This window comes from Saimiri boliviensis, chromosome 7 (genome assembly GCF_048565385.1).
Source record: "Saimiri boliviensis isolate mSaiBol1 chromosome 7, mSaiBol1.pri, whole genome shotgun sequence".
In the NCBI taxonomy this organism is placed as follows: domain Eukaryota; kingdom Metazoa; phylum Chordata; class Mammalia; order Primates; family Cebidae; genus Saimiri; species Saimiri boliviensis.
The window spans coordinates 79,215,006-79,349,218 of record NC_133455.1 but is presented as its reverse complement, the minus strand read 5'-3'; the positions used below and the strand labels follow the sequence as shown (position 1 = coordinate 79,349,218).

At 38.4% G+C, this 134,213-nt stretch overlaps 1 protein-coding gene and 1 non-coding gene across 2 annotated transcripts; one reads left to right on the top strand and one right to left on the bottom strand.

The window, feature by feature from the left end:
* The first annotated feature begins 14,649 nt into the window (after positions 1-14,649).
* WIF1 (WNT inhibitory factor 1) lies at positions 14,650-88,631 on the top strand. The gene is made up of 10 exons (XM_003926529.4): positions 14,650-16,499; positions 16,956-17,095; positions 55,092-55,200; positions 62,973-63,113; positions 64,103-64,198; positions 65,149-65,244; positions 76,540-76,635; positions 82,918-83,013; positions 83,834-83,929; positions 87,795-88,631. Exons 1-10 carry the CDS (start codon positions 16,352-16,354, stop codon positions 87,914-87,916), a joined length of 1,140 nt encoding a protein of 379 aa, XP_003926578.1. The 5' UTR covers positions 14,650-16,351; the 3' UTR covers positions 87,917-88,631.
* On the bottom strand, positions 37,863-37,969 carry LOC120365117 (U6 spliceosomal RNA). The gene has a single exon (XR_005580136.1). It is a non-coding gene; the product is annotated as a U6 spliceosomal RNA (small nuclear RNA).
* Positions 88,632-134,213: the final 45,582 nt, after the last annotated feature.

Sequence of the window (134,213 nt, the reverse complement as noted above, 5' to 3'; positions counted from 1 at the left end):
CAATTGCGTGATTAACTCAGTTGATGTAGAGAAAGCATTTGATAAAATTCAACATGCTTTTGTAAAGATGTGCAACAAACTACGAATAGAAGGCATATACTTCAACATAGTCAAGGCCATATATGACAAGCCCACAGCTAACAGCATACACTAGGATGAGAAATTGAAACCTTTTCCTCTACGATCAGGAAGATGGCAAGGATGCTCACTTTTGCCGCTTTTATGTAACGTAGAAGTCCTAGCCAGAGCAATTAGAGAAAAATAAATAAATAAAAGGAATCCAAATTGGGGGGAAAAAAGGAGTAAAATTATCCCTGTTTACAGATGACATAATCCTATACATAAAAACCCTAAAGACACCACACATGAAAAAAAAAATCTCTTGAAACTAATAAATGAACGCAGTAAAGTTGCAGGATACAAATTCAGCAAACAAAAGTCAGGTCCATTTCTATACATTAATAACAAACCACCCAAAAAGGAAATCAAGAGGCTGGGCGCGGTGGCTCAAGCCTGTAATCCCAGCACTTTGGGAGGCCGAGGCGGGTGGATCACAAGGTCGAGAGATCGAGACCAACCTGGTCAACATGGTGAAACCCCGTCTCTACTAAAAATACAAAAAATTAGCTGGGCATGGTGGCGCGTGCCTATAATCCCAGCTACTCAGGAGGCTGAGGCAGGAGAATTGCCTGAACCCAGGAGGCGGAGGTTGCAGTGAGCCGAGATCGTGCCATTGCACTCCAGCCTGGGTAACAAGAGCGAAACTCCGTCTCAAAAAAAAAAAAAAAGGAAATCAAGAAGACAATCTCATTTACAATAGTGTCAAAATGAATAAAATACTTAGGAATAAACTTAAAAAACGAGATGAAAGACTTGCGCACTGAAAACTATAAAACATTGATGAAAGAAATTAAAGCAGACACAAATAATTGAAAAGACATCCCACGTTCATGAATTAAAAGACATAATCTTGTTAAAAATGTACATACTACCCAAAGTGATCTACAGATGCAATGCTATTTCTATCCAAATCTTGCTGGCATTTTTTACAAAAATTTTTTTAAATTCTAAAATTCATATGCAACCACAAGGAACCCAGAATAGTTAAAGAAATCTTGAGAGAGAAGAACAAAGCTGGAGGTATCACACTTTCTTATTTCAAAGTTTATGATAAAGCTACAGTAATTAAAACAGTATGGTACTGGCATAAAGATAGATATATTGACCAGTGGAACTTAATCTAGAGCCCAGAAATAAACCCATGCCTGTACTGCCAATGATCTTCAACAAAATGTCAAGAATATACACCAAGAAGAAAGGATAATCTCTTTAACAAATGATGTTGGCAAAACTGTATATCCACATGCAAAAAAATGAAATTGGACTCTTACTTTATACACGTTTGTGTATAAAGTTTGAGTTGATGTTTGTGATATATACACAAACATCAACTCAAAATGGATTAAATGCAAAACTTAAATATGAAACCTAAAACTGTAAAATATAAAACATAGACTTAAACATAAAACAAGAAACTGTAAAACTCCTAGAAGAAAACATGAGAAAAAGACCAGGCACAGTAGCTTACGCCTGTAATCCGAGCACTTTTGGAGGCCACAGCAGGTGGATCATGAGGTTAGGAGTTTGAGACCAGCCTGACCAATATGGTGAAACCCTGTCTCTACTAAAAACACAAAAATTAGCCAGGCCTGGTGGCATGCACCTGTAATCTCAGCTACTCAGGAGGCTGAAGCAGGAGAATCATTTGAACCCAGGAGGTGGAGGTTGCAGTGAGCCAAGATCACACCACTGTACTCTAGCCTGGGTGACAGAGTAAGATTCCCTCTGAAAAAACACAAAAAACAAATGTAAGAAAAAACTTTCTCTATGTTAGTCTTGGTAATGATTTCTTAGATCTGACCCCAAAAGCACATACAACAAAATTAAAAATAGAGAAGTGGGATTTTATAAAACTAAAAATCTTCTGCACCGTGCAGGAAACAACCAACAGAGTAAAAATATAACCTATGAAATGAGAGAAAATATTTGAAATTCATAGATCTGATTAGAGGTTAATATCTAAAACACATAAGGAACTCATACAACTCAGTAACAAAAATACCAATAACTCAATTTAAAAATGAGCAAAGGATTTGAACAGACATTTCTCCAAAGAAGACATACAAACAGTCAACAGGCATATGAAAGGATGTTCAACATCATTAATTATCAAGGAAATGCAAATCAAAACCACAATGAGGTATCACCTCACACCTCTTAGAATGACTATTATTTTAAAAACACACACACATACACACAAAAGATAACAAATATTGCAGGGAAGTGGAGAAATTGGAAACCATCTACACTGTAGGTGGGAATGTAAAACGGTACAGCCATTCTGGAAAAACAGTAAGAAAGTTCCTCAAAAAATTAAAAATAGAACTACTATGTGATTCAGCACTTCCACTTCTGGGTATATATCTAAAATAGTTGAAAACAGGATTTCTGGGTTTGTTGTTGTTGTATTGCTGTTTTTAAAAGATACCTGCACTCCCTTGTTCTTTGCAGCATTATTCATAATAGCCGAGACATTGAAACAACACAAGTGCCCATCAACAGATGAATGAATACAGAAATGTCGTATATATTTAATATATACAGTGGAATATTATTCAGCCTTAAAAGGGAAGAAAATCCTACCATTAGTGATAACAGGAATAAACGTGGAGGACATTTATACCAAATAAAATAACCCACTCACAGAAGGACAAATACCATATGATTCTATTTATATGAGGTATCTGTAATAGTCAAACTCACAGAAGCAAAAAATACAAGGGTGGTTTCCTGGGGCAGAGAGGTGGGGAAAATAGGGAGTTGTTCAACGAGTATAAAGTTCCAGTTATGCTAGATGAATACATTCTAGAGATCTGCTATACAACATAGTGCCTATACAGGACTGCGTGCTTCTAAATTTGTTAAGGGTATATCTTAACAATTATATTAAGTGTCCTCACCACAAACATACATACACAAAACAAAAACAAAGGAATAGAAGGACACTTCAAGAGGTGTTGTATACATCTGTTAACTTGATTGTGGTGATAATATCACAAGTGTTTGCATATGCCAAAACACTTTAAATTGTACACATTAAATATGTGCAGTTTTTCGTATATTAATTATTCCTCAATAAAGCTATCTTAAAAAGAAAATTCTTTTCCTTTGGGTAGATACCCAATAATGGGATTGCTGGATCAAATGGTAGATTTACTTTTCATTCTTTGAGAAATCTCCATACTGTTTTCCATAGAGGTCATACTAATTTACATTCTCACTAACAATGTATAAGCATTCCTTTTTCATGCATTCACACCAACATCTATTGTTTTCTGTGTCAACAAATTTAATTAGATACCATTTTAACCTGCAACATTGCATTTCATTGTCTAGCTTACTTAATTTTGATAAACATTGTTTCTTTTCCGAAGTTTAAAAATTTATTTAAAATCACGTATAGATCAGTTTTATTTTTACATACTCAAGTATTCAATATACAAATTTTAAAAATCTGTCACATGCAGTATTCAAGCTTTTACCCATGAAGCACATGTCTAATTAACAAAGGTACTAGAGAAGTAAAATGTAGTCAAAATGGAGGAGTAGATGGATGAGATCCTCCTGGAAGGTCCATCTGATTCTACTGGTTATATAAGCAAGACCAAACCTCTTATTTTGCCTACATTATACAAATAATTTGTAGTTGGATTAGGATAATTTGGAAGAAAAACTAGGGAGGGGAGACTAACTTAACAACTCACATTGGTCAAAACATTCATCAGCTAACTACAAAATATTAATATCTACTTTCCTAAAACTAACCAAGAAATATCCAGCTTGGCCTTGCAGTTAGCTTTTATTTGTGAAAGATCTGCCCAGATCTTGATAAAACCCTACTTATCTTCCTTCCTTCCTTATCAGGTTAATTTTTCAATGCTGCTCAGGGTATAAGAGTACGTTGGTAGGCAATTTGTATATATGTTGCTTGTTCTATTATGAGCTAAATCAAGTCAGACTTGGTGATGATCTTTGATGGTTTAAATCTTAATTCCTAGGAAATAGAAAGACAATTTCTCATTTCTTGATATTAATATCTCATAAAGATTTTTAAAAAAAATAAATTTCTTTTGTCAAAATGTGTTACAAAAATATTCTCAAGTCTTCAATTTCCAGTGTCAAACCACATTCCTCACTGAGGTCCCCACAGGACTGAGAGAGCTGTAACAAAAAGACTCATCTCTTAGCAAAAGACTGATGAGACCATATCTAAAGCACACAATAAAGTTTAAACCATTTTTCTTCTACTAGTAATTTACTATTATTTTTGAAGCTCAATTTTAAAATTAAGCAAATACATATATTGAAGATTTTTTTTAATAAGAATTTTTTTTAAAAATTTAGATTCAGGAGGTACATGTGCAGGTTTGTTACATGGATATATTACATAAGAGTATTGTTTCTAACTCTTTAGTATTATAAAGTTTCCCAAGAACATTTTTGTTCATATGTTTTGAACAAAAATGTTATGCATATCTAATTATTTCATACGTTCTCAGAAGAAAAAATTCCTGTTAAAGAGTTTACAACTGAAGCAGAAGAATTGCTTGAACCCGGGAGGTGGAGGTTGCAGTGAGCCAATATCGGGCCACTGCATTCCAGCCTGGAGACAGAGGAAGATTCTGTCCCAGGAATAATAAAAAAAATCATATCCCCATGTAAAATTGATACAAATTACCATCTTGCTCTCTGGAAAGACTGCACCAATTTATATTCTCAATGAGTGTTATCATTTTCATCTTCACTTTTAGGAAAGGTAACAAAAAGAATATGTAATTGCTTTAATTTGTATTTCTGTGATTACCACTAAAGTTAAACATCTTTTTAAAATGTTATATGACCATAGTTTTTCATTTATTTGAGTGTTGTGTGTATGTGTGAATTACCTGAAACTTTGCCAATGTTTTATTGAAATATTTGTCTCTTTTTTAAAAATTATTTTATGTTCATCTGCTTTTTAAAAATTTGGCAAGAATTGCCTTATATTAAGGATTTTTTTTCATTGCCAACTTTTTAATTAATATAGATCTTTTTGATGATGCAGGAATGCTTTCAGAGTGTATTGTAACATTCTGTCACTAGGGGGCAGTTACACATCTGTGATTCAACTTAACCTAGTTTACTCTCAAGACTTTTTTTTTAATCTTTTTTTTTTTTAATACTTTAAGTTCTGGGGTACATGTGCAGCTCGTGCAGGATTGTTACATAGGTATACACATGCCATTGTGGTTTACTGCATCCATCCCCTCATCATCTATATTAGGTACTTCTCCTAATGCTATCCCTCCCCAATGCCTCCACCCCCTGCTATCCATCTCTTAGCTCTCCCACGCTCCAATAGGCGTCACTGTGTGATGTTCCCTTCCCTGTGTCCATGTGTTCTCATTGTTCAACAACCACTTATGAATGAGAACATTCAGTGTTTGGTTTTCTGGTCTTGTGTCAGTTTGCTGAGAATGATAGTTTCCAGCTTCATCCATGTCCTGGCAAAGGACATGAACTCATCCTTTTTTATGGCTGCATAGTATTCCACGGTATATATGTGCCACATTTTTCTTTATCCAGTCTATCACTGATGGGCTTTTGGGTTGGTTCCAAGTCTTTGCTATTGTATACAGTGTCACAATGAATATACATGTGCATGTGTCCTTATAATTGAATAATTTATGATCCTTTGGGTGTATATACAGAGTAATGGGATTGCTGGGTCAAATGGTATTTCTAGTTCTAGATCCTTGAAGAATCACCACAATGTCTTCCACAGTGACTGAACTAATTTATACTCCCACCAACAGTGTAAAAGCATTTCTATTTCTCCACATCCTCGCCAGCATCTGTTATCTCCAGATTTTTTTATTGATTGGCATTCTAACTGGCATGAGATGATCTCAATGTGGTTTTGATTTGCATTTCTCTAATGACCAGTGATGATGACCATTTTTTCATATGTTTGTTGGCTGCATAAATGTCTTCTTTTAAAAACTGTCTATTCATATCCTTCACCCACTTTTTGATGGGGTTGTTTTTTTCTTGTAAATTTGTTTAAGTTCTTCGTAGATTCTGGATATTAGCCCTTTGTCAGATGGGTAGATTGCAAAAATGTTTCCCATTCTGTTGGTTGCTGGTTCCCTCTAATTATAGTTTCTTTTGCTGTGCAGAAGCCCTTAAGTTTAATTAGATCCCATTTGTCTATTTTAGCTTTTGTTGCCATTGCTTTTGGTATTTGTCATGAAGTCTTTGCCTATGCCTATGTCCTGAATGGTATTGCCTAGGTTTTCCTCTATGATTTTTATGGTGTTAGGTCTTATGTTTAAATCTTTAATCCATCTGGAGTTAATTTTTGTATAAGGTGTAAGGAAGGGGTCCAGTTTCAGCTTTTTGCACATGGCTAACCAGTTTTCCCAACACCATTTATTAAATAGGGAATTCTTTCCCCATTGCTTGTCTTTGTCAGGTTTGTCAAAGATCAGATGGCTGTAGATGTGTGGCATTACTTCCAAGGCCTCTGTTCTGTTCCATTGGTCTATATCTCTATTTTGGTACCTGTACCATGCTGTTTTGATTACTGTTGCCTTGTAGTACAGTGTGAAGTCAGGTAGCGTGATGCCTCCAGTTTTGTTCTTTTTGCTTAGAATTGACTTGGCTATGCGAGCTCTTTTTTGGTTCCATATGAAGTTTAAGATGGTTTTTTCAGTTCTGTGAAGAAGGTCAATGGTAGCTTGATGGGAATGGCATTGAATTGATAAACTACTTTGGGCAGTATGGCCATTTTCATTATATTGATTCTTCCTAACCATGAGCATAGAATGTTTTTCTATCTGTTTGTGTCCTCTCTTATTTCACTGAGCAGTGGTTTATAGTTCTCCTTGAAGAGGTCCTTCACATCCCCTGTTAGTTGTATTCCTAGGTATTTTATATTCTTTCCAGCAGTTGTGAATGGGAGTTCACTACTGATTTGGCTCTCTGTTGGTCTATTATTGCTGTACAGGAATGCTTGTGATTTTTGCACATTTATTTTATATCCTAAGACTTTGCTGAAATTGCTTATCAGCTTAAGGAGATTTTGGACTGAGATGATGGGGTCTTGCAAATATACAATCATGTCATCTGCAAATAGATGTAATTTGACTTCCTCTTTTCCTAACTGAATACACTTTATTTCTTTTTCTTGCCTGATTACTCTGTCAAGAACTTCCAATACTATGTTGAATAGGAGTGGTTAGAGAGGGCATCCATGTCTTGTGCTGGTTTTCAAAGGAAATGATTCCAGGTTTTGCCCATTCAGTATGATATTGGCTGTGGGTTTGTCATAAATAGCTTTTATTATTTTGAGATAAGTTCCACTGATACCTAGTTTATTGAGAGTTTTTAGCATAAAGGGCTGTTGAATTTGCAGAAGGCCTCTCCATCTATTGAGATAATCATGTGGTTTTTGTCTTTGGTTCTGGTTATGTGATGGATAACATTTACAGATTTGTGTATGTTAAACCAGCCTTGCATCCCAGGGATGAAGCCTACTTCATCATGATGGATAAGCTTTTTGGAAGTAAATCACTCCTCAGCAAATGCAAAAGAATGAAAATCATAACAAACAGTCTCTCAGACCACAGTACAATCAAATTAGAACTCAGGATTAGGAAACTCACTCAAAACTGCACAACTACATGGAAACTGAACAACCTACTCCTGAACAACTACTGGATAAATAATGAAATGAAGGCAGAAATAAAGATGTTTTTTGAGACCAATGAGAACAAAGATACAACATACCAGAATCTCTGGGGCACGTTTAAAGCATTGTCTAGAGGGAAATTTATAGCACTAAATGCCCCCATGAGAAGCAAGGAAAGATCTAAAATTGACACCCTAACATAACAATTAAAAGACTAGAGGAGCAAGATTAAACAAATTCAAAAGCTAGCAGAAGACAAGAAATAGCTAAGATCAGAGCAGAACCGAAGGAGATAGTGACACAAAAAACCCTTCAAAAAATCAATAAATCCAGGAGTTGGTTTTTTGAAAAGATCAACAAAATAGGTAGACTGCTAGCCAGACTAACAAAAAAGAAAAGAGAGAAGAATCGAATAGATGCAATAAAAGATGATAAAGAAGATATCACCGATTCAACAGAAATACAATCTACCATCAGAGATTACTACAAACACCTTATATGCATAATCCAGTAAATCTAGAAGAAATGGATAAATTCCTGGACACTTGCACCCTCCCAAGACTAAACAAGGAAGAAGTTGAATCCCTGAATAGACCAATAACAAAGGTCTGAAGTTGAGGCAGCAATTAATAGCCTACCAACAAAAAACGTCCAGGAACAGATGGGTTCACAGCCCAATTCTACCAGAAGTACAAAAAGGAGCTGGTACTATTTATTCTGAAACTATTCCAAATAATACAAAAACAGAGACTCCTCCCTAACTCATTTTATGAAACCAACATCATCTTGATACCAAAACCTAGCAGAGACACAACTAAAAAAGAAAATTTCAGGCCAATATCCATGATAAACATTGATGTGAAAATTCTTAATACTGGCAAACCAAATCCAACAGCACATCAAAAAGCTTATGTGTGTATGTGTGTGTATGTGTGTGTGTGTGTGTGTGTGTGTGTGTGTGTGTGTGTGTACATTTTTTGAGACATAGTCTTGCTCTGTTGCCCAGGCTGAAGAGCAATAGCATGATCATAGCTCACTGCAGCCTTAAACTCCTGGGCTCGAGATCCTCCTACCTCAGGCTCCCAAGCAGCTAGGACTACAGACCCGTGCCACCACACCTGACTATTTTAAAAACTTTTTTGTAAAGATGGGGGTCTTGCTGTGTTGCCCAGACTAGTCTCAAACTCCTGAGCTCAAGCAATCCTCCCACTTCAGCTTCCTGAAGTGCTGGGATTATAGGCATGAGCTACAAGGCCTGGCCAAATTTATGTATCTTTTAAAAATAGTTTTCATCTTCCTTAGAAAGGCCTTCCATATTCTAAACTTACAAGTACATTTGCCCATGTTTTCAGCTGGCTCATTCATGATTTTTTCTCATTTTTAATAAATGCTTTATTAAAATATAACACGCATATAGAAAAGTATGTCAATCATAAGTGGACAACTTAATGAATTTTCACAAAAGAGACATTCTCACATAGCCAAGATTTAAATCAAGAAACAAAATATTACAAGTGCCACTGAGCCTCCTTTATATCCCTTTCAATCATTACCACTCTTCAAAGATTATCACTATCTTGATTTCTAATATCCCCTGTTTGAATTTTTAAAATATGGAATCATATTTAAAGCCAAAGTATGTACATTTTGGCTTTTTAAACTTAACATAGTGTTTTATTAATGTTGTAATTATTAGGAGGGTGCAAAAGTAATTGCCACTTTTTACCATTACTTTTAATTGCAAAAAACTAATAAAATTTTTTATTCTTATTGCTATGTAGTATTCCATTTATAAATATGTAATAATTTCTTTATCCATTCCACTGTCAATAGATATTTGGGTTGTTTCCATTTTAGTGCTATTATAAACAGGGACATGTCTTTGGATGACTATATATGTATATATATATATATATATACACACATATAAAAACGTGTCTTTGGATGACTGTATATGTATACACACACACACACACACACAAACACACACACACACCTATATATGTCTTTGGATGACTATATATATATAGACACATATATCTTTTTTGGCTGGGATTATACTTAAGATATAATTGCTGGTTCAGCTTTAATAATTCTTTTCAGTTTTCCAAAATGGTTGTACCAATTTACATTCCCACCAGCAGTATATAAGTTTTGTCTGCTTCGTAACCTCACCAACCTCATATATTCTTTCTATTTCATTTTAACCATTCTGATGGGTCTGAAGAGGTTTCTCACTGTACTTTTAATTCACATTTATCTGATGGCTAATGAAGTTGTCATTTTTAATGTTTTAATTGGCATTTAGGTATGTTCTTTAGTGAAGTGCCTAAAGAAACACCATTATTTTCTGTTCATCTATGCTGTTTCATCCTTACCACATTTAACAGAGGTTTTGCTTTCTCCACAGCAATGTAATACAGGGCTATCTGCTACCTTCCTTCTCCAAGACACAGCAGGGTGCAGCTGATACGCCCTAGTCCCAATGCCTGCAGTCACCAAGATAGTTCAGGCAAATAATTCAATCCTTTGACCATTTTTCTACGGGACTCTTCTTTCTCTTATAGATTTGTAGAAATTCTTTATTTGATCTGGATAAGAGTCTCATACATCCGCATATCTTCTCTCATTCTATGGCTTGTCAATATTTTATTTTGATAAGAAGTTATTAATTTTAATATAGTCTAATTTACTGGGTTTTTTTCTCCCTGATGAAACACTATTTTTAAAAATATCTTTAAAACAGGTTTAATTAAATATAGTTGACATCAAATAAACTGCACATATTTAAGGTGTATATTATGTTAAAGTTTTGGGAGTGATAGGTAATGTCTATTATCTTTACTGTGGTGATAGATTCATGGTTGAATATCTATGTCAGAACATCAATTTTAATTCAATAATACTCCTTCCTATGAAGGTATTCTAATTTACCTTCTCGTTCCTCTACTATTGGGCAATGAAACTGTTTTCCCTTTCTTCCCTATCATAAAAAAAAAAAAAAAAAAACTTCATTAAATGTCATAAGGATCAAACAGAATGGATGAACAGAAAATAATGGATATGGTTTTTGGAAGACAAGATATGCTAGGTTGCTTGGCAATGTCATCATGTGAGGAAAGAAGAGCAAGAATGTCACATAGAATGATGAGGAATGCTCCAGTCTGCTGCACTTCAGTAATGAGCTGTCATGTGTTGCGACATGCAGTTCTTAAGTGGTGAAGTGTGCAAGCCGCATAGCGAGAGGTGCTGATCTAGGTGTTGACAGCTGCTTACTTCAGGAGAAACTGACTGAAGCAGGCATAAAACAACCTTTTTCTCTTCTTCAAAGTGGTTTTTAATTACAAAAGCATCTGCTCATTTTATTACAAATCAGAAAATATTTGTGCATAAAGGGAAAATCATTCCCCATCCCTGTTCCTACTTCCCATAGATAACCACTCGCAAAATTTTGTTATATAAACTTTCAGACATTATAGAATAGGTAGATAGTTATGTATAGTTATTATATATAGTTGTATAAGTAGAGAGTCTGATTTTTAAAAACTGAACTGCATTAGGCATAATCCTTGGCAACTTGCCCTCTTGGTTTACTATCTTGCAGCTGTCTCTCAACAGCAATATAGTACACGAGTATCTGCTCCCTTCTCCAAGACACAGCTCAGGGTGCAGCTGATATGCCCCAGTCCCAATACCTGCAATCACAAAGATAGTTCTGGCAACTTGCCTGGGTGAGTGAATGGCCGATATGCTGACAAGACCTACCTCTAGAGAAGTGTTTGCCCTGGTTCCCAAACAACCGCGCTACCCAGATGAGCACTGGCTTCAGCCTCTTCAGATACCTTCTTCTTCCCTGTCCTTCCATGTCTCCTCCAGGATATATGTGGCAAAAGCAGGGCCTACAGAAGCCTAGATGAAAAAGTAAAAGAGCAAAGCATGCTGAATGGGAGACTAGTGCAACTGTAAGAACTGGGCACCCTAGCCCTGTTTGAATGGCAGCCACTACTCACACCATCTGATAATCCCTTTGTAAAAAGGGAATATTGTCAGATCTCTACATTTTCAAGAGAAGCCAGAAATCAAATTTTTCATTAAAGTATCTTCTGATTTTCAAATGTTGGTAGCTAAGATTTTTAAAACATATTCAGGTCTTGATCTTTAATTTTTAAAATAAGCTTTATATATTAGAACAGTTTTAGATTTACAGCAAAAAATGGCAAAGATAGTTCAGAGAGTTTCCATATACCCCTCACATCCAATTTTCCCTGTTATTAACATCGTAAGTTAGAATGGTACATTTGTCACAATTAATGAGTCAATAATGATACAGTGTTATTAGTAGTTGATTTACATTTCCTTAGTTTTACCCAATGTCCTTATTCTATTCCTGAATCCTATCCAGGATAGCATATAATATTTGGTAGTCATGCATCTTTAGGTTTCTCTTGGCTACAAGTCTCAGACTACCTTTTTTTTTTTTTTAATCACTGACAGTTTTAATCACTGATCATGTATTTTGTAGAATATCCCTCAACTGGGTTTTTCTGATATTTTTCCCGTGACTAGACTCAGGTTCTGGGTTTTCAGGAGGAAAATTACAGAGGTAAATTACATTCTCATCACATCATATCAAGGGCACACATATTCATATGGCTCATCACTGTTAATGATCTTGGTCACCTGGTTGAAGTAGTGTTTGTCAGGTTTGTTACTTTCTCCACTTTCCACACTGCACGCTATAAAAGGAAGTCACTCTGCACATCCCACACTTCAGGAGTGGTGAGTTACACCTCACCTCTTTGAGGACAGTGTCTCTACACAAATTATTTGTGATTATTTTCAGCACAATATTCCATAACCAGATCCTACCTACTTTTTGGGCTTCATGCCCAGCTGCTCCCTTCCTCTCCCATTCAGGCTCATTATACTACAGGCTGGCACCTGCAGATCCTGCGTGGTGCCATTCTTTCTCATATCTCTTGCTCTCACTATTGCCACTGTCTACGCATGGGTGTTATCTTCTCCCTTGCATGCTCCATTTCTCTTTGGCCTTTAAGACTACTCAAGTATGCTCTACTCTAGAAAGTCTTCCCAGAACCCAGTCTGCCTCTAGGGACTTTCCTCGAGTCCCAAAATACCCTGTGCATGTTTCCACCAGGGCATTCATTCCTCTCTATTGGTTATTCTCAACACACCTCCCTTGTTAGACTGAGAGTTCTTTGTGAGCAGGGCTATCTTTTTACTTTCTATCCCCCAGGCTTATATAGGGCATATGTCAGACACTGGATAAATAGATTTTGAATGAATGAATGAATGAACAAATGTAAAGAATTCTAAATACAAGATTTCTTCCATGAATTTCCAGTCTTTCTGCCTTGCGAACAATCACCACATTCTGCCTTGTATTAAGGTTGTTTAGGTGCTTGTCTTACTTATTTTAGTAGCTCTGTTGCTGTTTGAAGGCTATGATCAAATAAGTGAATGAGTTAATGAACAAATAAACGAAGCTGCCTGCACAAATGATTGATAAGAGGGAATCACACAAGGAAAGGAAGCATAATGAACTGGAAAATAAGTGGCAGAATTTTCAAACAAAATGAAGTTGATTGCCTAGCACATTATTTCCAGTTTTTAATCATGTGCTAGTAAATATTGTCACATGATTGTTTAGATAGAGAAATTTAAACACTTAACTCAATTATAAATTAAATAACTGCATTAACTGTTCCTTAACAACAGAAAGAAGAGTAAACCCTGATTCATCTCTTAGACATGGACCTCCCTACAAAAAATCCATGCTGCTACTCTTAAAAATAGCTGACTGTTGTATAACACAATGTATGTTCCTTCCTCCCCTTTAATAATCAAGAGAGCGATATCCAAAAATTTTTAAATAGCATTTTTCTTTATCTATCTCTAATAAAATATAATTTTTCTAAGTGCCCTCTGCTGGAGAGAAGTAAACAGAAAGCAACTATTCTGGAAGAAAAAAATGTCCTTATAGCAAGATAGATTACTATTGCTATCAACACCAAACTCAACTGTTGCAGAAGAACCTCACTCAGGAACTTGAATTAGGAGAGAATTTAGTCCCTCTTTTTCTTGCACCAAAAAATAAATTTTAATATTTCTCAATTTGTATTTGATTAGGAAAACCTGTAGAGGGCGTCCTTGCACCAAGAGCCATAGAGGTTTGAGCAGAACTAGGAAAAAAATATTCAAACCACACGCTCCAAGTCAAAGAAAATGTCTATTGTGCTGTGAAATTATTATCTTCACCTGGAAGACACTGGCATTACAACGTTAAAGTATTCTAAAAGTAGTGTAATGTATTCATACATACATGAATATTCACAGAAATAAAAAATAATTAAATGTTGGGAAAGAGGTAAATATTTTTATTTTAAAAGGAAGAACGATGTGAAGCTTTGGATGCAAAGAGACTTAATTATGATTTACTTATCTAAGGCATAAGTTGCTAAGAGAATGGGCTTTGAAATCAGTGTCTGGGATTTGAACCTGACTCTCATTTACCAGCTGGCTATCCACAGTCAATTTACTGGACTTGTTGAGCCCTCTTTCCACATCTGTAAAATGGGAATAATAGCAGTACTTAAGAGTTGTAAGGATTAAGTAAGCACTTAAAAGTACTTTAAAAATTAAGACACAGCAAGTTCAAATCAGTCATAATTAAACATCTTTTCTAATTCCTTTTTTTCTATTGGTTGGTTGCATAGCTGCCAATATTTCCTTATTGAAAATGTATATTCTCATAACCTAACACTGATTTAACTTGATGCCTCTACATGCCCAGCTTCTGTTCTGTTGTTTCTATTTGTTTTTCCCTCTTAAGGCGTCAGCTACTCTACAAAGGACTGATTGAAACACCATGCCCAGCCCCAAATATTTGATCCTCAAGGCATTTGTCACAGCATGGGGGTACTAAAGAACAAAAACAAGTAAACGAACCTTCTCTGAGTCTGAAGACTGTTCTTTAATTAAAAAACAAAAACAAACAAAAAAAACTTGCTTCCGTTTTCTTTGCACATTCAAGGAGTTAGGAGGCAAAAATAAATTCTTTCTGCTGGGCCAGGTGGGTAGGTTATGCTGCAGCCCACTGCCGGCCAAGCATGCTTCCCATAGACGAGGTGAGGCCTCCACGCAGCTGTGAATTCAGCAACCTTTTTTTTTTTTTTGGAGACCAGGAGTCTCAGTCTGTTGCCCAGGCTGGAGTGCAGTGGAAGACTGGGCTCCAGGCTGGAGCCGATCTCGGCTCACTGCAACCTCCATCTCCTGGGTTCAAGAGATGCTCCTACCTCAGCCTCCCGAGTAGCTGGGATTACAGGCACGCACCACCACGCCCAGATAATTTTTGCATTTTTAGTAAAGACGGGGTTTCACCACGTTGGCCAGGCTGGTCTCAAACTCCTGACCTCAGGTGATCCGCCCGCCTTGGCCTCCCAAAGTGTTGGGATTACAGGCGTGAGCCACCGCACCCGACCGAACTCAGCAACTTTTTTAAAAACATCAGCAAATGTGAAGATAAACAAGACTTTAGTGGAGCCCTACCCCGGAGGGTCAGGTACAGTTATCATCCAGGGCCCAGGGCACTCTTCTGGGCACTGTCGGGTTATTGGGGAGACAGATGGACCTCCACAACTGCTGAGTCGAGTGCCAGCTGAACTCCCTGCGCCTCAAGCCAAGCGCAGCGCCTGCCGTCGGCACCACCTGACAGTCGAACCTCGAGTTTTAACTGCCTAGGAGCGCACAGAATGTCAGCCCAGCGCGGAACAGAGCGCAGAGGGTTTGCGGAGAGAGGAATCCTGCTGGCGGAAAGGGAGACATTGGGCAATTTGAGCCTTCAGTGAGCGCCAGAGGAGGAACGGGAGTCCTGACCCTCATCACCAACACTACCATCAGCGCTCAGTCAAGCCCAGCGTGGTCTGCTCTCCCCATTTCCCTCGCCCTAGGCCTCCCTTGGCCGGAGGAGGGGGCGCGTGACATACCAGAGGTCTCTGAGTGCCCTTTCCCGCGTCCGGCAGCCCCACACGCCCACTTCGCTCGTGCTCCACTGGGCGCACCGCGCAGAGAACGCAGCCTCAGGGGTCCCGCGCGGCCCCGCCCCTGCCGCCCCCTGCGGCCCCCTGTGCGCCCTCAAGTGGCGGCCGCCCGGGCCTCGCGGGCCACACTCCTCGCTCGCACCTCGCTCGCGCCAGCGCTTCCCGCTCTTCTGCTCTGGCACTGCTTGTCCCCCTGACTGCTGGCCTCTCCCGCTTTGCCAATCTTAACGTCTCTGCCGTCCCCTCTCCCGCCCGCGCCCCATCTTCTTGCGCGGCTCGCGCCCGCTGGTCCCCTCCCTTCTCCCACCTCTTGCCTTCCCTCTCCTCCTCTGGCACTCCAAGGCTCCCTGGCACCCAGGCCGGGAGGCGACGCGCCCAGCCGTCTAAGCGGGAACAGCTCCGGCTGAGGGAGCTGCAGCGCCGCCGAGGCTCTGACTGCCTCAGGTTGCGTAGGTGCGGCACCAGGAGTTCACCCCGCAGCGAGGAGGTCCTGAGCAGCATGGCCCGGAGGAGCGCCTTCCCTGCTGCCAAGCTCTGGCCCTGGAGCATCGTCCTGTGGCTGCTGGCGCTGCGGGCGGAGGCCGGGCAGCCGCGGGAGGAGGGCCTGTACCTGTGGATCGATGCTCACCAGGCGAGAGTGCTCATAGGTAAGGCCCCCGAGTCAAGCGCCTTCCCCTGCCTGTGTCCTCCTCCTCTCCACTCCTCAAGAAGGAGGGAGACCTGCATTTCCAAAAAAGTGTTCCCCCTCTAGAGATTTTCCATCTGAAAACTTATAAACTTCTCTCTTAAGAAAACAAAGCTGATCTGGTGTTCTGATATGCTGTTAGTTTTTACAGCCCTGCGTTTTTAGGTGCACCCAGCATTTGCTTGCATCGGTGAACTCCATGTCCATCCCTTTCCCCTGAAAGCATGGGTCTGTTGGCATCATTCTCATCATCTACAGAGGAAAATTAATCTCAGTAGCATTCAGATACCTTGAGAACAGAAATGACCCATACTAATTCTTTGGATTTTTTGTTTGTTTTTGTTTGTTTGCTTGAAACTTCTGATTTAGATGATTTTAAGTCTACCTAGTTTGATAATTTTATTATTTTAAAAACCAGGATTTGAAGAAGATATCCTGATTGTTTCAGAGGGGAAAATGGCACCTTTTACACATGATTTCAGAAAAGCACAACAGAGAATGCCTGCTATTCCTGTCAATATCCGTTCCATGAATTTTACCTGGCAAGCTGCAGGGCAGGTAAGTTCTGAGAAAATTACCCGTCAATATTTCCACTGCCTTATGGCAGGTGGAAATAATATTGTATAGTGTGTAGTCTGGTACATTTTACAGTTATTAAGAGAAATTTCTCATCTGATTGCCAAACCAAATAAAGAATGAATTTCCATGTATTTAAAGTTGCCATATAAATTAACAATTTTCCAAAGAAAAGAGTAAGGCATGTGCCTAAGCCCATTATTTTGGTAAAGCTCAGTGTCCTGAGGCTGCTGGAAATATAAAGACCTCAAATACCAACATCACTGTGTTTCTGTGATCATTGACATTAAAATTTAACATACTTAGAAGACTCTTTTTCCATAGTGGTTCCTAATCACTTGTGACATTCTTTATACTTTACAATAAGTTTTAAAGTCTATACATATTTTTGACATTTTGCACTTTTAAAGAGTTAATATGTTGAATGTTATTCACTGGAACGTGAATGTTGCATATTTCTGGTAGAAGTTAGACCCAAAAGGTGTCATGAAAGAACGTTGTAAAATAATGCAGCCTATTTTTTCAAGTTACCATTTTAAATGCTTTCATATGGAAAAGAAAACTGAAATCTATTTTTTATGAAGAAGCATTCCTTTTATTCCTTAGCACACTAGCATCTTTTATATGTTACCTTTTGTACATTTTTATGGCTTCTAATTTTAGAAAGAAAGAATAAAATGCTTATGTGAATTTAATTTCTTTTGTACAATTGGAGAATTTAGAGGACAAATGGTAAGTCATAAATTCTTTGGTTTATTAGTTGGTAAAATGTGTCTACTGTGAAAATCATTTGCTTTATTAGTTGGTAAAAATGTGTCTACTATGAAAATCATTGTAATTATCATTAAAACCACATTTTGAGGTCTTTTTTATTCTAAAGTTCCTTAAATGGCTATTTTCAAGAAGAATGTGGTGCAGAAAACACTTTGTAAAAAGTAACTATTTTGAATTGAGAAACCACTTTGATTCCCTCTAATTACCTGTTACGGTATACACATGACCATTTCAGCTGTCTTTTCCCCCTCAATCTGTTCTCTTTTTCTTCTTCTTCTGAAATAGATAATCTAGACTCTTCAATACTTCCATTGCTATGTGGTTAAAAAAATATGAGGTTTTGGATTCACTGAGGATTATAACGGGAAAGTCATCTATTCTAATACCCCCATTTTGCAGATAGGTTAATCGAGGCTTCTATTGCTCTATAGGGAAATAATTTCTTTTCTCCCTAAAATCCCTCTTTATAGATACTTTATTAACAATTAAGTTGGGAATATTGTGAAATCAGTTGTAAACCAGTGAATGGCCTTTCATTATCTTTTTTTCATCGGAATCTGTTTACTTGTGGTTGACTACTCATCAGATGGTCATTAATTAAATGGCCAATTAATTCTATATTTTTGAAAAGACATTTTTAAACCTATACCTTTATGGATTCATAAGAACTACTAAAGGGTAGCTTGAACTGCACCCCTTCAGCTGGAAGGGTTTGGTAACTGGTTAACCAAAGGAAAAGCAGAAAGTGCTGCCAATAGCGTGCGTGTGCACGCACGCGTGCATGTACACACACACACACACACACACACTTTCTCTCTACCTTTCTCTTTCTCTCTCTCTCCTCTCCCTCCCTCCCCCCAACTCTTTCTCTCTCACTTACGTTCCTCTGCTGAAGAATATAATTTGAAGCAAAGGCTTAAATTTCATGTTGTCTCCCCATTACCTAAGACGAGAGTATAATGCATGTTTGCAAATATTGGTATATTGGTGATTATAAAATGGACTGACATTTCACACAATCTCAGAAATATGTTCTGTAGGGGATTAGGGAGGATAGTGGAACTGGCATGAAGATGAAGTTTGTAATATTTTTTCTCCTGCTTAAGTGTGGCTCACCTATGCGGATGATCTAATTACAAGGGACAATGTTAGCACCTCAATTAAGTTACCTTTCTCTCTCTGCTCATTTGGCTTTGGATAGGTTACCACAAGTAACTACATAAAATCTCGTGTCTGGTTTTTTTAGGGGAAAGGGTGATGAGGGGGAAGAATCTTCACAATACCAAGCAGCAAGATGCTTTAAAATATTATCTTTTATTTATTTTTAAATATTATTTAAGTATGGCTAATTTGCTCACTAAAGTTACAGGATTCCAGCACCATAATTTTTGAAATGCATGGAAATTCTGAAGATGGGAAAAATAATGACTTCAATACCAATTAAGTATTTTGAAAGGCATCTATTTCAAATGGATAAAGCCAAACCACATCAAAACATTTACATGGAAAATGAAAAGTTCATTTCATTATCTGATTTTTTCATCCAAATGATATCAAACATTTAGGCATTTCAACAATACATAAACAGAACACATAGCTGATTAATGAAGTTTTAAATTTTATATTTAATTATCTTAGCAACATGTGGACATTAAAATAACTTCAGGATTGAAGACCTCATAGAAGCAGTAAGGTGTTACTTACATCCAGTAAATAATTAATCCAGTGATCCAGGGGTCCCCAACTCCTGGGCTACAGACCAGTGCTGGTCCATGGCCTGTTGGGAACCAGGAAGCACAGTAGGAGGTGAGTGGCACACGAGTGACTGAAGCTTTGTCTGTATTGAGAGATTCCTCCCCATCACTCACATTACTGCCTGAGCTCTGCCTCCTGTTAGATTAGCAGCGGCATAAGATTCTCATAGGAATGCGAACCCTATTGTGAACTGCCCATGTGAGGGATCTAGGTTGCACACTCTTTATAAGAATCTAATGCCTGATGATCCATTGCTGTCTCCCATCACCTCCAAATGGGACCAGCTAGTTGCAGGAAAACAAGCTCAGGGCTCCCACTGATTCTACAATATGGTGACTTGTATACTTATTTTGTTACATATTACAATGTAATAATAGAAATAAAGTACACCATAATATGATGTGCTTGAATCATCTGAAAATCATTCCTTCACCTCCTGGTCTGTGGAAAAATTGCCTTCCACAAAACCAGTCCCTGGTGCCCAAAAGGTTGGGGACCACTGCAGTAACCCAAAGTGTTCTTGGGGCCACTTAAAATAGATCTCGTGTTCCACTTCAAACAAATGCAAATAAAAATTACAGTGAGATTCATTTCCCCACATTAGCTTGGTCAGATCTTGTAAAAGTGGTTTTAGTATGTGGAGAATAGTGCATTATCATATGCTGGTGTGCATGTAAACCTTTTTGCAGGGCAGTTAGACTCTGATGGGAAAAGGGTGGATATAGACTTTTTGACTGGACAATTTTACTTCCAGAGATTTATGCTAAGGAAATAAGCATGGACATAAATAAAAATTTAGGTCCAACAGTGTTCCTCATCATGCCGTTTATAAAAATTAAAAAAATAGATACAACTTAGGGTCCAGCATAGTGGCAGAAGAATAAAATGAAGCAATTGTAAGAATATTCTAGACCTCCATTTGGTGTCATAGAAAGAATCTCGTGCAAATTAAGTAGCTTATAAATGTGGTCCCCAACCTTTTTGGCCCAGAGACTGGTTTCATGGAAGACAATTTTTCTATGAACCAGGGATAGGGGTGGTTTCAGGATGATTCAAGCACATCACAGTGTATACTTTATTTCTATTATTATTACACTGTAATATATAATGAAATAATTATACAACTCACCATAATGTGGAACTGGTGGGATCCCTGAGCTTGTTTTTCTGCAACTAGATGGTCCCATCTGGGGGTGATGGGAGACAGCAATGGACCACTGGGCATGAGATTCTCATAAAAGGTACATACCTAGATCCCTTACATGTGCAATTCACAACAGGGTTCGCACTTCTCTGGGAACTAATGCCGCTCTTATCTAACAAGAGGCAGAGCTCAGGCAGTAATAGGAGCGATGGGGAGCACTCACCCACAGCTCACCTCCTGCTGTGCAGCCTGGTTCCTAACAGGCCATGGGCCAGTAGTAATATGTGGCCCAGGGGTTGGGTCTATAATATAGTATATTCTGTTTGATTCCATTACAAAATATGCTGGCAGACATAGAAAAAAATCATCTGATCAACATCTGAACTTCCAAAATGTAAACACCAGTTACATCTTCATCTATTACATTCTGGTTTTACCACAATGAATTTATTTGTAATTTTAAAAATTATCAAAAGTTGTGTGAATTTAATATCGTATGATGTTTTGCATTATAAATACTTTACTCTCTGGTATCATTTTTAAACTACTTGTCACTTAACAAAATGGTGACACCAGTGATTTTCATGGGTCATTGTAACTATGAAGACCAAATAATTCACTGATGCTCATCAGATTCTCACCAATTTCTTTTGAGATTCTCCCAAATCTTTCTTGCCACAAATCATTTTTCCTGAACCCTCCTTCTCCCAGCAGTTTTCATTTTTCACGGAGCATTTTGCCTCCATTTAACCTTCCATTACTCATGTTTTGATGTGCCTCCACTCAAGGCTTTTAGATGAGAGAAGAGTTTCTACTGCAGAGGCTTAGCCTTAAAGGATTTTTAGTAATTGAGGGAAACTACTCTTTATTCTTGTACAAAACTTTTCAATAGATGATATTTTTCAGTGAAGCATGCTTTATTTTTTTCCCTAAATTTGAGACAGGCAGGGGCCATGAGCAACAATTTTAGTTTTCTAAATGAGGCACTAATTAAACATTTTATTTGGAAAATAACCCTTTCTAAACCCAATGGCTTTCAAGTAAAAATTTAATGAGAAGTTTTGTTAGACAAATCAGAATTGAACATTTGGATACCACCGCGCTCATTTCAATATGAACCAATTTGGTGTAAGGCCCAAGGTTTTAATTTATGTAGTTCCTATAAATAGATTTTTGTTTACAAAGGTCATATAGACTTGATCTTGATAACTATAATATGTTCTATCACCTGCATAAATATGCTAAGGTACTCTGAATTTAGTAACTTAGTTAATCAGGCATCCCTTTTGAGGTTGCCTTCTTTTTTTTTTTTTTTTTTTTAGCAGCGAAAATGGATTTATGCTGAGCCATCTGTACTAGTTTTCCAGTCTTCTTCTGACCAAGTAGAGGTCTCTAGTAGAGACGGATGGCAAGGGTTGGGGTGAAACTGGTGTCTATAGAATAGAAATTCTCTGGGTAATGATAACCAATCAATATTAATTTCAAACCCACCACCTGGATTGCTAGGCAAGCTCTAGCCATCTGTAACAACAGGTCGGGATCTTAAAGTGAGCTTTTTATCATGTACAGTGTGCAGAATTCTCATAAGCACTAGAAGTCAGTGGAGTGGCTTCATTTTTCTGTATCTCTAGATGTTTAAAAACAAAACTGAAGTGTTGCTGTAAATACAGGAAAAGAACAGGAGAATTTTGTCTGCTGCCCTGGGGATATGGGAGGTTATGTATATATTGTACAAAAACTGACTTTATTGAGATAAACTGCAGGAATGTGTTTCTTTGTTTTTATATATAACCACTGAAAATAGAAAATATTAGATATGCTGAAGAGTGTATCAAGTGAAACATTTTCCAACACATAAGGTTTATTACAAATGAGTTAGTGACACTAGCCTAGCTCCCTATCAGTTTTAAAAAACTTCTTGAATTATTGAAAACTGTCAGAAGTAACAATAATAATAGTTTAAAAATCAATTATAACAAAAGCTTAAGAACTTTGAGACAGGCAGGGACCATGAGCAACAATTTTAGTTTTCTAAATAAGGCACTAATTAAACATTTTATTTGGAAAATAACTCTTTCTAAACCCAATGGCTTTCAAGTAAAAATTTAATGAGAAGTTTTTTTAGTGATTTGTGTGTTTTTGTGAGTGATTACAGTCAGTATCATTCAAATTCAGCTTTAAAGTGAGGAAAGTACCATTGGAAAAAAGGGAAAGCAGAAATGGGCCATTTCTCTGACAATGGACTCACATAATTGCTGATTTTACAAAAACAGTCATCCTACTGATATGTTTCTGTAATATAGTGTTTGATATGTTGTAATGCTGGTCCCGTTAAATGGGCTGCAGTCTGCAGTCTCAAGTTTCCCATTGCCCTGGAGTTAGCCCTATATTAAAAGTATGGTTTTTTTTTTCCTTCTTTTCTCGCCTTGACATAAACCAAAAAAAAAAAAAAAGGTAAATTTAAATTCAAGAATTCCCTCTCCAACTTCAAAGGAACTGCCAAACCCCCTTAAACACCTCTTTCCAACCCTGCAGTTATGGTAACACTTATTATTATGGAAATCCCTTAATGTGTACTGTCCACATTTTTCCTAATAGAGTTATGATTGTTTTGGTAGTTACAATCCAAGTGGTTTCATACCTTTGCACTCCTGGGGTTTGCCGTCATACCTTAGTGGTGGTTTTATGTCATCAAATGGAGGAAATGCCTCATTTTCTGACCCCTGTTCCATGGTTTCAAAGTGAGAATGTGAATATGTTTACATACTGTGGGCATGATTTTTTTCAGAAGGTACTCATATCAAAAGCACAGCTTTAAACCTTTAATGTTTAGATTCTGCTATGCTGTGGTATTTTGCATTGTGGTGTTATAGACATGCCACTAGGGATCAAAGAGTAGTTCTGCAGAGAGCCCATTTCATTTAGCAAAGCAGGCATGTGCCAGCCATCTGTTGTATCTGCTGATAGAAAACAGCAGTAAGTTTCTCAAACTTTTGCCAGAAGAAAAAAAAAGAGGCTTTATTGCTTAAAGGAGATGAGTTACAAGGTACCTTGTAAGCCACATCTGGTTCTATGGCAATTTACATGGCATAAATGTAAACTCTGCTATGTCTTCCTTTCATGGTGGTGTAAAAGCACGTAAACAAACCCTCTGCTGGCACCCTCCCTATTTATTCCTGATTTTAACTCACTTGCGCAAATAAAGTCTTTGAAATTGTTGTAGTGAAGCAGAAAGGTATGATATTCAATAAAGCATTTTATTTTGGATCAGACTGATTTAACTTAACTGTCCCTGTTGAGTAAGATGGGTGTGGTTAGGGAAAAACTTTGAGGATTGAGTTCAGTGAAAACGTCCCTTATCCTGTTGCTGGACCTCGGGAGGAGGCCTTGTCAGTTCAGGGCTTCTTTTACTGCAGTAATCTAGCCAACTTAGTAAAGTTACATGTGAGTAACTTGCTCACATTCCCATGGAATATTGGTGAATGACAAGTTGTTCTCCCGTGCAGCCTTTCTCTCTGGCTCAAGCACTCAATCAACAAACACAGAGCTAGGTGCAGCGCATACAAAGAGAAATAAACCTAAACCCAGTACCTGCCCTCTGAGGGCTTGTACTCTAGAAAACTCACTCATCCAAATGAGGTTAGGAAGTACAGGTTTGGCTGAGTGCTGGAAGGAAGCCACTCTTTTTCCTGCCTGGGGAAGGAAGGGAGCTAGGGGTACTTCATTGGGCTCACTGAGCAGGTGATGTTTGAATTAATTCCAAAGGAATTAGCAAGGGAGGAAAATGCCTTCCCAGGGAAGAGCTCAGGATGTCCTAACGCTTGGAGGCCTTAGAGGGGGAAACATATTCTAGGTGATCGTGAGGGGCTTTGTATCTCATCTGAGAAGTAATGGAAGCCCAGTTAAGGGAGGTCAGGGCCAAATAATGAAGAGAGAGTTTTCGGGCAAAGAAGTAGAAGATAGAAACAACTCAGGGAAATTTCTCTCCTCTTGGCTATGGAGAGAGTGGATTCAACATCTTGTAAATTTGTATTGAGTAAATCTTTGAGTATGTGTTGGGTAGGCAACAGTTTTTCCACAACCCTCATTTAACTCTTCTTTCTTAATAAACTTTGAAAAGAGTTTGCAATTAGTCTCAGCTCCAGGTTGGGGGGTGTGTGTGTGTGGGTGTGTGTGTGTGTGATGAGGGCATGGAACTATTAAAAAACTTCTTTTTGTTAGTATATAGAACTAAAAATAATTTCATTTTGTAATGGAGTCTAGAACTTTGAACATAACATAAAAGGGAGCTTAAATAAGGAAAATAGTATTTTAATTGGAAAAATAATTGACTTAGCATCTATTCTCAACTTCTACACTACCTTTTTAAGTACCAGGAAAAGTACAAGAAAAGTACAGAAATTAAAGTTGGCAGGTAATCCTTAAGTTTACAAAATGAGAAGCTGAACACTGGAAATGGATTTATTTGAAATAAGCTTGCATCTTCAATTATTTGATTTCCTTTTAAAACTGATTATTAGCACAAACTCTAAAGTCATGGGACTATTACTGGCCTTCCCTGTTTTTCTCAGCTAGACATATGAATGTCTGTCCTTCTGAACTGTACATTTTATCTTCTTTTTGGATTTCAAATCCGAAAGTATATAAATATGTGCATAAGTGTTCTTAGCTGAGTGATCCTCAGCAAGTAACTTAATTTCCTTCTTCTTTTGTTTCCTCATCTATCAATTGGGGATAAGAAGTGCTGTCTTAGGGTTGTTATGAGGATTCACTGAGAGATAATCTGTAAATTGCCTAGAAGGGTGCCTGGCCCAGAGTATATACCATGTAACTAATGACAGTAATAGGATACATAAAGGGTATTAGGGGGTGAATCTTTTAAAATTTGGCAACAAACAATACAATTTTGGAGAAGAGAATCTTTATGCTTTGATTTTTGAAAACTTGGAGACAGATCTTGTATTTGTATAAAGATATTACCATTAATGTTAAATGACTAAAGATGTTTTACTTCAAAGAGAGAATCATTATATTTTAGAATTTGAAAGTTTAGAGATAATCCAAACTGTTTTTCTTACAGATAAAAGTGTTGGAGCCTAAATGGTTTAAGTGACCTTTCCACAGTGTTTTGCCATCTGGCCCTGACCACATGTCCAGCCTCATGTCATCATCTCTCCCCTGCCCCCAGGCCCCCAATATTTTCCCTTCCACACACCAAGCCCCAGACTCATTAACATTTCCCAGAATGCACTTTCACAACTCTGGTGCCCCTGCCTGTAATAACCTTTCTCCCTGTGCCTTCCTTCCATCTCAGCTGGTTAAACAGCTTCACGAACATCCTTTGAGCTCTAGTTCCACTGTTATGTGTCTCCTTGGTGAAGCCTTCCTCTACTCCTCCGGCCCAAAGTAGCTGCCTACCATGTGCCAGGAGCTGTTCTGTGTTCTTAGAGCTTATGGCAATGTAATTGTTACTTCTTTATGAAATTTTTCATCTCAACATTTTGTTTTAAACCCGCAGGTGCTCTCTGTGTAACAGAAGCCCATTTGAGATCTTTATGTCACTCATTTCAATAGACCATTACTATACTTAGTAGGTTGGAAAATAAAGTTTCCCAAATTCATTGCCACTGATACAACTAAAGCTCATCCTAAGTTAGAACTCATCTTCGTTTAAAATGTGAATGATTCATTACACACTTATTACATATTTTTTTAAGAAATTACTCAAATTTAGGCAGAAGTCAAGTTTTGAGTTATCTCTTCATATTCGTCCAGTTTCTTCTTTGCCTTCTCTGGCTGTGTCTTTTAAGACACAGAAGAACAGAGTTGAAAGAGATTCCAGAGCTCATCCAACTCAGAGAGCTCAATCTTTCTCCAAAGTATCAATGAATTGTGATCCCTTTGCATCTGGTTGAACATGCCCAGTGCCAGGGAGCTCATTAAGGTGGAGTTTAAAAAATATTTTTGGGCTGGGTACAGTGGCTCATGCCTGTAATCCTAACACTATGGGAGGCCAAGGTGGGTGAATAACCTAAGGTCAGGAGTTCAAGACCAGCCTGGCCAATATGGTGAAATCCCATCTCTACTAAAAATACAAAAATTAGCTGGGCATAGTGGTGAGCACCTGAAATCCCAGCTACTGGGGAGGCTGAGGCAGGAGAATCACTTGAACCTGGGAGGCAGAGGTTGCAGTGAGCCAAGGCACACAACTGCACTCCAGCCTGGGCAACAAGAGTGAAACTCTGTCTCAAGAAAAACAACAACAACAACAACAAAATATATATATATATAGATAGATACAGATTGAGCTATATAGATATATCTATCTATTTTTTATTCATCAATCATATATATAGATCTCCATCTCAAGAAAAATATATATGAATCTATATATATATATGTATATATATATAGCAATCTATATATAGAGAGATATAGATCAATATATATATTTTTTCTTGAGATGGAGATCCATATATATAGATAAATAGATAGATAGATATAGACTCTGTTAATCATAGAAAGTTCGTCTTTATAGTGAGTCCAAATCTGTCTTCCCAGTATAACTTGAATGTCCCTGAACTCTACCAGTCTATGGGCTTACATTTGGAGACTCCTACCTTGCATTTATACTCTGAAGTGCTGACCTGTCCCCTCTATTGCTCATGTAGGGATTCTCCTTCATTTACTCATACTTTTCCCTTTGCAAAGACCAGCTGATTCTGTGAGTCCATAGAAGAGTTCCACCCATGCCATTCCTGAATGGAGACCTGACCCATGGTGCTACTAGTAAGAAGGCTGTTTCTCAGATCTGAGTGCAATCTGTCCATGCTTCTTAAGCTGTAAACACTCACGGGTCAAGCTGACATGTATTCTCTACAGATCTTATGACCTCAGAGCAGCTTGGGTAGAAATGGAGAAGAGTCTACCCCTTTCCTCATTTGGCATTGAACTTTGTCATTTGGTACCTAAAGCAGTGCAATGGTTTAGATGTAGTTTGTCCCTGCCAAAACTCATCTTGAAGTTTAATTGCCAGTGTGGTAGTGTTGGGAGGTGGGGCCCAGTGGGAGGTGTTTGGGTCATAGGGGCAGATCCCTCATGAATCAATTGGTACCACCCTCACAGTAGTGAGTGAGTGCTTGCTCTCATGAGACTAGATAAATTTCAATGAAAGTGGGTTCTTAGAAAGTGGGTCAGCCTCAGTGGATTAATTTCCATGAAAGTGGGTTCTTAGAAACTGGTTCAGGCCTTATCAGCTACACCCTGGTGTACTAGTTCAAGACCCCAAAAAATCCCTAATTTCTCTTACTCTGCACACACCCACTTGCCTTTCTGCTTCTCCTCCATGATGTGACATAGCACAAGGTCCTCACCAGAACCCAAGCAGATGCTACTACCATGCACTTGGACTTTCCAGCTACCAGAATCATGAGCTAAATAAACTCTTTAAAAATTACTCAGCCTATTCTTTTATAGCAACACAAAACAGACTAAGACAGACAGCATGCCTTAATATCCTGACCCTAACAAAATACACCAGTGTTAAGTTCCTTTAGCCCATGTTCCCCTAGAAATCAGGCCTGTTCCTTAGAGCCAGGCCTTAGAATCTTTCAGTACCTATGTGTACTTCTAACCTTTCCTGCCCCCTTATTTCCTAGGCAACTGAATAAACAAACTCCCCATTAGTGGGTCCCTGGCATCTCATGCATGCCAGTGGGTACCACAGATCACCAGAGACACAGCTGAACCCAAAATCCCAATTGGAGCTCCACTCCTATTATCAGTGTGCCTGGTCACATCAGTAATTCCTGATCTTCATCCTCTCCTTATCCTCTGGAGCCACTGGGAGTATATTTTAACCCCTTTCTTATTTGAAATCAGCCCATAGGCATTTGAGATCAGCTCCCATCCCCTTCAAATCATCTTTTCTCTATGATAAACACCCCTAATTTCTTCAGCTACTTAGTATATTCAGCTTTGCATTTTTTTAAGCCCTGACTCCTAAATACTTATCAAAAGTATAAAATTGTCACAGATGGATTTTACCAGTCTTTTACTCTTTATACTCTGATGAAAAAAGAGTTGATTGCTAGAATTAGAAATTAACTTACAGAATGTTAAAATCATATTTTGCTTTGTAAACCTTGCATTATGAACTAAAGAAGAAGAAGGGGTGGGTGGAAGGAGGAGGAGTAGAAGAAAATAGAGGAAAATCGCTAATGCTTATTAAATATTGCTCATTTGCCAGTCATGGTGCTTAATACTTTTCATCGTTGTCTAATTTAATTCTTACAACCCTATAAGATAAGCATTGCTGATATATTCATTTTACAAAAATGGCCACTGCATCGCAAAAAGGTTAAATAACTTGCCTGAGTTCACCCAGCTCATAGGTAGTAGAGCCAAGATGTACACTCAGGTAGTCTGACTGCAGAATCCATGATGAATTATAATTTGAGTTCTTTGAAATCAGGATCTTTCTGAATCTTCATCTGTATTATTTAGACATTCTGTTGCATGCACATGAAAGGTGTCCTTCTGTGTGCTGTCAAGGGTAAGTTTAAATAAAGACCCTGACTAAGAAGAATTCATACTCTTGGAGGAAGTTAAAATAGCATGGCTTCAGTAAATATTGGGTGCACTTGCTTGAATTGTCTTTTTAATAGGTCAAAATGCTTGAATTTTATATGATTTAACCTAATAATAAGAACTGGCATAAATTGGGCATTTACTGTCTGATAGCTGCTCTTCTAAGGTAATTTACATGGATTATCTCATTTAATACTGTACCAATTATATGTGCTGAAAGCACTGATCTTTTTGGTGATAGAGTGGAGTCTTACTGTGTCACCCAGTCTGGATTACAGTGGCATGAACATGGCTCACTGCTATGGCCTAGACTCAAGCAATCTTCCCACCTCAGCCTCCCAGGTAGCTAGGACTACAGGTATGCACCACTGTGCCTGACTTTTAAAACATTTTGTAGAGACAGGGTGTCACCAAGTCATTCAGACTTGAAGCCACCATCACTAAACGTATGAGAAGTTGGAGGCAGAGGGAAATTAAGTAACTTGCCCAAGGTCATACCTGCAACGTCACCTGCAAAGCCTGGATCTGAACCCTAGCAGTCAAATACCAAGGTACATGTACGTATGTACATATTATTTTACCTCTATATTATACAAGGATAGGCCTACCTGTGTACTCAAATCAATTTTTAAAAAGGCAGTTTCATGTGTATAGTCCTACCTTACAAGGCATATATCAAATCATCATATTCAAGATTTAGTTCAGAAGCCAAATAGAACCAAATCTGCTTGGCTCCAGACTGGCTAAATATTTTTGATTCCCAAAGTTTGAACATTTATCTGGTTTCTCAGTTACCTACAGGCTTGAGTTTAGAGTTTATTGCATGTCCTATATAGTCTAGAGTTTGAGGAAGTGTTCACTCATAAACTGAGAGACAAAGTATCAATTGGTACAGCTCTCCTGAATTAAAGTGAGACGTTGTTCTACTATTCTGCTAACAGTAATGATGCCGTTCATGCACTTAATCATTTAAAACATGCTTTCATTTATTTTATCTCATTAAGTTCATTCAGTCCTCTCAAAAACTGAGAAAAAATCATGCATTAGTGAAGCTTTAGATAACTAAATATAAGGAGTAACTCATAATTTACAGTAAGTGGCCTTAAGACATAAGTAAAATAATTCAAACCTGATCTTTAATAGTTGTGCATTTTTCTATAATGCATAAAAGATTTGTGTGTTTGTGATTTATAGAAATGCTTTTTCCTTTCAATAAAAATATATAAGGGCCCAGTCAATAAATACTATTTGAATAAGGAAACATTTTGAGTGGAAAATATAAGTGGATTTCCATTTCATTACATAGTGACTATAGAAATACTTACCCATCATCTATTTTTGTGTTCAATATTTTAGATATTTTTTGCCATCCATTCTTTCAGAAACTCTGTATATCCAAGGATTTTCTAGAGTGGTATTTACTTGGTTGTAGAAAGTTGTCCACCCAATATAAAATACTGCAAGCTAAGAGATGTGATTGATACCCTTTTGGGTGGGACAGAGGGCCAGGACTAGGGTACAGCAAGAAAGACATTCAGGGTGCTTATATGAGCCTAGGAATAAGTGCCTCTGTAAATTCACACCCTGAGGACCTTACCTGCCTAGTCCAAGGCCCTGAACTGAACATACCGGCAAAACATCATGTGTGATGTTAATTTTGTATGTCAACTTGACTGGGCCATGGGGGTGCCCAGACATTTGGTCACATACATTATTCCGGTTGTTTCTTTGAGGGTGTTTCTGTTTCTGGATGAGGTTAACATTTGAAATCATAGACTGAATAAAGTAGATTGCCCTCCACCCAATGTAGGTGGGCTTCCAACCATCAATTGAAGGCCTGAATAGAACAAGGCTGCCCCTCCTGTGGGGAAAGAGAACTCCTCCTGCTTGACTGCCCTCCAGTTGCAACACTCGTTTCTTAGGCATCTCGAGGGCCATCATACTGGAACTACACCATGGGCTTTTCTGGGACTCCAGCTTGCCAACTGCAGATTATGAGACTTGTCAGCCTCCATAATCATGTGAGCCAATTTCCTTATAAGGAATCTCGGTATATATCTCCTATTGGTTCTGTTTCTCTGGAGAACCCTGACCATTATACCATGTATTCTGTCTTAACTTTCCACCAGTGAGAGAAGTTACTATCAAAGAGAAGCAAAAGGCAGCACAGGTTAAATCTTGATCAACTAAACTCTTGAGGGCCTCAGTTTCTTCAAGTACTAAAAGGAAATAATTAACTTAGTTTTTATAATGGCAACAAAATGCAGTTGCACAATTTGTACAAAATTCTTGACACATAGTAGACACTGAAAAAGTAGGGCCTCTTCTTCCCTTTGTATTAATGAGCTGTTAGTGCTAGGTGAGAGTCATGAAGCCAAAGAAAGTTGGTCTGCCTAATCTCAAGCTGGGGGATATGCCGGCAAGAATGGTATCCCACTCTCTGAACTCAGAATGTCACACTGAGCTGACCTCAGGAGACCTGGCTCCCAACCTGGCTTCCACACCACCTATCTGAGCCCTCAGACAAGGTTTTTTTTTTTTTTTTTTTTCTTTTCACCTCTAAAATGTCTGTGATTTATGATTGGTCATTATCGTTTCTACATTGTTCTTAGTTTTGCATTTGAATTTAAATCACAGTAGAAAAAATAGTGTGGACAATACAATTACTTGTAACAAAAATAAAGCAAATTTTTAGCAAAATTAGCTTTTCAAAATACTGTTTACCAGATAAATGTTAATAAAATCTACTAAAATCCATTTTTCTGTTTCTTTGGAGAAGTATAGCATCTATTCTGTCTTAACTGCCCACCAGTGAGAAAAGTTACTATCAAAGAGAAGCAAAGGCAGCACAGGTTAAATCTTGATCAACTAAACTCCTTAGTTTTTGTCTGGTTTCTCTATTTGCTTGATTTCAGCATTTTCAATTTGACTAATAAACTGACTTTAGGAGTTATACTCTGAGGCTGGTAGACAGGACAGCTATATTATTAATATTTATCCTGTAAGTCCTCCTCAAATGGTAGCTTCTTTCTAGATATTCATGACATTTATTCCTGGCTTGGTTCTTTACAAAGAACTGAGAAATTGACTCTGAGATTTTTGTCTCTCTGTTACAAATTGAGGTTTTTACATCGCTAGTTGTCTTTGTAGTAATTATAACTTACAAAACCCTTTACTCACCAAGAACATAAACTGGACTTCATTAAAGTTTGCAGGGCTTAATTTTCTGGATATACCATTTATTTTTATGAATCCTAACTGAGTTTTAAGTTCATTACATTTTTCCATAATAAATTAGTACACCCTTAAAATTTTTTGGAAAATACCAAAAAGGAGAAAGAAGAATGGGAAAAGAGCATTCACATATAGTTAACTCACCTAAGAAAATTTGTGTCCTTTTTTTGTTTGTTTTTTGCTTAAGGGCAGTAAGGTAGTTTCCTGTGTTATTACATTCCCTGTAAGCATGGTTTTATTAAGTGGCTACGCAATATTTTGTGGTCTTTTATTACTTCTTTTTTGTATAGATGGAATCTCACTATGTTGCCCAGGCTAGTCTTGAACTCCTGGGCTCAAGTAATCCTTCCACCTCAGCCTCCCAAAGTGCTGGGAGTACAGGTGTGAGCCACCATACCTGACCCTATTCTGTGGCTTATTTAAGCATTCTTCTATTTAAATTATATATACACAATCCATATTAGGATTGCTGCCATAGGACTGAGTTCCAGAAGTGGACTTTTTAAGTCAAATTGCCAATCGTTCTATGGGTTCTTGGCACATACATTGGCTTGTAATGACTACTGCATACTTCTAGCAGAATTATATAAGAATCTCTTTTTTAGTATGCTTTCGTGGCTTTTAAAAAACCTTCCAAATGAAGCTTTCCAAGGAGTATTGATAATTGTTGATTTGTGCCTTTATTTTTGTTCAGTTAGGACAAGTTTTTCTCAGTGGGAATTTTATACTGTAGGGGGCAGTGGGAGATCAGTAAGTGGTAGGTGAGTGATCCTTCTCCCTTTTCATCAGAGCTGTTAAGATCCTTCAAGGTAAGAGGCTTTGCATGGGGATGACTATTAATTGTGAACATGGGACCCATCAGATAGACACTACATTATAAATTATACTTCTAGCCTGCAAATACAAAACTGGTAGGTAATTTCTAAAAAATAAACCAAGTAATTCCTTTTGAACATGGTAAGGAAGCATATTTTCTACTACTTTTAATGAATGAGCAAACTATTTTTATGAGTTTCTTTGTATGCTTCATATACATGTACACATGAATTTATCTATAAATATTTTAAAGTAACAGGGTTTGGAACATTTATTTTTGTATAAATACTTTAAAATTTTTAAAATACATTAAGTAATTTATTCTCCCAACATTCAGGGGTATTTTTTTCGTTTTCTTAAGGACAAAGTAAAGTGGGATTAGCAAGTAGATCAACTTCAAAACTTAAAGAGTTATTGTCATTACTGGCTGGAAAATAGCACTTTTTAAGAGAAAGAGTGCTATGTGTGCCACATTGTAAAAAAAAAAAAAAATGAGGAAACTGAGCTAACAAATATGCTCTTACGGGTGCTTACAAAACTAAAGACAAATAAACTTGCTAATCAGAGCTCCCAGAGCTGTATATCCAAGTGGAAGAAGAGGAAAGAATAGACATAGGAGAGTCTTTGGAGAAAGTACCCAGGCAGCCAAAGAACTGGCTTCACTTGAACCAGGAGTCTTGATATGTGAGTAAATACTCTGTGTTTTAGGCTTTGCAGTGTTTAACTTCTGCTGAATTTGCTCTCTATGGAATAAAACAGTTCAAGGTGGTGAGTGTGAGAGAAGAGGAGCCTGGTAGGTAGACACAAATTATTGTTTATGGACTGCTGGCCTCTCTGCTGCAGAGCATCTTTTGTAGCCACTTCAAAGCAGGAGCATCATGTAGCTTATTTGAGCAAAATCTGCTGCAGTGAACACACAGCAAACAGGAGGGAAATGGGCAGGTCTGATGCAGGGAAATCATTCTCAACTATCCCATTGGCTCACCCTAATTAAGATCATAAATTGGCTATCAAAAAATTTCTATACATTTTGATAACATCAGGAATTGATAAAGGCAAAGATATAACTCCAAAGAGATTTGTGCACCAAATTTCTAGCTTCGCATGTGTTTCTGAGAAGATTGCTTATTAGATCTTAGGTCACTAAGAGTACAGAACAATTATGCTGGGACTTTAAGACCTAAGACTATATTAAGCTCGTCAATTCTCTACCAGGTCTGTATGCAGAATGAGCTATATTCTCTTCCCAAATGTTCAGAACTGTACATTAAATCTTGGAAGAAATTGCTAAGGGCTTCTTTAGAACTCTAAACTCTTAGAAGGGAAGGAATCTTAAAGATTAGTTCAACCACCTTATTTTTCAGAAGAGGAAACCAAGGACTGGAACTGATGACCAACTTCCCAGAGGGAGTTAGCAACAGAGCTGGCAAAAGAGCACATGTTTTCTGACAACGAGGGCAGAGTTTTTCACTGTCCTTCAGTCTTAGGGTACAACATCACCATATCACAGTCCCATAAAATGTGGAAAGAAAAAGTTGCCTACAGTTTTTCAGTTTTTCTCTGGAATGGATTATGGGGAAGGCCATTGATCTGTTTTTGTGTTGTCCAGTACACACACACACACACACACACACACACACATACACACACACAATTTAATGTTCAATTTTGAGGCAGTAGCTGAGTGGGCTAGTTGCAGGCACTATTTGGTGACTTAGTACTGGCCAAGATCCATTTTGCCTAGCAAGTGCCCAGGACATGGTAGGTACTGAACAATAGCAAAACAGGAGTGGTTGGTGTTGGGGCCATTTGAGATCATGGAAAGCGTGCTGAGCCAGTCCTGACAGGGTGGGCTTTGGAAATGTTACTTAACCTACCTGGTCCTTCACTTCCCCATATGATCTCTTAGAATTTTTCCAGCTCTAGAGTGTTGTAACTATTATGATCTGCTATTTTCCCTTAGAAGGGCTTTGTAAAGACTGGCCTATTTACAAAGCTCTCCCAGATTCCTTATTATGGACATTCCAAGAGCATCAAAAGGAACTACAGATACAGAGTTTTCAAACAGAGTTGAAAAGTGTTTAATAGTCAGATAATATATATGTTTAAAAATAGTACTGTTTTTACATGACTTTGAAAAATTGGCCTGACCCTATGTTAACCTGTTTCTAAAAGTCTGTGTTCATAAATTGACTTCTTTTATCCGCAACCTGTGGGGCAGGAAAGACATTATGCTAGCACAACATGTACTAACCCTGGTGTGCTGTTGTCCTTCTCTTAATTTGTTTTATAACTTTGGCTCATTCTTGGAGATGAGTTCTTTTCACTAGAACCCCCCAGTTTTAGAATTACAACTCCTCCCCTCTTCCTCACTTCTTCCATTTAGTAAACATGTTTTTCCCCTATGATACTAGAACATTTAAAATTTTAATTTCCTCTAATCATATCACATGAAGTGATATCATACAACCAAAGAAAATTAAGGGAAGACACCAAAGACAGAAATACATAAAGGCAATGCTAAGGTAATTATACAAATGGCCACAGAAAGAGCTCTATGGAAAGATTTGCTCTCTGGGCAGGAGATAATTTAGAAATAAATGTTGAGGCAGGATTTGATTTTTTGAAACAAAGTGGTTTTGGAGAGATCAGGAAGAGTAACATAGATAAAAGTAACATGATAAGACTTGGAAGTGGGAAAAAGTAGGATAAAAAATAGGCAATGTGAGCATCTTCATATTGTGTTTGTCAAAGTTAAGTTAGATATTCTAAAAAGAATATCTAACAGATTCACTTCTGAGACTCATCTGAATAAAATACCACCCAATGTGTCACCAGGCTGACATAGTTTTCCACTTTGAGTGTGGCTCTTAAATCTATTGTTCAGCCATCCCCTAGAATGGTAGAGGCTAGATTTCCCATTTTATAACTATGCCATTTAGGAAGGAATCAATATCAATTTTGAAATGGAGGTAGATCTATCTCTATTGTTTCCTGTCCTCTCTTTTGAGCAAAGACATGAATTTACTATGGCATGGCTTGCATCTTGTGGCTCTATGTTGATGTCTACATTGTTCATCTAGCTATTGATAGAGCCATGAAAATAAATATTGATATTAACTGATGTACAGTTCTCAGACTTTAAAGTAAAAAGAGGCCCAGTTTTCAGAGCTCTTAGTTTCCATGCAACCACACAAATCATGAATCAGATTACATTAGCCTTGCTTATTTGGATACATTCAGTTTTTTCTATTGATCTGTTTCTTTTTTTACTTTAAGTTCTGGGTTACATGTGCAGAATGTGCAGGTTTGTTACTTAGGTATACAGGTGCCATAGTGGATTGATGCACCTGTCAATCTGTCACCTAGGTTTGAAGTTCTGCATGCATTAGGTATTTATCTTAATGATATCCCTCCCCTTGCCCCTGACTCCCTGAAATGCCCTGGTGTGTGATGTTCCCTTCCCTGTATCCATGTATTCTCATTGTTCAACTCCCACTTATGAATCAGAACATGCGGTGCTTAGGTTTCTGTTCCTGTGTTAGTTTGCTAAGAATGATGGCTTCCAGCTTCATCCATGTCCTTGCAAAGGATATGATCTCATTTTTTAGGGCTGCATAGTATTCCATGATGTATATGTGCCACATTTTCTTTATCCAGTCTATCACTGATGGGCATTTGTGTTGGTTCCAAGACTTTGCTATTATAAATTGTGTTGCAATAAACATACATATGCATGTGTCTTTATAGTAGAATGATTTATAATTTTGGGGGTATAAATGCAGTAATGGGATTGCTGGGTCAAATGGTATTTCTGGTTCTAGATCCTTGAGGGATTGCCACACTGTCTTTCACAATGGTTGAACTAATTTACACTTCCAACAACAGTGTAAAAGTGTTCCTATTTCTCTGCATTCTCTCCAGTATCTGTTGTTTCCAGATTTTTAATGATCGCCATTCTAATTGGTATGAGATAGTATCTCATTGTAGTTTTGATTTGCATTTCTCTAATGACCAGTGATGATGAGCTTTTTAAAATATGTTTGTTGGCCTCATAAATGTCTTCTATTGAAGTGTCTGTTCATATCCTTCACCTACTTTTTGATGGGGTTGTTTTTTCTCGTAAATTTGTTTAAGTTCCTTTCAGATTCTGGATATTAGCCCTTTGTCAGATGGGTAGATTGCAAAAATTTTCTTCCTTTCTGTAGGTTGCCTGTTCATTCTGATGATAGATTCTTTTGCCGTGCAGAAGCCCTTTTGTTTATTTAGATCCCGTTTGTCAAATTTGGCTTTTGTTGAAATTGCTTTTGGTGTTTTCATTATGAAGACTTCTCCCCATGCCTATATCCTGAATGATATTGCTTAGGTTTTCTTCTAGGATTTTTATGGTTTTGGGTTTTACATTTAAGTCTTTAATCCATCTTGAATTAATTTTTGAAAAATATGAAACACTTCACAAATTCGCATGTCATCCTTGTGCAGGGGCCATGCTAATCTTCTCTGTATCATTTCAATTTTAATTTATGTGTTGTTGAAGTGAGGACAATCTGTTTCTTTCCTTTTCTTCTTTATGTAACCTGTTTCCCTCTATTACAACTAGGACCCTAACAAGCTCACTGATATTTTCTTTAAAAATAGTCAAACTGAAGATATTCAAAAGCTTGATCTCTCTCCCCTTTGGTGTTAGTGGTCTTTGATCATCCTTTTTTTGTGTGTAAGACATTTGAAATTACCTTTACTAAATAAATGGACCATTGAAAATAGACTGATAAATAGTTATCATCTCTGCCTCTAGGAATTATCATCAAATAGAGGAGATGTGGGGCCAAATATCATATTTTTAATGCAAATGAGTACAATGAATGCATTGTGAGTCAGTAATCCTAATTTGAAAGCTACTAACATATTTACAAGAGGAAAAGTTCCATAGTGGCAGTAGAATCACAAGGATTGCTTGAACAGTGTTATTTTGAACTAGAGAATCTAGAGATGCACAAATTTGCTCAAAAGTAGCTTTGGTAACTTTCAAATATGTTTCAAAACAAAGAAAAATTCAAGCTGGGCACTAGTGGATCACACCTGTTATCCTAGTACTTTGGGAGGCCTGAGGCATGAGGATTGCTTGAGCCCAGGAGTTTGAGACCAGCCTGGGCAACATAGTAAGACCCTACCTCTACAAAAAAAAAAAAATACAAAAATGAGCCTGGTGTGGTGGCATGCACCTGTAGTCCCAGCTACTGCAGAGGTTGAGGTGGGAGGACGGCTTGAGCCCAGAAGATGGAGACTGCAGTGAGTCAGAATTGCACCACTGCACTTTATCCTGGGTGACAGAGAAACACCTTGTCTCAAAAAAAAAAAAAAAAAAGAAAGGAAGGAAGAAGAAGAAGAAGGAGAAGGAGAAGAAGGAGAGGAGAAGGAAGAGAAGAGGAGGAGGAGGAGGAGGAGGAGGAAGAACAAGAAGAGGGAAGAGGAGGAGGAGATGGTGGTGGTGGTGGTGAGGCGGAGGAAAATCCATGACAACAGGTAACAAAATTGACTAAGGTAATGATGGAGTGGGGAGTGGAGGGCAGTTATTGAAAAGGAAGAAACCAAGACACAAAAATAACTCCTTTGATGTGTGCCCTCTTTGTTTATTGCATTTGGCTTTATATATTCATCTCTCTTCAAAGATCTCATGTTTAGTCCAAAAAGATGGGACTAATCTTTCCTTGGATATCTTATTCTGTCATTAAGTGCTCGTTCAATTCAGACTTCTTTGTTGTCGCCTCAGATAGATTAGAAAATTCTGTTGGTTTTGTTTTTTTTCCATGCTTACTGCTCCTTTCTCCCAAAGCGAAGGCAATCAAGCTATGCTAAACACCCACATTTCTAATTTGCTAATAATGCAACTTCATTTAATCAGAGAGAGAAAGCAAATATAAACCCTAGATAATGTAGTTAATGACATAATGGCTTCCTAGCTAGGTCCCAGACATTTGAGATCTTCACATGACAGCATGCCTTTGCTAAATGAATATATTTTAACCTATATTTTAACAATGATTTGTCAGAAAAGTCTTTTTTTCCCCCAGATATATTTTTCAAAGCACACAAGCCATGCAATTAGGTAAAAAGTTACTGTCTTCAATTAAATTGCTTTACACAAATGACTGTATATTGGATCTGGGGAAAATATTTGTCCTTTTAGGCTTTCCAAAAATCCTGCCCTTTAGGTACTACACCCACGCTTAGGGGTCTGAAGAGTTCAAGGCTGACAGTAGCTGTGAAAAGTTTCACAGCCTTTTAAGAAAGTTCAGCAGCATGTTTGGGGAAGAGATATGTGTATTATGCAGGACCATTCGCTAATGCAAAGATCGTAACATATGGAATTCATAAAGGCCCAATTACAGAACCGTCACTGTTTGCCATGGTTTTAACTTATGTAAGTTATTGATTATACTTTCATGAGATCATAATCAAAAGGTTATTCTTTGGTAATGGTGTGTTAGAAGAGCTTTATCCTGAACTTCAAAGCCATCCTCTGAGCCTCAAGAACAAAGGCTTAGAAGTTTGAACCAGGGCCAGAATCAGTCTGTATGAGTTAACGACGTTCCAGAGCATCCAGGAGCCGAGTCTACCTATCCACGTGCGGGAACTTCTCTCATCACATCAGATCAACAGTCATCACTAAAAGATGACAGTTGATTCAACTTTAATGTGTCTGTGTGTGTGTGTGTGTGTGTGTGTGTGTATTTTTTTTTTTGATGAATCAGCTCGACTAACTATAGTGTCTGCTTTCATTTGTCATATAACCATTTATTTTGACTGTAAAATACTGTCATTCACTGTGCTTTCAGAAGAGAGTGATTATCATTAAGTAGATATACATCTAGGAATAGGAATTACAAGTACTCAAATATTTTCAGAAAATATTAGAAATCAAAAAGCTAATGTGTAACTTAATAAAAGTAAAAAGTAATGAAGGAGGGGTCAATTTTGTCCTAATATTCTGGCATGTTTTAAGCAGGCAAAACACACAAACAAACAAACAAACCAGACTGTGAGTTTGGCTAATGTTACAAATGGCAAATCTGCTGCCCCTCTTTTACTCTTAAAATCCTTACATAAATTATTACACCATAGAAGCAAAATGCCATCAGGTGTAATCACACAGAACCATCGTGACTTTCTCACAGCAGCTCCTGCAAACCTACCACTAGGCTGTTTTCTCTCTGGGTCATTGGATGATGGCTGCTCAGGCAGATCTTGGGATTTCTGTAGTCAGCCTAAGATAATAAAATGTCCTCTGATTACTTTAGTGCTAAGATTATTCTCATGCCCGTAATTAAAGTCTCCTCTTCTGTGTGGTAGTTAAAATTCTGACCTTTATTTAAAGTTAAGATTGTCCTCTCCCTTAACTGCAGCTTGATTGGTTGCAACATGGTTGACCCTTATCAGTAGGGTCTAGCTCCTCCAGGAGAGGGGTCATGGACAAGAGAGATCAGAGGTAAGAGGCAGATAGAGATAGGAGTTGATGTCGCCTACAGGATTTCCTCTTGCCCCAGAGGAGGTTAAAACTGATCTTGTTATTATGGACACTTTCCTGGGTTCCTCCTCTGGAATCTCCAGACAGCTTTGCCTGGGTTAAGGCATTGCTTCCCCTCGGGCTGCATGCTCATAACCATGGTACCCGTCCACTCTGGTACAGCCATACTGGCCTCTTCACTGTTTTCATGAATGTGCTAGGTATGCTGCCACCTGAGGGACTTGGCACTAAGCATTCCCTCTGCTCTTGTTTTCTCACTTTATTCTAATCTGTATTAAAATATCCCAGCCCAGTAGCCTTCCCTGTCTGTCCTCTCTGACACAGCAATCCCCTACCATATTCTTAATTCTCTATCATCTTTCTCTGCTGAAGTCTTCCACACAGTGCCTGTCATTACTTGATAAATTATAGTCCATTTAAACATTTCTTTAAAAATTATGTGTCTCCTCCTCTTCATCACATCAGAAGTAGGCTCCCTGAGGGCCTAGAGTTTTTACCTCTTCTGCTGACTGCTGCATCACTGGGGCCTAGAGCAGAGCCTGGCACATGGAAAGTGCTCAGTAAATATTTACTGGGTGAATGAATGAAAGAAGGCATGAACACATAAAGAGCAGCCAGATATAATGATTTACTCTTCTGTGTATATCTCAATTTGGAAAATATTTTGTACTTAATTAGAAATAATTTACATTTAAATCTTTGATCGGAGCTATTGGTTGAAATGGATTCCTAGGGTAAAAGGCAAGATCTATGAAAATCAAAATTGCTTTTGGAAATATAAGCACAGTAGACTTTAATCACAATATCATTTTACCTAGCCTGATTTCTTCTTACTCAAAATGTAATATAGGAAATTGGTTATATAGGATGGAATATTGAACTTAATTTAAACAGGAGCAGATACTCTTAGTAGTTAAGTTCAGACAAATATTATTATCAGAGATTCTCAAAGATAGGGACTAAGACTTCTTCTGTAGTTTTGCCTTGCATAATATTGGGAGATACATGGAGATGTCCTTGTATAATACTGGGAATACATACAGTGTAGAATGTATATATTATATATGGATTATATATAATACTTGCCTTACATAATACTGGAAAACACATGGAGATTTCCTCTCTCTGTCTTTTTTTTTTTTCATTCCTTCAAATTTTTATTAAAGAAGCTAGGTTTTTGCCCTGTAGAGTTTCCCATAGTCTGGATTTTAGTGATTGCATCTTTATGGTGTAGTTTAACTTGTTCCTCTATCCTCTAAATTTCTTGCAAATTAATAGTTTGATAAGACATTTCTAATTTGTTTTAAAGTTAAAGAAATAAGATAATTCTAATTTTGCCTATATGTGCTAACTTGAACTAGAAAAGAAAGATTGTTTTGGACTGTTTTCACAGCCTCTGCTTTCATTCTGAACCTTACTCCCTATACCCACAATGCATTACAGAGACTCTCCTTTGATCACACCCCTCCAGCTCTCAGCATCCAGGGATCTCCAAATTGCTTTTTTCTATAGGTACTGCCACTGCCTAGGGACTCCTGCTACCACACCACATCAGGAAGGGACTTTATATTGATCCTGTGTATAGTAATTAGCATTTGTTGAAAGCTTACAGTGTGCCAACATTTGCACCTACTTTACATGCATTATTTAATCCTCACAACAGCATTGCAAAGTAGACACTGGCTTTCTTGGATTCCTCAAGTTTGCCAGAGTCCTGCCAGAGCTTACGCATCTGACCTTTCTTCTGCTTAAAAAGCTCCCCCTCCTTTATCTGTTTAACCTTTGCTCATTGAGCAGATCTCAATTCTGCCATCCTTTTTCAAGCAAGCTGTTCCTGACCCCCAAGATAAGCCAAAATACACATTCTCAAAGAAACATGTACTTTTTTGAAGCCCTTTATGACAATCTTAATTTTTTACTTACTTGAATGACCAGCTCCTTTCCAGCCTGCAGGCTCCATAAGGACAAATACTTGGTCTGTTTTTACTCAGCTTGGCATCTCAGGCACACACAATGCCTAATGCCTGGCACACTCCATACATATGTGTTGAATGAATGTGAGGCTAAGCCTGTACCCAAAGCCAGCTGGTAAATAGTAGAGTTAGAATTCAAGCCAAGCTGGTCTCACTCTAGCCCAGATTTCACCCACGTTCTCCCCAGCCTCGTGACCATTGTTATTTGGACTGCTGGCTCTCTCCCTTCAAGAGCCAGCTCTGGACCAGCTTAGTCTCCCTTTTTGGCCACCATTCCCATTTCCTGCTGACTGTTGACTGGAACCCAAATGTCTATCTCTCTGAGCCAAGGCTTTGCAAGTGTACTTGAGCTTCTGTTTCATTGAAATTCAGCAATTTCATGACTTGAATGTACACTGTAAAAAGTGACGTACCTATTTTTTTAAACTATGACTAACTTAACCCAAAGATTGCATTCATTTTTTAGAAACATTTTTTGAGCCACAAAAAATAGATTAGACACTTGAGATTCAAATAAGAGAAATAATCCCTTCCAATGAGGAGAGTTTAATTGGGGTAGAAGGTAGGGGAAGAAACAAGAAAATAGATTTTTGCTTTAAATACAATTGTAAAGATGAGGAAAGGGCGACAGGAAAGAAGCATCTGTAACAGGGGCAGTTTTACCAAAGAAAGGACATTTCATCCAAACTTAGAGAGATAAGTCAAAGTTTGCCTTGGTGGACAAGGGCAGTGAGTGGACTCTCCAGGCATAGAGTATGAAATAAGATTCATGGTGGAGGCTGGTGGCTTAGTTAACTTGAAGCTTGCTACAGCCAGATTAAAGACCTGTGAGGCAGGATATGGGAGAAGAGGCTGGTGGGCAGAGCTAGATTTAAAGTTGTACCTAAAGTCTTCATTGTAATAAGAAATCATTAAGGGTGTTAAGTGGGAGTGGTGATATATTCCAGTTGGCATTTAAGAAGAAAAATTGGATGATGGTGTAGATTGAGAGTACTGAAGGAATAAATCTGGAGGACATGAGTTCCTAGGGAGGTAGGTTAGCTCACAGGAGCATGAAGGAGAAATGTCTGAATTTTGGTAGTAACATGGGAAGGAAAAGAAGGAAATAAAGCTGAGAAATCAATGAGAAGTTGTGGAGGTAGTTGGTGAGAAAGAAGTTAGGAGTCTAGAAAAACCACCAAGTTTATGTCTTGGGTAATAGGTATATTATGCTTTCTTAAGGAATACAAGTGAAGAGCTTCACTGGGAAGATAATGAGTTTGTCCATTATCTTTCCAATGTTAAGTCCAAAGGGAAATGTCTGGTACACAGTTGTTAGTAGGAAGGTGAATACTGGAGATAAAAAAAACTTGGACGCTAATGAAATGTAGGGGTAATTTGAAGTCATAGAAGTAGATAAGATGCCCTCAAGAAGAGAACATAAGCTAAAAGAGCAGACTACTAGCAGACTAGTGGCATAAGCCAGAAAATCAACACATAAGACAATGGTTCTTAACTTTTTTTGAGTCATAGATTCTTTTGAGAATGTGAAGAAAGCTAGGGCCTGCTCCCCCAGAAAAATATTCATATGCATATGAACATCAAAGCTATGAATTCTCTAAGAATGCATAGACCCACATTCAGAACTCTCTTTTTTCTGGAGTTGCAATTATAGAGAGAAGAGAGTGTAAAAGTGACTAGAGAAAGTGATTAGAGGAGAAGAAGAAGGTAAACTCAGAGAGAGTTGCTATGAATACATCAAAAAAGAAGAGAAGGAAAAGTTAATTGTCTTAAAAAAATTCAGAGAAGACAGGAGAGAGAAAGATGGGAAAGGGCTCACTGGAAATTAGCAACTTGGAGGTTATCAGTAACCTTTTATGAGAAATTTTAATAGTGACTGGGGCAAAACCATACTGTAGTAAAGACTGATGGGCAAGAAAATTGAGGCCATGGTTATAGACTCTTTTAAAAGCATGATAATGATGGTGGAGACAGGGTTTTTTATCTTTTCATCACGTTAGTATACCTACATGAGCAAAGATGATACAAATGATGGAGCCAGTCTCAGAGGATATGGAAAGGAAGCAGGATTGGATGTGCATAGACCACTAGATAGGGGGAATATTGAGAGGATTCATGTGTAGTAATCTCTGTTTTCTTTATGAATAGGATATTGACATCAGTTGAGAGAAGACAGCAGGAATAGGACAGCGTACCTCAGGGGAAACTATGCAATTGTCGTGTGTACAAAAAGGGAGAGACTAATGATATTTATAAGAATTTCTCGGGGATTGGGAGGACAATTGAAGTTGGCCACATAGATTTAGGTAGACCTCGGATTATGGATTGTCATCATTAGTGTTCCTCAGGAAATTTTCAGTTCTGCCTTAGTTTCTCTTTTTCTTAAATGGAATGAATAATGCATGTACGAGTACAATTTTAAAATAGCAAATGACTAGAAGATCTTAGAAGAAGATTAAAAGAGCCAAGTATGGTATATCTTCTAGGCAATGAGTTTTTCTAAAGTGTAAAATAAAATTAATCAAGTACATGACTGTTCTTAAATTCTTCTTTGGCAAGACTAGTCCCCTAAATTTTGGACTTTGTAAATCTGTAACCAAGAGGTTATAGACTTTTTTTTTTCTGTTTGATTCTGAGGTAGGAACAGAACAAACTGGTCATTAGACGATATCTTGTAACATAGTATTCTGAAATATGCAATTGCAATTACTTGAACAAATATGTCAAATTAAGGCACATCTCATAACCTTTACCAAAGTGTTTAATGCATTTTTTCAAAACATTAAGCTAAGGGGAAAAGTCTGTTTTTTCTTCTTCTTCTTTTAATCAAAGAATAAGTTAATACTGTCCATGTGGATTCAATTTAAAAAATACTAAACATTTTAGAAAACTAAATATGGGCCAGGCGCGGTGGCTCACGCCTGTAATCCCAGCACTTTGGGAGGCCGAGGCAGGTGGATCACGAGGTCAAGAGATCGAGACCATCCTGGTCAACACAGTGAAACCCCGTCTCTACTAAAAATACAAAAAATTAGCTGGGCATGGTGGCACATGCCTGTAATCCCAGCTACAGCTACTCAGGAGGCTGAGGCAGGAGAATTGCCTGAACCCAGGAGGCGGAGGTTGCGGTGAGCCGAGATCGCGCCATTGCACTCCAGCCTGGGTAACACGAGCGAAACTCCCGTCTCAAAAAAAAAAAAAAAAAAAAAAAGACCTAATTTTAAATATTTTGAAAGTCATCACTGAGTACATCTCCTGACATTTCTAAGTTTAAAATTTTGACATTTAGTTTTTATCAATAGAATGAAGTAACTATATGCCCCGGAAGGTAACTATGCATTTTAAAGAACTGTGAAAGAAATGGAACATTAATTTTGCCTCTTTGAGCTACTTATATGTGCTACTCAAGTTTTTTTGTATACTTTGTAAATATCATTCTGTCCTAAGTTTTAATTTGCTGAAATATACTGCCATGTGAAATGCATGAAGGAGAGAACAAAGAAATGAGATACTGATGAAGAACAAATGTACTGCATGAGGTGTAAGGGTAATTGCTCAGGTTTGGTTTGGTTTGGTTTTGTTTTGTTTTGTTTAGTTTTGTTTTGTTTAGTTTTGTTTTGTTTTGTTTTGTTTTGTTTTGTTTCCCCCTAGATGGAGTCTCGCTCTGTTATCCACATTGGAGTGCAGTGGTGCCATCTTGGCTCACTGCAACCTCTGCCTCCTGGGTTTAAGCAATTCTCCTGCCTCACCCTCTGGAGTAGCTGGGATTACAGGCATGCACCACACACTCAGCTGATTTTTTTTTTTTTTTTTTTTTAGTAGAGATGAGGTTTCACTATGTTGGTCAGCCTGGTCTCGAATTCCTGACCTCGTGATCCACCCGCCTTGGCCTCCCAAAATGCTGCGATTACAGGTGTGAGCCATCACACCTGGCCAATTGCTCAAGTTTTTAAAAATTCCTATTAAAGAAATAGCTCTTAGCACAGTTCTCTTTTCCCTCCATACAGATGAATACTCAATGACTGCTTCTGAAGCTTTAAGAAATATTCAAACGTAAGTCTTGAGATGAGATGAAAGAGAACTCTGGGAAAGAGATTCCTTTTCCCTTTCCAGAACTGCCTCCCTCTCCCTTCCCTCTCCCTTCTTCTCCCAAGTACCTGCACACACCCTGCTGCTTTCTGGACACCTCCATGCTCTGGCGTCATCATGCTGTCTTAGCATCTAACAGAAACATGTAGTTGTGCTCTCGAGTTTCTCCACACCGTTTCTTTTTCCACACCCCATATTTAGACTGTCTTTGGTCCCCACAGTGCCAGCCACACCACTTGTAATGACCTTTTCTTTCTTCAGTCTAATGCCTCCTTCTTTCTTATGCCCAATTTTTAGGTTTGCATTGACTCAGGACTTTGCGACTGCTTGAGTTAGAGCAGGCTTACTTGTCCGGGAAACTTGAGGGGAATAGAAGCTTTCAGAAGTCCCACTGCTGTTTACACCACCCTTTCCATTATAAATTTTGACAAACCAGTAAAAACAGTGTGCTGAACAGGGCTACATTTGGTTTAAATACTACTTTGTATTTATACTAATAATTTTGTTTTTTCAATTTTTAGATAAGCTGAAAAAGTGTCTTCCATTTCCTAGTGTGTTGCTTTTCTATTTTTCTGTCACCCCTTTCTCAAAAAATAAAAATAAAAAAACCTTAACTGTTGGTTTTATTTAATGCAACATAGCAATATAGCTCTCTGTTGCCTCCCTATCTTTAGAAATCTTGAAAGAGAGTGACTAGCCAACAATTTGATAGATGGCCAGGTCTGTTTCTGGTTTGCATGAGCAGTGGTGATTCCAAACCCTAGGAGGAAAAAATGAAAAATGTCTTAGAAATTTCAGATTTAAGTGAAGCCAAACTGTGATCTCCTGCCAGTTTTAGTTTACAAAACTCTCATGGTCCTGGATGTGTTTACTTGAAGTTCAAGTTTTAATATCACCATTATATTCCAATAACTTCACTCCCTCAATCCAGCCCACTGGCTGTGGTCTAGTCTAGTGTGTATAGAAAAAATGACTAGAACAGAAGAAGTTGGCTAATTGAGATTTTCTTTTTAGGCAATGTTTCTTCCATTGCCTATTTAAGCCATGATCAGTAAAATAAATAACTACTCTGCATGAGAAGGTGCTTTCCCTTTTCCTTTATGAAACAAGTTCTTCTAACAGCTAGTTTCAAAAGCAGACAGGGAAAAATAGTCAGTGTTGATACAGGTTGAGCATTCCTAATCCAAAATCTGAAACTTTCTGACAGCCAACATGACCCCACAAGCGGAAAATTCCACACCTGACTTCATGTGACTGGTTGCAAAATTATTTAAAACATTATATAAAATTTCCTTCAGCCTATAAAGTATATACGAAACACAGAGGAATTTTGTGTTTAGACTTGGGTCCCATCCCCAAGATATCTTATTATATATATTCAAATATTCCCAAATTTGAAAAAAATCTAAAATCCAAAACACTTTGGATCCCAAGCATTTTGGATAAGGGATACTCAATCTGTATTTCACAGTTTCCCAGTGATGTTGCAATTACATCCTGTAATTTATAGAAGGCAAAGTGACTATAAACCCAAGAGGGAAATATAAACCGGAAGAGCCTTGGGCAAAGTCTTGTGTCAGAACAGGACCTCATTTACGCTTACATTGTTTCTGGGAGCCTCGTTGCCAAAGCTTTGTGCCAGAATAAGCATAAAACAGTTATAAACTACACACAGATCAGATAGCTATCAAATATCAATGTTTGATTGTTCTTTTTTTCAAAAGTATCCTGTATTCTCAGTTGGGGACTGTGATGACTGACCACACCAAAAAGTAAGAGGAAAGTTTTTGGCCCATAAAAGTAACTTAGCAATTGCCAAAACAGATTCTGCTGCCTGTCACTACAATCAGAGGCTAATGCCGTTTCACCACAACAATGTGTTCTGGAACACACTGGGTTTACACTTCTGGATGCTTCTCAGTAGGTCGTTCATTTATTTATTATTGTTTACACTCATTCAGCAAATATTTTTCAAATGCCTTGCTGTGCACAATGCTGAGTAAGTCTCCAATAGACTATTGGAAAAAATATATAGTCTTGTTCTTAGCCACAAGGAATTCAACATTTAGATGAGAATACAAGATATAAACATATGAAAAGTTAAATAATAATACATAGTGGTAGATGTTTAAGGGCCAAGCTGGTTTAAGTCTTATCAAAGGTCAGTAGAGGTGAAATCACTGGAATATAGGCATGGCTATGGTATCACCTCAAGTCAGTGAGCTCTAGAAGATTAACCCTGTTGGGGAATAGTAAGAGATCAAAAGATAAAGGAACCAGGCTGTGGAGACGCTTAGCAGGTTGAGGGCCTTATCCCAGCCATAAGTGGGGACAGGAAAGGATTGCAACGTGGCAAAAATGGTGGTATAATTAGATGTATTGGCCACTTTTAAAGAGAAAGGCAAGAAGGATATTTCAAATGTTATAATAATGCCAAATATTAGGAAATAAAGGCTGGATTGTGGTGGAAGTGGTGAGGATAAAAGAAAGGTACAGAATCATAAGATATAAAAGAAGAAAGGATAAGATTTTGGTGTCTTTCTATGGGGAGATGAGATAGAGGTAAGTAACAGCAATAATTCTGAATTCAGTATCTTTATTAATTGTAACAATAACAAGACTTGGCAGCTAAAAAGAAATCAAGTGGGGTTGGGCACAGTGGCTCATGCCTGTCCTAGCTACTTGGAAGAGGTGAGGTGGGAGGATGGCTTGAGATCAGGAGGTTGAGGCTACAGTGAGCCATGATCATCCTAGCCTTGACAACAGAGTGAGATGAAAAAAAGAAGAAAAGAAAAGAAGAAGAAATCAAGTGGGGAGGCTGATTTTGGAAGATAACGAACCAGGCTCCATGCGTGTGAGCATGGGCATGAGGCAGGCGGCAAGAAGAGTCTGAGCTTTGGAAGAAGGGTGTGAATGGTTCATGTTGAGCATCACTGCCTACAAGGAAATGGTTCAATCTGTTAGAATACCTGAGTTTCATGACAATATAAAAAGAAGCTTAGTGATTTTTCTATGATTTTGAACTGAGAGGAGAGTTAATGAGGAAACACAGGAAAATCAAGAAGTGGGATGAGAATCAGCAGAGTGTCAGAGTCCAAGGATAATGAGCTTTGAGTTTGAAGGATAAAATTTTGCAGAGAGGTAACAAGAAGAATGTGAGATCTGCCAAATTTTGCTCTAGACATTCAGATTATTTTAAGCATTGGTCATGCTTATTTGTTTTGTTTGGATCTTTAACATTGAACTATTTTCCTTTCTTGTTTATTTTAGATTTTTTCCAGCCCTTCACAAATAGTGTGGGAGCTATTTTGTATCTCTTTAGTACTTCTTATACCCAGTACTTTACTAATCTGAATTCACTTAATAATAGGCTGTTGTGAGAATTAAATGAACAGTGACTGCAGTATAATAAATGTTCAACAAAAATTACTTGAAAAACTTCAAACCCTACTGCTTCTGTGTGTTTTGTATCTAAAAATGCCTGAAATCTTCTTTAGAACAAAGAAGATAACTTTAATGTTTTAATGTTCTTCCATGAGCACTTAGGTCAGCATCATGATATATGGGTTAAAAGAGGTTTGAAGTCCTTGGTTTTATGAAAAACCTTTGATTCTTAACTCAGAGGCTCCTGCAATTATTGTGCTTATTAGATTAAGTACACACCATAAACATAGAACTTCAAAGGTAGAAGAGAAATACTGGATTCTCTTCATTCCTCCCAATGGTTAATGCAATTCTCTGCTTCCTTTCTCTATGTCTACCCCAAAAGGAGTGCCAGAGCAAAGGCCTTATGAGTTGTCCCATTTTGCATTGTTTAAATGATGTCTTCATCTGTTCTGGAAGGATGTATTCAGCCAAGTTGATTGGAAGCAAGTTAAATGACCTCCAGCACTCCTCTCTTGATAATATTTGGGTGTCTTTTATGCTTCTCCATGAAAAGAAAATTTACTGCATGGCAAACCAGGCCAATGAATTATTCTCCTGAATAGACCCATTCTTTGCTTGAGTACAAAGCAACCTTTTCATGTGTTTCCCAAATAATCACCCTGTTTGCCCCTACCTGAGTTTTCTCTAGTGTCATTTAATAGAACCAAATACACTTTTTCCTAATAGAGGTTTTAGACTCTCCAATATACCAGTTCAGGCTCTGAGTTCCTTTTATCTAAATAATAAATCTGCAATTTGTGGAAATTGTTCCCAAACTTTTAAGCTAGTTCTCTGTTCTCTTTGGCATAGAATTTCGATTTTATTCACTCTCAAATAAGTTTTTCCAATAGAGAGATTTGAGTCTAAGAAGATTATTATAAATAAAGTAAAAACAGAAAGTCCTGTCTAGAAGTTAGAGTATGGCATAAATATATTGTTCATCGGCCATTTCTTATGGCTTTTAATTTAAGCCTTTAGGTTAAATGAAGGATCTGTTTACTCTATAGTTCATGATGATACTATATTTGTAGAAATATTTTTACAGTATTGATGGTTTTAGTAGATTCCTTTGCAGTGGCAAAGTAAAACTTTGAAAGAAGTTAGTGTCAACATCAGAGACAAATGTTCAATCAGTTTTTAACTTGAAAACCTAACTAAATGGTTTTCAAGTTAAATTTTTTTTTCTTTTTTCTCTTTTCTTTCTTTTTTTTTTTAATCTTAAAACTTCCCACTGAAAAGTTAGAATTTTTAAAGAGGCAATGAAAACCACAGACAAAATCTTTTTGTAAGAAATATACCAAGTATAAAGAAAAGTACATGTTTCCAAGATTCAAGCACCATTATCATCTTCAACAAGAAAGAAAATTATTTGCTCTGGTAACTGCCTTTGCTGATAACATCCAAGAAAGAAACTTTTCACCAGTTCCTGCCTTATCCGGTCTTATTAGAATAAGACAAATGTTTGCTGATTCTCAAAGAAATAAAACGGACACCTTTGTGTAAAGTTTGTTATTGATTAGATCAGAGTATTGGCTGTCCAGAGAAATCTATTAAGCCTAGCTGCATCATGTGGAGCAGTCATGCCACTGCTCACTATCAGCTCTCTAATGCTGAGTATAACAGATTCCATGCTTCTCAGCCCTACCTTCTGTGGCCATACCTGAAGGCTCTGTGAGGTTATGTTTCTGGCCTCTGAATGAAATTTTTTCAGTTCCACATTCTTTGAACATCATCAAAACTTTTTGAAAGAAAGAGACAATCAGAAGCTTTTTTATGCTGATTGCTGTTTCCTTGAAGCACACTTTCAAGGAGACATGAAAGAGATTTAAATAAAATTGTTGCATAAACACAGTCATGAAGATGTTCAAGAAGAATGTTTTATCTATGATCAGAGAATTACACAAATAGAATCATCAGCCACAGAACTGAAAGGAGGGTACATGATTAATGCTTATTTTTAAATAAGTGCTCTTATTTCACTAAAAGATATAAATTCACATATAGAAAATCTGAAAAAGAAAAGAAAAAAACATCAATTCTACACAATCATTGTTTTGGTGTGTAGTTTTTCTTAACTAAAAGTTTATTTTTTAAATTAAAATATATTTTTGTTAAAATATAGTTTTACAAATATAATTTTTAAATATCACACATAGGTATAATTTATAATGTGACAAAACTCAAAGATATAACTATAGGTTAGCAAATGATAACTTATATGGTAATTGATCTTTTCATTTCAAAGTTTTTACATTCTATCCATTCAGTTCTCTTCCATCATGATATACCCTGTTGATAAAGTGTTTAGTGTTTTGGCACATGTTGTGTATTACACTCACATTTATTGTGTTGTTGTTACTGTACTTAGGTAATATAAATAATTCAAATGTTATTCATTATAAAGGCATCTGTCACTAAGTCCTTTCATAGTGCCAACTAAAATATGTCTTACAACAATATGTTAAATGATACATATTATCTAGCAAAGTGTAAGAGGGAAGCACAGCTGGCAGAAGTCATTAAAAACACCTGGATTCATGAAAACCAATCCACTTTTAATAGTCACTGGTTTCCCTGCAGGGACAGAAATACTATTCTCTCTTTCAAAGGAACTTATTCCAAATTGAATTACCTTTCAAGACAACACTCCTTTCATGAGACTTCCTTTAAACCTCTGCTTTCCCTTAAACAGGGTAAGACTTATCTGTCTTATGACTCTATTCTCAGGATCATCCTAGTGAATCAATTTAATAAATTAATTTACACAACACTGTTACCCCACTAGGGAGCTGTTCACAGTGATCTTCTGGAACCTCAGCCACAACTCACAGGAGGGGATGCAGTGAGAATTTGGTCCAGGAAGGTGCTCCTTTCAGCCTCGTGAAACCAGGAAGTGTTTTTCAATTCACTTCAAGTATAGACAAGTCCCCACAGCATCTGAGACTACCCCTTGGCATTAGCATCCTCATATAAAGTCCTTAATGCCTACTACGTGTGATACTGTGATTTAAAGCAGCAAATTTTTGGAATGTCTACCATGTGTCTCTTAATATCTTCCATGTTGTAAAATATATTTTATATTGCATGTAGGGTACAATATAATATATTATTATATATATAATATAAATATATATTTATATTTCCTGTAGGGTGCAATATTCTTTTTTAACCTCCTTCTAGCCCATATTAATATAATTAATAACATTAAGTTGAAATAATTCTGGATGTCACTATAGGTAATTGCAGAACCACTCAACTTGCCTAACTCTCATGTTAGCATTGGTGCCATTTATTAATTGTTCTTTATTTCTAAGCAAGAACGTATTGTTACCTTCACAAACTTTCCCCTCTCTACTTTTTTTTTTTAATGCAGAGTCTCACTGTCACCCCTCAGGCTGGAGTGCAGTGGCATGATCTCAGCTCACTGCAACCTCCACCTCCCAAGTTCAAGCAATTTTCCTGCCTCAGCCTCCCAAGTAGCTGAGACTACAGGCACCCGCAACCATACCCAGCTAATTTTTGTATTTTTAGTAGAGACAGAGTTTCACCATTTTGGCCACGTTGGTCTGGAACTCCTGACCTCAAGTGATCCATCCACCTCAGCCTCCCAAAGTGCCGGGATTACAGGCATGAGCCACTGTGCCCGGCCTTCACATATCCTTTTAATAACCCAGTTGGGAATCCATTAAGCATTAAAGCTCTATGGTGAGATTATTCATCATTACTTTCAGTATTCATGGCCATCTGCATACAGGAATCATTTTCTTAACTAGACTTAGTGAGAAAATGAAAATGTTTACAATGTAAAGGTGTATGGTTTGTTGTCTTATTGTGATGGTGGTTTTTGCATTCTTTGGCTTTTCTCTCCATAATTAAATTGAGACATTAAATATAAACCTTTCAAAGGGAATGAGAGTGAAAAGTAAATGTTAACAGCAGGATTATGAAATTTGGAACTTTATTACAGCTCTCCAAATTCTGATCAAAGGACTCACTTCAGAATTTAGAGTATTAAAGAATGACAAAAATAGTTGAGATGAATTCTAGTCAATGACTGGTTTGACATCACTAAGAGAATTTTTTTTCTCAATCTTTTAAAGAGACAGCAATTAAAGAATATCATTTAAGTTAAAAGATTACTGGCTGGGCATGGTAGCTAACTCCTGTAATCCCAACACTTTGGTAGGCCAAGGTAGGTGGATCACTTGAGGTCAGGAGTCCGAGACAAGACCCACCAGCATGGTGAAACCCCATCTCTACTAAAAATACAAAAATTAGCCAGGTGTGATGGTACACACCTGTAATCTAAACTACTTAGGAGGCTGAGGCAAGAGAATCACTTGAACCAAGGAGGCATAGGTTGCAGTGAGCTGAGATTGCACCACTGCGCTACAGCCTGGCCACAGAGCAAGACTCTGTCTCAAAAAAAAAAAAAAAAAGAGATTACCTTTTGTGGCTGTTTTTAAAGCTTTTAGGGATCACTTCTCCAAACAGAATCTAACGCTTGTGCCTACACAGTGTCTTGGATGCCATGTGCTCCAAGTTTCTGTAATGAAAATTCTCTCTGCCCTATCGGATGGAACATGAATTAAGGGGTGGCTTTTCCCTCTCTGTGGTTTCCATGGTACTAACTGTCAGTGCCTTTCATTGTAGGAAGAATACTTCTATGAATTCCTGTCCTTGCGCTCCCTGGATAAAGGCATCATGGCAGATCCAACCGTCAATGTCCCTCTGCTGGGAACAGTGCCTCACAAGGCATCAGGTGGGTGGTCTTTGCCGGAAGAAAAGTTTACACTTAAAATGTAATGGTGATGAGAATATTTAAGATGCAAATGTCCTATATCAGAGAGGTTATATGTCTATTAGACCATGAAAAATGTGTACCATGCTCATTTTTATATTGAGATAATAGTGTTCTTCCTATTGATCTGCAAAGCTTGCTGTATATTAGGTATATTTACCACTTATTGCATTTTTTTCAATTTGACATTTATATTTTATTTTATTTTATTTTGGAGGAGAATATGCAGAGACTTTAAAATCCTATGTGGTCAAACCTATCTTTTCCTTTGCAATTTTTTTCTACGGCTTTTATGTTTTGATATTAATTCCTATTCCAGAGAGCAGTTAAGTGATAACTTACACATGCTTGTAGCATTTTATAATAATTTATTTTGGGAATAGTAAGAAATAAGGCTCTAACTTGAATTATTTTTGAGACATTAACTTTTCTGATGTAAGAAGTTGAATTGATTCAAGAAATACTGTTTAATTCACATTAAGTTTTTCTACACATAGGGTGTGTTTAGAGATTACTCTTTATTTTACTGTTGTGATAGTTGTAGCTTTATAGTGTTTTAAAATCACTGATGGCATAACTCTCTTCTTTAAAAAGAAATTTAGTCTTATTCTTTTAGAGGAATGTGAAAAAAAATTTTATCAGATGTCAAATAAAAATCCCCTTTGGAGCTAATTTAAGTTTCTAAAGCAATCAGGAGATCAGGTAGTTTTACAAAGGCCATTTTCAAATTACAGTTATTTGCCACTTCCAGTGGATCTGCCTTGTTGCATTCCAGTGCTGTAAGAGTTGGAGACTAAATAAACACAGAGTTTCTCAAATTTCCCGACCTAAGTGCTAATGTGGGTATAGACAGGAGGAGTATAATTTGAGTTTCTCTTTGATCATCACAGTGTTGCAGGTGTGACCAGCAGCCCCCCTAGAGGATCTGTTTCTGACCTAGATGTGTTTGGGGTTCTGGATGAAGATTTATTGACCTGAGACGTGTAGCCCCAAGGACATGAGTATCTATTCCAGAGATGTGGATCCGCTAATTTTACTCAGATGGCAGTGGTAGGGCTTTATTACCTTGTGGAGACAAGAAAGGTACTCCAGCCACCAAATTATTGGAATATGGTCATCATTCAATCTCATGCCATGTTACATGGTGTTCCTTTTTAGTAGAAAATAATTGTTTTTCCTTTCTTTTATTTATTTATTATTATTACTTTTTTTTGAGACAGAGTCTCCCTCTGTTGCCTAGGCTGGATGGAGTGCAAAGGCACAGTCTCAGCTCACTGCAACCTCCACTTCCTGGATTTAAGCAATTCTTCTGCCTCAGCCTCCCAAATAGCTGGGATTACAGGCACATGCCACCATGCCTGACTAATATTTGTATTTTTAGTAGAGATAGGGTTTCACCATGTTGGCCAGGCTGGTCTCAAACTCCTGACCTCAAGTGATCTGCCCGCCTCGGTCTCCCAAAGTGTTGGGATTACAGGCATGAGCCACTGCACCAGTCTACAGATAATTTTCTATAAAATTCTTCTTGATTATATTTTTGCTTTTTTTTCTGAAGTAGTCAGAATAAAATAAGTACATAACATCTCTCAATTTCTATTTTATACATTTTCCTTTTTTCTGATTAATAAAGGAATGCAACCTCATCATAGTCCATTAAAAATACATAAATTATCAGTTATACCTACCTGCTCAGCTTCTAGTAAATCTTGTGCCTTTTAATTTCTAATTTAATACTTGTATCCTAAGTGTTACTTTCACTTTTTGTGTCTAGTTAAAAAAAAATCTTACTGAAATTCTACTTCTTAGGATATTGGCACATACGATTTTCAACATATGATGTGAGCATATTTTAATAGATCATGCTTAGATAGAACATCATTTTCTAATAATTTAGATTCTTTGTAAATAATAAATATAGAGGAAAAAATGGGTGACACTTTGGTCAAGATGAAACTAAAAACAAGCCTTTGGGAACCAGGTGATATGTGCGCATGTGCCCATGTGTGCACACAAACTTGTACACACACACACACACACACACACACACACCCTTTGCATATACGACCCCCTCACCCCACCACACATACAGTCTTTTAGAAGCAGATGTAGGATTTATTTGTAGAAATGCAGGTGCAAGAAGTTTATGGGACTTAGACCATTGCAGGGCAGTTACTCATTAGCCTCATTAACTCAGTCCTTCCAGTAGGAGAGGCAAAGGTACCTTGAATTATTAAAAAGGTAACCAAATCAATGTGTCTTTGCTCTTAAGCATCCAGGTAGCATTCATTATTCTACAGGTTTACTTTATACCCCCAAGCTGCTAAACTGTTCTTTTATCCCATGACTCCTATGTGCCTAAACATTGCATGAAAAAAAGAAAACTCTTGATCTTTAACAGTTATGAAGTACCTGCCTTCTGGCATCAGAAGAGAACAAAAACAGGAACTACAAACTGCAGGGTGGTTCAGTAAAATTACTGAGTTGTATAACAAAAAACAGTTTCATGAAGCCAAGACTTTGCCTCTTTGAACACTCTCTTTGACCATGAAACCAACAGAGCAGTGGTGCTTCTCAACTAAGACTTCCAGGAATCCAGTGTCTATACTGTGTTAAAGAGGTGCTCATGCTGGAGATATCATCTTCTTATAGGTGACCCCAGTTTTTACCAGAATGTGAAGCCCAGAGTTTGTGCTAAGTATTTGGTAAGAGAATGAATGGCTGGCAGGACAGCTTGAAGCACTGATGAATATTTATATTGGATATTTCTAGTGATGTAGCAGTTCATGATCATGTGGTGTGGAGGATGGGCTCTTGCCTGCCTTTCTCATCTCTTGGCTTGTTGTAAGGACAGGGACTAAACTGACTGGAGGCTGAGGCTATCTGAGCACCATGCCCATCTGTGTGTGGGAGCAGTATGCAATTAGAACAAATTTGCCACTTTCTTCTGTAGAAGAGTTAGTTTATGTGCAATCAATTGCATATCAGTCTGTATTTCAATGCTGTGAGTTATAATCAATCTGCTTTAGTTTTTCTGAGTTATTTTAATTCACCTTGTTTAGATTATACGGCTTAGACTGCACTGGAATTCACATCTGACCTAACTTCTTCTAGCTTTTGGGAAAAGTGGCTCTTTACTCAAATGCCTATTGTTGCAAAAGTACATGACTTTCACATTCCTGTTATTCATTGGAAGCAGAGTCTCTAATTTTTCTGCTTTCAATGTCTCTTTTTCTCTGTGCACAAGTCTTTCTGAGTGCATGTTGTTAGTATTTTATTCTCTACCTCTCCCACTGTCTATGGTGAATTTCTGTCTCTGTGTACATGTGCGGGTATGTGCATGTGTGGAAGTGAAAGTGTGTGCCTGTGCACACAACAAAAGTATATGCTTGTGTCTACCATAACATATAACATGTCTGTTGGTACCTAGTTTGTGAAAGACAATAAGCTAAATGCTGAGATTACAAAACGAAGATAAAGTTCTTGACTTGGAGAACTCTCATCCTTAGCAAAGGATGCAACCCATAATTAAATCATTACACCACAATGAAATAATATATATAGGTGTTTGCAAAATATATAAATGTAATTATTTAGGTTGGGGGTGTTAGGGAAGGCTAAAGAAAGCAAGTACTATTTAATTTTGGCCTTGAAAGTTGAGTGGGAGGACACTATGACAGAAAATACAAGAAAGAACATTCCAAGCACCTGGGTGTGCAGTCAGGAAATTGTGAACGTGCACTACACATTTGGGGAACTGAGAGAAATAGTTTAGGCAGAACACAGGGTTGACAAAAGGCAATTACTGGAGATGTGGCTAAATAAAGTCTGATTTTGTTTTCTTAAAGCAAAATTCTTCGTAAACTTCTAAAAGGTGTTTAATTATAAATATTATTGCCTAAATGGTCTTATAAAGTTTATATAAGCAGAAAGGAAGACAAGTGGGGTTTGCACAAGAGGAATTAAAATTTCTACTTTGTGTTTTAAGACTGAAGAATTGGCAAGTGTAATGGTATGATTTATCACATCTTTCTGTAATTTCTTCTTTTACATTAAAAATTAATTTATTGGGGCAGGGCGCGGTGGCTCATGCCTATAATCCCAGCACTTTGGGAGGCCGAGGAGGGTGGATCATGAGGTCAAGAAATAGAGACATCCTGGTCAACATAGTGAAACCCCGCCTCTACTAAAAATACAAAAAATTAGCTGGGCATGGTGGCACGTGCCTGTAATCCCAGCTACTCAGGAGGCTGAGGCAGGAGAATTGCCTGAACCCAGGAGGCGGAGGATGCGGTAAGCCGAGATTGTGCCATTGCACTCTAGCCTGGGTAACAAGAGCAAAACTCCATCTCAAAAAAAAAATTTATTTATTAATCTGGAGCAAGATACCCTCAGTGAAAATAATAATAATTAATTGAAACCATAAGCTAAGTACCTCCTAATTTCTAAACTTTATTTCCTAGTTGTTTACAAATCATTCTGCAGTAGAGTTCAGATCATAACTGCGCTTACATGGCTTCTATTTCAAAAGAGGTAGAAATATGCAGGTAAAACTTATCTACCTGGGCTGATGGGATTTTGAATGTGTTCATTTTTAACTTGAAGCTGAATTTCAGGGTTGGAATTATTAAGCACAAATAAAATTAGCAAAAATTGTAAGCCTAGAGTATGTTAGGTCTTTAAAAGATATAAGAAGGAAAATATTTCATATCAGTAATAATAGTAATTGAATATAACTCTAGTAAAATAATTTTTAGGGATATCATTTCTTGGTTTACTAAGAAAATGTAATGGCATGATTTAAAGATACTGCATCTTTAGTTATCTGCCAAAATTGCTTGCAGTTTTTCTGTTTAAAAACTTTGAACTTTCATTAGATTTTGCAACCTCGATTTTGTTTCCTGCAATGGTATAGAGCCATATCTTCTAGCATCACCACAGGCCTGGGAACTCTGTGAACATGTCTTTACTTTCATTGACTTTAAAGTTATGTAAGCAAACTATACACTTTTTTTTTTTTTTTTTTTAGATGGAGTTTTTGGTTGCTGTGTTGCCTGGGCTGGACTGCAGTGGTGCAATCTTGGCTCACTGCAACCTCTGTCTCCTGGGTTCAAGTGATTCTTATGCCTCAGCCTCCCAAGTTGCTGGGATTACATGTGTATGCCACCACACCAGCTAATTTTTGTATTTTTAGTGGACACGGGTTTCACCATGTTGGCCAGGCTAGTCTCCAACTCCTGACCTCAAATGATGCACCTGCCTTGGCCTCCCAAAGTACTGGGATTACAGGTATGAGACTGCGCCTGGCGGCAAACCACACCCTTTTATGTGAGCACTCCAAGCCCTCTAAAAGCATCCCCTGACAAATGACAATGGAGCTTGTGAACATGTAGTCATAATTTAACCAGATTTGTAAACTGTCTTTTAGAACATCTGAAGATGTGAAAGAACTAATAATTGTTCTTAACTAAATTTCCTACATCCTTAATAAGACAGATTTTAATATTTAACACCCAAGATGTGTTTTGAAATTTGATAGTGCTGGCAAGCAGAAATGAAGATGAGTTCACTGTTAAGCATCTTCTCTTCCCTACCAAGATTTTGAAAGCCAAAATAAAACTGAAGGGCCTTTTAGAAATAATCAGGTAGGCCAGGTGCGGTGGCTCAGGTCTGCAATCCCAGCACTTTGGGAGGCTGATGCGGGCAGATCACAAGGTCATGAGTTCGAGACCATCTTGGCCAACATGGTGAAACCACATCTCTACTAAAAATACAAAAAGTAGCTGGGTGTGGTAGTACATGCCTGTAATTCTAACTATTCAGGAGGCTGAGACATGAGAATCACTTGAACCCAAGAGACAGAGGTTGCAGTGAACCAAGATCGCGCCACTGCAGTCCAGCCTGGGCAACATAGCAAGACTCCATCTCAAAAAAAAAAAAAAAGAAAAGAAAAGAAAAGAATTAGGTGAGCTGCAAAGGAGAGGCTGAATATGGTTCAGAAAAAACAGAAACCTGGAAAATAATAAAGTTTGGATGATGGCATGCAGTGAGGAAGATTCTAAAAGTCTTATCTTTAAATCCCTGTTCAGGTTTTTCCATCTTTTTATGCCTCAAAGCAATTATTGGCCTATATGTCCATGTAAAAGAGTTATAAGAAGAGTAAATAAAGCTTTATAATTGAACAAAAGTACAAACAATTTAAAGAAATTGTCAATTCCTTTGCTTCTTTCTGAAACAGAAATCTCCATTCATGAATGTTTTGTAAATTGGCATTTTTATATATGGGATTTCATTAAGTCAAGGTTTTCAATTAGGACAATTTTACTTTAGAAATTTAGACACAATTTTTTTGTTGTTTTTTCTTTTTATTTCTGTTAAAGTGTCTGTCTTTTTCTTTCATCATAAATGATGATTTGCAATGTTTAAATCTCAAGTTTCAGGGGAACTGGAAATGGAAGTCCATGTAATTTTGAGAATGAATGGCATAGCAATGAACGCTGACAATGCTAAAGCTTTAAGAGGAGTTTTTGGTGCCAAAAGCATGCAATGCTTTACAGAAAAGGGCAGACCAGTTTCCAGCTCATTTCTTCCTATAAACATATGGAGAAAGTTTATTGATACTCTAAAAGGAAAGGATTTGTCTTAGCTTTATACAATTTGCACAAGCTTGGCAGAAACCATAATCTGCAATGCAGAAATAAAATGAAGCAAAAATTCACATGCATACCCATTAGCAATTTTTCCTTATATTCACGAGGAAGAACAAGAATCTGGTGGATCTGCTAGATCAGTCTTGCCCGGTGGATAGGTTATAATAACCCAGTGGATGTTGGAAATATACATAATCAGCTTCTCAGCCAATGATCATGTCTGATTTGCCCCATTTTTACCCAATGGCTTGTATGTATCCCACAATGGGTATCCTTTCTTCCCTCTTTGTACAGCAATGTCTTCAGTTCCCAATCCCTGCTCTGTGATTTCATTGTCAACACTTGCACAAGCCGAGTGATCATTACACTCACAAGAAAGAGAAGCTTCTCTTTAGGAACATAACCATTAGATATAACCCTATTCATGAGATTATTTTATCACATCAAACTCTCTTCTAGATGCCTGAGATATGGACATTTCTTATTAACAAACAGCCTGAGAAAATATTAACTTCATTAATTCAGTTCAATGATTGGACTCTAGTCTGAATTGCAAAATATTTTCAAAGAAGATATTTTGTCACTTTCACATATACATGGTAAACATAAACCAGTGGGATATTGCTCATCAGGCTTCATTTAAGGGATTATGAGATGCTGATTTCTAGCCCTTTTTGGATAATATGGAGGCTGATGAAAATGCCACAAAGTTTCTTCCCCCAATTAACTACTTTTTGTTTAGTTTTGTTTTTGTTCTTCTCATGCTACAGTGATATATAATTAACCACTTTATGATTCTTTGCATCTTTAATTTCCAGAGAACATATTTAAGACAGTAAAAGTCCAGACTATGAACAGAATATCCCCAAGTCATGTCAATAAAAATTAATAAGAGTCATTGTTTCTTCACCTGGCATGATCCTCAACTTCTGTGGAGGGCAGATGCTCAAAATATAGTTCCTACTCCAAAAGTCAACAACATGTGAACATTTTTGCATTGTCCTTTGACTCTCCTCCCAAGGTTTATGTAAAACTAGAATAAACTAGATTAACTGTTTCACCATACTTTCTCTCTTTTTCTTTTAGTTGTTCAAGTTGGTTTCCCATGTCTCGGAAAACAAGATGGAGTGGCAGCATTTGAAGTGAATGTGATTGTTATGAATTCTGAAGGCAACGCCATTCTCCAGACACCTCAAAATGCTATCTTCTTTAAAACATGTCAACAAAGTAAGAACTGATGGTGATTCCAGAGAAGACTTGTTGTAAGGGCTCTAGTGGGATTTTGGGCCAAATACACACATACACATACACATATGCACACACACACACACACACGCGCACACACACACAGTTTTTTGGATGATGACTGTATAACTACAGCAATGGCAGGAGATGGTAAACTGGATTTAGTAACAGTACTAAGATAGACTTTCTCTGACCTTGACCCCACTTATAATATTAGGAATAAGAACCTTTTCAAAATTCCTTTTCTTCCTCTCTCTCCACTCTTCCAGCACAATTACTGGGAGTCCCAGTGTATCTCACCTCTGGTCATGAATTTCCCCTTTCCTTGCTCAGTTTGTTCACAGAAAGGTGGCTCATCATAACCAGCACTTCCAACTTCTCAAAGGCAACACTAATACAACTCCCAACGAAAGTCTGATGCTGCTCACATCCATGGAGGACAGGGTGCCACCTCATGCCAGTGATCCCTATCTGGGGAAGGCCTCACTCAGTACCTTCCCATCACACCCCAGATACCCTTTTAAGCATAAAGGCCTGGCTCCTTTCGCAAACCCATACGAGCTGTTCTAGCTCAGAGTTTAAACTTTGGAGCCTTTCAGTGCTCTAAAGATGCACCCAAAAGTCATCCTACCCTCTGAAAGGGGAAAGGTAATGCCATTCATTCAATTGCAGTGTGAATTTAACAAGGTACAGTAGATCCGTAGGAGGAGATGAAGCCAGAATAAAATTTGCCTTATCTTCTTCTGTGAGCCTCCTACTGTTGGAAATAACAGAGGCAAAATCTTAACTCTGCAGCGGATTTAGTGAAATCCAAGTGGTATTAAGGGAATGAGTTGGAAGTATTGGTATTTGATCAATATGATTAACTGGTGGGCTGGAACAGAAATGAACGCTAATGTCCCCCGCTGGCTGTGATTCACCCAAAATGAATTCAAGGGTGTCTATATAAACTTTGTTTCTCTCTGGTGAAGCTGAGTGCCCAGGCGGGTGCCGAAATGGAGGCTTTTGTAATGAAAGACGCATCTGCGAGTGTCCTGATGGGTTCTACGGACCTCACTGTGAGAAAGGTAAAACACAGAGCTGACTTCCCTTGCTCGCTTCCTAATGAACATAGATGTCACGCAGGAGCCCCATGTGGACCTTTAATACCTGAAATTATTTTTCTGGTCATAGAAGTAGAAAACTTTGGCACAGTGCCTCCACTTTCTGTGGCCATTCCTGGCTATCTCCCCCAACCTGTCCCACTTCACAAATATAGTCACTGTACTTTGGCATAATCTCATAAAAATTTTGAGTTTTTTTCCTCCACTTAAGTTGGATTTAAAAAGTTAGTATCACTATCACCACTGACCTGATATTATTCCAATTAAAAGTAGCTTGATTCACAACTAAGAGTATATCTGAATTACGAAGTTATGATAAGGCAAAAAGGGGATGAAAAGAATTTGTGTAGTAAGTACATGTATTTCAGGGAAATACATTTTAAAAAATACATGAAAAAAGAAATAAGCAAGAAAATGAATATTAATCATAAGATGCTTACATACTAAGGGCTTATCTGACTAGAGTAAGCAAAATATTTTTTATCTTCAAGAAATAAGAATATCCTGTAAGAGAAAGTTAAAAAAAATTTAAAATAGGTAAGGCAGAAGGATACTTTCTTATTTTTCTTCTTTGCATTTTTCTTAGAAGATTAAGGAAAAGAGGCAGAGTGAAAATATTTACAGTTTTAAGAAGACCACATTTTAATCAAAATGATTCTGGGGAAAATTTATTCAAGTATTCAAATGGAACCAATGCAAAAGTTATCTCTAAGAAATTGACTGAGAAATTGAAAAATAGCCTGATTTATACCACAAAATAATATTAATATAGCAAACATGTATTTCTGAAGAGTAATCATTTTAGAGTCAACCACAAAGCTTGAAAATGTAGACCTGTTATATTATTGACATTTCAAAATGGTCCTGCTCCAAAATACTATTTGGCCTTAATCAGGGTTCTCTCTCCCTATAAGCCCTTTGCACACCACGATGTATGAATGGTGGACTTTGTGTGACTCCTGGTTTCTGCATCTGCCCACCTGGATTCTACGGAGTGAATTGTGATAAAGGTAACAGTTTCTTTTTAAGAACAAAGTTATTTTTACTTTTTTTTTTTTTTTTTTTTTTTTTTTTTTTATTGCATTTTAGGTTTTGGGGTACATGTGATGAACATGCAAGATTGTTGCATAGGTACACACATGGCAGTGTGCTTTGCTGCCTTCCGTCCCCTCACCTGTATCTGTCATTTCTCCCCATGCTATCTCTTCCCACCTCCCCACCCCCCCGCCCCTCCCCCATTTCCCCCCAACAGACCCCAGTGTGTAGTGCTCCCCTCCCTGTGTCCATGTGTTCTCATTTTTCAACACCCGCCTATGAGCGAGAATATACGGTGTTTGATTTTCTGCTCTTGTGTCAGTTTGCTGAGAATGATGGTTTCCAGGTTCATCCATGTCCCTATAAAGGACGTGAACTCATCGTTTTTGATGGCTGCATAATATTCCATGGTGTATATGTACCACATTTTCCCTATCCAGTCTATCATCATTGGGCATTTGGGTTGGTTCCAGGTCTTTGCTATTGTAAACAGTGCTGCAATGAACATTCGTGTGCACGTGTCCTTGTAGTAGAATGATTTATAATCCTTTGGATATATACCCAGTAATGGGATTGCTGGGTCAAATGGGATTTCTATTTTTAGGTCCTTGAGGAATCGCCACACTGTCTTCCACAATGGTTGAATTAATTTACATTCCCACCAACAGTGTAAAAGTGTTCCTATTTCTCCACATCCTCTCCAGCATCTGTTGTTTCCTGATTTTTTAATGATCGCCATTCTAACTGGTGTGAGATGGTATCTCAATGTGGTTTTGATTTGCATTTCTCTGATGACCAGTGATGATGAGCATTTTTTCATATGTTTGTTGGCCTCCTGTATGTCTTCTTTTGTAAAGTATCTGTTCATATCCTTTGCCCATTTTTGAATGGGCTTGTTTGTTTTTTTTCTTGTAGATCTGCTTTAGTTCTTTGTAAATTCTGGATATCAGCCCCTTGTCAGATGGGTAGACTGCAAAAATTTTTTCCCATTCTGTTGGTTGCCGATTCACTCTACTGACTGTTTCTTTTGCCGTGCAGAAGCTGTGGAGTTTGATTAGGTCCCATTTGTCTATTTTGGCTTTTGTTGCCATTGCTTTTGGCGTTTTGGTCATGAAGTCCTTGCCTACACCTATGTCCTGAATGGTTTTGCCTAGATTTTCTTCTAAGGTTTTTATGGTATTAGGTCTGATGTTTAAGTCTTTAATCCATCTGGAGTTAATTTTGGTGTAAGGTGTCAGGAAGGGGTCCTGTTTCTGCTTTCTGCACATGGCTAGCCAGTTTTCCCAACACCATTTATTAAACAGGGAGTCCTTTCCCCATTGCTTGTTTTTGTCAGGTTTGTCGAAGATCAGATGGTTGTGGGTATGTTGTATTTCCTGTGAGGCCTCTGTTCTGTTCCATTGGTCTATATCTCTGTTTTGGTACCAGTACCATGCTGTTTTGATTACTGTAGCCTTGTAGTATAGTTTGAAGTCCGGTAGTGTGATGCCTCCCGCTTTGTTCTTTTTGCTTAGAATTGACTTGGCTATGCGGGCTCTCTTTTGGTTCCATATGAAGTTTAAGGTGTTTTTTTCCAGTTCTGTGAAGAAGGTCATTGGTAGCTTGATGGGAATAGCATTGAATCTGTAAATTACTTTGGGCAGTATGGCCATTTTCACGATGTTGATTCTTCCTAACCATGAACATGGAAGGTTTCTCCATCTGTTTGTATCCTCTCTTATTTCGTTGAGCAATGGCTTGTAGTTCTCCTTGAAGAGGTCCTTTACATTCCTTGTTAGTTGTATTCCTAGGTACTTTATTCTCTTTGTAGCAATTGTGAATGGCAGTTCATTCTTGATTTGGCTCTCTTGAAGTCTATTACTGGTGTATAGGAATGCTTGTGATTTTTGCACGTTGATTTTGTATCCTGAGACTTTGCTGAAGTTGTTTATCAGTTTCAGGAGATTTTGGGCTGAGATGATGGGGTCTTCCAGATATACAATCATGTCATCTGCAAATAGAGACAATTTGATTTCCTCCTTTCCAATTTGGATACCCTTTATTTCTTTTTCTTGCCTGATTGCTCTGGCTAGAACTTCCAGTACTATATTGAATAGGAGTGGTGAGAGAGGGCATCCTTGTCTAGTGCCAGATTTCAAAGGGAATGCTTCCAGTTTTTGCCCATTCAGTATGATATTGGCTGTTGGTTTGTCGTAAATAGCTTTTATTGTTTTGAGATATGTTCCGTCAATACCTAGTTTATTGAGGGTTTTTAGCATAAAGGGTTGTTGAATTTTGTCAAAAGCCTTCTCTGCATCAATCGAGATAATCATGTGGTTTTTGTCTTTGGTTCTGTTTATGTGGTGAATTACGTTTATGGACTTGCGTATGTTGAACCAGCCTTGCATCCCTGGGATGAATCCTACTTGATCATGGTGGATGAGCTTTTTGATATGCTGTTGCAATCGGTTTGCCAGTATTTTATTGAAGATTTTTGCATCTATGTTCATCATGGATATTGGCCTGAAATTTTCTTTTCTTGTTGAGTCTCTGCCGGGTTTTGGTATCAGGATGATGTTTGTCTCGTAAAATGATTTGGGAAGGATTCCCTCTTTTTGGATTGTCTGGAATAGTTTCAGAAGGAATGGTATCAGCTCCTCCTTGTATGTCTGGTAGAATTCAGCTGTGAACCCATCTGGACCTGGGCTTTTTTTGGGTGGTAGGCTCTTTATTGCTGCCTCGACTTCAGACCATGTTATTGGTCTATTCAGGGTTTCGGCTTCTTCCAGGTTTAGACTTGGGAGGTTGCAGGTGTCCAGGAATTTATCCATTTCTTCCAGGTTTACTAGTTTATGTGCATAGAGTTGTTTGTAATAATCTCTGATGATGGTTTGGATTTCTGTGGAATCTGTGGTGATATCCCCTTTATCGTTTTTTATTGCATCAATTTGGTTATTCTCTCTTTTCTTTTTTATTAATCTGGCTAGTGGTCTGTCTATTTTGTTGATCTTTTCAAAAAACCAGCTCCTGGATTTATTGATTTTTTGAAGAGTTTTTTGTGTCTCTATTTCCTTCAGTTCTGCTCTGATCTTAGTTATTTCCTGTCTTCTGCTAGGTTTTGAGTTTTTTTGATCTTGCTCCTCTAGCTCTTTCAATTTTGATGATAGGGTGTCAATTTTAGATCTCTCCTTTCTTCTCATGTGGGCACTCATTGCTATATATTTTCCTCTAGAGACTGCTTTAAATGTGTCCCAGAGATTCTGGTATGTTGTGTCTTCGTTCTCATTGGTTTCGAAGAACATCTTTATTTCTGCCTTCATTTCATTGTTTATCCAGTCAACATTCAAGAGCAAGTTGTTCAGTTTCCATGAAACTGTGCGGTTCTGAGTTAGTTTCTGCATTCTGAGTTCTAACTCGATTGCACTGTGGTCTGAGAGACTGTTTGTTATGATTTCTGTTCTTTTGCATTTGCTGAGGAGTGATTTATTGCCAATTATGTGGTCAATTTTAGAGTAGGTGTGATGTGGTGCTGAGAAGAATGTATATTCTGTGGATTTGGGGTGGAGAGTTCTGTAAATGTCTATTAGGTTTGCTCGTTCCAGGTCTGTGTTCAGGTCCTGGATATCCTTGTTGATTTTCTGTCTGGTTGATCTGTCTAATATTGACAATGGGGTGTTAAAGTCTCCCACTATTATTGTGTGGGAGTCTAAGTCTCTTTGTAAGTCATTAAGAACTTGCCTTATGTATCTGGGTGCTCCTGTATTGGGTGCATATATATTTAGGATCGTTAGCTCTTCTTGTTGCAGTGATCCTTTTACCATTATGTAATGTCCTTCTTTGTCTCTTTTGATCTTTGTTGCTTTAAAGTCTATTTTATCAGAGATGAGAATTGCAACTCCTGCCTTTTTTTGCTCTCCATTTGCTTGGTAGATCTTCCTCCATCCCTTTATTTTGAGCCTTTGTGTATCCTTGCATGTAAGATGGGTTTCCTGGATACAGCACACTGATGGGTTTTGGCTTTTTATCCAATTTGCCAGTCTGTGTCTTTTGATTGGGGCATTTAGTCCATTGACATTTAGGGATAGTATTGTTATGTGTGAATTTGATGCTGTCATTTTGATGCTACCTGGCTGTTTTGTTGGTTAGTTGATGCAGATTCTTGATTGTGTTGCTGCTTTTTTACCATTTGGTGTGTTTTTGGAGTGGCTGGTACTGGTTGTTCCTTTATATGTGTAGAGCCTCTTTCAGGAGTTCTTGTAGAGCAGGTTTGGTGGTGATGAAATCTCTGAGTGCTTGCTTGTTCACAAAGGATTTTATTTTTCCTTCACTTAGGAAGCTGAGTTTGGCTGGATAGGAGATTCTGGGTTGAAAGTTCTTTTCTTTAAGGATGTTGAATATTGGCCCCCAGTCTCTTCTGGCTTGTAGGGTTTCTGCTGAGAGATCTGCTGTGAGTCTAATGGGCTTCCCTTTGTGGGTAACCCGACCTTTCTCTCTGGCTGCCCTTAGCATTTTCTCTTTCATTTCAACCCTGGTGAATCTGACGATTATGTGCCTTGGGGTTGCTCTTCTTGAGGAATATCTCTGTGGTGTTCTCTGTATTTCCTGGATTTGAATATTGGTCTGCCTTGCTAGGTTGGGGAAGTTTTCCTGGATAATATCCTGAAGAGTATTTTCCAGCTTGGATTCATTCTCTTCATCACATTCAGGTACACCTATCAGACGTAGATTAGGTCTTTTCACATAGTCCCACATTTCTTGAAGATTTTGTTCATTCCTTTTTGCGCTTTTTTCTCTGTTCTTGCCTTCTCTTTTTATTTCATTGAGTTGGTCTTCGACCTCTGATATCCTTTCTTCTGCTTGGTCAATTCGGCTGTTGAAGCTTGTGCATGCTTCACGAAGTTCTCGTGTTGCGTTTTTCAGCTCCATCAATTCACTTATTCTCCTCTCTATGCTGTCCATTCTCGTCAGCAGTTCGTCCAATCTTTTTTCAAGGTTCCTATTTTCTTTGTGATGGGTTAGAACATGTTCTTTTAGCTCATTGTAGTTTCTTACTACCCATCTTCTGAAGTCTGATTCTGTCATTTCATCACCCTCCTTCTCCATCCGGTCTGGTTCCCTTGCTGGTGAGGAGTTGTGATCACTTTTAGGAGGAGAGATGTTCTGGTTTCGGGAGTTTTCATCCTTTTTACGCTGGTTTCTACCCATTTTTGTGGGTTTATCCACCTGTTGTCTGTCTCTGTCCCAGGGAATTGGAGCTTTATGAGTTTCCGTTGCACTACTGCCTTTTTTGATTTTTTTTTTTTCAGGTCGGACCCGCCCAGCTAGCAGCACGCCTAGCCTCTGCCTGCCCGCAGGGGCTTTGCTGAGCTGCTGTGGGCTCCGCCCAGCTGCCCTGAGCTCTTCCCTGTAGTCCTTTTTATATGGGCGTAGTTAGAACTGTCTGGGCAATGGTGGCCCCGCCTCTGTTATGGCGGACTCTCTCTGTTGTGGCAGGTTGCCTCGGCAATGGCGGGTTGCCTCGGCAACGGCAGCCTGCCTCCGTAGCGGTGGAGAGTCTCAGTAATGGCGGAAGCCCCTCCCCCACGGAGCCGGACCGTCCCGGTTCAGCTGTGCTTGGTTTGAAGGGCTCAACCCAGAGGGTTTCCAATTACTGTTTTTGTTTTCGTTGTTGTTGGGGGTGGAGGGGTGGGACCAACCGAGCCTGTTCGCCTGGCTCCCTGACTCAGAGTCTTTTCTTTTAAGTTGAACGACCCCGCGTTCTGGTCGCTTGTTGAAAAGGCGCCGGGATCTCCCGTGCTGCGACTCACGGAGTCGGCTCGAACTGCGGCGCCGGCTCCTGGCGGATTTTTTGCCTAGGAATCTCCTGGCCTGGCTCGCTATTTCAGATGAATGGGCTATTCTGCCGTCTCAAGGCTCTGCTCGCCAGCTAAGAGGGCTCCCAGACCAGTGGCTTTTTTACGGAGAACGGCAGCAACAGGGAGTGGTCACAGCAGCCGCGCGGGCGGAATCAGCCCCGCGGGGGCCAAAACAGCCGCACCGGCTGGGACTGCGACGCTGGCGACCCCTCTGCCTGGGTATCTCCTGGTCTGTGGGCAATAAGAGTTCGTCTGGAAATGCGGCGTCCACTCACCCTCTGCACTTTCACTGGGAGCTGAAGTCCTGAGCTGTTCTTAGGCGGCCATCTTGAAAGTCGGATCTATTTTTACTTTTAAAATGTTTGATTAGAATAAGTTATTAACATGTCCTCACTCTTCATAACAGCTCTGTAAATAGAATGTATGGCTTCGGGTAAAGATGGCTGCTATAGTAACTGAAACCCCAATTTTAGTGTAGCGTAATAGCAAACGTTTATTTTCATTCACAGAATGCTCCAGTGCATTTTGCCTGGCCAGTGAGCAGGGCAGCTCTTCTCTATGCAGTGACTCAGGGATCCAGGCACCATCTATTTGTGGTCCTGCCTAGAGCTTTGCAACTCTCTAGATCCAGCCAATAGGCCGAGAAGAATTGAAGTAAGCACTGCTAAAAATAAATAAATTAATTAAAAAATTTAAAAGCCCTGGCCCGGAAGTAACCCACAAAACTTCCACACCTATTCCATAGGTAGGAATTAGCCTCATGGTCCTACCTGGATTCAGGCAGAAGAAATGTTACCCCTAGTTGGACAGCTGTCTCCCACTGACATCTCATACTATGTGAGGGGAGTGCAAATTTTTATAAATAATTAGTGGTCTATGCTACATGGAATTTTGGTATGTCCTAAATCAGTTTCGTGGGTGAGCTTCTAAGGCTAAAATTAAACAACCTGCTCTACATTGCCTGACCTAAAAGTTTACTGACTCCCAATTCAATACTCTGCTCACAAATCACATCCCAGAGAGATCTGGTTCTTCCTTCTTCATATTGCAGCAACACAGCCAGATTTTATTCTCAGGAAGTGGATTCAAACCTGGTCCTAAAATTGCTGAATGATTCATACTCTTTACAAGATACCTGTCTGTTTTACCTAGTTCACATATTTTAACTGGAAAACAAAGACTATACTGTGAAATTTATATATTTATTGAGGTTATCTTTGTGTTAAAAATGTTAATTGTATGAATAGAGAATTGTTTTTTGTTAAACATATATGTCAGGATAAATTTTATTCTTAAAAAGTGTCTTTTTAGTAATCACTCAGTAACAAGTAAGATTGACATAAGCCATTTTTTGTTTTTTTTAAATAAAGCTAAAGGAAAGAGCCTTCAGTATGAGTCAGAATAACTTATGATTGTTTACTCTTTTATGATGTACAAAGTACTTTCATAGAGTTGTGTGATTTTACTCTGTACACCTTTTGAGATATGTAAAGTGGCATCGCTCTCATTACTAGATAAGCAAAGTGAGGTTTATGGAACTTGAGTAGATTGACCCAAATTCATATCCTGCACTATAGCATGTTGCCACCCAGGCTACCTAATTCAGGCCTCAGTTCTTCAACAAGTGACTCTGAACCTGGGTAGGTAACTTGATCTCTCTGTGGATCATGGTTTTCCTATCTCTAGACTTGGAATTAAGCCATTGACCCTCCTGTTCCTCACCCCTGAGCTATATGTAATAACTATATTGAGATAATATGTGAAAGCATTTCTACCATTTTTAAAGTAGTCTTTTAAAACTATAGCACTGGATTAAAAAACATTTTTTAAAATGTATTTTCATAAAGATTAAGCACTAATGACCCTAATAAGAGCCAGTGAATAAAATTAATTACTGTGAATCTTTTTATTTGTTAAATTTAACGTTCAGTATCTCTGCTATGTCAAAACTAGGCATTCTAGAGCAGAACTAAACTTTTTTTTTTTTAGGTGGAGTCACTCTGTTGCTTAGGCTGGAGTGCAGTGGTACAAACTCAGTTCATCACAATCTTCACCTTCCAGGTTCAAGCAATTCTCCTGCCTCAGCCTCCCAACTAGCTAGGAATGCAGATGCATGCCACCGTGCCCAGCTAATTTTTGTATTTTTAGTAGAGACAGGGTTTCACTATGTTGGCCAGGCTAGTCTCGAACTCCTGACCTCATGATCCAACCGCCTCAGCCTCCCAAAGTGCTGGGATTATAGGCATAAGCCGCTGTGCCCAGCCGAGAATTAACCTATTATCATCTCAAAACTATTAATAAATAAAGCAAATCCTCTAAAGATTTGGGTGAAGAACTCACGTATTCACAAGTTTACAAAGACCATTTGTGAGACCTTCTTATGTAGGTGTGGCCATTGTTGGTGTGGTTTGCCTCATTGAGCGTCATTTGCAATGTTTTTCTGGTGTTATGGTGTCACAAACACCACATGGTCTGTTAAAGTAATATATCTGTTTGTATTCCAGTATATTTTATATTTTGTAACATTTTATCTTTCAAATGAAAGATTTTCCTACTTATCAGACTCCAGTAAATTTTTTATTCTTTTAGAAAGTGTTAAAATTCCACTTGGTCTCTCACTGGAGATCTGGGAATATTAAAAAAAAAAAATTCTACCTCAACAAAAAGATGCTTTCATTCTCCAGGAGGGAGTATGGGGAGGCTCTGAAAAAATGATTTAATTACTACTATGGCATTAGACCTTAGCACTGTATATTTGAACAAATATTAAAGAATAACTTTCATTGGCTGTTGGGACATCACAACCTTTGGACCTAAGGAGTTTAGCATTAGCCAATGGGATCTCAACCCCAGAGAAAGATACTTCATGTCTCTAGCTGCTTGTTTTTCTAATCGAGAATCATTGCACAACAGAAATGTAGAGAAACTTGCTCATGACAGTATAATAGTATACAAGTACTAAGAGGGTAGCCAAATTATATAACCAGCTTTGCCCAATTCTACAACTTTCTATGAAGCTACCAGGTTCATTGCATTCTACACATCAGTAATCAGGCAGTGCCCATGGGGCACGGGCCAAGTGGGCACTGATCCCAAAGTTTTTCAGGGCACTGATCTCATCATTTCCTTTTATCTCCAAGAGAAGCAGAAGTGAGGAGACAGGGCACACCAAAACAAATGTCCAGCCTTAGCAATACTGCCGCAAAGAAGAGGCCCCAAGAGCTGGTTCTCCTAACTCCTAAATTCTATACCAAAATACTGCAGCTCCCTTCCACGTTAAGAGGCTTGAATTTTTTGTGACCTGCCTAGGCAATGTAGCTAGACTCCATCTGTACAAAAAGAAAAAAATTCAAAAATTAACCAGGCATGGTAGTGTACACCTTTAGTCCCAGCCATCCAGGAGGCTGAGGCAGGAAGATCCTTTAAGTACAGGAGTTATGGCTGCAGTGAGCTATAATTGCAGAGAGCCACTGCATTCCAGCCTGGGAGACTGAGCAAGACCCTGTCTGTTTTTTGTTTTTTTGTTTTTAAAAAAAGTTTTAAAGCACTGCCTTAAACTGGGAGATCTTTGTGATTTTAAACACAATTTGTCATTTAAGAAGCATGATATTCATAGAATGTTTTACTTTGTGGACTTTTTTTTTTCCACAAAGAAAACATACACTTAGAACTTTTGGATTTCTTTTCTGATTTTCCTACTGGGAACTTACTTTAGCTTTTGTTCATCTATAGCCAACTTTGGCCAATTTTATATGAAACAAGAACAAATAGCTCATATAACTGCAATTGCTAAAAATCCAAGCTCTCGTTTTAATTTCCTTTATAGAATGAGCCAACTTGTCTATTTTTAGATATTTCCTCTCTTCCTCTCCCCATTTCTCCACCTTCTCTTTATTTTAGGTGCCAGTGAGCAGTGAAATTCCAGAAATTGACACCATGAGAGAGGGTTTAGGATGAATCACAAAGTATGATGACTACCTGGATAATCTGGTTATTGGGCTCCCACTATGATACAGCCAACTTCATCATTCTCTGGCCCATGCTGTGGCCACAGTCCTACCTATGGGATCTCACCTGGGCCCACAGTCTTTTTCTGAATACAATTAGTCTTTTCTCCAAAAGTCATAAAAGTCTATTTAAAAAAAAAAAATCCCATTAAGATAAAACTCTGTTCTTCTTGTCCTGAAAGAAAGTTACTTTTTTCTTTGTCAGGTCCTCATACTTATAATTTCTTTTTATCTGTTCCAAAGTAATTCTCTCTGTCTCTTACTATGAACCACAAACTTTGTAGTTTATTTTTCACATTTGATGTAAAATAATAAAATGCATAGAAAATTCATCCAACCGTTAATCACATAGCTAGGAATGAGACAATCTGCAATAATTTTTATGACATTATAATCACCAATACTAATTCCCGTTTGGTATTTTCCATAATTATATTTTTATTTAAGTTGAAATTTTTGACTACAGCATTTTTTTGGTTTAATGCACAAGAGATTATATAACCCTTGATGTGGAATGTTCCAGAGTCTGTATTAAGGCCATATTTTTATCTAGTAGTCCAGTGACTAGTGATTCTGCTTCTTCCTCCTATTGTACTTAAAGTACAGTAAAAAAAAAAAATGACTAGTAGAACATATCACAAAGATAAAATACTGATATCCAATAAGAAGAAATACAATATTTAAGTTAATATAGGTTCCTGAATTTTTCTTACATATATGATAAAATCTATTACCTTTGGGTATTCAGTTACACTTGGTGGCTGCAGTTACTACAAATTCATCAGCATTATAGTAAGTGTTCTCTTTTTTACTCTTCCTTTATCCTCCAAACTGATGTTTACCCAAAAATATCCTTAGGTTTATACCATTCTTATCCTTTTAAGGGCATACAAACCCGCATGATCTGTACAAGTACCCCAGAACTTAAAGTATAATAAATAAATTTTTAAAAAGGAAAAAATAAAAAGTAGTATAAGAATTTTTAAATGACTGTCCAAATAATCTGGATTTTAAAAAAATCAACTGTTATCATTCATATTTAGTCTTCTAGAGTCATTGAGTTATGCACTAAATGTGTTGGCAGTACCTAGAAATACTTGAATTTTAATTATCTTTTAATAAAATTATTTATTTCTTTAAAATGAAAAAAAAGAAAATTAATAAGTTAATTTTTGACTGTGCCGTTCTTCCCTAAGATGGAAACTCCTATGGGTGGGTAGTATATGATGTGTGTGGTCTCCTATTATGTTCTAGAGTCTGCACCCAGGCAAGCAATTGTTAACAATTTTTGTAAAGCAGCTTACTTTATTAAGTCAGGAAATGGGCAAGTAGCAACAGATGCCTAAAACATAGCATCTCACTTTAAGTGAAATTTGTGTTAGATTTAACCTACTGCTTAATGTAACACCCTTGTTACTCATTCTAACAGCAAACTGCTCAACCACTTGCTTTAATGGAGGGACCTGTTTCTACCCTGGAAAATGTATTTGCCCTCCAGGACTAGAGGGAGAGCAGTGTGAAATAAGTGAGTATTGGCTTTCTGCCTTCTTTTGATTTGGGGGGACCTTAAAAGCCCAATCTAACCCCTTCATTTTATCAAGGAGGAGTCGGAAGCCCCGAGAGAATGAACAGCTTGTCTAAGGTCTTAGCCCAGTGGTTTCTTTTTGCTAGATTCAGCTGCCATACATTTTGGCCAAAGGTGGGGCAAAGAGTGACACAGCTCACCTCTGAGGACTCAGAAGAAATGCTCTCTGACTCAGTTATGTATGGGTTTGGATTATGCAGCATGTTGCATTGTTTTCTGTTAATAATTTTCTCCCTTCCTTGTTATATGGAACCCATAGCTTCAGACTTGAAATGTAGATCAGAGCTCTGGGACAGCTGGGATCTGTTCACCTACCAACCTGTTTCCCCTGCCACTGACTGCCACATATCCTAGACTGAGCCTAATAACCCATCTAAGAGAAAAAGGTAGACCCAAGAAAAAAGGCTCACAGCAATAAAAAAGAATGAAATAATAGCACACAAAGCAACATGAATGAACTACACAGATACTAAGTCAAAGTAGCCAAACACAAAAAATTATGTATTGTCTTTTTGAAGTTCAAGAGCAGGCAAAACTAATGGATGAAGGTGGAAATGAGAATCACAATAGGATCAAAAGGAAGTTTATGGATGCTAAGTATTCTGATTGGTGAAGTGTCACACATTTGTTTATGTAAATAAAAACACCTGAACTGTAAACTTAAGATTGGTGCACATTATGACTTTACTATATGTTTGTCATACTTCAATATGCAAAAGTTAAAAATGTAAGCGCAAAATGTGGTAGCTTATCATTGTTTTGGGAACCAGTATTCCAAACAGCTTATCCAAGCTCTGCCACTGACCAGCCATGTAGCTCTCAGAAAGTCATGTAGACTTTCTGTTTCACTCAGAAACGTGGTAACTCCCTCCTAGATTGCCTTACAATCCAGAAGATCAGATAGCACCAAAGCACGTGCTCAAGAAAGAGCAAAAGGAAGGTGAACCTGTCTGCTAAGGGTCCTGTGTCCCTGCCTTTCGTGATGTGTGTTGAGAGAAACTTGGTCTGTGTTTCATTTCCAGCTATATCTGTAAAACACCACTGTTTGATATAATCATAGTTTCTGAAATTGTAGTAGATTGAAAGTTGAATAAGGCTAAGTTCCTGTTTGAACTTTCAACCTCTAATTTATTCGTGGGTTTTTGTACCTTAATGAGTAGTGGATGAAGTAACCATTTTTTATAGGGTTCAAATGAAATACCTCTAAAGTTTCCATAGAACATGTAATTAATTATCTCAGTGTGGTTTCTATTCTTATTAATTACCCCTCCCAGATAAAGATATCTCTGAACTAACTGCTCTTAATTTTCCCTGTACTTACTTCAGACTCTGTATACTTAATTGGTTCATGGTTATGAATCTTTGTTCATAGACTCATTTTCCTTTATGTAAGTATTTCCTTTCATGCCCTTAGGTTTATGGACCTTCTGTTGGCAGAGACAATGTTTTGTATTCTTGACTTTTTCTTTTGTTTTTTTTTCTAATGCCTCAAAAAATGTGGGTCTTGGAAAGCTCCTGATTGACCCTACTGCAAGTTTTATCCAAATCCTTGACGGAAGTTTCCTTTCTATCATGAGAACCACATTACCAAGAAAATATGGAAATGGGTCCTGAGTTGAAAAGTGCCTCTAAAAGTATAGAAACAAAAAAAGTATAGTTGAATTATGGATTCTTATTTTTTAATTAATATATAACTCACAATCATATAAAATTTAACATTTTAAAATGTACCATTCAGGTTACTCCCAAGGTTGTGTAGCCATAACCAGTATTAAATTATAGAACATGTTATCATCTCCAAAAGAAAGCCAGTACCTATTAGCAGTCACTCCTCCTTCTCCTCTCCCCCCAGACCCTGGCAACCACTAAGCTACTTTCTATCTCTAGACTTGCTTATTCTCAACATTTCGCATAAATGGAATCATAAAAGATATGGCATTTCTGGTGTGGCTTCTTTCACCTGGGTTCATTCTAATGTTTACAATGCTCACCCATGGTGTAACATATATCAGTGCATTATTCCTTTTTATTGCCAAATAATATTCCATTTTATGAGTTTACCACATTTTGTTTATTTATCAGTTCTTGGGCATTAGGGTTGTTTCCACTTTGGGGCTATTATGAATAATACTGCTATGAACATTTGTGTGCAAGATGTTTGTGTGGACATTTTCATTTCTTCAGAGTATTTCCCTGGGGCTGGAATTGCTGGGTCACATAGTAACAACTTTTTTGAGGAACTACCAGACTTTTTTCCAAAGCAGTTGCATCATTTTAAATTCCCACCAGTAGTGTATAAGAGTTCCAGTTTCTCCATATGCTCACCAGCCCTCATTACTGGCTATTGTTTCAATGAAATGTGTATTCTGATATCATCTTTATTTTCATTTCTCCTGATCTCCATCAAGAATGATATCATCTCAGCTGGGAACAGTGGCTCATGCCTGTAATCCTAGCACTTTGAGAGACTAGGGCAGGCAGATCACCTGAGGTCAGGAGTTTGAGACAAGCCTGGCCAACATAGCAATATCCTGTCTCTACTAAAAACACAAAAATTAGTCAGGCGTAATGGCAGGTGCCTGTAGTCCCAGCTACGCAGGAGGCTGAGGCAAGAGAATTGCTTGAACCCTGAAGGCAGAGGTTGTAGGGAGCCAAGGCTGAGCCACTCCACCACTCCAGCCTGGGAGACAAGAGCAAAACTCCATCTCAAAAAAAAAAAGAATGATACCTTCTCAAACTTCATTCTTACTTGATTGTGAGATATGCTTGTAGGTTAACAAAACCATGGTTAGAGGTATCTGGACTGATAGTGTGTACATTCCTCTTGTTATCTAAGGCTCATTGATTTCCCAAAAATCTTCAATGGAACTTCAGTTAAAAAGACTACTCAAATTATTTATAATCCTTTTTTAATGCAAGAATTATTAGAAAAGGATTTCAAAAATAACTGAGTAGGTTATTTTTACAAAAGTTCACAATATAAAATGTTCTCTGTTAAAAATTTTTAGAATGCTGGAGAAAACAATTAGAAATCACCTATAATCCTAAAACCCAGAGATGATAATTGTTGGCACTTATAAATCCTTTTATATTTTTTCTTCATTAAACTGTCACAAATTTAAGTTATCCTACAGTTGCATAGGTGGAGAAAATTTAATGTCTTTATTTTGTCAATACCTAATTTCATTATTCTTACAAGGACTTATCTATTGGTTACAGTAAAAATGCTAACAGCTTAAACTTAGTCAAATCTGTTTGTCTTTGGGCAAGGCTTAGTCTTTCTCTCTCTCTCTCTCTCTCTTTTTTTTTTTTTTTTTTTTTTTTTTGAGAGTCTAGCTCTGTCACCCAGGCTGGAGGGCAGTGGTGCCATCTTTGCTTTCTGCAACCTCTGCCTTCCGAGTTCAAGTGATTCTCCTGCCAAAGCCTGCCAAGTAGCTGGGATTATAGGTGCCCACCACCATGCCCAGCTAATTCTTTTATATTTTTAGTACAGTTGGGGTTTCACCATATTGGCCAGGCTGGTGAAATGACCCCAATGGTCTGCCTGCCTCGGCCTTTCAAAGTGCTGGGAGTACAGATGTGAGCCACCACGCTAGGCAAGGACTTAGTCTCTTTAAGTGAAAATGTGCCATCTCTCAAGCTGACTCAGTTTTCCACTATGTAATGTGTAGAATTTGGCTGCTAAATATTTTCAGGAGAAATAAGTTAATATTAAAGATATTTCCAGGATTCTGAATTTTAAAACAATCAGATCTTTGTGAATTTTGTCTCCTACAGTCTTTGAACTAGTTATGGCTTTCAAATGTCTAATGTACCCTGCAGTCATGTTTCTGCTGTGTAACAGCCAGGAGAGAACATCCTGCTTCCTGACTGTGGTGAACCTAAGGGTCCTCACTTCCCTCTTGCCATGAAAACAAAAAACCTCATGAAGTCGATGAAAGGATTCTTTCCACCAATCATTTTCTGCATTAACCCTTTTACCAACTTTACCCCTTATAGAGGATGAGGCATTTTGGGCTCACCAAGTAGTTCACATACAAGTACTCTTGTCTTTTCTGCCATATAATTATCATCCCATACTTTGCTCATTTGAAAAAACCTGGTGCATTGCAGAATACTATGATATGACCCAATTTTGTGTATACGTTGGGGTCAGGTATTTCTTTGATGCAAATGGAAATTTAGAGTTAGATATTCCTTCTTGAGTTGAGATCTTAACTAAACAGTAAATGGTATTCTTGTATTCTAACCTAGACCCCCCCAAAAAAAAGGACCCTCTTTTGGTCAGTAAAGAGGTGATATTCTGTTATTAAGTTTGTTTAATACCTGTTTCTAGAACACCTCTATTCACAAAAACTTCAGTGTCTAATGGCATTCCAGGTTTGCAAGAAACCCTAACATCCCAATATTATTATGTCTATATTTTCTTCACAATGACTAAGTACTTCTTTGGTCTACTTATATATGAAGAAAGTCCTTTTAGGTAAATAAAAAGATAAAGTGTTTTTAGGTGAATGATTTTCGTAGAAGAATTTACTTCTTATTTGCCAACAATAGTGCTTGTAAGTAAAACATGTGGTGGTTGACTTATTTCACAGCTTTCTTTGGCAATAAAAAGAAGTCCTTAGATAATGAAAGGTGGGTTAGTTTAGGATAAAACTTTTATTAGTTCTCTTATGTACCCAGAAGCCTTTGTAATAAGTATTCTGCTAAAGTGAAAACAAAGAAAGAAAAAAAAAGAAAAAGAACAACAACAAAAGGAACCCAAACTCCTCCACTACCAAAATCTATGGGCTGTTTGCCATCTTCAAAACATTATGCCAGGCATAGGATGTGGTATCAGCCCTAGGTAAAAAGTACCTTATTTTCCACTTCTTCAAAAACTAGGCCTTAGGATAGCAAATTCTAGTTGCAGAGGGAGAATAAATAGCCTCTGGAGAAAGAAGTAAGAAATGTATTACATGATTTTTACACCTAGGGCCTTATTCCAGCTCTAAAATTCTGTGATTCAAAGATCTGTGAAAAGCATTTGTAATACTCATTGTGCAAAGAGGTTAAAAAAAATGTCAAGGTATCATTACAGATCTAAGACATTCCAGGATAACGCACTGCTGTGGTACTGGGCATCTTTTACGTCCCATCTCACACTGCTTAGCCAGCCTTTCACACCAGCCATTGCCACTGCACCTCAACTTAGCTGCCCCATAATCCTGCTTTCAACCCACAAACACACTTTTGTGTTGCCTTTCCCTCCTTCCCTGTTTCACCCTTCCCATTTCCCCATTCCTCTTTCCTACAATCACTTCCCCAAGTAAACTATCTGCATGCAGATCCTGCTTTCTGGAGAATCTTAGGCCAAGACTGTCATCAGGTACAGGTATAGACTTACTTTCAGAAAAAGTGACATTCAAAAATCAAAATTCGGCCGGGCACAGTGGCTCACATCTACAATCCCAGCATTTTGGGAGGCCGAGATGGGAAGATTACTTGAGGTCAAGAGTTCGAGACCAGCCTAGACAACATGGTGAAACCCCATCTCTACTAAAAATACAAAAATTAGCTGGGCATGGTGGCGCACATCTGTGATCTCAACAACCCTGGAGGCCAAGGCAGGAGAATCATTTGAATCTGGGAGGTGGACGATGCAGTGAGCCAAGGTCCCACGACTGCACTCTAGTCTGGGCAAAAGAGCAAGATGCCATCTCAAAAAAAACAAAAACAAAAATTAAAACTCAGAGAAAATATTATTTAAAGGGTCATTTATGTCATAACTTTTAGTAAAGTATATCTTAGCAAGTATTTATGGGTTAGCTAAAATATTATTCTGTTTATTAACAAGTAATTTGGCCAGGCATGGTGGCTCACATCTGTAATCCCAGCACTTTGGGAGGCTGAGGCAGGTGGATCACTTGAGGTCAGGAATTCGACACTACCCTGGCCAATAAGATGAAACCCTGTCTTTACTAAAAAAAAAAAAAAAAAAGAATATAAGCATTTTACCAACACATTTATTATCCAAAAGCATAACTTAAAAATATTATCCTGTCTGTTCCAAAAACAAAACTCAAACAAAATAAAAGCCAGAGTAGCTCTGAAATGAATGAAAATAACTGCCATTTAAAAGCATTTGTCCTCTCAAAGCCTTGTAATTCCTTTGAAAAATGTAATTACCTCTGAATGAAGCACTGGGTTCCTTGCTTAGTTGCAGTCTTCTCTTTTCAGGCAAATGCCCACAACCCTGTCGAAATGGAGGTAAATGCATTGGTAAAAGCAAATGTAAGTGTTCCAAAGGTTACCAGGGAGACCTCTGTTCAAAGCGTAAGTACCCCATACACATTGCCAATCTGGGCTATTGGGTCATTAAACTAGCAGGAGGCTCTCACTACATACTTCTGTGCCTGCTGCATGTTGCCTGGGTATCACACTTAACCTTTCTTCACTGACATATATGCTTCCTTATGTAGACCAGAGGCATTGTATGAAATCTGTGCATGTAAAATGGATACTCACACATGCAACTGAATGTTTTAACTATAAAGTGTTGGGGGTTTGTTGTTGTTTGTTTGTTTGTTTGTTTTTTGAGACAGAGTCTCACTCTGTTGCCCAGGCTGGAGTGCTGTGACATAATCTTGGATCAATGTAACCTTCACCTCCCTGAGTTCAAGCGATTCTCTTGCCTCAGCCTCCCAAGTAGCTGCAACTACAGATGCCCGCCACTGCACGCAGCCAACCTTTGCATTTTTCAGTAGAGATGGGGTTTCACTATCTTGGCCAAGCTGGTCTTGAACTCCTGACCTCATGATCCACCCGCCTCTGCCTTCCAAAGTGCTGAGATTACAGGCGTGAGCCACTGCACCCAGCCAGGTGTTTTCTTAAGGAAAATAAACTTCTCTGGCCCAGCAGTTTCAAAATCCTACCAAATAGCTTTTGTGAATGAAAAATATCATGCTTAAAGATCATTCTCAGGACTTTACTAAAAGTCCAAAACCAACTTATAGCTGGAGATTGACTTAGAAAAAAGAAATTAGGAGATGAAGTCAAAAATAACACATTCTAAAGAACTGCAAGGAAAGCAACTATGTAATTCTGTTGAAAAAGGAAAGCTCAGAAAATACTCTTTTATTTCCTTTGATTCTAGCTGTCTGTGAGCCTGGCTGTGGTGCACACGGAACCTGCTATGAACCCAATAAATGCCAATGTCAAGAAGGTTGGCATGGAAGACACTGCAATAAAAGTGAGTGGGAGAAAAAAAAAGTTGTAAACAAGGAAAAAATAAAAATAAAAGTGAGTGGGAGGCCAGAAGGAGAGCCAGCCTTTTCACTTCTGTTTCTTGGTTTCAAAGGCTAACAGTCAACCTATAACTCAGTCCTGCTTTCCATTTCATTAAAAGCAGCTGCTTCTCTGCCTCTTCTGTACCTCTTTAAACTTTAGAATCTAGCCTTTGGTGTGTAAAGAATAATGCACCTTTGTAAAAGATCACATCTGTAAAATATCACAAGTATTTTCTAGGCTAATTTAGTAATACAGGTTGATTTGGGGTAATACAGTATGTTAACTATGAAAGGAAGGCCAGGCGCGGTGGCTCACACCTGTAATCCCAGCACTTTGAGAGGCCGAGGTGGGCAGATCACGAGGTCAAGAGATCGAGACCATCCTGGTCAACATGGTGAAACCCCGTCTCTACTAAAAATACAAAAAATCAGCTGGGCATGATGGTGCATGCCTGTAATCCCAGCTACTCAGGAGGCTGAGGCAGGAGAATTGCCTGAACCCAGGAGGTGGAGGTTGCGGTGAGCCGAGACCGCGCCATTGTACTCCAGCCTGGGTAACAACAGCAAAACTCCGTCTCAAAAAAAAAAAAAAAAGAAATGACACATGACATTAAGATTTTAAATCAAATGTAGAATACTGATTTTATAATTCATGATTTACCAAGTACCATTATAAAACATGAAACATTTTTATTCTTAAAATATTTAAATTGTATTAGCAATGGTAAATTAATGAGTTCCTTTGAGGGAAAGAAAAGGTTTATAAAGCTGTCTATGGGAGACATGTTTTAATGGAGTTGTATTTTTTCAAATTTACTGACTACCAAAAATGAACTAGCTATGTAGCTAAACAGCTGGCCTATTTTAGACACACAATGAAACTTGCTAAATTCATTCAGTATTGATTGGGGTCTCTCCTGTGCCAAGCATGAATCTAAGCACTGGGGACACACCAGTGCACAGAAAAGGCCCTGCCTTATGGAGTGAGAGGGGCAGTCAATTAGCAAATTAACAAAAGAACACAGCTTCAGCACTTCTGGCAGCTAGAACTCAGTCTCTTAAGCATGGGCCAACTGTCCACTTCAGTCTGAAGAAAGGAAGACTTCAGTCACATACCATACTTTACAAAAACATGATTCCAAGCTGGGAGTGGTGGCACATGCCTGTAGTCAAAGCTACTTGAGAGGCTGAGACAGGAGGATTTCTTGAACCCAAGAATTTGAGATCAGTCTGGGCAACATAGCAAGACCCTGTCTCTAAAAATTAAAAAAAAAATGCACACAATATTAGGTTGTGTCTACCATATTATGTCTCCGAAGTAGTGGATGCAAATTGAACAAATCAGATGTTTTCCTAGATCAGCAATCTCCAAAGGTTGGTGCATGCAACCCAGTGAGTGTGAAAATTATCCACTGGGATACTAAGGGAATATATTAATTTTTAAATATTTTTATATTTTATATTTGATTTATATTTATATATAAATATACATTTAATATATTATAGTCTCTAATTTCTAAGTTTTGTTTATATTTTACAATGCTTATATTGTATTAATGTATAGCTAATAAATTTATATACATCTGTTTACTTTAAGGTAGGTTGGTGTTTGGTCTAGGCTACATATATTAGTCTCTTCTCATACTGCTATAAAGAACTTCCAGAGACTGAGTAATGCCTAAAGGAAAGAGGTTTAATTGACTCATACTTCCATATGGCTAGGAAGGCCTCAGGAAACTTACAATCATGGTAGAAGGCAAAGGGAGGCAGGTACCTTCTTCACAAGGTGGAAGGAGAGAGAATGACAAAAGAAAGAACTTGCCAAGTGCTTAAAAAACCATCAGATCTCATGAGAACTCACTCACTATTATGAGAACAGCATAGGGGAACCACCCCCATGATTCAATTACCTCCACTTGGTGTCTCCCTTGACACAAGGGGATTACAAATCAAGATGAGATGTGGGTGGAGACACAGCCAAACCATATCACTACACTAAGCCACTGATTTGATTCTTTTTCACCCACTGAATTGACTAGATGGTTGATTAAGTTGGCTTCACGTGGACACAGTTTAGCAAACAGTGCAGCTGCTCTGGAAAATCGCTTCTCACATTGTGGGAATGGTTGAATGGCATCCCTGCCAGGACCTACTGATAAGATCTTCTTTGGACTAAAAGACCTGTAGAAGACTCACTATTTCTAGCCATTTTGGAAAAGAGTAAACTGAAGCCTTTATGCAACCCTCAACTGGAGACAAACCCTGAGGCTTGCCTCAGTATCAAAATAACTTTCAAAAATCTTCAAACCTAGGTCAGACCACACATCCCAGGACTTAGTTACAAAGGTCTTCTAAGACTCACATCCAGGTCCCAGTGATCCCCACAAGTGATGAAGAAGGGAGCACAAGGGTACTGTTACTTCTGATGCACCCAGTCATTCTTTCAAAGAGAAAGTTAGTTAGGGGCCCTCGTGTAGTAGATGAGCCCTCATGACAGGTCTGCAAGCCTCCAAATAGCACTCCCACTTGGAGAATATGCTGCTGAAAGCTTCTGCCATCAGTGTGCCTCCTTCAAATCCAAGCATTGCATGCCAAGAAGATGACCTGGTGTTTGATTAAAAAGCAAATGTGTTTTCCCAGGAGAGGCCACGCAGCCCTTTTGTACCTTAGCTAAAATAATTGAGCTAAAAGAATGGGTTTATTTTTATTAGAGGGAGGTGACAAGGAAGCTCTGAAGCATAGAGTTCTGCTAAGAACATATTCCCAGTGGGGTGACACATTGGGAGGTCCCAGGGACCCAGGCATCATGGTGGGGAGGAGGATACTGGAGACAGACGTCCCCACATAGGCTCACTCTTGCCGACAGGGAGGTTTGGGCTTCATGGGTGGCAGGCCAAGCAACATGGTAGGGATTTATTCCAGCTCATTGCTGGCTCAGGTTTTGACCACTCCAGGAGCTACTAGACTATATACTGACAATTCAAAGAAACACATTCAGAGACAAAGTATTCTATTCTCAGTAGCTGCTTAATAGCATGTTTGCTTTTAAAAACACAAGGAACAAATGAATGCTGAATTTAACTCTGATGCACAGGAAGATGGAGGCAGATATTTACAATGTAATTTGTTGCCTTGGATCAGTTTTAGGAAATGAGAAATGAGTCAGTGCCCCCAAGCATCACCCCAAGTAGGAAGAAGGGAGGTCTGAAGTTGTGTAACTCAGTACGTTCCATTTACCACGCAGCTAGAAACAGATAGATGCCCACCTTGACTGAAACACAAATCTCGATTGATAAGGAAGAGTCAGTTCAAATCTTAACCTTTTCCAGAATACGTATAATGGAAGTCCTTAATTTTTACAAAATTCCTATTTTATAAGTGCAGTAGCCACACCCAATCATGTGATCTCTGTGAAGAGTAGGTTGTTACATTGAACTGGATCAATATCAGCTAGATTAGGTTTGCAATGCAATGAAAAGGTTGAATGACCAAATCTGCAGCCACATTCAAAACTTCAATGCTAGATCCTTACCCACACTTGGATGGAGACTAACCTTCCATTCAGTCACGTTCACCCAGACTTTGCATCAAGAGCTTCTGCATGGCCAAAATATATAGTGAATGAGAAATCTGATGGAAACCTGGTTTCATGGAGTTGGTAAAGTGGGTTGCTCTTCCCAGAGATCTCTTCATTCAGGTAGCTTTTTATGGTCATTGTGATTTTTTACTCTGGGACAAAAAGGCAAAAATGGATTTCATCTGAATGGTTAACAATGAAGAGCCTGGTTTTGAAATTTCTTTCCTTTTAAGCTGTGGATAATTTTGCAGGGTATGGAGGCAGCCTTCTGCATGCCCTGAGGCCCGCAGGCACCCAGCTCGGGCAGCACACGCCTTCACTTAAAAAGGCCGAGGAGCGGCGGGATCCACCTGAATCCAATTATATCTGGTGAACTCCGACATCTGGAATGTTTTAAGTTACACCAAGTTCATAGCCTTTGTTAACCTTTCATCTGTTGAATGTTCAAATAATGTTCATTACACTTAAGAATACTGGCCTCAAGTTTATTAGCTTCATTATAAATCAATGAGCTGATATTTACTCTTCCTTTTAAGTTTTCTAAGTATGTCTGTAGCATGATGGTATAGATTTTCTTGTTTCAGTGCTTTGGGACAGATTTTATATTATGTCAGTTGATCAGGTTAAAATTTTCAGTGTTTAGTTGGCAGATATTTTCAAAATTACAGTGCATTCATGGTGTCTGGGGGCAGGGGAACATTAGAAAGGTTAAATTGGGCAAAAATGCATAAGTCACAAGAATTTGGATGGAGCAGTTAATTATGTTGGAGTTACAGGATTTAAGATTTTATTGTCATATATTTAGATGTTTGTCACATTTTTTTAAATTTGCTCCTAATTTTTAAGCTCTCCATACAATATATTTTGACTTTATCATTATTCCAGAGATTCAATATTAAAAAAAATTACACTGTGGTAGTGGCATTTAAACAATATAATATATTCTAAACACAATGAAATATGGAATATAATGTATGATCTTTTTGCATTGGCTTGAAGCAATATAATATATTGTAAACAAAACACAGCTCTTACATAATAAACATTTTATACAGTTTGTATGTATAAAATAAAGGTGCTGCTTTAGTTTTCTGAGTGTTATATGGAGGTGGTCTTTGCACATGCTATCTTATGAAAATAAAGTTGGTTGCAATTTAGTGGTAGTTAATATTTCCAGTATCATTAAAAAACACACACACACACACAAAGCTATTCCATTGTCTGGCCCTGCCTTAGCTCTTCAGCGTCAGCCCTCCCTCCCAGCTCTCTGACTGTACTGCAGTCATGCCTTATTGCACTCTGTTGTCACCACCTGCAACACTCCTGTTTATGTCCGATCTCAGCTTGTTATTTCTTTCAAGAAGTTCTCACTAACTAGAATGTGTTAAATATCCCTTTAGTGGAAGACTTCCTAAAGGGTCAGAATGTTACAAATGAAAAGGCTACCTACCATGTATTAAAACCTATTGGTCCCATGATTTAAGGGAGCCTAGCAGAAACAAAACAACCAACCAACCCTATCTGCTCTCAAGTCTAGTACGTGGGTTATCTTACAATTCTATGAGGCAGGTATCATTATGCCCTTTTACAGATCAGAAACTGAGCCTTGGAGACAGTAAGCTCTCATGTAACAGGGACAGGGTTTGAATCTGTCATCTGACTCCAGAGTGTTAACACTATGCTGCTCTCCCTCCTTCCTTTTTCTAAGCAGACACAATAGAATACAAAGCTCCACAAATCCTAGACAGCAGCTTTCCAGCATGTTATTCTGATTATCCCAAGGCAATGTGCACTTAATTTCATAGATAATCTAACGTCTACAGATTTTCTTTCACTAGGGTGTGGCATGATCAGTTGTGTGATGTTGGCAGGTGACCTGATGACCGGAAGGGATCCAGGGAAAGACTCTGGCTGAGTGAATGCATCTTTTGATGCAGTGTAGGACTACACAATCTCTTCTCTAACTGGAAGAGCCCCGCCCATCAGCCTATAGTCACGTAGACTTGGCACAGCAGGCCAAGAACCAGGGAACAAACCTTGGGATCCACTATGGAAACAACTCACTTATCTAAAGCTTTTAAGTAAGTAAAAATCCCTGATAATGAAGATTAAGATGGTAGCAGAAAAGTCAAGTTTGGCAATAGGATAATAATCACAGCTAAGGCATATGGTGCTTACTTTGTTCTAAGCATTTCAGTTGTATTAATTAATAGATGAATAATAGAATGGAAGGGAATTTAGTCCAAAACAAAGGGACCAACTGCAATAATCTTGGTTGGTCATTACTGAACCATTTTAATTGCATATTTCACTAGACATTTTTGAGCACATAGTCCTATATATGGCCACTATTTACATGGATAACTATACTTCTATATGCATTATAGAAGCCAGAAATGTTAAAAAGAATAGAAAAAATAGAAATAGAAAGGCCATTAATTGTAACTTTATGGGGTATGAAATCATTGTCATTGCTGTTATTGAAGTTACTATCAGCAGAAGGTGGAGGGGAAGGAAGAAGAAGACAAAGGAAGAAAAGGAGGATAGGATCTGCATAAAACACTTCTAAACAAGAATTTAAAAGTTAAAGGAGTAAGGAGTTAAGGCAGTCTGAAAAGACGTACACCATTGGCAAGATAAAGTAGGAAAAATGAGGCAAAAGGAAATAAAGTGTAGACAATACAATTGGTGGATGAATGAGAATTAGACCAAAGGCATACACGAGTTCCTGCACACTTGTGATAGGTGGACCATATACTTCTCTCTCTCTCTCGCAAGTGTGAAGGAGCTCATATGCACCTTTTGTCCTAATCTCATTCCTTAAAGAGGAAACTATGGTTGATTAGGAGGCCCAAAGACCTTAAGACATGAAATACCCATAACCAACCTCTCTTCACTCCCCCTCTCCCCTCATCCACCTTTCTCAGTCTCTGGCATCTGTCATTTTATTCTCTTTGGCACAATTTTAGATTTATATGCTAGTTATGACCCTAGATAATGTAGACTTTAAGCCAGATCTCACTGAGAGCAGAGAAATGTCTTCTATGGTTGTCATAAAGAAGTCAGAGTGTCATGTAATACATGATGCTCTCAGTATTATGGACACAGTAATACTTTCATTTCTTCAAGAAGGTACTAATCTTCACTATAAAGTAGTTTCATAAAAGCATTTCTACCAAGGTAGCAGAGGAGAAGGTGATATAGCAAGGTGAGCAGTGCTTACATTGAGTAAAGAAGAAATATTGTCATTTCAAAAGAATTTCCTAAGGCAATAAAAACGGAAGAAAGAAAAGAACAAAAAAGACACACAAGACTATTTAAATAAGAAGTTTTGTAGCAATAATTCTTAGCTTACACAACTGGTGCAAATATAAAAACTTAATAAGCACATTGAATAAATGAGGCTCCATATGGCACAACATAAAAAATAGAAACCATATACAGGAAACAGACATCATAAACCAAAGTATTCAGGTGCTCAGTAAGATTTTTTAGAATTCTAATGTAAACTCCAAATGTAAATTGATTTTGCACCTGTTTACTGGTTTATCATTGACGAGTATAAAAATTACAAATGAAATGTAATTTTCATTGAGCTTTGGCATTGCAGAATTTTTCCTGGGCACCATATTTGCCTCCTTCCTCACATTCAGATTGCATAACTGTTGAAATTACCTGACTTTTCTTGAAAGTCCAAACCAACAAGAGCACATGGGATGGAAAAAAAAAAAAAAAAAAAAAAAAGCTACTCAGATAACAAATAATCCACAAAAGGATAACTGAAAGCTGACTCCCCATAGGGTGAGTAATCAGCCTCCTGTTCCAGAGGACATGACAATGGAAAGTCTAGCACTGAGCATGGTACTGAGCCTGGATCAGAACCATGAGTGAGAAGAAAGCAGACAGCCCACGCTATCTATAACCCAGGAGAAGAACAGGCTACAAAATTTGAGAGGCCCAGAGTAAAAATGAAAACATATAACTCCTTATGCAAAAAGTATTAAAATTTTCAAGATGGTGACAACAGAGCATGCAGCAAGTGTGAGAGCCTTCTCAAAGCAGGGCTCTGTGCAACCACACAGTCCCCACACCATGAAGATGGCCCTGTCTGGGAGTAAGTTCTTGGGTCCATGTATGAGGAAGTTTGGGTGAAATGGAAAACAGCCCCCTCTCCTTAGGCACTGGCCTCTTCCCTTGCCTTTTTCTTTGCTTCTGCCCGATGGCTGACTGTAACCACCCAGACCTTGAGAACGAAATAATCATTAGCCAACGAACCTGTTATGTCAGTGACCATGTACTGAATTTTCTCTAAATTAATATTGCAAACACAAAATTAGGGAATAGAGTAGAGGGCAAATTGAGGGGACAAATATTTATTTCTTTTATGTTTTAGTTGTGTCAAATTCTTTGAAACTCAGTTCCTGCTTAGGAAAGAGTTTGTAGCTTTAAGTTTATAGCTCACAAAGAAAAGATATTTTTCAGAATTCTGTGAACAAGCTATTCTAACCCAAAAGATAATTTTGGGATATTCCAACTCATAGTTGCTGTTCTTTATTAGAAGAAACACACAGAAACCTGGCTGAGTTGGGATCTTAAGCCTTGTGACAAAAAATAAATTCATCCCCAAACGTGGAAGTTTAATTCAATGAGAAGCCATATGACATTCTCCAGAAACCCCCTAAACAAATGTCCCCAAGGCCCAAATTAGTCTTGCCTCATTTCAAGAAAATGCCCAAAATCAAAAAGCAAATCTGTGATTGTTTTTTTTTTATTCTGTGAAGATGACCATTTCCTCAGAGTTTGCATTTGAGTCTAAAACATAACATGCTTTGAGGAAGAAATATAGGCGTCCTCTGCAGAAGCAAAGCCAGCCATGACACCAAGTCTACCGGGCACCTTGTTGAAAAATGAATCCTTGGCTGCGTCCCATGAGCTAAACCCAAGAATTCTACTGGAATTGTAAAGAACAAGTTTTTACTTTTCTACCATTTAGATAGTCTGCTCTGGTTTGTTTATTTGGATTCTGTACTACCTTGTTTCTAATCCAAACCAGGCTGAGGAGGTGCTTCAGTGTAGTGAGCTGAGGTGAGCCTCAAGGCTGCACCCATCTGGCTCCACATTTCAGCCACCCTTGAAATGAGGATGTGAACATAGGTTATGCCACAACAACCTGTATCGATGCAACTGACTAAAGATATACTAAAGAAAATTACTGCAGCAATGTGCCTTTAGAAGGAAAAGAAAGAAAAGAACCTTTGAAACAGACCAACAGGGTAAAAACTGAAGTAAGTGCCAGTGTCCACCAACACTTTTAAGTGTGTATCAATCTAAGGTCAACATTCCACAGTTGTGCTTTATTGAGAGTCTCAGAAGACTGGCGTAATAAGGACTCATTAAGTTGGCTTTCTGCAAAGGAATGCTAGCCCAGCACAATAGTAGTTTTAGAAACTTTTTAGAGAAACTCTGGAAATGTTGATTCACAGCATTTCTGTGAAAGGATTCAGTAAATCTACAGAGAAACTGAGGGCTAGGGTTTGCTGAAGATCACAAAACCACTTAGAAGCAATCACAACCCTACTGTGAAGATTCCAAAATTGTGTCCTGGAAACACTAGTTGCTCAGAATATTAATAGGAGTTAGGAGAAAACAGGACTCTGGGGTCAAATATGTCTTGCAGATGAGGAATTACACTAAGGAGGTGTCTTTGCAGCAGCACTCCTCAGACCTTTACTGTGTGACTGTGTGCCATCATCTGTAAGAGTGCACTGGTCTGCAGCTCCCTCAAACTTACTTCGTCAAAGAGACTGCTTACCCGGAATTTATTTGAATGCTCTTTATATGCATGAATTTAAATGATCTGGAGTTAATTTATATCAGCTCATGAGAGAGAATCTTGTTAAATTGTTAGGAAACTAATGAGCCAGTTGTTAAACTCAGCACTTATTTAAAATTAAATTATTTGAGTACAAATAAATAAATAATTTTTCAAGTAATAATTTAGGAAATTTTATTCAAGAAGCATTTCCCAGGAATAAAATTCCATACAGCATGCTTTGGGAAGCACACCCCTAGATAAGTAGTTTGAAGCCTGTAAAATTGGGTCTTTAATGTATTGTTTTTTTTCTTCAGAATTTCTAAGGTTATACTATCTCTTTGACGATAATTCAAGGGTAAGTGAAACTTGTCACTTATAAAACAAAGAATTTCTGGTTTAAAGTAAATCAGTTGTTTTTACATAATTTGCTTATCTTTCCCCTAAATGAATTGGCCTGTTTTATTCTAGCTTTACCTACATATATATAGGAGCATTAGAAAACATCTTAATTTCTGCAAACTTAGGTATAAGTTTACAACTTGCTGGGTGCAGTGGCTCACACTTGTAATCCTAGCACTTTGGGAGGCCGAGGTGGATGGATCACCTGAGGTCAGGAGTTCAAGACCAGCCTGGCCATCATGGTGAAACCCCATCTTAAAAAAAAAAAAGTTTACAACTTATGGAATTGAGCAAAAGGATAAATTGATCCTTATAATTAATTCATTTTTGAGACATTTAAGTAACATCCAATATCCAGGGAGCCAATGTGTGAATTACCTCGCAAATACTTTTTAAAAGTCAGCTGCCTTTGGTATGCTCTTATGGTGATTTTGTCAACATCTGATCTCCAGTTGTTTCTTAAATATTACTCAACTTTAAATCAGGGATGGAAGTGGTGATCAGAGAACAAAAGGTCACCAACTAAAGACAATAGGGAGCACATATACCAGTAAGAACAGCAGATGGGAATCAAGAGACGAAACTTCAACACTTCCTCTCGCAAGCTGATGATTCTTACTCTAGATCCCCAAAATGATGCATCTTAAGCTAGATTTGCCTTACCTGCCCCCCTCTCTGGGCCCTTTCTTTATTCCCTAACAATTGGCTCTTAAAATGATCTGAACATATCAAGCAGTCTTATAGAGATAGAGTAGCTAACATTTCCTTCATTCTGCTACCAAATCTGTGCTGTTCTTAGGTGACCATGCCCTGAAATTTGAGTCTCTTCAAACAGTAATTAATCTTCCCTGGGCATAAGACAGAGTGGCCCTAGCTCAGTGTCAGTGATAGGATGATAAGGGAATATGTCTACTTTCACCTTTGTAGAGCTCACTAGTCAAAATAATTAATAGTAGTAGCAGTAGTAATTAGCTAATGCATACCATTTGTGTATGCAAGGCTTTGTTGAATGCTCTTTATATGCAGGAATTAAAATGAGCTGGAATTAGTTTCTATCAGCTCATAAGAGAGAATCTTATTAAATTTTTAGGAAACTAATGAGCCAGTTGTTAAAATCAGCAATTATTAATAATTAAATTATATGAATACAAATTATAAAATAAACAAATTACAAATGAATAAAAATTAAATTATATTAATAAATGAACAAAAATTATTTTAAAAAGAATAAAAATACTCAAAATGAACTCTTTCTAATTATTTTACTATTAGCTACATTCGTGAGATTATTTACATTTATTGTATTTATTTATTTATTTTTTAACTTTTTTTTGAGATGGAGTCTTGCTCTGTTATCAGGCTGAAGTGCAGTGGCACAATCTCAGCTCACTGCAACCTCTGCCTCCCAGGTTCAAGCAATTCTCCAACTTCAATTCTCCCCAGGTAGCTGGGATTACAGGCATGCACCATAATACCCAGATAATTTTTGTATTTTTAGTAGAGACAGGGTTTCACCATGTTGGCCAGGATGGTCTTAATCTCTTGACCTCGTGATCTCGCCTCAGCCCCCAAAGCGCTGGGATTACAGGCATGAGCCACTGCACCCAACCTATTGTATTTATATAAAGGAAACATTATATCATGGTGTTCAAACATTGGTTTGGACACAATAAGAAATACACAATAGGCATTTAGAGCCCACCTGGATATTCTGGGATGAGCTTTTCTTCTCAAGATCTTTAATCACATACATCCTTTGCTATGTAATGTAATATCCTCACATTCTAGTAATTATGACAAATGTATCTTTGGAGCCACATTCAGCCCACTACAGTCATCATCAGTGACCCAAAACCTATGCAGTGATTTAGGACTTCAGCAGGAATGCTGCCCTCAAGTAACCTACAACCTATAGAGGGAGACAGAACTCATACCATTAAGTCAATCTCAGGGAATATAAAATGATGCAGCCACCTTGGAAAACAGCTTGTCAGTTTCTTTAAAAGTTAAGAAACTGTATGTTTGTGAATAAGATCTTGAGAAGATAGATTTACCGTGAACCAGCAATTCATATGGTAATAAAACTAGGTTTTATTACCTATGAAACTAGGTTTATACTCAAGAGAAATCAAGGCATATGTTCACACAAAGACTTACATATGAATGTTCATAGCAGCATTATTCATAATAGCCAAAAGATAGAAACAGCCCAAATAGCCATCAACTGGTGACTGGATGAACACAATATGGTATATTCAAGGAATGGAACACTATTCAGCAATAAAAAGGAATGAGGTGCTGGTACATGCTACAACATGTATAAACTTCATGCTAAATGAAAGAAGCCAGACACAAACGACCACACTTTGTATGATTCCATTTTTATAAAATGTCCAGAAAGGGCAAAAATATAGAGACAGAAAGTAGATTGGTGGTTGCCTGGGTCTGGAGGGGTGGAGGGGAGCAGGGAATGGCTGCCAATGAGCAACAGGGATTTATCTGGGGATAATGGAAATGTTTCAAAATTAGATTTTGGTGATGATTGCACCATTCAGTAGACTTACTAAAAATCACTGAAATATATACCTAACATGGGAGGTTTACATGGTATGCAAATTATATCTCAATAAACTTATTTTTTTAAGTGAACGATAGCCCAAGACCATATATGCTAACGGTAAGTGATGCAAAATTGAAGAGAGGATGTGAGTGTGCAGTGTGTATGTATGTGTTTTAGTCAACTCTGAAATTTTGTTATATTTTCAATTCTACTAATAAAGCAAAACATCAGATATAGCATGGTATTGGATTGGAAGATAAGCACAGTTGAGGAAAGGACCTGCCCAGGAGTATACAAGGAAAGGTAAGTTTTAGCTCAGGCCTCTGTGGCCCACAAGTCATCCTTTTCTGCATCCCTTTCATGAATTTTCTGCTCATCCTCCCTTGGCCTGCAACCTGGGTACCTAGGGGTTCTATGGACCCATAGACTTGCTGAGCCTAACTTGGGCCAACACAACACGTCACACAGAACAGTGGCAACAGAACACATCACACCTCTCCACTCCCCAAGATGCAGCTCTCAGCCAGGATTACTGGGTCTCCTCCAAAGGGTGAGGGAGGCTCTGGGAGACCAGATCTGCTTAGCCTGCTGTGGCCTACCTCCAGTTTCCCATAGCAGAATCATGTCACCTTTCCATGTCCCTTTGGAGGCATCCCACAATATTTCCTATGGGTATTCTCTCAGGAAGGCTGAAAGGAAGCTCTGGGATGTTTGTTTTGCTCTAATATACTATTAACATTGTCAAAAATGTTTCTTAAAATTGATAACTTTCCATGTATTTGGGAATCAGCCAGGAACTCTAATCTAAACTTTGTGTAACCCCCATATGCCAGGGGTGCAGATAAATGAGAAAAAAAAATTACTTGTAACAAGTAAAAAGGAATGAATCCCACCATCTTTGAGAGTTTGAAACTTTTCAACAAAATAGAAAACACTGTGGAGATGGGCATGACGTACACTTGTTCTGTCATATCTCTCTGTATCTTAGGGCATTGTATAAAGCAGACACAAAATAAATGCTTATTGGATTGATTCATTCAAAAGAACCAATAACTATATTCCCTTTTCTAAAATTCCAAACTCAAATAATCACCAGCCAACTCCTTTTTGGAAGTCAAACAGAAAAAAAATCATTCATTAAGGAAAAAATAACAAAAATTCATAGTTCCTCTAAGAGACAATCCTTCTGAAAAGAAGCTTGTACCTTGCTCTAGTTGGTGTTTTCACATGTAAGTGATTTCTCATATCACTCTAGAAATAAGCAAACATGCCAGTGGTCTTGGCCTTTCTGCTAAGATAACAAAGAAAAGGCTTTGGAGATAAAGTTTAGAAATTTTTCTTTCATATAACCACTAGGGATTTTTTTTTTTTTTTTGGCTCTCTGAAAACCTTTAGGATAGACTTTAGAAATTAAATATCTACAGTCAAATTGCAGTCTAACAGGATTACAGGCAAGGCTTGGGTTCTCAAGTCACATCTCATAAAGATGTGAAGGCCATGATTTGGAGAAATACAGTCTGTAACATATACTCTAATAATAATCTTTCTGGAGCCCCAAAGTATCATGGTAACTATTTCATAAAGTTGATAATGGAATAACATCTGACATGCAGAGACTGGCACACAGAAAGTAGTACCCAGTAAGTGATTATGTTAATACAGGTTATTAGTTCTTATAAAGAAAGAGGAGGCTGGGCATGATGGCTCATGCCTGTAATCCCAGCATTTTGGGAGGCTGAGGTGGCTGGATCACCTGAGGTCAGGAGTTCGAGATCAGCCTGGCCAACATGGTGAAACCCCATCTTCACTAAAAATATAAAACTTAGCTGGGCGTGGTGGCAGGCACCTGTAATCCCAGCTCCTCAGGAGGCTGAAGCAGGAGAATCACTTGAACCCGAGAGGTGGAGGTAGCAATGAGCCAAGATTGTGCCACTGCACTCCAGCCTGAGCAACAAGAACAAAACTCTGAAAAAAATGAAAGAAAAGAGAGAAAGAGAGAAAGAAAAAGGAATTAAGGAAGGAAGGAAGGAAAGATAAATAGCAACAATCATTTCAAAGGACATTCAATCTCCCAAGTTAGTAATAGGTAAGTGCAAATTCAAACCATTATGAGATACCTTTGCATAGTACCAACCATTAGAAAAATATGGGTGGGGTGCTGTGGCTCATGCCGGTACCCCAGCACTTTGGGAGGCTGAGGCAGGAGGATCACTTGAGGCCAGGAGTTTGAGACCAGCTTGGCCAACATTGTAAAACCCCGTCTCCACTAAAAATACAAAAAAATTAGCCAGTCACAGTGGCACTCGCCTGTAATCACAGTTACTCAGGAAGCTGAGGCATGAGAATCGCTTGTACCCGGGAGATTGAGGTTGCAGTGAGCCAAGATCATGCCACTGCACTCCAGCCTAGGCGACAAAGTAAGACCCTGTCTCAAAAAAAAAAGAAAAATATGAAGCAGTGGTAACACTCATCCACTGTGGTAACACTCATCCACTGCTGGCAGGAATATAAATTGATACAACGAATCTGAAGATGAGTTACATATTATCTTGAAAAGCTGAATATACACATCCTCTATGAACCAGCGAGTCCACTCCTAGGTATATACCCTACAGAGATTTTGCATATAATGCCCCAGGAATCATGAGCAAAATGTTTGTAGGAATATTATTTATAATAACAGAGATAAGCACAACTCAATAGTCCATCAACAGGACACTGGATAAGTAATATACAGCAAAAACCAGTGAACCACAGCTGCAGAAATCAAACACAGGTGAATTCCGGAAACACAGTACTGAAGTGCAGAAGACTCCAAACAGTAAGATTCTGCTTTCAAAAGGCAGCTGTAGCAAAAGGCAACCACAGGTGCCCACCCCCCAGAGCTCTCCATCTTGCTCTGAGTGACTCTAGCTTCTGCTGACTTTGGGTCTGGGAAAGAGAAGGGCTGTCTTTCCCGCAAGACTGGGGTGTGTCTGATCTGCACAACTTGCTGTCCATTGGCCCTTCCCAAGGCCCCTGCCTGGCTGCCCCCTCAAGAGTGTGCACACAGCACAGCCTTCATTGCCTTGCTTGAATGCTTTGCCGGCAGTCTGGGAGCCAGTATTCCACCCTGCAGGGCCAAAGGACAAAGCCATGAACCCAGACCCAATCCCCCAGGTTTTGAGCACACAGCTCAAGGGTATTCAACTGAGATCTGAGGTCAAGCAAGGGAGGAGTCCCCACTCTCACAACCCCAAGGGAGGAGCCCCCACTGTCACAACCCTGAGAAGAATAAAGTATGGGTAAGTGTGCTGCCATGGAAGGTGAGCACGCCTCCTTCCACAAGTCCAGTCCGGGAAAGATGTAGTTTGTTTGCCAGCTGCAGCCTCTGCCCTACATCCCAAATACCTAACAGTTCAGCAATCTGGTCACAGGAGGCTTGGGACAAAACTAGCTGGTCAGGCCTGCTACCGGGGCAGACACCAGAAAGAAAGTTGGTTGAGGAAGCACAAGCTAGGCTGTCCCCACAGCTGAAAAACTGAGCACAAAACCCCCGGCCTTGGGCGTCACACCAGCTACACATCCATGACAATACTGTCTTGTCTAGGGATCCTCTGCCCTTGACCCACTGCATCAACAGACCACCCCCACACATACCCTCCTACCCACCCTGACTATGTCAACCACAGAGGACCAGCTCCCTAGAAAGCTGCAGGTCTCCTAGTGACCCAACCTTTGGCTTGGGTTGCCCCTAATGGAGGAGGGAACACAGCTTACCAGGGCCCCACTCCCTTGGGTCTAAGGAAATGAGGGTCTGTGGCACCAGTCATTCAAGGAGGTTCCTCTAAGGACTGGAACTTAACAAGGAGGTCATCTCTTGCCCTCCCATCTCCCCAGATGTGCTCCCCAGAACATTGCTGAGAATACAAAAGAGATGCTAAGATGAGGAAGAGCCTATCTGCTGACCCTTACTCTTAAGTGCCATTGACTGGATCTCAGTCTGAATCAGACCACCAAACAAAAATTTCTTCAGCACACTTCATTTGTGAAATCCAATGCAGGAATCTAGCTACAACTAAAGAACCCATACAAGGCTGGGAGCAGTGGTTCATGCCTGTAATCCCAGCACTTTGAGAGGCCGAGTCAGGTGGATCAGCAGAGGTCAAGAGTTCAAGACCAACCTGGCCAATATGGTAAAACCCCGCCTCTACTAAAAGTACAAAAATTAGCCAGGTGGATGTGGCTGTAATCCCAGCCTCTTAAGAGGCTGAAGCAGGAGAATCACTTGAACCCAGGAAGTGGAGGTTGCAGTGAGCCAAGATCACACCACTGCCCTCCAGCCTGGGTAGCAGAGTGAGACTCCATGTAAAAAAAAAAAATTAAAAAAATTAAAAAAAATTCATACAAGCCCCTGCCCTCTGAAATCACCCAGAAACAAAGCCAATGGGCTATATACAACATACACCACGAACTCTCAAGGGAAAAAAAAATAAAAACAAAAAAAACTCCATCAAAACAACAGCAACTTCCAAAAGCTAAAGAAACACCAGCCCTCTCAAATGAGAAATAACCAGCACAAGAACTGTAGTAATTCAAAAAGTCAAAGTGTTTCTTTATCTCCAAATGATTGCACTAGCTCCCCAGCAATGAATCCCACCAAGATTGAAGTGGCTAGAATGTCAGACATAAAAATCACAATCTAGATGGCAAGGGAGTTCAACAAACTTCAGAAAAAAGTTGAAACCTAATAGAAGGAAACCAGTAAATGATAACAAGAGTTGAAAGATGACATGCCTATTTTAAGAAAGAATCAACTAGAACTTCTGAAATTGCAAAATTTACTACAGGAATTTCAAAATACAGTTGGAAGCATTAACAATGACTAGAGCGAGATAAGGAAAAAAATCTCAGAGTTCAAAGACCAGTCATTTGAATCAACCTAGTCAGAAACAGAAAAAAAGTTAAGGAAAAAAGAATTTTAAAAAACAAAAAATCCTCTGAAAAATATGTGATTATGCAAAAAGATAAAACTTATGACCCATTAGCATTCATTCCTAAGAGAGAAGGAAAGAGAGCAAGCAACTTGGAAAACATATCTGTGGACCTAGTCCCCTCAAATTTCCCCAACCTTACTAAAGAATTTGACATACAAATTCAAGAAATTCAGAGAATCCCTGTGAGATACTGTGCAAGATGACCATCGCAAGACACATAGTCATCAGACTCCAAGGTCAATGTGAAAGAAAAAAATCTTAAAGGCTGCTAGAGAAAAAGTCAGGTCACTTAAAAGGGAACTCTGTTAGGCTAAAAGTGAACTTTTCAGCAGAAAACTTACAAGCCAGATAGGATTAGGGATCTACTTTCAGCATTTTTAAATTTAAGAAAAGAAATTCCAACCACAAATTTCATGTTCTGCCAAACAAAGCCTCATAAGTGAAGGAGAAATAAAATCTTTTCCAGACAAGCAAATGCAAAGGGAATTCTTTACCACTGGACCAGCCTTAGAAGAGATTCTTAAAGGAGTTATAAATATGGAAAGAAAAGAACGATACCTGTCACCACAAAAACACACTTAAGTACATAACCCACAGACTCTACAAAGCAACTACACAACTGAATCTATGAAACAACCAGCTAATAACATGATGATAGGATCAAAACCTCACATATGAATATTAACCTTGAATGTAAACAGTCTAAACACCTCACTTAAAATATAGAGAGTGGCAAATTGGATTTAAAAAATTAGAGGCAACCATCTTCTCTCTTCAAGAGATCCGTCTCACATGTAACCGTACCTGCAGGTTCAGAATAAAGGGACAGAGAAAGATCTATCATGCAACCAAAATAAAAAGAAAAGAATAGGGGTTGCTATTCTTATAAAACAGACTCAACACTAACAACAGTTTTAAAAGACAAAGAAGGGTATTGCATAATATTAAGGGGTTCCATTCAACAAGAAGATTGATCTATGCTAAATATATATGCACCCAGAATTGGATCACCCAGATTCATAAAGCAAGTACCCTAGACCTATGAAAAGACTTAGACAGTCACACAATAATAGTGGAGAATTTAACACCCCACTGACTAGACAGTCACACAATAATAGTGGAGAATTCAACACCCCACTGACAATGTTAGACAGATCAATAAGGCAGAAAACTAACAAAGACATTCTGGACTTATATTCAACACTTGAGCAGTTGGAACTAAAAGGTATCTACAAAATACTCCACACAGCAACCAGTGAATATACATTATTCTCATCTGCATATGGAACATACACTAAGACTGACCACATGCTCAGCCACAAAGCAAGTCTTAATCAATTTAAAAAATGAACATCATATCAAATGTACTCTCAGACCACAGTGGAATAAATATAGAAATAAATAACAAATCAATACTCAAAACCAACCAATTATATGGAAATTAAGCAACTTGCTCCTGAATGACTTTTGGGTAAATAACAAAACAGAGGTAAAAATCAAAAAATTATTTGAAGTTAATTAAAACAGAAACAAAAATACCAAAATCTCTGGGATGCAGCAAAAGCAGAATTATAAGGAAAATTTATAGCAATAAATGCCTACATCAAAAAGTTAGAAAGATCTCAAATTAACAATCTAATATTGCACCTAGGTGAACTATAAATATGAGAACAAACTGACCCCAAAACTAGCAGAAGAAAAGAAATAACTAAAATCAGAGGAGAACTGAATGAAACTCAGACACAGACATGCATACAAAGGATCGATAAACCCAAAAGTTTGTTCTTTGAAAGAACAAACAAGATTGATAGACTGCTAGTTACATTAACAAAGAAAAAAAGAGGCGTTCCAAATAAGCACAATCAGTGATGACAAAGGTGACACTGCAACCAGTCCCACAGAAATATAAAACATCTTTATGACACCTCTATGCACACATACTAGGACATCTAGAGGAAATGGATAAAATCCTAGAAATTCACAATCTCCCAAGATTGGACCAGGAAGAAACTGAAACCCTAAACAGACCAATAATTAGTTCCAAAATTAAATCAATTATCAAAAATCTATCAAACAAACAAACAAAAAAGCCCCGTATGGATGGACTCACAGCCGAATTCAACTAGATGTAAAAAGAAGAGCTGGTACCTATCCCACTGAAATTATTCCCAAGAATCAAGGAGAAGGGACTCCTCCCTAACTCATCCTGTGAAGCCAGTATCATCCTGATATCAAAATTTGGCAAAGACACAACAAAAAAAGAAAACAGGCCAATATCACTGATGAATATAAATGAACAAATCCTCAACAAAATACTAGCACTGAATCCAGCAGCACATCAAAAAGTTAATTTACCACAATCAAACAGGCGTTTTTCCCGAAATGTAAGTTTGGCTCAATATGCACAATCAATAAATGTGATTCACCACAGAAACAGAATTAAAAACAAAAGACAAACCATATTATCATCTTTATAGATGCAGAGAAAACTTTCAACAAAATCCAAGAGCCCTTCATGATAAAATAAAAAAGAAAACCCTCAATATGCTAGGCCTCAAAAGAACATACCTCAAAATAATAAGAGCCATCTATGATGAACTCATAGCCAAAATCATACTGAATGGTTAAAAGCTGGAAGCATTCACCTTGAGAACAGGGACAAGACAAAGGATGCCCATTCTCACCACTGTTATTCAACATAGTACTGAAAGTACTAACCAGAGCAATTAGGCAAGAGAAAAAAACAAAAGGCATCCAAATAGTAAGAGAAGTTAAACTATCTCTCTTCGCTGACAATATAATTCTATACCTAGAAAATCATAAAGAATCTGCCATAATACTCCCAGAACTTATAAACAACTTCAGTAATTTCAGGATACAAAATTAATGTACAAAAATCAGTAACATTTCTATACACTAATAACATTCAAGCTGAGAGCCAAATCAAGAATGCAACCCCATTTAAAATAGCCACATGCATGCACACACATACACACACACACACACACACACACACACACACACAAATACCTAGGAATACATCTAATAATACAAGGAGATGAATAATCTCTACAAGGAGAACTATAAAACACTGCTAAAAGAAATCAGAGATTATGCAAGCAAATGGAAAACATTAATAAATTGGAATAACCAATATTGTTAAAATGGCCATACTGCTGAAAGCAATCTACAGATTCAATGCTATTCCTATCAAACTATCATCATTTTTCAAAGAATTAGATAAAACTATTCCAAAATTTATATGGACGCGAAAAAAGAGCCTGAATAGCCAAAGCAATCCTAAGCAAAAGGAACAAAGCTGAAGTTATCACACTACCCAACCTCAAACTATATGTAGTGTTACTGTAACCAAAACAGCATGATATTGGGATGAAAACAGCACATAGACCAATGGAACAGAATAGAGAACCTAGAAATGAAGCTGCCCATCTACAATTATCTAATCTTCAACAAAGTCAACAAAAATAAGCAATAGAGAAAGTACTCCCTGTTCAATTAATGGTGCTGGGATAACTGGCTATCCATATGCAGAAGAGTGAAACTGGATCCTTACCTGTCATCACATACAATCAAAGTGGAGGAAAGACTTAAATGTAAGACCTCAAACAATAAAAATCCTAGAAGAAAACCTAGGACTGATATCCAGAATCTAGAGAAGCTTAAATCAACAAACAGCAAACAAATAACCCCATTAAAAAGTGGGCAAAGGACTTTTGAACAAATGCTTCTTTAAAAAATATATACAAGTAGCCAATAAACAGATGAAAAATGTTTGTTGCTCAGCATCGCTAATCATCAGAGAAATGCAAATCAAAACCACAGTGAGATACCATCTCACACCAGTCAGAATGGCTTTTATTAAAAAGTCAAAAAATAACAGATGTGCAGAGAAAAGAGAAGGCTTACACGCTGTTTGTGGGGGTGTAAATTAGTTCAGCCACTATGGAAGCAGTTTGGAGATTTCTCAAAAAACTGAAAATAGAACTACCATTTGACCCAGCAATTCCATTACTGGGTAAATACCCAAAGGAAAAGAAATTGTTCTACCAAGAAGATACATGTACCCATATATTCATTGCAGCATTATTCACAATAGCAAAGACATGAAATCAAACTAGATGCCCATCAATGATGGACTGGATAAAGAAAATGTGACACATATACACCATGAAATAGTATGCAGCCATAAAAAATATGAAATCATGTTCTTTGCAGCAACACAGATGCAGCTGGAGGCCATCATCCTAAGTGAACTAATGCAGAACAGAAAACCAAACACCATGTGCTCTCATTTATGAGTGGGAGCTAAACACTGGGTACACATAGAGATAAAGATGGGAACAATAGACACTGGGGAATACAAGAGCAGTGAGGGAGGTGAGCAGGGTTTGAAGAACTACTATGCTTAGTATCTGAGTGATAGTGCAATCATACTTAAACCTCAGCATCATGCAACGTATCACAAAACAAACCTGCACATGTGCCCCCTAAATCTAAAATAAAAATTGAAAAAAGAAAGTAAATAGTACATGAGAAAGTAATAGATGATGTAAAAAATGCAGAGCAAGAAAATTTTATTTAGACAAGAAAAATAAATTCAAGTGACCTATTATATAACATGCTGACTATTGTTAATGTGTTGTCCTTGAAAAACACTAAAAAGAATACATTTTAAATGTTCTCACCATAAAAAAAAACAATAAGCATATGAGGTTAAGAGAGACAGCCAGGCATGGTGGCTCATGCACATAATCCCAACACCTTGGGAGGCCAAGGCAGGAGGATCACTTCAGGCCAGGAGTTCAACACCAGCCTAGGCAACATAGTAAGATCCCATCTCTACAAAATAAAAATAAAAATTAGCTGGGTGTGGTGGTGCATGCCTGTGGTACCAGCTATTTGGAAGGCTGAGGTGGAGGATTACTTGAGCCCAGGAGTTTGAGGCTGCTGTGAGGCTGCACCATTATACTCCAGCCTGGTCACACAGTGATACCCTATCTCTAAAGAAATAAAAACAAAAAATAGAATAAGAGAGAGAGGGAGACCAGAAATAGCAAGAGGTAAGATGGGGAGGAACAGTTTGCTTCATTAAGAAGCAAAGGTTTAAAGGCAATGAGCTAACTTGGGCAGTGAGTTCTTGGGCATTCTAGGCATAGAGAACAGCTGGTGCGAAGGCCCAGGGGCACAAGCCTGTCTGCTGATTAGAGGAAAAGTGGGGAGTCCAATGTGGCTGGAGTGGCCTGAGCAGGGGAGGAGCAGGAGATGATGCAAGAGAGGTAAAGTTTGGGAGTAAGCCTCAAAGGCCATCACCAGGACTAAAGCTTTTACTTTTGGCAGAATGAGAGCCTCCAAAAATAAAAGTCACATCATGTCTCCCCACTGCTTCAAAGCCTATATGGGCTCCCCATGCTGGCAACCACAGGATTTGCTGTGATTTATGTAGCAATTTCCCTGTTGTTTTAACACTGAGATCCTTAAAAAATATCAGTCATACAATGTCTCTCCACTGCTCAAAGCCTATGAGGGCTCCCCAGTGTTAAAACAACAGGGAAATTGCTAAATAACTCATAGCAAATCTTACGCTTGTTCATAGTAAGAGTTTGGAAAATATTTAGAGAACAAATGAATATAATGGACTGCTATACAACCATTAAGTGTCATAATCTCAAAGAATATTCAGTGACATGAAAAAATACTCGCCATATGTATTAAAGGGAAAAAATTACATGTAAGTTATAGCCCCAATTTTGAATAGATAGGACAGATAGACAGACAGGTAGGTGATAGACAGAGAGATAGATAGATAGATAGATAGATAGATAGATAGATAGATAGAATAGAAAGATAATAGATATAACTACAAGAAAATACCATCAAATATGAAATGGTTTTAAGTTGTAAAATTATGGGTAATTTCAGAGTATTTTTTATATTTTGTATATTTCTGAATTTTTTATAATAATGTATTATCTTTATAATCAGAATGAAACAATAACTGCAATTTTTAAATTACCATACCCACATGGTATTCTTTATGACTTCTATGGTAAAACTCAGGAACTATGTCCATTGATCAGAATTATTAGCTTCTTTCTTAGTTCCAGGGAAAAATGAAAGATATTTGATATTCTTTGGCTGAATCTAGCAGCAAGCAGCCTGCAGTTCATCAGTGTGGCTGTCACCAGTAGTTCAATAAATCCGTTGGAATCACTACAGAAGAATTTCTAATGGGATCATGGAAACAATTTGGCCAGTAGAAAACAAATGATTAAAAAGTCATTACGTTATCTACACAGGCGGGAGTAGAATTGCTTAATTTAACCACGAAAGTCACTACAAAAGACCAAAATAATTACAGTGTAAATGGATACCCAAAATAAGAGAATCATTTGATTTTAATGATACCTTGAGAGAAAATTATGGGTGTGGGGTAAGTTTGCCAGAACCACGTAAAACAGCTCATCAGCACCCTCATTGGACTCAATTGACTACTCATTCAAATCCAAGGCACCCGATCCCAGTCTTGGGAGCTCTTTCTTGCTATTTTCATTTTAGTGTCTAGGTCTGATGTCTTCAAATGCATGAGGCTCACTTAAAGCATGCTGGAGGACAGGTTTCCTATGAGATACACCTCCTTTTAAGTTCCTACAAGGCTCAATTTGTAGCAGTATTTCAGCCTTCTGTAGCCAAGAACATGTTGAACCACCAGAAAAATATAATGTGGTCCATGAGGTACATGGAGTGTTGAACAACAACAACAAAGAGTCCATAAGGGAACCAAAAGTGGATTTCAATAAAACATTTGAAAAGCTCCCGGAAACTTGCTTTCCCTCCCTAAAGGGAAGGTTCTGTGTCCACTATTTCCCAAGGAGCTGAGGGACATCCTTGTACAGTAATACCTTCAAATTCAAAGTGTCCTACCTCGCAAAGGTCATTGCAGACATATATTATTGATCATTTATTTGATCATGTAACAGGCATTTATGGAGTTTCTACCATGTTCCAAGTTTAAACATGAGCAAGACCCTGCATTAACAAGTGAATAGAAGAAAAAGCAGGTAATTTGCTAGCATTCTGTGGGATACATGTGTGCAGAGAGTACTGTGGAAACACAGTGAAAAAGCATCTGATTCTGGCCTGAGCCAGGGTGGGGAGGGGTGGTCAAGCCTGCCTTCTCTACAGGAAATGCTTCAAGTTAATTCCTAAACAAATTAGACAGGTGGGGAGAAAGGCATTGAAGGTGGTTTTTATAATGTCCAACAAAAACATTCCAAAAATAAGCTAGTTTTTATTGCTATTATTGTTTCGTTTTGTTTTTATGAAAACAGTTTTTTCCTCTAATAATAAATGCAATTCAGGGTAATAATAAAATTTTTGTGTTTCACTGCTTGGAGGTAAGGAGTATTATACTCCAAAGGTTTTAATCAGAGTTTTAGCCTACAAATAGGATCGTCTCACAATTTCTTTCAAACAGCCAGGATTCTTCCAGGTGCAGTTACTTGAAACAGAAAGCAACAAATTTTATATGAAATTCACTATTTTGATAAAAAGACAGTAGAGTCTCTTCTGCTGAAGGCAAGAAGTGAGTACTGGTGCTCTTATAATTATATCACTAATAGAGATGCCTGACCAACATGGTAAAACCTTATTTCTACTAAAAATACAAAAAATTAGCTGGCCATGGTGGTGATTGCCTGTAATCCAGCTACTTGGGGAGCTGAGGCAAGAGAATCGCTTGAACCAGGAAGCAGAGGTTGCAATTACCTGAGATCGCGCCATTGCACTCCAGCCTGGGCAACAGGAGTGAAAACTCTATCTAAAAAAAAAAAAAAGGACCCAGACAGCTTTCTTAACCCTTTCCATCAACCAAGACGCAGTGAGACGACAGTCATATAGGAATTAGGAAACCAGGCAGGCCTCACCAGATGCAAAATCCGCCACCACTTGAGCTAAGACACTTATTATGAGCCAGACGTTGTACTCAAAGCAGGGAATAGAGCAGCGAATAAAAACACAATTCCTATCCTTAGGGGGAGTAGAGCCTGGGGCAATTTTTAAAGAAAACATTTCTTTTAATTAAAGTATAATATATACACACAAACTTGTACAATGATCGTATTGCACAGTGAATTTTCATAAGCAGAACACACCTATGTAGCCAGTCTTCAAATAAGAAAAGAGAAAGCTGCCAGCACCCAGGAGCCTCTTCGCTCTTTACAAACACTGTCACCCTCTCTGGCTCCAGCCATGTTTAGCCACCCTCCTGACTTTTAACAAAGCTTAGTTTTGCTGAAAGCAGTTCACTTTTAAAGGAGATTTAAAGTAGAAGAACTAAATACTGGTTTTTCTAAGACAAAGTTTCTCTTCGTGGGGGCCAGGATCCCCCAAAGTCAACATGAGTTCTCTGTGCAATTACCCGATTCTTCTTCCCTGGAAGGCTGAGTTACTGATCAGTGGGTGGGAGTTTGCGCTTTGCCTCTCATAGACCCGGATGATAATTCCTGTGTGAGTTCGAGCAGGGCTGCTGAGTACAGTTGCCCGCAGGGAATCCCTACTGAAATCCAGCCTCGCCCCGTTTCCAAGTCCAGATGCAACATGGTGGGACTCCGTGTGTCCATCTCACGCAGAAGCCGAGGGGCAGCCCTGAGGATAAGGGCTGTTTGACTTGAAAAATGAGTGGAGTGGCCCAGTAAGCTTTATCCACGGATCCAATGGCAACTCATGGGCTTGCAAGTTTCTTAGGTGTCTCAAAAGGCGGCCAGCCCCTGCTTCTTTAGCCGGAGGCCTTCAGGGATGCCTCCCCAGTTTCTCAAGGTACTGCTGCTCCGTTGGGGCTGCTCATTTATGTTGGCGGATCCCACTTCTGCCTTAGAGACTGTCAGACTACAGTTCCCTTTTATCTGTGTAACATAAAGCCCCACAGAATATAAGAAAAGTAGGTGGACATTCTCAGCTAGGCCAGCTAAAGCATTCCTTGTTATTTTTTAAGAAATTTTGAGCCACTGGAGGGCTGTTGAACCCCCTCTCATCCTGAGGGCTGCCCAGGGGCGAAGTTCATTCCTTAGGGTGGTTATATAATAGTTTCTTCCCTTACCAAATCCCTGCCTCACATTCTCCTCATTTTGGCCTAGTCTTTCCTGTACTTGTCTTCTCCCTTCCTTTCTTTCTTTTTCCTCTCACTCTATTACTATTGTTAGGGGTTCTACTTTGGTCTCATCCTTGGCAATCATATGGAGAACAGTAAGAAAGGAAGCTTTACCCCCAGAAAGAGGCAGGGAACAGAAGAGGGTACCTACAGTTAGCATGCATGGCACATGCCTTTAGCAAATAAAACCTAGAGATACATACTGGTCTATAGGAAACATTTTACGTAAAGTTTTCCTTTTAAAGGGAATTTTGAGGAAGTTTGCAGAAGGAATGACTAAGAGTTATGTCATGGCTGGGCACGGTGGTTCATGCCTGTAATCCCAGCAGTTTGGGAGGCCGAGGCGGGCGGATCACCTGAGGTCGGGAGGTTGAGACCAGCCTGACTAACATGGAGAAACCCCATCTCTACTAAAATACAAAATTAGCCAGGCGTGGTGGTACATGCCTGTAATCCCAGCTACTTGGGAGACTGCGGCAGGAGAATCACTTGAACCCAGGAGGCAGAGGTTGCAGTGAGTGGAGATCACACCATTGCACTCCAGCTTGGGTAATGATCAAAACTCTGTCTCAAAAAAATAACAAATAAAAAAAAGGATTATGTCAATCTGGAAGACATAAGATAAACTTAAAGCTATAGATGATCAAATTTGAGGGTGTTTCTAGAACTCAGAGCATTCCGATGGGTCATCAGACCCAGCATCGTTTTACAGATGAGAAAGCAGGTCCAGAGATCCTACTAGATTGCCTAAGTTTGGATAAGCAGCTGATGGCAGGAAGCCACATCTTTAGGCTCTCAAAACAGCGCTCTTTCCCTCATGATTGTCCTTGTAAATTGGAAAAACACACACAGCCGCTTCATCCTAGGTGTCCTGCTCAAGTGGCATGCTTCAGCAAGTTGAGAAATTAAGAATGACTGTTTTATTTGCAAAAGCATCCATCAGAACTTACTCCAGGCTTCAGAAAACACAATACAAAAGAACTTCTTCTTTACTACCTTAAATTAAGGGCGGTACATTTAGTGAGGTTTTCCTAACTCACTCATTTGGGAAGTGTTGAAACTTCTCGGAGGAGTCCCATCTTTTTGTCTTCTTGTGGTTTGTTTGATATTCATTAGCCTCTTTCATCCCCTATGATTCTTTTCTCTCCCTCCCCCTACTCCAATCCTCCACCCAGTTCCAGTTCCATGTTAAAGGGAACTAACACAGTCACCAAGGACTTATCATCATCATGAAGATTGGTTCCATATTGGTCTACAAAGAGGAAGGGTGAGGCTACAGCTCTTGTGTTCTTAACAAGGATGATGTGGGAGCATGACTCCTTTGGCTCTTCATTCACCGTCCCCGGGATGAGTCTGGCTGACTAGATCCAAGAATTTCTATTCCCCTGGCTTCAGTAAAGCTTCTAGTCATGATTTTTCCATTTATTCAGCTGCATTTCAAGAGCAATGGGATTCAGAGATTTGAAAGGCTTAAAAATGTATTTTATCTGATCCCATGCCTACAAAATTCATGCTTAGATCTACCTTTGAGTTCCTGCCTATTCTTACTAACTTGATTGTTCCTTTTGTGTCTATAAACTACATTTTTCCCTCTCTCTCTCTTTCTTCTAACTTGTTTAGTTTCTACAATGGAAGAAATCTCATCTCAGGTCCTAATTACAGTTCCAGAACTAATCTGTCATTTGTTTCCAAGATGTTTGAAGAGGTGTCTGACTCCATTCTCACCCTTCAAGCTGGCTTCTCAGAGTGTCAGCAGGGATTTCTGGAAGCCTCATCTATTAGCCATGCATTGAACTGGAATCCGAGTGTTTGCTTCTAAAGTGATGTGCTGCCACAGAGGTAGAGAGACACACAAAAGGGTAATCACAGGAAACACCAGGTTAGGATGGCTCCAGCCACCCCCTCCCACACTACCCCTATGATATTGGTTCCTGAAGCATCCTGTCCTCAGCTACAGCATGACAACTGTCAGCGAAGTTTTTAGTGTGTTTCTTTTAAAGAAAGAAGTGCTTTACTGTTTGCTTTCTTCCCAGGATCTTCATTGTTTGTCCAACTGTGTTTAGAGAAGCCAGGAAAGCCCAGTTGCAAGAAGGAAGATTTGTCTGGCTCTACTAATTGCTTGCCCAGTTACCGGACCATTACAGCTCATGCCAACAGCCACACTATTGAAAAGCCAGCCAGAAATGGACATGAAAGGAGAAAGGACACATAAAAGCAATTCTGCTCTAGTAAACTGCTTCATGGCATTCAAGGAGGGGAAAAGCAAACAGCTCAAAGTTCAACCTTAAAGTGTGCTCAGCAAGAAACGAACTGCACACGGGGGGCCTCTGGAACTTTGTTCTGATGCAAAGTTCAGTTACACACTGAACTAATGACTTACTAAAGCCCAGGCGGAGTTGGAAGAAAATAAACACTCTTGCCCTATAGAGTTCAGCTCTGAAAAAGATTTATCATATATCCGATAGATTTGCCATATGTTGAGAAAGACTTACTTTAATTTCATGAATTCTTTTCTTTTTCTTATCCACAAATAAAAGAATGTGTAATTATGGTGATGGGAAAAAATCTCTAACAATTTTAACATATGTGAGATTGCCCAAGAGGTGTATCATATTTAGATGGTTTCAGAATTTCCTTAATCCACCTTCTAGGAATGTTATATTTTACAGATTGTACTTTTGTACAGTACAAAGACAGCTAATTCTTAACAGAAACTTTAGAACCATCTCTCTTTTTCCAACATGCTCCTCACATTTCTTTAGTTGTTCAAACACGAAAAAGTACCTTATCAGACACTCAGCTCCTGTTTTTTTATCCAGATCCCCTTCAGAAAGCAAGTAATCTCTAATTGAACAAATGTACAAGAGATAGGATTCAGGGCCAGAGGTCATATTAATTGACGGGGCAGGAATGGTACCTATTCAGTTTCTCCTTGTTAGATTTGCTATAAAAACTTCCATTTCAAAGATATAAAATATATATCACCAAATTGAAGTATCTGTGCAGGCCATATCAGACAAATCCCTGCAATGAATTTCCAGAATGACCATTTACAGCTGCCCCCTTTACCTAAATATTAAATAAGAATGCCATTTCTTTAGGCAAAAACATCTGTGACCCATGAGCCCCTGTGTTTCTGAGCTAACTGCTGCAGTGAGCTCCCTATGTCTTATTGAATCAGGGCTCAATCCTGAAGGAGTATCTTCCTGCTTCGACCTAACTGATTGAGGCTCTGCCAACAGAACAAGCATAGATCTGAATGCAAACGAGAAATGTTTCACCGTAACTCAGGACTAAGTGCAATCATCATCAGGAATTTAGAACAGCAGAAGAAAGTATAGCTCATCACTGTGTCACTAGGGAGAGAAATCCCTGAAAATTTTTTATTTTAAAAAAATAGTAATTATTGAGTGCCTCCAATGCCAGCAAAAAGAAGTATTAGACACATCTTGGTTAAAGGAGTTAAAATTTTGATGGAAAATAAGATACAGAAAAGTTACACACTATTATACACTCCTGCTCTACTTTCATGAACATTCTTCCTGTAGTCCCTGCTGATCCCTGACTCAAACCACTCTAGAAGTGCTGGTCTCCCTGCTGTGTGCCTGTCACACCCCACCTTAGCCATTGCTGTTCCCTCCACCCAGAACACTCTTCCCCCAGAGGTCCAGTTGGCCACCTCCTACAGATCTTTCCTGGAGCTCCCCTTCGGAATGAGGCCCACCCTAACCACTCTGTTTAAAATGGCAGCTGCCCTTGAACCCTGCGGTCTCCTTCTCATTTACCCTGCCCTTCTTTCTCTTTTTTGGTAACATTTATGATCTAACACACTAGGTAATTTACTTCTTTACTACATGTATTGGTTCTTTCATTTTCCCTCCGCTAGGATGTAAACTTCACAAAGGCAGGAATCTTTGTTTTGATAACTGATATATCCCAAGTACCTGGTAGGGGTTCCATAAATATCTCTTGAGTCCTTAAGCAAATGGTCCAAGGAAGCAGAAGGCCAAATTGGAGACGTTCATGGAAGAGCGAAGAATCTCTCTTAGAAGCTCTCATCCATAAGAGGTAGATAGATGCCTCTTCCCTGCAGAGGAAAGAGAGTGAGCAAAGCAGAGGTCAGGCTGAAGGGCTCTGTTCTCCCTCAGGGTTTAAATTCCCTAAGGGAAGAGGACCAGGGGCTGTAGAAACCCCAGGGAAGGCTAACAGAGAAATCCCAGCACAGTTCTCAGGGTACAGCACAGGGAAAGAACCCTCTGTACCCACATGCTTCTAGGGTTTCCTCATGCCCAAAGAAGAAGAAAGAGAAAGGGTGAGAAACACTAAAAAAGAATACAAGTACCCAAAAAAGACTGAGGTGGACCAAAAGTAGCTATTTCAAAGAACAAAATAATTAGTTTTATTCATTGATAATTTTAAGGGTTTTTCTTACCATCCGTAGGAATGAGACCTATCATAAGGAATAAAGGAAACTTAATTTTTAGCACATCTGAGTGGTAAGGTGAGAACTCCACTCCCCTACTGCATTTGGTTATGTTTGCTTCTACAGCTAGGCTTTGAACCATGTGAAGAAAGGCCCCCTATGCTAAGAGTTCATAGCTGCACACAGTGCCTGCAGTGTGGTGGGTGATAAATACCACTGGTTGATGGGATAGGTGATTGATTTAATGAATGAATCAATGAATTCATTCCATATGAGCTCTGGAATCAAACTGCCTGAAGTCAAAGACTTTCTGTGCCAGAAACAGTATGCACGATGGAATAATCAAGACCATGTCTTCATCCTTCTGTGGTTGGATCATTTATTGAGATACTTATTTGTATTTTATTGTCATCATATTTTTCTCTACCCCACTCTAATACACCCATCTTCAAGGGACTGTAACAATGTGATGGTGAGAATATTAGTAACAATGACAGGCTATTGGGGGTACATTTTCCATTTTCTGAACACCACACAAGTTTCTTGGACACCCTGGGGAAGGTATGTGGGGCCCACCTGTCTAAGCATAAATTTCCTGCTGACCCATCATATTAGAGGAGGGGAATGTATTGTTTCTAAGATTCAATTTTATATAAATAAAGACATGCCCTCATTGCATGCCGAGTATAAAGAATAATTTACATCATGTACTACTATTTAACAAAATTACAATTCTGGTAGCACAATGAACCCAAAGTTCCTCCAAGGACCTTTTTTATGAACAAGTCTAAATGTCTGTTGGAAGTTTAGTAAAGGGAACACTGGATTCCGTCTAACCTCTTTCTGAAGCCAGCACAACATACTTCTGGGAGAAGTCTGAGAAGAGCTCATCTATCCAGAATGTTAAGAGTGCCCCTCAAGACACCCAAGGTCAGTGTTGAAGAGTCTGATGCCTACAGGATGGGCTTCTAGAGTGAACTCTCCTGTTGGGAAGTTGAATGCTTCCCAAAAAGGTCTGTCCCTAAAGAGCAATGTGATGACTTCTTTCACATGTATTTGTTTTTCCAACTTAAGCCTGAATCCTATAATCATTTCCCCACATATCTAAGTTTTAGCAGTTCAACTGAAAACTGTGCTAAACTTTTTGAAAAGTCATTCTCTGCACAGAAATGGATTTTCCCTTCTTCCCAGTGTTCAAATGGGCATGAAAAATTATTTTAATTATGTAAGTGCTTTACACTTGGCCTAAGACCAAACCTGGAAAATAAGTTTTCTTTCCCATCAATTAATAATTACTACAGTCTGATTCGTCTTTTAACTTACTTTCTTTTTAAAAAATTCCTCCTTCCCAATATTTTTTCCTTTAGTTTTCCTATGTATGTGTTTGCACATGAAATGCCAACAAAAATGAAAACAAACCCTTCACTGTGTGAGTGCAGTAGAAGTATCATAACTTTGCTTTTGAGTTTTTTATTTTCTTTCTCTCTTTCCTTTGTTATCCTTCATTCATAAAGCCCTCACATGTAATTAGCAGAATACTTGTGTTTCAGAATATTGAATATAGCTGTACCTCATAAGTGCAAATGAAACAGGGCATTTGGGATTTGCTGCCACATCTTCTAATGACATCCACTTGCTTTCTTTCATCCATTTGCTTTTTGTGAACTTTTGTTCTGAAACTTGTTTTGGAACAGGAGTTTGGGATGAGGTAATCAGAAGTCTGCCCAAATAATTACAGCCCCCCCAAAAAAGAATTGGATGATGGAAGGGCTGGTTTAGTGTCTCCTTCCCACTCAGCCTCATGCAGCCATGTGGTTAGAGAGCAAAGAGGACCAGAAAGTGATGGGGCAGTTCAAGAAGAACCTTGCATGGCTGTATATAAGCAGAGTTGTTTGGAGTCCTCAGTGGTAGGTATCAGAACTTGAGACCACTTGGGGACCAAGAAAATGGGAAGCATGGAGCATTTGAAGTCGATCTGTTGGAAAGTCTATTGGTACTACATGATGATGAGAGAGCATAATGCTTCTCCAAATGACAGTCTGAGCAAAAGAGAAGCATCCCTTTAGTTTCACAAACTAACTGTAGGGAGATGAGAGTGGGACTATTGAGCCAGAAGTAGTTTGTATTATACATGTAATACATGTGCATGAATAGATAATAAATAAGCAGCTCTTTATCCAGTGAACTTTCTCATCCAGAAATAATGAGAATCGATTTTGATGACAGAGAAACAAATTCCATTTGAAGGAAAGAAATGAAACCAGAAAGGTTTTCCCAACATACAGCAAATCCAGAACAAGATATTGAATTCACATCAGATCTCCTATCACTCTGTTTCTTACTTGATGCATTACTTCACAGTTTCTCTTTCATTAGAAGCATTTTTCTCCTGAATGGTCTTCCTCATTAAAGCCTTCAAAAGTGCACTGCTTGGCATGCTATTTAAAAAAATAGAAATAAATAAACCTGAAGAGGTACATCTAAGGACATGTATTGCAGCTTTATTTAAAGCAACAGAAAACTAGTAAATCTGAGTCTTCATGAATGGGGCATAATTTAATACATTGGAGTATACAATTAGACCTACAGTAATTAACCTGGGGAAAGTATCCATGATATATTTTACAATTATACATGCAAGTTGCAGAGCAATGTATGTAGTTTTAGTAAAACATAAAATAACAAAAAGTTCTGCATACAGCTCCACATATTTGCATGAGCATAGAGAAAAGCATAAAAAGAATATATATCAAGCTGTCATCATCATCTCCAGTGGATAGACATGAAGAAGGTGGACATTTGTAACTTATTTTTTATATATATTTGTTTTGTAGGTTGCAATAGGCACACATTATTTTGGCAATTTTTTTAAAAAAATTGTTTTAAATGCGCTATTGGTACTTCATGATGATGAAAGAGCATAATGGATCTCCAAGTGATGTTCTAAGCAGAAGAGAAGCATCGCTTTCAAAGTTTCACAAAGTAACTGTAGGCAGATGAGTGTGGGACCTATTGAGCCAGCAGTCGTTTGCATTATACATGTAATAAATATGCATGAATATATAATAAATAAACAGCACTTTATTAAAAATGGAGCCATGAAGCCGAGTGTGATGGCTCATACCCATAATCCCAACACTCTGGGAGGCCAAGGTGGGTGGATCACCTGAGATCAGGAGTTAGAGACCAGCCTGACCAACATGGAAACCCTCCATCAATACTAAAAATGCAAAATTAGCCAGGCATGGTGGTGCATGCCTGTAATCCCAGCTACTTGGGAGGCTGAGGCAGGAGAATTGCTTGAACCCAGGAGGTGGAGGTTGAGTTAAGCCAAGATCATGCCATTGCATTCCAGCCTGCACAACAAGAGTGAAATTCTGTCTCAAAATAAATAAATAATAAAAATGGAGCCATGTTAACTCCTCCAAAGTTTGATTGCCAACATGAGGTATCCTAAAAATTCATGTCTCTTTAGAATGTTAACTGTAATTCACACTGCAAATGCACTCCAATGCTAACTGCCTCAGATGAGAACTTAACATGATGAAAGCTCTTCTGTACAATTTTCTTTTGAAAAGTTGCCATCACCAATGAAAGAGCTTGAGATACAGCGGCAGGAACATAACTAATCAGAGGCTTACTCTATCTGTACATTTGCTTCCTGAGTGTTTGGAATTTAGTGTTCCAAGTGGGAACTGGATTTTGTTTTTGTTTCTTTTAATAACAACTTTTATAGGGAACAAGTAAGGGTAGGCCTAGGGCAAGCTGATAGTTTAAGAGAAAGGGAAAAAAACCCAGCCGTTCAATGCCAACACTATGAATCAAGTAACAATGACTGGCAGTCACATTTTTGGCAAGAATTTCTTGAGCACTCCCAGTATATCAGACATTGTGTTTGATATTGAGAATACAGAGGGATAAAGACACAGCCTGTGCCCTCAAGGAACTCACAAGTGAGTGCAAGAGATGGACAGGATCTTTATTTGTCCTTGGTTAGCTCCCTTGCTCATTCTCATTAGGAACCATTTCAAATCTTCATTGGTCCAACTTCCTTTAGTTCTTTTTATCCAACTAGCCTTTTCTCCCCGCTTAGCAGATAGGCTTACTTAATGTTTAACCAAAAAAATGAGTGATCAGGCATGAGTTTCCTCAACATCTCACCCTACCATCTACAAGTATCTCCATCCACTCATCCTTACTTCTTTTCATCCAGCCTCGGACGTGAAGTCTCTCTCCTCCTGTTTAAAGCTAGCCTGCCTCTGGATCTTGATCCTTCAATGATCTCCCATCCTCTCTCCGATAGATTCAATGTGTCCTTTTCTATTAGCTCTGTCTCTTCAGCCTGTAAGTAGGTTCAAGTTTCTTCCATCCAAAAATTATCAGGTACGGTGGCTCAAGCCTGTAATCTCAGCACTTTGGGAGGCTGAGGTAGGTGGATCACAAGGCCAAGAGATCAAGACCATCCTGGCCAACATGGTGAAACTTTGTCTCTACTAAAAATACAAAAATTAGCTGGGCGTGGTGGTGTGTGCCTGTAGTCCCAGCTACTTGGGAGGCTGAGGCAGGAGAATTGCTTGAACCTGGGAGGTGGAAGTTGCAGTGAGCTGAGATTACACCACTGCACACCAGCCTGTTGCCTGGCAACAGAGCGAGACTCTGTCTCAAAAAAAAAAAAAATCTTACATTTTCTTTCAGTTTCTGCCTTATCTCTTTTCTGCTCTTTATATTAGCTAGTATAGGCAAGGTTATGTCACAATAACACATAACCCTCAAAATTCAGTCATCTAATATTAAAAAGCTAGCTTCTTGCTAATTGTGCACAGGATTCTTAGATGTCCATTTACCTTCCCTCAGGGACACAGGCTGATGGAGAATCTGCCACCTGAAACATCAACAGTCACATGGCAGGAGATTGGAGAACTATGCACCAGCTCTCAAATGCTTCAGCTCTATTCATATTTCTGAAGTCACACGGCCCCAATTTAAAGAAGAGAAATTCAGGTTTTAAAGAAGTCAAGTAACTTGCTCAAGATTACATATCCATCATGGGATGGAACTATTTCTCAAATCAGCTGGCTTGATTTCAAATCCAATATACTTGCTCCAGTACCACAGTGGAAAAAATTTAATTATATAACTGGGTCTTAGATCTGTTTTAATTTTTTTAAATTGATTCAACAGTTTTGCCTTAAGTGAACCAGATGTGAATATAAGGTGTTTACTGACAGCAGTTGATGAAAATGTTATTTTCCATTATAGCTCCATACATATGCTACAATCTTAACCTAAAAAAAATAAGGACACGTGCACATGAATGTTCATTGCAGCACTGTTTACAATAGCAAAGACCTGGAACCAACCCAAATGCCCAACGATGATAGACTGGATAGGGAAAATGTGGTACATATACACCATGGAATATTACACAGCCATCAAAAACGATGAGTTCACGTCCTTTATAGGGACATGGATGAACCTGGAAACCATCATTCTCAGCAAACTGACACAAGAGCAGAAAATCAAACACCGTATATTCTCACTCATAGGTGGGTGTTGAACAATGAGAACACATGGACACAGGGAGGGGAGCACTACACACTGGAGTCCGTTGGGGGGAAATGGGGGAGGGGGGGTGGGGAGGTGGGAAGAGATAGCATGGGGAGAAATGACAGATACAGGTGAGGGGACGGAAGGCAGCAAACCACACTGCCAAGTGTGTACCTATGCAACAATCTTGCATGTTCATCACATGTACCCCAAAACCTAAAATGCAATAAAAAAAATCAAAAAAAAAATAATAATAATATTGAATGAGGAGGGAGTGGCTCCAATTTTAAAGCCTACATTTGGTCCAGCCCATCCATGATGATACCTTAGCAGTGCTTAGCAGTGCTAAGGATAACAAAGGTGATAGTGGGAGTCTATTTAATAAAGTGTTCAGCTCTATGAATGCTTACAGAAAGAAGAAAGGAAGGAAAGTGGTGAAGAGGGAAGAGAGGATAGAGAACAAGGAAGGCAGGAAGGGAAGGAAGGAAGAAAAGGAAAGTTTTATCTCATTGACTGAGTTAGAGGATGAAATTTTATCACTGATAAACAACCAACACCAAATCCCACAAACTTGAAATAAGGCATTCATTAGTGTGCACAGTTAGCCTATACTATCTTTAAAGGGCAATAAGAATAGAACAGAATTCAAAAAAATAAGCATATTTACTCAAAAATAAGTTGAGAAAGGATATGTAGGATTTGGCAACATAGAAGTTGGTGATGATCTTGATGGGAGCAGTTTGGGCAGCTGTTGGGAATGGAAGCTGGAAAGATGTGAGCTAAAAGAAGATTGGCAATGAGGAACAGTATGCAACCACAAGCACAACATTTCAAGCGAGGGGTATTTTCGAGATCAAGAAACAGTCATTAGAGTGACTCGGCAACCAACAGAATGGGAAAAAATTTTTGCAATCTACTCATCTGACAAAGGGCTAATATCCAGAATCTACAAAGAACTAAAATAGATTTACAAGAAAAAAAACAAACAAGCCCATTCAAAAGTGGGCAAAGCATATGAACAGACACTTTACAAAAGAAGACATACATGAGGTCAACAAACATATGAAAAAAATGCTCATCATCACTGGTCATTAGAGAAATGCAAATCAAAACTACATTGAGATACTATCTCACACCAGTTAGAATGGCGATCATTAAAAAATCTGAAGACAACAGATGGTGGAGAGGATGTGGAGAAATAGGAACACTTTTACACTGTTGCTGGGAGTGTAAATTAGTTCAACCATTGTAGAAGACAGTGTGGTGATTCCTCAAGGACCTAGAAATAGAAATTCCATTTGACCCAGCAATCCCATTACTGGGTATATAACCAAAGGATTATACATCATTCTACTATAAGGACACACGCACACCAATGTTCATTGCAGCACTGTTTACAATAGCAAAGACCTGGAACCAACCCAAACGCCCATCGATGATAGACTGGATAAGGAAAATGTGGCACATATACACCATGGAATACTATGCAGCCATAAAAAAACGATGAGTTCTTGTCCTTTGTAGGGACATGGATGAACCTGGAAACCATCATTCTCAGCAAACTGACACAAGAACAGAAAATCAAACACTGCGTATTCTCACTTATAGGTGGGTGTTGAATAATGAGAACACATGGACACAGGGAGGGGAGCATCACACACTGGGGTCTGTTGGGGGAAAATAGGGGAGGGACAGCAGGGGGTGGGAAGTTGGGGAGAGATAGCATGGGGAGAAATGCCAGATATAGGTGAAGAGGAGGAAGGCAGCAAATCACACTGCCATGTGTGTACCTATGCAACCATCTTGCATGTTCTTCACATGTACCCCAAAACCTAAAATGCAATAAAAAGAAAAAAAAAGATCAAGGAGGATCATTTAACAATGTTGAAGCTTTGTGTTGGTGAGAACTTTTGTTTCTTTTTTGTTATTTATGTGTATGGGTTTGGTGGCTCTTGCGTTTTGTTTTGTTTCGGGTGCCCTAAAGTCACCATTTGGTCTCACAGTGACGAAAAGTTGTCTTCAAGTTTGTCCCCTGAACAACTGAGCCTTTTATGTAATCTGTGTCCTATTCCTCTGTCCTGGAAAATATCACCTACTAATCTATTATCATAGAGATTTGTTTTTGAGCTCAAACATGGTAATCAATATATAATTTATATAGCAACTCTTCTCCATATCTGCAAAACTACTAACAAAGTCACTTTATCTGAGGGCCTCAGTTTTCTCACTTGGACAAGGCCATCAATATTGGTCCTTCCAGGTTTACCTTATGTTAAATTTATTGGGTTAAAAGTTTCTGATTGTTTTGATGTCACAGAGACCAGATTCTGGTTGGCAAGTTGTACCTTTCACATCCATTCAGTTGGAGTTTTTTTTTCCTTGAAAGTTACCAAGGAAACCAAATACCTGTAAGTGAAGGGAATTTATTTCTCTTCACTGCATTGCCTTTTTCTTTTGCCTAATCTAGATTCCTTTTTTCTAACCTAGTCTGGTAAGAATTCAATCTATGTGAAAGAGATACTTGGTGACAGGAATCTGATAAGGAGTCCATTGTTTCTGGAGAAATAATAGAAGTCAATAAATACCAAATCAGCAATGATGACTGTAGCAAGCTGGATGTCACAGAGTTTTTTAAATCCAACTAAGACAGATTTCTGTGAATTCTCACTCAGGGTTTTTAATCTATAGAACAAAGAATAATGTCCAAAAACAATTCAGGATATTATACAATGATAATTTGCTTAATCTTTTTGGTAAATAAAAGTAAATTGCAACTGCCAATTTCCTATTGTGGATATGATGGGAACCTATCACCAGATAGATTGAGCCAAGGAAGATTGAATTTAAGAAAGATTCATTAACAATTTTTCCCAGATGCTGGCATTATAAACTGAGACAATCTTTCTGGTTGGCAATATATATCAAAAGACTTTATAATGTTTATGCATATTTAGTCTAGTAATTCTATTCTGAAATTTTGTTCCAAGGAAATAAGGATGTTCATGGAAAGAAATGCTGATAATTGAAAAAATCAGAGATCATTTTAATATGAAGCCACAAAAATATTGATTAAATAGATTTTGATGTTATAGAATGCTATTTTTAGCCTCTTGACTTTTTTCCATGAACTCATCTCTTTGTCTTTTTGTTCTACTTTTTGGGAAGATTTTCTTAATTCTGTTTTCCAATTCTTCTCATACATTTTTTGTTTTAGGTGAAATATTTTATTTCCAAAAGCTTACTCTTGTTCTCAGGTTATTTTTTTATATACAGCATCCTTGTCTTGTTTCAAAGATACAATATTTTATCTATCTCTTAAATATCAACTTTGGTGTTTGTAAAGCTTTCCAGATACCGGCTTTTAGCCACCCAGTTTTGTGCTGTGGCGCTTGTGGCCCCAGCGGGAAACTCCTGGTCTGTGGCTATAAATATCGTGGGAGAAGCATAGTAACTGAGCTGGAGTGCTGGAGTGGCCAGAAAAGTCCCTAATGGCCTCTGTTGGGTAGGAGGAGGAGTTCTCTGGTCCACTGTACTTCCTGGGTGAGGGAGTGCACCACCCTGCCTCAATTTGCCCTTCTTGGGCTACACCCACTGTCCAACCAGTCCCACTGAGATGAACCTGTTACTTTGGTTAGAAATGCAGAGTTCACTCGCCTTCTCCATCACTGTCACTGGAAATTGTGCTCTGGAGCTGTTCCTATTTGGCCATCTTGGCAGAAGTCCTGTGTTCTGCTTTTTTGTTTGTTTTGGTTTCTGAATTTTATGTTAAGGACTTTCCTCACATAATGGATAATCCTTAACTAAAAGTTCTCATTTAAATGCTGATTAAAAGCCCTCTGGGTGTGGGGACGGAGCTTGCCAATTGGTATATTTTACTGAAGGGTCATTGGATAGCACCTGGTCATATGTGTAAATTCCTTTTCTTGGACAGGTCAGATTTCAGGTTAGAGGTTTAATCCTGGCTGCTATTATCCTGGGAGCCAAGGTGGGGACTCAGAATTATGCTGTTAAGCTTGGTGACTTTTCATTTTTCCTGATTTTAGTGTGATTCTATACTACCTCTTCCCCCTAGTGTACTTGAGCCCAAAGGTCTCTCCAGAAAGTAAACTTCTCATCTTATGCCAAGGAGGAAAGAAATAGTTGTTTGTATGCATGGGATGGTAAGAATGATCTAGGATTCTAAACTCTTTCGAAAGCCTGAGTCATGTACCTTTAAATCCAATGGAACTTGGAAGCTCTGATTCTACAGGGAAATTTGGCAGAAAGAATCAGCTGGCTTTTACTGGCTTCCCCACTATGGGCTTAGTCTTTGGCCTTTTCTAGTTTTCTAAGTGAATTGTTGTACTCCCCAAAACTCAGTGTCTAACACAACAATCATTTCTGATTACTCAGGATTCCACAGTTCAGCTGCATGGTTCTTCTGCTTTCAGATGGACTCCTTCAGGTGTCTACAGTCAGCTAGAAGGCTGGAAGGCAGTTTTGCCCATCTTGGCTGAGTTCACCCACATTCTGCAGTCTTGACAGGGACAACTGGGGTGATTCATTGCTGGCCACATGTTCTCCCAACCTTCATCATATTAGCCCAGGATTGTACATGGCAGAGGTAGGGCTTCCTAGATTCAAAACAGAAATGCACAGGCCTTTTGAAGTCTAGGCTGGATCTGGTAATATTCACTTCTGTCCATTTCTACTGGTCAAAGCAAACAAGTACAGTCCACATTCAAACATTCAGAAAATGAGGAAATAGACCCTATTTCTTATTGGAAGGATCTGCAGAGTCACATCACAATGGGCATAGATGAAGGGAAGTGAGAACTATTGTTATTGTTGCAATCTATCATGGTTACTTCTGATTGGTCAATTTTTCAGTGCCCAACATGCTGAATTCTTTTGCCAGCATTTATTTATGCCCTCATTTTTATTGTTGTGGGTTATGCTTTTGTATATCTTTATTCATTCATCTGTTATATAAGCAATGTGTATGGACCTATTATCATGCTAGGCCCTGTCCTAGGTTCTGAGAATGCAGAAAATGCAGACATGAATGAAACTGTCAAAATCCCTGCCTTCATGGAATTTATATTCTAGTGGAAGGAGAAAATAAACAAAATACGTAAGCTCATTTTATGAGAAAAGTAAATCAGAGTAGGAGTATAAGGCATATGCATTCATGAATGGATCATAATTGTCATGCTGCAACATTTGGAAAGTAAGTAGAAGTAAATGTATGTGTTCACACCACAACATTTAACTTGCAATTGCAATTGTCTCAATGAAATATCATACTCCCATAAAAATTATGCCATAGGAGAATATTTGACTTCCAGTCAAGATATATTAGAAATCTTTACTTTAAGGCACCTTTCTCTGCTCTTATCACAAAGAATGCTTGATGAAATATAAAAAGAGAAAGCAGAAAAGCCCTATCCAAATTCAAATCGAATATAAGCATTTTTGTGAGCCATAGACAAAACAGAAACACAAACCAAAAAGTTGGATGAAGCTATCAATCCAATGGGACCAGCTATTATTTTACTTCTCAAATCTAGGGATTGAAGCAAGATTTTCTGCCACAAGAAAAAGACTAAAAATGTTCCAATTAACCACTTCCTGCTTCTATTCCTTATTTGTAGCCACTTATGAATGGCAGTGAAAAAATGAAGATGCAGTGCCAAACCCAGGACCAACTTTCCTACTTCCCTGGTGATAGGATTTACTCTTTCTTTAGTAGCACCATAGGGCTGGAGCCCAAGCCCTCAATATAAGACCTGGCTCTACATTAGAAATTACATCTGTATTACGCAACCACTACTGAGGGTAGGGTGAGCCCAGAGAAAGAACAAGACCAAGGAATAAAAAGAAAAAGGAAAACAACAATGCAAAATAAACCTACATGCCAAAATTCCAAAACATATGAAGAAAATTCATAACCAGTTAAAATCTACAAGCAGGAGGTAAAATCCATCCAGGCAAAATAAAAATTGAACTATATGAAAACAACTTTATTATTATTATTATACTTTAAGTTCTGGGGTACATGTGCAGAATGTACAGGTTTGTTTCATAGGCGTATATGTGCCATGGTGGTTTGCTGCACCCAACAACCTGTCATCTACATTAGGTATTTCTCCTAATGCTATCCCTCCCCTGGTCCCCAACCTTTCGAGAGGCCCTGGTGTGTAATATTCCCCTCCTTGTGTTCATGCGTTCTCATTGTTCAGCTCCCAATTATGAATGAGAACATGTGGCGTTTGGTTTTCTGTTCTTGCCTTAGTTTGCTGAGAATGATGGTTTCCAGCTTCATCCATGTCCCTGCAAAAAACATGAACTCATCCTTTTTATGGCTGCACAGTATTCCATGGTCAATATGTACCATATTTTCTTTATCCAGTGTAACACTGACAGGCATTTGGGTTGGTTTCAAGTCTTTGTTATTGTGAAAAATGCCACAATAAACATATCTGTGCATGTGTTTTTATATTAGAATGATTTATAATCCTTTAGGTATATACCCAGTAATGGGATTGCTGGGTCAAATGGTATTTCTATTTCTAGATCCTTAAGGAATCGCCACACTGTCTGCCACAGTGAGAATTAACTTATACAACAACACTGTAAAAACATTCCCATTTCTCCACATTCTCTCCAGGATCTGTTGTTTCCTGACTTTTTAATGATCGCCATCCTAACTGGCGTGAGATGGTATCTCAATGTGGTTTTAATTTGCATTTCTGTAACGACCAGTGATGATGAACGTTTCTTCATTTATTTGTTGGCTGCATAAATGTCTTCTTTTGAGAAGTGTCTGTTCATATCCTTCACCCACTTTTTGATGGGGTTTTTTTTTTCGTGTAAATTTGTTTAAGCTCTTTGTAGATTCTGGATTTTAGCCTTTTGTCAGATGGATAGACTGCAAAAATTTTCTCCCATTCTGTAGGTTGCTTGTTCACTCTGATAGTTTTTTTTTGCTGTGCAGAAGCTGTTTAGTTTAATTAGATCCCATTTGTCTGTTTTGGTTTTTGTTGCCATTGCTTTTGGTGTTTTAGTCATGAGGTCTTTCCTCATTCCTATGTCCTGAATAATATTGCCTAGGTTTTCTTCTAGGACTTTGGTGACTTTTGGTCTTATGTTTAAGTCTTTAATCCATCTGAAGTTAATTATTGTATAAGGTGTAAGGAAGGGATCCAGTTTCAGCTTTCTGCACATGGCTAACCAGTTTTCCCAACACCATTTATTGAATAGGGAATCCTTTCCCCATTGCTTGTTTTTGTCAGGTTTGTCAAAGATCAGATGGTTGAAGACGTGTGATGTTATTTCTGAGGATTCTATTTTGTTCCATTGGTCTATATAGCTGTTTTGTTCCATTGGTCTATATAGCTGTTTTCTTCCATTGTCTCTATACCAGTACCATGCTGTTTGGTTACTATAGCCTTGTAGTATTGTGAAGTCAGGTAGCATGATGCCTCTAGCTTTGTTCTTTCTGCTTAGAATTGTCTTGGCTATGTGGCTCTGTTTTGGTTTTGTATGAAATTTAAAGTAGTTTTTAAAAATTCTGCGAAGAAAGTCAATGGTAGCTTGATTGGGATAGCATTGAATCCATAAATTATACTTTGGGCAGTATGGTCATTTTCATATTTGTTCTTCCTAACCATGAGTATGGAATATTTTTCCATCTGTTTGTGTCCTCTCTTGTTTTCTTGAGCAATGATTTGTATTTCTCCTTGAAGAAGTTCTTCCCATCCCTTGTAAGTTGTATTCCTAGGTATTTTATTCTCTTTGTAGCAATTGTGAATGGGAGTTCACTCGTGATTTGGCTCTCTGTTTGTCTATTATTGGTGTATAGGAATGCTTGTGATTTTTGCACATTGATTTTGTATCCTGAGACTTTGCTGAAGTTGCTTATCAGCTTAAGGAGATTCTGGGCTGAGACAATGGGGTATGCTAGATATACAATCACATCATCTGCAAAGAGACAATTTGACTTCCTCTTTTCTTAATTAAATATCCTTTATTTCTTTCCCTTGCCTGATTGCCCTACCCAGAACTTCTAATACTATGTTGAATAGGAGTGGTGGGAGAGGGTATCCTTGTCTTGTGCCAATTTTCAAAGGAAATGCTTCCAGTTTTTGTGCAATATCTGGGCCAGAATGTACTGTTCTTCCTGGTACAGTCTCTCAAGGCTTCCCTTGGCTAGGGAAGAGAAATCCCCCTATCCCATGTGCTTGCTAGGTGAGGCAATGCCCCACCCTGCTTTGGATCACCCTCTGTGGGCTGTACCCACTGTCCAACCAGTCCCAATGAGATGAACTTCAGTTAAAAATGCAGAAATCACCCGCCTTCTGCGTCAATCTCACGAGAGCTGCAGACCAGAGCTGTTCCTATTCAGCCATCTTGACAATGGCCTCAACAACTTTAATATAAGTATGTTGATGGTCCTCAAAGAGATAGTGCAATTCATAATAGTATTAAAAAATCAAGGAATTATGAACCAAAAGTAGCCAGAAATGGAATCAAAACAGATGAATAAGAAAAATAACAATTAGAAATAAACGAATGCAACACTTGCAGGATTTAAGAAAGAAAGCAAGAAAAAGAATTCTAGATTCAGCCCATCAGTCAAACAACAGATACTTACTGAGCATGCCAGGCACTATTCTAGCCACTTGGAAACATCAATGAACAAACAAGGGGTTGAAATCTCTGCTCAATATAAGCTAGAGCTTACATTCTATCAAGGAGAGAAATACAAAAGGTATATATCAGGATCCCTTCTAGGAAATAGACGACACAGTTAACAAGCATGAATGCACATAATTCAATGACTGTTAGATGTAATAAAGTATCCCCCATGCTAGCAACCAGAGGAAGGCAGGCATCACCACAGAGGCTCATATGAGCAAACCACAGCATGGCAGAGAGATGAGAATTTAAAAGTTCCTACAAACTTAGGAAAAGACTGATTTTTGAAGCCCTGGTAATAAGTAGCCACCAGACCCATTTTAAGACTGTTCAAATAATCAACAAAAACTCAGTTCAGTGAACGTGCTTTTTGCAAGTCAACTACTGTCAAGCCCTCATTCTGAAAGTCAGGCAAACAGGAACAGACTCACTCTGACAAACATGCCTCTGAGAGTCAACAAATCAACAACAGCCTTGCCTACTAACAAGTTTCTACAGATGATGATAAACCATTTGAGCCTCTGAAAATGTGCCAATCTCGAGTCCCTGACCTCAAGTTGAGCCCTATGTAACAACAGGAGTTTTCTCTGCTTGGGAACACTGTGCTGAGCAGTCTAGTCTCCTTTGACAGAGCAAAGGGAGATGTACCAAACTCTCTTTCTTCCTTACGTGTAATATTTTGACAGTGACAGCTATAGCTGAGCTCAACTAGAAACCAGAGAGCAAGGGAGATGTGCTGATATACCTTATATATATAAGCTTCCCAGTGCACAGGGCAGAGCGGATAGAGTGAAAAGTGAATCTAAAGAAGTGAAAGAAATTTTGAGCACAACAATAAACATAATAAGTAAATTATATATATAAGTTAGAAGATAACAGAATAGAGAAAATGGGATTGTCAGTACTGGGGAAGGAAACGGGGAGATTGAAGTTTTAAATAGGGTTTTTATGATAGGTTTCATTAAGAAAGTCACATCTGAGTGAAGACTTCAAAGAAGAGAGTGACTTTGTATATTTAGGGGAACAGCAATCAAGGCAGCAGGAATGGCCTAGGCAAAAGCCCTAAAGCAAGAATGTGCCTGCCTGGCATGCCCATAAAACAGCACATCTGCAGCCACATGAGAGAGAGGAAGAGAAATAGAAAGAGATGAGAGGTAAAACCAGGGACCAAATCAAATAGTTTATCACAGACCACTGAAAGGATCTGAGCTTTGCATTCATTTGCTAGGGCAGGCATAACAAAGTATCACTGACTGGATGGCTTAAACCACAGAAGTTATATCCTCACAGTCCTGGAGACTAGCAATCCAAGATCAAGGTGTTAGTAGACTTGGTTTCTACTGAGGCCTCTCTCCCTAGCTTACAGATGGCTGCCTTCTCGCTGTGTGTTCACATGATCATTCCTAGGTCTATATGTTATCTGCATCCTAGTCTCCCCTTCTTATAAGGACACCAGTTACATTAAATTATGATCCACCCATATGGCCTCATTTCATCTTAATTACCTCTTTAAAATACAGACAGATTCTGAAGTGCTAGTGGTTAGGACTTCAACATATGAATATGAGGCGACAGGGCATAATTCAGCCCATACTAGGCATTTACTTTGAAGAGCCAGTGGGTAGTTTTAAACAGAGGAGTGCATAATTTGACTTATGTTTTAAATGATCACTCTGTCTGCTATGGGGAGCTTAGACTGAAGTGGGGTGAGGATGACAGTGAAAGCAGGGAAACTTGTTAGGAGGGTGTTTCAATAATTCAGGTAGAAAGTGACAGTGACTAGGTCCAGAATGGGTACAGTAGAGGAGATAGTTAAGAGTCAAATTTGGGATATATTTAGAAAGTTAAGTCAGTGGGATTGCCTGAGAGTTAGGATGCAGGATATGAGAGAATGACTGGCATCAAGGATAATGCCGAGGATTTTAGCCTGAGAAACCAGAGGAATGGATCCACTAAATGGACTTTGGGAAGGCTACTGGAGGAATGGCTTTTTGGGTAAGACATAAGAGTTAATTTGAGGCATATCGACTTTGAGATGCCTGCTAGACATTCAAGAGGATATGCCAATAAGCTGCTGGATATAGGTGTGGAGTTCAGGAAGGAGATCTGCGCTGGAGATATAAATATGAGAATCATCAGAACATAAGTGGCGTTATAGCCATGAGACCAGATGAGATCAGCAAAGCAGGGGCTATAGAAAGGAGAAGAAACCGGAGTTGATTTCTGGATCACCCCAATTTTCAGGGTTACAAGAAAAGGAGGAATCTGTAAGGTAGACTGAAATGAAGCAACCAGTGAAGAACAAAGTAAATGAAGAGAATATTGGGTGCTCAAAACCAAGTGAAGAAAGTTTGTCAAGAAAAAGGAGCAACCAGTTGTATCAAATACTGCCAAAAGTCCATGTTCAGGTCATCGTTATCTAGGCAGGACCATTTGATATTGCCCCCATGCCTCCTAAAATCTCTGTTTATTCCCTTATTTCTCTTTGCGTTTCAGTTTGAGTCATTTTTATTGACCTAATTCACTGACTCTTTCCTCACTTATTTCAAGTTATGGATGAGCCCATGGGAAAAATTCACTTCTGCTGCTGTTGCTCATTTCTTTTCATGTATTTCCACTGATTTTTTCTTATTGTTTTCATCTCCATGCTGAATTTAGCCATCTTTTCATGCATATTGTTCACCCCACCTTTTAAAAATCTCTAATAGCTCCAACATTTGTGTCATATCTGAGCCTAGTGCTGATGATTACTTTGTTTCGCTTAACAGGTGTTAGGGTTTTTTGTTTTTGTTTTTGTTTTTTTGCTTCTTTGCCTTGTAATTTTTCTGCTGAAAGCTGGACATCTTATATAGGATAGTAGAGACAAAGGCTACCAGTCTACTAGTCCCTACTGTTTGTGTGCCTTCTTTTGCTTCCACAGGTTTTACACCTGTGTGGGGGCATGCATTTTCTTCTGCAAAAGAGGGCTGACTCAATCCAGTAAGGATTTGAGCTGAGTTTGTGACTTGTTGCTACAGTTATTCTCATTGTGGCACAAACTTTACATTTCTTTAATAGTCTCTGATGTTTAGGGTGGCTGCTGGTTTGCTGAATATTTTCTGAATGTCTGTTCCATACTCAGCTTTAGGTCTTCCCTTTTCACTGCATCTCAGTGCTATTATTTGTTAATTGGTATTTGTTAGCCTAGTTTGATGGTGGGATGAAGAAAGAGGGAATCTCAGTTGTTCTGCTTAATTCTGTCTTAGGTAGGCACTATATTCCTGGATCTCTGGTAGATAATCCTGATCCACTCTCAGATCACTTTTTGCCCCTCCCCAGGAGAGGACTTTTGCAATCCCTTTTCACAGTTGCAATGGTTTCCTCCAGTGCCCTAAAAGCAATCATGTAATGACTTAAGAACTTCACATGAATTGTGCCTTTTCTTCAGTGGCAGCTGTTCCTCTTCCCCAGATCTGTACCATGAGGAAGGGTTTCTCAGACCTCTCATTCTGCCTCCAATCTTTTTGTGAGCACTTGATGGGGTCTGTGGAGGATAGCCTAAGTGGCCATGAATTTCCATTGTGTCTGTGGCCTTCTTGCCTTCTATACTCTCTAGCTAGCCCATATTCAGCCTTTAGTTCAAAATTTTAGCCAGCTTCTACTTACCAGTAGGATCTGCCCCTATAGCCAGTGTCTGAGTCTCATTTCTCCTGGGAGGCACCGGATTTTTCTTCAGATTTAAGGTGAGCTGATTGCCGGTGACCTCTGTCCTCTGACAAGTTCAAGAAATGTTATAAATTTTCAGATCGGCATTTTTTGCTGTTGTTAGAGTGAGAATGATGCTCTTTCCAGCTTCCTACTCCCTAAGCAGAATCCAGAAGTCCTGTTTTACTCTTTAATGTGTGACTTCAGGAAAGTCATTTGTTCTCTTTCGCTCTCAGCTATGAGAACAGAATGCTAGAAAATCTCTAATGCCCCTTCCAATGCACATGTTCCATGGCTTCAATAAACAAAACAGCTTCTAGAGAAGCTGCATTTTTTATCCTTACCCCATTCCTCCTTATTATAACTGCATCAGCAATCTATGTAGAAAGCAAAAGATAGAATTTGAACTCAAATTCTATGGAATAATTTCTATCAGCAGATTTAGAATCACAATATGTTCTGAGTTCCTAGATCATCCTCTAGTCATTAGCTCCAAGAGAACAAACCAGTTTTAATTCAATGAGTAGTTCACGGACTCTGGAACTCATTTTCTTCTTAGTTAATTGTCACTCTTAATATTTCTTTCATGCTGAACTTTGAGGTCCTTTTAACAGATTCTTGGATGGTTCCACTACTCTCTCATGTTTCCTTCCTCTCATGATCTCTGGCAAGTTTGAAAAAGCCTAGAAGTTCCTGCCAGAAAGTGTTTGTGTCTCCTTAGTTCTATTGCTCAGATAGTGGAGTGCTTTAATCTTGAGGTAGCCAGTGGGAAGGCATGAAGAATAAACCTCTCATGTGCCAAATCCACCAACTCACAGTCTCTCTGAGCCCATCATCACAAGGGGAAGTCTAAAAGGTGATCTTTCTCTCCTTGAATAATCCAAACTTGAACAAAAATTTTTGTCCACAAACCAGTCCAGCCAGAAAACAACTTCATTCACTTCCCAAACTGTTGACTGTTATGTGGCAATATACTCATGGCATTGATGAATCCTTGGCCTGGCATTTCCTCTGCATCTCATACAATTGATTACTGGATTTTACAGGCCAGAGTTGGCTACTACATAGAAGCAGCATCCTAGGCTCTAGAGAGCTTTGCCTCATGCCTGTTCAGCTTCTCTGTTACTATTTATTTTTATGTCTCACTGAAGTCCCCTTCTCTTTTGTAATTGATGACTTTCCAGGCTTAATGTTTAGCCAAAGGAATTAACAGATAACAAAGCAATGATTTCACTGCTGTGGACTCAAAACACTGCTGTTACACTAGAGAATACAGAATTTTGTGGTCTCTCTTTCCTAGATTTCATTCCAACAGTGTGAAATCCAGTTGTTGTTAGGTGGCAGGAAGCAGAACTGGCTCAGAGCTTTGAACAGAGCAACTGCTTGTTGGCAGAGCTTCACGACCTGGAGAATGAGGTAGC

Excerpts from the sequence above, each read along its gene's own strand:
- WIF1 (XM_003926529.4), top strand. The coding sequence starts at position 16,352 with ATGGCCCGGAGGAGCGCCTTCCCTGCTGCCAAGCTCTGGCCCTGGAGC. Across the intron at positions 55,201-62,972 it reads AGTGCCTCACAAGGCATCAG|TTGTTCAAGTTGGTTTCCCA; the intron begins GTGGGTGGTCTT and ends TTTTTCTTTTAG. Across the intron at positions 76,636-82,917 it reads GGGAGAGCAGTGTGAAATAA|GCAAATGCCCACAACCCTGT; the intron begins GTGAGTATTGGC and ends TTCTCTTTTCAG.